The 141,346-nt window shown below is 48.1% G+C and overlaps 4 protein-coding genes across 8 annotated transcripts in view; 2 read left to right on the forward strand and 2 right to left on the reverse strand.

The window, feature by feature from the left end:
- The first annotated feature begins 2,041 nt into the window (after positions 1-2,041).
- Positions 2,042-29,268, forward strand: MBTPS1 (membrane bound transcription factor peptidase, site 1). Of its 3 annotated transcripts, none has more exons than XM_086621286.1 (23): positions 2,042-2,078; positions 4,081-4,573; positions 5,543-5,800; positions 6,225-6,428; positions 6,805-6,915; positions 8,216-8,325; positions 8,716-8,832; positions 9,865-9,932; positions 10,555-10,657; positions 11,407-11,558; positions 13,298-13,459; positions 14,036-14,180; positions 15,296-15,484; positions 16,066-16,238; positions 17,227-17,342; positions 19,318-19,474; positions 20,377-20,501; positions 21,514-21,591; positions 23,357-23,497; positions 25,856-25,987; positions 26,500-26,626; positions 27,317-27,447; positions 28,446-29,268. In XM_086621286.1, exons 2-23 carry the CDS (start codon positions 4,387-4,389, stop codon positions 28,640-28,642), a joined length of 3,183 nt encoding a protein of 1,060 aa, XP_086477412.1. In that variant the 5' UTR covers positions 2,042-2,078; positions 4,081-4,386; the 3' UTR covers positions 28,643-29,268. The 3 variants fall into 3 exon arrangements, with proteins under 3 accessions (XP_086477412.1, XP_086477414.1, XP_086477413.1); XM_086621287.1 differs by lacking the exon at positions 2,042-2,078 and adding an exon at positions 2,609-2,740; XM_086621288.1 differs by lacking the exon at positions 23,357-23,497.
- Positions 29,269-32,174: 2,906 nt separating this feature from the next.
- Positions 32,175-36,620, forward strand: SLC38A8 (solute carrier family 38 member 8). The gene is made up of 10 exons (XM_086621163.1): positions 32,175-32,357; positions 32,895-33,093; positions 33,297-33,450; positions 33,572-33,676; positions 34,000-34,057; positions 34,308-34,422; positions 34,559-34,706; positions 34,793-34,992; positions 35,142-35,193; positions 36,524-36,620. The coding sequence occupies exons 1-10, from the start codon at positions 32,175-32,177 to the stop codon at positions 36,618-36,620; spliced, it is 1,311 nt and encodes a 436-aa protein (XP_086477289.1).
- A 958-nt stretch (positions 36,621-37,578) lies between these two features.
- On the reverse strand, positions 37,579-114,296 carry NECAB2 (N-terminal EF-hand calcium binding protein 2). Of its 2 annotated transcripts, none has more exons than XM_086621084.1 (13): positions 114,099-114,296; positions 105,668-105,692; positions 76,549-76,657; positions 59,368-59,393; positions 55,774-55,871; positions 42,410-42,546; positions 39,971-40,089; positions 39,717-39,796; positions 38,881-38,937; positions 38,643-38,755; positions 38,209-38,286; positions 37,752-37,843; positions 37,579-37,607 (listed from the first exon to the last, which is right to left on the reverse strand). In XM_086621084.1, exons 1-13 carry the CDS (start codon positions 114,294-114,296, stop codon positions 37,579-37,581), a joined length of 1,161 nt encoding a protein of 386 aa, XP_086477210.1. The 2 variants fall into 2 exon arrangements, with proteins under 2 accessions (XP_086477210.1, XP_086477209.1); XM_086621083.1 differs by having other exon boundaries at positions 39,950-40,089.
- A 20,915-nt stretch (positions 114,297-135,211) lies between these two features.
- Positions 135,212-141,346, reverse strand: part of OSGIN1 (oxidative stress induced growth inhibitor 1) — a 10,225-nt gene continuing 4,090 nt past the window's right edge. For both annotated transcript variants that reach the window (XM_009982763.2, XM_086620817.1), the window contains exons 2-6: positions 140,974-141,076; positions 138,315-138,451; positions 137,812-138,003; positions 137,388-137,479; positions 135,212-136,721 (exon numbers count right to left, since the gene is read on the reverse strand). In XM_009982763.2, coding sequence (XP_009981065.2) covers positions 135,728-136,721; positions 137,388-137,479; positions 137,812-138,003; positions 138,315-138,451; positions 140,974-141,040 — 1,482 coding nt within the window. In that variant the 5' untranslated portion in view covers positions 141,041-141,076 and the 3' untranslated portion in view covers positions 135,212-135,727. The remainder of the gene's footprint in view (positions 136,722-137,387; positions 137,480-137,811; positions 138,004-138,314; positions 138,452-140,973; positions 141,077-141,346) is intronic.

A 141,346-nucleotide genomic window follows, 5' to 3' on the forward strand; every position in this document is an offset into this window, starting at 1 on the left:
TCCTGAACTCCACCATTTCATGGTCACTACAACCAAGGCTACCCTCGACCTTCAGTACTTCAACCAGACCCTCCTTATTAGTGAGAATAAGATCCAGCAGCGCTCCTCTCCTAGTAGGCTCATCGACCATTTGCATCAGGAAGTTATCATCAATGCACTGAAGGAACATCCTGGCCTGTGGATGGCTGGCTGAGTAGGCCTTCCAGCCGATATCAGGATAATTGAAGTCCCCCATGACAACCAGGGCCTGTATTTGCGAGACTGCTGTCAGCTGCCTGTAGGCCTCATCAACCTCCTTATCCTGATCCGGTGGTCTGTAATAGACACCAACAACAGTATCACACATGCCAGATTGTCCTTTAATTCGCACCCACAAGCTCTAAACTTACTCCTGATCTGCCCCTGGACAGAACTCAATGCACCCTATTTGCTCCCTCACATAAAGAGCAACTCCACCACCTTGCCTTGCTGGCCTGTCTTTCCTGAAGAGGACATAGCCGTCCGTGACCACATTCCAGTCATGCGAGCTGTGCCACCAAGTCTCAGTAATTGCTACCAGATCATAACCCCCTGATCGAACACAGATTTCTAACTCCTCCTGTTTGTTCCCCATGCTGCGTGCACTGGTGTACAGCCATTTCACAGAGCCAGCTGAGCACACCGATTCCACCCTAGGGGGGTGGGAGGCCTTATTCCCTGGGCCTAGTTTACTGAGCCTAGTTATATCCCCCTCCCCCTTCAAACCCCCTTTTTGTATTTTATATTATCACAGGCTTGTTTGTACTGTTTCTGTAATGTCATACTGAACTATCAAACCCATGAAGTAACTGGGCAGTGCCTTATATACAGCAGCATGACTCAAGGAGCATCCTCCCCTCGTTTGTGCTAGCATATTGCTGCTTGGATGTTACGGCACTGTATTTCGTGATGGTGACGATTGGAGGTCGATATGCTACATGGGTAGTAAATCGCTGCTGGAGGACGAATAATAATGAATGCTGAATAATGCCATCATGATTATGAAGTGGGTATTTGCTGCTCTTCCACAGTAGCTCTGGACTGGTAACATGAGGTCCCTTCCAACCCTAACCATTCTATGATTAGAACCTGGAGTTGTAACAGTGACATCCTCCCACCAAGCTTTTATGAGTAGATTTCGTAGAGGATAACTTGGTATGAATCTGTTTGTAAATAACATAATTCTAAGTTTTATCAGGTGAAATCTTGATTAGAACTCTTTTTAAAATTTTGGGTTTTTTAAAATCCAGATGCTTAGTCCAGTGAAACTACTCCTAGCTGTCATGGTACTGAATAACCTGTTAAGGCATCCAGTATGTTTGCTGGTCCACGTAGGAAGACACTGATGCTTAAATTATTGCCTGGAGTGAAACTCGGGCTGTGATTTTCACACCGAAGGTTCTCCCATCCTTGACGGTTGTTCCTGTTCTGTTGCTGCAGTCCCACAGCCTCAGTGCTTGAGGGGGAAGAAGATGGGGAGCAGCTGGGTGGGGGTACCGGAGCAGGGCCTTGCTGAGCTTTGCCTGCCGGTGCTCTTCCAGCTGCCCCCGGCCTCGGCTGGCCCTGCCAGCTGTTCGCCTCAACTGTACGGTATAAAAATGTGTCTAATGACTTATGCGTGTTTACAATTGGGATTTAAAGGAGGCTGGGTGAACAAATGGATAGTTTTTTAGCAAAGGCTCAACGAAGCTTGAGAAACACGAAGCTGCGTTAACATTTCTGCTCCTGTCTCTCCCTCACGTCAGGCGGTGCTGCTCGTCCCTGTCGGAAACATCGGCACCTGAAGTTTTCCTGGCAGGAGTTAGACCCCGCTCAGCCATATTTATATAACGACGTTCCCAACCAGCCTTCCTCAGAGGGCAGCGGCTCTGCCGCCGCCTCACCGACGCCGCCGCGAAGCGCCTCCCGCGCCCCCGCCCGCCCGCACGCGCATGCGCGGTGCCGCACGGCCCCTCCGCGCAGCGCGCATGCGCCCGCCCCGCAGGCCGCGCTGGGGCTCTCGCGAGAGCGCTGTGGTAAACAGCGCGCAAAATGGCGGCGGCAGGCGCGGCGGCGGCACGGTGAGCGCGGCGGGTGGGGGAACGAGGGAGGAGAGCGGGATGGCGGCGCCGCCGCTGCTTCCGCCGCGCCGCTCCGCTTCTGCGCGCGGGCTGGGGGGAGCGCTGTGTCGTTAAGCTGTGGTGGGCGCGGCGCGGAGCGGGGCGGGCAGTGCCCGGGCCTGCAGCACCCGGGCGCCGTTCCCGGTGCGCGTTCCTCCGCGTCTCAGGGCTGCCTCGTCCGCCGTCGTGCTCCGGGAGGCTGCTGCGCGGGGCCCTCCTCGCTCTCGGCCGCCCTGTCGCTCCCTCTCAGCTTCTCTCGGCCGGGGGGCGGGGTGGGAGCGGCGGCGCTGCGGTGCGCGGCTGCTCCTCCCGGGGCGGCGCTGCCGGCCCGCGGTAACGGGCACGGGATGGAGGAGTCACTTGTTCTCTGGCCGTGGCGCAGCGGGCCGGCGGCCCCTGCCGTGGCACGGGCAGAGCTCCCTGAGCGGGAAGGCTCCTCAGCAGCCCAGCGGCCCGCAGCCCCCGCGCCGGTGCTCGGGGGCTCTCTGAGCCGGTGGTCTCTGCGGGGTTCCCGTCGCTCGGTCTGGGGTATCCTCACTTCAGGAAAACGGGGGAGTAACTCCAAGCAGAGCTGCTGTAGGGGATGGACCAGCTGGGGAGTTGTCCAGCTCCACGCGGTGAAGGTATTGAGCAGAATAAAGTTCTGAGTGTGCTGTTCCTTTGCTTAGTTTCTGTCGTATTTCAGCATGGTGCTTACATGCACTCTATTATCAGCCATAAGAATGTTTATTTCTCTTGTTCGTGTAGTTGATATTTTTGTTATGTTGCCATAGGGGTTATAAGCCAACAAAGCTGTAATGTCGGCAGAGCTCAGCCACCATCAGCCGTCAGTGTGCTGCAACTGTGTCTAGTTTAGGGACGAAGAGGAAACTTTGTAATCGCAAGCAGTTCACAGTCTCTAATGATGTTGTCAGTCGGATAGAAATAGAGGGGAGTGCTATCTGTTACAGGGAAATACTTTAGAACGCTAAATAAAGTTAAATAAAACCCAAGTAACAGCTGTCATATGCAGGCTCAGTTCATCCTGTTGTTGTGCTGTGAGGTCAGCCCATCATTCTCTTAAATAGTGTGAGTCCCCTGATAAGGCTCCTGCTTTCCAATCCTGCTTGCTGCAGCAACGTGTAGTTCTGTTCTGCTTCTCCAGGTGGTATGACAAACCAGACATAAACGATTCTCTTCGCTTGTCTCTTAATGGCCTTTTATCTATCAGTGGCTGGTTAAATGTTTGGAATTTTAAAAAATACTAGCATTGCAATTTTTCTTGAATGCTTTCTGCACCTTCGCAAATAAAGGGAAGAGGCATCCCCTCCGTGTGGAAAACACTTTCAGCATTTCCTTTAACTTCACATTATTACATCTGTAATCCCAGCCCTTGTTTTCTCAGGTGTCCGTATTGTAGTAACACACATTCCACCTCAAGAAAATTTGAAAGACATTTTTCCTGCCAATTTTCCCTTTCACATGCAGGAACTGCAAGCTTGCTTTCTATAGTATCTCTTGTCCTTACCAGGCCTTGAATCTGATTCTCTTTGTGTAAAATGACGTGCTGTAGCAGAATTTCTGTTTGCCACGCTTCCAATTGGAAAAAAGCACTGTGCTTTTTTAAGTGACTGTGAATGCTTTTTATCATGTCAGTATTTTATTTTGCACTTTACTTTTTCCTTGCCACAGGGATGGCATGTTGTTTTGTTCTCTTAGCTCCCCTTATAGAAAGGGTGGTAGAATTTGGTTGTCATCGTTGCCTGTTCTGTTGTCAGGTTAATACCCGAGTGTTCCACATGTGCTCTGGTGCGAGGAAGGAAGAGACTCAAGTGTTCATTGAAACACAATTGAAACATATGAACAACTTTTTCTTTATTATTTCTAACGCTGACTGCTAAAAGTGTCTGGCCTTTGTGGTTTTCAGGCTCTACAGTAGCACAAACATGAATCTAATTATTTTCTATATTGCCTTGCCTTACAGGTTGGCTTGCAGACAGCTTTGCTAATTCTTCTAGGGAGTTAATTTTGCCATCAGAAATGGAATACAGGACTCAGCTACCACATCCTGAGTGACCGAATCCTCTACTACAAAATGGAGAAGAAGCGTAGAAAGAAATGAGCCTGCTTATTAGGCTTTACCTCAAAAGACCATGAAATCTCTACTTATTTTGGACACAGCTTTAAGAATATCCAGTTGATCAGCACAGCAAAAGCAATGGTTACTGAAACAAAAATGAACTAGTTTATAAAGAAGAAAATTGTGATTCGAATATATGGAATTTTTGGAATGAAACCATTTTCTTCTATGACCATGAAGTTTGCAAACATCTGGTTTGTTCTGGTTGTTATTTTACTCTGTGGCAAAAAACACTTCGGTACCAGACTAGGGAATTCCTCTCATGAGGCTCACGTATGTCCTGGATGTTCTCGCCTTACTTTGAAAGTGGAATTCACTTCGACAGTCATGGAGCATGGTAATAAAGAGTTAAGCAGTTAAAAAAAAAAATACCCATGTGAAATTCGAGTGTATGTTACTGATTTGTGGTGTTTGTGCAATTGCAACATTCAGAGTTTCTGTAGAAGTGTATTATTGTCTGCTAAATTCTCTATATTCCAAAAGAGAAACAGATTTTTTCAAAGGTTCATGATTTAACTGGAGACAAGATTCAAAGAACAAGAGAAGGAGGAGAGGGGGAAATAAAGAGCATGTTAAAAGTGAAAATGGAGTATTGAGGGCTCATCTGGTCACTTTGATGTGTTTAGTAGGTGTTTTGACCCGGCTGGTGGTATGGTTGAGGCTCTTTTATGAAATGTAACCATAAGTGGGCCTTGAAAGGGTGAGAAAAGCAAGAAGTCTCTGTGAGCTTGTTCAACAAAGTGTTTGGGAGCTATAATAAACATGTGGAAAAGTTGCAAAGATAGTTGTGAAGGGTGCAGATGAAAGGCAAATTGCTAATCCAGATCAAGGACTGGACTGTTGGGACCGGCTTTGTTCTCCGTGCACATTATACTTTGTCAGTAATTTGCACTAAAGCTCAATGCTGTGTAGAGGCCAGGTGGCTTTAAGTCATACATGTCAAAAAGCTTATTGAATCGGCACATCCAGCAGTTGTTCGTATTGCTGGATGTAACAGTAAGTCTGTTACCTCTCTCCTGCTTCCCCTCATCATTTCACTTTTCCATGATATTTATCGTTCTACCTTCCTTTCAAAGGTTTTTCTCGTATTTTGTGGGTTTCCTGATGCACAAAACAAAAACGAAAAAGCATTATGTAGTGCAGAAATAAACTGCAGGTTTCTAAAAGCAACAAAAAAGTGCCTCAAACCGTGATTATTTGTTCTGAATAAAGAAAAAAAAAAAAAGAAATATGTGGACTTTTGCAATGTGAATGCATGAGTAAGCTGCTTAAACATCAGTTCTGATAAGTTGTGCTCTTGTTCCAGAGTATATTGTGGCTTTTAATGGATACTTCACAGCTAAAGCTAGAAGTAAATTTATTTCAAGTGCACTAAAAAGTAGTGAGATTGAGAACTGGAGGATTGTACCTCGCAACAACCCAGCCAGTGACTATCCTAGTGATTTTGAAGTTATTCAGATCAATGAGAAACAGAAAGATGGAGTACTGACACTGGAAGATCATCCAAACATCAAGCGTGTAACACCTCAGCGGAAGGTCTTCCGATCGCTCAAATATTCGGAGTGTAAGTAATTTTCTGTGTGGTTGCATGAGATCTGCTTTGGAAAAGTCTCCTCAGCCTTATTTTGCACCGTCAGCTTAGCATTACACAAATGAGAAGTCTCCTACAGTTTTTATTTAATTTACAGAAATCTATTATTTTGCCTGTAAAATTATCAGAGTCTTGTCATACGTTTGCTAAAGTGTGGCAACGATTCCAACTACAATGTAGAAACGTTTCTTTTGCAGCAGTCAGTTACTAGAGACTCTGGACCACTATATCACTAATAGATAAAATGGAAGCTTTTTCTGATTTTGATCAGAGAACATGGATATTCATTTGTCTTAAAATTTTTGTTGTAACTATATGATGTGTATATTTGCATAAAAAGCTAACTTTTGTGTTTTTCCTCATACTGTTTTCTTTTCTACATCCTTGTTCTGTGTAGCTGATCCAATGTTGCATTGCAATGAAACCAGATGGACTCAAAAATGGCAGTCGTCTCGTCCCTTGAGAAGAGCAAGTCTTTCTTTAGGTTCTGGCTTCTGGCATGCAACAGGCCGGCACTCAAGCAGGCGTTTGCTGAGAGCTATCCCACGCCAAGTTGCTCAGACCTTGCAGGCAGACGTCCTCTGGCAGATGGGTTACACAGGTATTTGTCTGTTGGCTCAGAACAATTACCTGCTTTGAAAAAACAAGTGAAGTGTAAGGAAAGGCTAATTGGCTCCTATGTGTTAATCTCTCATTGGGTGCCAGTTCCAGAAAGATAGAGAAATACTTTGTTTTGAGATGCATCGTGTACCTAGGGAGTGCTCTTCTGTGTGTGTGTGTACTGTACTTAAGAGAAATCGGTCATGTTTATGATACGTGGTTGAATTTCTGAATTGGAATATGTTTTCTTTAAGATCTATAAGTCACTGAGCTTGTAATTGCATGTTAATTTATTTAAACGTGAATCTTTTCCATCAAGTCAAAGAAAACTTTTGCTATGAAGCTGAATCGGAAAAAGCGATGCTTTTGTGTTACAGGTGCTGGTGTCAGAGTAGCGGTGTTTGACACTGGTCTGAGTGAGAAACATCCACATTTCAAAAATGTAAAGGAGAGAACAAACTGGACTAATGAGAGAACCTTGGATGACGGTGAGTTACTGTGCACAATTGTCCCACTATTCCTGACATTGGCATGTTCTGTTTTCCCTTGTAAAACTGCCGTTGCTGCTGTGGTACTAACTGTTGAAACTGTGTATCCTGAGATTTTAGGCTTCATTTTGCAGTGTCCTGAGCACTTTGTGCTCCTACCAAATTCAACAGAGAGCATTACGGTTCCAGGAGGGTATTGCTTAAGTCTCCTTTGGATCGTATGTGACATTTCATCGTAGCATTTGAAAAACGTCAGGGCAAGAAGACATCATGCAGACATAAATACGTTGTTAAAGTAGGTGGTGGTGAGAGCAGACCCCACAAAGCTGTTTCTTTCCTATTTCTTGTTATGTATTCTGCTGTTTCACAGTGCACATGTATTTCCACAATTAGGAGGGAGAGCATTTTCCTTCTTTGCAGTGTAGTCCTAAACTAATCAGAGTTTTGGCACCTTCCTGTAAAGTTTTTCTAATCTATATAATTTTCATCAACAAACACTGTGCTGGCTCATGCCCATCAAAGTTCCAAAGAACTTTTTATTTTCTGCAGTATGTTTGTGTTCCTTTTTGATATGTTGTCCCTCGCTTGCCCTGACCGTATGCTTTCACAGATTATTAACTTCCTACAGTCTGGGTCAGTGAGTCAGTTGGCAATTCAATCCCTTTAGAGTTCTGGTACATGCGTATCTTGTGCAGTCCTGCGTGCACCCTGTAGTTGTTATCCTGCGTAGTATTTCTTTGCATTGTAGCACCTGCTTTTTGTAGCGTTTTCTATTAGTTCTGTGCCCAGGTGGTTGCTGAACAGGCAGGTTCGGAGCACAGAAACGTAATGCATGCAGTCCAATAGAGCAAAAGCTAAATTATTTTTTGAGGGGAGGAAAAACTGTGCTTTCTTGTCTTGTTTTTCATCCTTAACAAAATATGGTTGTTGCAGAGTCAGGACAAAAAACTTTTAAGAAGTTCGCGTAAAAATACATTAGCCTTGTGACTTACATTTTCCAAAATAACCTTTTTCTCTCATGATTTGTGTGGCTCTTGGTTTCATTGGTAGCAAGCAGGAGTGGATAGGCTGGAGAGCGTATCACTCAGCTGGTTGTCCAGCTAGACAGTGCTGGAAATTTCTGGCCCCACTAAACCCAGTAGCAAAATGTGATTCAAGATGACTAGGACTGAACCCGGTTGTTGTAAAGTCTGTTAGATTGATGTGATTTTTGGTATAGGCAGCCTTTAACAGTACAAATCCTTGACAAGGAAGTGGTTTGTTTTCTAATACCTTATTTTTTTCCTTCTCCCTGTGATAGGTTTAGGCCATGGGACTTTTGTAGCAGGTGTGATAGCCAGCATGAGAGAATGCCAGGGGTTTGCTCCAAATGCAGAACTGCACATTTTTAGAGTGTTTACCAATAACCAGGTAGCTATTTTACATGTATTTCAATTTCTACCTTTCCAGATTAATGCTGTATTAATCCTGTCCTTTGGAAATATTACAAGTACTTGTAAATGCTGACATATTTTCTTTGATAAGTGAGAAGGATACATCTTTCTATTTAAAAGAGACTTACCAGAAGATGTCTTACAGTTTTCCAATCTGGTATATTTTTCAGAAATAATGTGTGGAAGTCTGATCTGTGTAGTGCTGGAGCAATTACTCAAGTGTACTGAGCCCTAGGAATACTAGGAGACTATTGTAACTTCTGTGCTTTATTTTGGTGTTGTTTCTCCTCTCTGTCTGAAGTCTGTATTGTCATGGAATCACCGGATTTTCCAATTATAGCTTTTTCTCCCCCTCTTTTTTACATAGGTCTCATACACATCTTGGTTTCTGGATGCCTTTAATTATGCAATTTTAAAGAAGATAGATGTATTGAATCTAAGTATTGGTGGACCAGACTTCATGGATCATCCATTTGTTGACAAGGTGAGTACAAGGAAATAAAGTGGTCATGGAGTTTGTATATGTCACACAAATGCTGGATTTGCAGAGCTACTTGTTTGCCACAGCTGCTGACAGGTCCTGGTGCTGCTGACAGTTTCTGTGAAGTTTCATTTGCATAAGAGAAATTCCGTGCAGTGTATGGGCTTTTAGGAATATATTTAAGAATGGATTTGAAAAAAACAGCAGAAAACAAAACCCAACAAACACAACCCAGATATTCACAGAGCTGTGTAAGCATCCCCTTTTACAAACCGCTGTATGTACTGCTGGGAAGTGTGACTCCTAAGCAAACAACTCAGTGGACCCTTAATAGAAGAAACTTAGCTGAAATCCACTCTTGTTTTTTTTTTAAATCTCTGCATGGTTAAATGGTTTCATGGTAAAAATATGCATAGCGTGGATTTTGCAGCAGATTGTTTAAGAACAATAGGTAAAAAGTACAGGTACTTGATTGAGCTATGTGATAAGAGATTTGTTTCAGGATAAGGCGGAATTAGGTTTTTGTCTTTGTGAATGTCTCGATTCCTTTTGTTTTTGGTCTGCCTTTCAAGACCATTAAGTGAATTAATCTATGTTTTTAAAAAGGATAATTTTTTTCTTTGTAAAGGATAATTAAGGGATTTGAGGCATAGAAAGTCTGGTTTTTTATGATAACCTGCATTGACATTTAGTTTGACAGTGACTTCACTACTCTCCCCAGAGTATTACTGGAGAGGATTCAGAATAACTTGACTATGGCATCTGCAGTGCTTTGTTACGGGCAGGAGCTTTTCCTGTGGCATAACCTAAATACGTGTTACCAACAGCATTGCTGTCGCGGCTGGGTTACTGGTTGCACGATCTTAAAGTTTGGAGCTGAATGCTGAATATACCAGTCAGATGTATTTTATGTGTCTCAGTAAGAAAGAGGAGTTGGTCTAATCTTCGCCTGTATCAGGCCCTGTGAACTGAATGTTTGTTAGAAAAGTCTCTTTTTTTGTGGCAGAGCCTTACTGTAAACGTTATTTTTTGTAGGTGTGGGAACTGACGGCTAACAACGTCATCATGGTCTCTGCTATTGGCAATGACGGCCCTTTGTATGGGTGAGTTTCAATGCCCACTTCAAAAAAAACCCCAAATATGTTGTCATTATATGGTTTTGGAAGTAGTTGTGCTTGGTCAAGAAGTTTTCCCTCCTCCTTTTTCCTGTAATCTATTTATAGAAAGTGACGCAAGTTAAAATCCCTCTTTCCACTGTCTTTATCCCTTGCTGTAGTAATACAGCAATTTGTGAAGTACTTTGCTAAATATTTTTCGTTGAAAAAGTGGAAAGTCTGTAAAAGAAGAATGGCAGTACTTCCAGCTGGCGTTTCCCTGTTAGTGTGAGCAGACATCTTTGGGTGCTGATCTTGGGTTTAAGGAATATAGAAGGGATCAAACCGGAATGATTTGTGGCTAAAATAAATTCCTAAGAATAGATTTTGTTTTGTCTTCAAGACTTATGGTTTGGTAGTTACTGAGTTAGTTATTGAGTTACTAACTGCCTCAAAAGTTGCTCTCACTGGTAAGTATAACTGTATTGGGTAGGACTAAAATTTGTTTCTGTGCAGGTTAAAAAGAGTGCCTGACAAAAATCTGATGGCAGCCTGTCCATTATCAAGACAAACTTAGGACTGTGTCTTGTTTTTTATTTTTTTGGTCTTCCTGTCTCCTGACTTGTTCTAGGACTCTCAATAACCCTGCTGACCAGATGGATGTGATTGGAGTAGGTGGCATCGACTTTGAAGATAACATAGCTCGCTTTTCTTCTAGGGGAATGACCACTTGGGTAAGATACTTTGACTGTGGTCAGCCACATCTGTAGCCAGAATAAGGGCCTTGGAAAAGGAATCTTTTTTGGAGGTTTTCCCGTGCAAATGGTATGTGTTGGAGTAACCAGTGATAAAAGATTTCATCAAAGATCAGAATAGTTAGAGATTGTAAGTTTTTAAGCATAATGTTCTTTGCAGGGTTTCTCATCGTTAATCTTGACCACTATTGACGTTCTTGATGTGTTTGTAAAATGTCCAGTACCTTTTGATTTACGGTGAGGACTTGTCTGTGTGGTTAAATCTGCAAAAATGAAAGCCTGCTCTTGTCCTTCCTTTAGTTTAAAAATCTTAGGATTTCCATATGCTACACATAACATTGCCCTTACTTGCCTGATGGGTACTGCACAGGTGATTTCAGCTGAGATTGCATTGTGATATTGATTAAGGGGACTATTATATGGTTCTGTTTGTGCTGCATCTCACTCATTAGCTGGTAGCAGTGTGGTTATTGTTTTGTCAGTGGTTTCATGCTTAGCATAGGCACTAGAGTAATCAGCAGTAATGTTAATGTTGTAACATTAAGAACTTGTCATAAAGAGCTTAAGTCCTTCTTTAGGTGTTACTTGCTGTTCCATGGTGCTGAACCTCAGCTAATTTAGTTGATAATTTTACTTCCAGGTGACCTGCAGTTAGTTTAAATGCCCAAACGAAGCAACCAGTTACTCATTATGTGTTAGGGCAATAATCCATCCATCTTCTGTTGCAGGAGCTGCCTGGGGGTTACGGTAGGGTGAAGCCTGATATTGTAACTTACGGCTCCGGAGTGAGAGGTTCTGGTATGAAAGGTGGATGCCGCTCGCTCTCTGGGACAAGTGTAGCCTCTCCTGTAGTGGCAGGTGCTGTTACTTTGTTAGTGAGGTAAGTCTTAAATAAGAATCTCTGAAAAGATACTGATGCAGGAGGGTCATAAAGGCCCTATAAAGGAACCCACACACCTAACCATTTAGGTGGGCAACTAAATGCCACACAGCTGCTTGCTCACCCTCCCCTACTCCCTGGGGACTGGGGAAGAGAGTTGAAGGGGAAAAGGGAAGGATACTCGTGGGTTGAAATAAGACCAGTTTAGTAAGAGTGACAATATAAAATTAAAAGTAATAACGATAAAATAAATAAAAATATAGGAATATATATAGTATGATAATAATATATACAAAGAAGTGATGCGCAGTGTAATTGCTCACCACCTGGTGACCAGTGCCTGTCCCGTCCTGGCAAGCAATTGTGAAACAGAGGAGATGTGACAGCATAATCCCAGACGAGTGAGAGGCCCAAAAAGAAAGTGAGAGAGAAACAGAACTGTGAGAATCTGAGAAGAGACCAGGAGAGTGCCCCAAAAGAGAGAGTGATTTCCACCTTCCTGGTCAGCCTTCATCTATATACTGGGCATGACGTTGCATGAGATGGAATATTCCATTGGCCAGGTTAGCCCTCAATCCTTAATCTAAGTTCAAGTCATAAGCTAGGAGTTGTGGGCCCTTTGTCCCGGCTGTGGTCCCTCCCAGCCTGTTGTGCTCCTGCACACTGGCAAAACCTGGGAAGCTGGAAAGTCCTTGATGTCTCAGCACCAACTATAAACATCAGTGCACTAGTAATATTCTTCTCATAACAAATCCCAGACTAAATTCAAAGCACACAGCTATTCTAGCTACTAAAAAGAAAAACTGTGTCCCTGCCAAAACCAGGACACCACCAAATAAAACTAAGTTGTGTTTAGAAGTAAGAAAACAAACTTGGAGGATAAAGTCATGGTTCTTCTGCCTGAGACTTTACCTTGTCTGACGAGCTCTAAGTTTCCTGGGAAAAACTTGACAACTGTTTTGAATAATAATTATGTCTTTGAAGATATAACTAGAGAGAACAGTGCTACAAAGTAATTTTGTCACATTTTTTAATCATTTTGAATTGCTGAGCTTCCGTCAGTTGTGTTGTAGAAGAGCAGTTGCTCACAGTAGGCACCTGTAGCAAGTAGTTATCTTAGCACTTGTAAATTTTATAGGATTTAAGGTTTTATGGCTATTATCCATTTGCGTAAGTCATCTGTTGCACACTGAAGAACTTGAAAGGCAATTACAAATCTGTACTTTGTGTTTGTCATTGCTACTACGTAAAGATGAGACAAACCTTTATTTGAGAAACACATGCCAAAAATTGAAAGTCGTCATTGTACTTCCTCCATAAAATGGTGCCTTTTTCTTTGAACAGCAAAGGTACTTTTCCCCCTTCAAAAGAGTTATGTTGTGAAAGTTAACAGCAAGTTTCCAGTTACAGAGGCTTTGATTTTCAGAATATTTTACTTAGCATATAAAGATACTATCCTGATGGTAATGACTGCTGGTCATGGAGCACATTTTAAGGAGAAAAACTCAGGTAATATTAGTTTTTAAGAGAAATATGTCAGAAACCTGTCACTCTTCTCCACCTGTTCCGGTGAGAAATTATGTAATAATAGACAAATAGGAACAGAAGATGTTACAGCAAACTGATTCTTGATTGCGTTTTCTTTTAAATCAAATCACTGTTAAGGCAGAATGGTAAACAAGACTAGCTAGAAACTAGAATAAAGTCCACCAAATGCGATCTGTTGTTTGCTGTTTCAGCACAGTTCAGAAGCGTGAAATGGTGAATCCAGCAAGTATGAAGCAGGCACTTATTGCGTCAGCACGTAGGCTTCCTGGAGTCAACATGTTTGAACAAGGACACGGCAAGTTGGATCTTCTGAGAGCTTATCAGATCCTCAACAGCTATAAACCACAGGCCAGGTTAATTTCAATCTTTAATTAATCACTGATACACTATAATCTGCCGTGTTTCTTTAGAGAGAACAGGTGATGCGTGTGTAACTCAGTTGAGCAATCTGCTTATGCAACGACCAGAAATTGAACAGATCTTAGGTAATCCTGAAGCATGAATTTTGACAAGAGAATGAATGAGAAGTCAAAGTATTTTCTGCCGAAGTTATAGCAGTGTAGGGGATGAAGTGTCTACGAGAGCTAAATGGACTTTTCTACTCAGATGTTATGAATAATGTAACCTAGAACACAATGGAAAAGTACTTAGATTTTAACTTTCCAGAATAAGAACGTTTTCACTGTGCTGAAATGTTTCTTTTTTGTGTGTGTGTGAAATTCTTTTCACACAAATTAAAAAAAAAAAAAATTGAAGGGAGAAGATCTTGGGGCAAATCTGGAAGGCGAGGTGGGAGCTTGATAAAGTAACTATGACTGGCATGTTTTATCTCTAATTTTTTCGTAGTTAATATCATGGCATGTTGTTCTTCTGTTCATTGATTATTTTTTTTTTTTTTTTTTAATTTTACCTCCTCCATCCTGCTGTAGTCTGAGTCCAAGCTATATTGACTTGACAGAATGTCCCTACATGTGGCCCTATTGTTCTCAGCCCATATATTATGGAGGGATGCCAACCATAGTTAATGTTACTATCCTTAATGGTATGGGAGTGACTGGGAGAATTGTGGACAAGGTAAGACTTAACACTGTTCCAAGTCCTGGCTATTAATGTTGCTAAAAGCTTCTCAGAAAAGACTGTTTTAGCTGTGAATTTCGTAGAACAAATCTGATTTCTTACTGCTGAGAGCAAGATGTGCAAAATGTTTGATATTAAAGGATACACCCAGATGAGTAAGATTTGTGAACTTGAGCTGTCTACGCTCAATGCAATGCATTGATTTCAGGGGCGTGTAGCGTTTTATAATCGTAAAACCAGTTTGGATTGACAGGTGCTTAGAGATCTCTTTGTATTCTCTGATAGCGTTTAAGATCTTCTTGATAGACTTTCCTCATCTTTTTTTTTTTTTTTATCTGAAGCATAAGCAATCTCAGTAAAGAACCCTGACATTGTAAATCATGCCTCTCCCATGGGTCAAACGACCTGAATGCATTGACTTACCAAGATCTGCTGCAAAACCTGTTCTTTTACACCAGTGATGTTGAGCATGTTGGTTGACTGGGGGGGGGGCGTGAGGTGTGTAATTTTATTTTGTTTAATTAAGCTTTTAGTAAGTTTAAATGTAGAACAGATTTGGGAATTGATACAAGTTAAATAAAGCATCTATCTCAAAACTCTAGCCAATGTAAATGAGCTTAATTTCAACATTTTAGTGTGAATCCTGAGGTCTGTTTTAGATTTAAGCTTACATTAAAGGGCATTGAAGCTCTTATCCAACGTCATTAGCTTATGGTAATACTCACGCACAGCTGATGTAATTTTCCTGCATCTGTTGTAGCAATAGTTCTCTTTGTTACCAAAAGGAAATTTTGTGTTCTTACCAAAACATTTTTGCACAGGACCCCAAAATGTTAAAACAGGTGTGCTCATGCAGCTTGCTATTCAGGTAGCTTCTTAGACAGTCCTGCCTCTGAAAAGCCTACAGACCAGATCATTAAGGTTGTCACAATTAGGTTGATTCACTGACACACTATCAACCTTTTGGGCTTTGTGGACGTTTTTAGATTCGACATAGTCTTCAGAAAAGCTAAGTTTTGTTATTTCTTTGTGCAGAGGAAGAGGGCTATGTGTGCAAAAATTAGTGACTGCAAATACTGGTTTACCAATGTTCTGTATTCTTCATTTCACAGCCAGACTGGCAACCCTATCTCCCCCAAAATGGGGATAATATCGAGGTGGCTTTCTCCTATTCCCCTGTGTTGTGGCCTTGGTCCGGATACTTAGCGATTTCCATCTCTGTGGCAAAGAAAGCAGCATCTTGGGAAGGCATTGCTCAAGGACATGTAATGATCACAGTATCATCCCCTGCAGAAAATGAAGTAAGTTCTGTGCATTTTGGTTTTTCTGTGTTAATAATTATTAAAACTGCTTCCCAATATACAAATACCAGATTTTTATGGGGTTGCTCTGGCCTTGTCATTTGAAGCATAAGTTAGATTGGGGTCAGGGAACTGAAGAGTACAAATTATGATCTTTATAGTTGAAACCACGATTAACCTATAAATTGGATATGCTTTAGAATCAGAAAACCTCCCTTTGAGACCAACTTCATAATTTCATGTGTTTATTGTGAATTCTAAGTAATGTGTTTTGAAAAAGAGACTGCTTAAGTATATTCCTTCTAGAACCATGCTTAAGGTTTTGAACGATTTAACCAAATCATGGTTGTAACATATTTTAAGTATTTTACATTCTGAGCATAAATCTAAACTGCTGAGTGCAGGAAAAAATACTATGATGTTTTAAGGCAAAAGTCATCGCTTTGTCTCCAGAGCTGACACTGGTGACTAAAAGTAGATTTTTATACCTCCATTTTTTTTGGTCTTTTAAAATCTGCAGTTAACTGGTGAGTGTTCCTGCGGGGAGAAAGGATTTCACTGTAGTTTGTTCTGTCCTTCAGTCTAAGAATGGTGCAGAGCAGACTTCAACAGTGAAGCTTCCAATAAAAGTGAAGATTATTCCTACTCCACCTCGTAGTAAGCGAGTCCTTTGGGATCAATATCATAATCTTCGTTATCCACCAGGATACTTCCCCAGGGATAATTTGAGGATGAAGAATGATCCATTAGACTGGTATTTATCTCAGGTTCTATTAAATCAGTATTTCTTGATTGTGTGTTAATGGTATGGGATATATTTACTGAATACTAGAGCGCTCTGGTCTTTTTCAGTGTGGCATGGGATTGTCTTTTCTAAGAAATCCATGAAAAGCACGTGGACTCTGCATACTTTTGGTGCAGGATTTTTTTGGTGCTCTATGGTTTTACTCATATGAAATGAAAAACTTTTAAAATGCACATTTAAGACACTGAGATTTTTGTTTGGCTTCCAAAGTGTAGCATTTTTCTTTTCCTCCCTGATTTCTCCCTGGAAGTTAAGGGAGGCACTTTATTAGCCGCTTCAGCATTTGCTTGTCAAATAAATGAGAAATTTGAAAGACCGAATCCTAAAGAAGAAAACCCTTGTCTGTTGAGGAAGACTGTCTTCGAAGCAGGGCGAGGCTCAGCTGACTTGTCTTTCATAGATGGAGAGGGAAACTATCCATAGGAAGAATTGTACAACAGCATATGAGTGAGGATTAATTGGGTCAGTGACCCAAGACAAAGGCTTTTGGGAAGCTACTTGGAGCATGCAGGACAAATGCAGGCAAATGGACAGGAGCTCTCTGCTGAGTTTCAGCAATTATTTACAGGTGGTCCTGTGTGCTTCTCCCAGTTAGGAGCTGAAACTGCCCTTACTGGCTTGTGTGAAGAGCATCTGTTATTCATGCAGCAGTGTTTCTCTGTGGTGTGATGCAAACATGTAGAATGGTGCCTTGTAAGGAACATGCCCAATCTCTGACTCTGACTGTATGACTAATTTTTCTCTGTAGCACTCAGAACCAGTGTAGTTTGTGAAGAATTTTGCAAAGAGGAGGTGGTGCTTGGAAAACTATAGGTTACCGTTTGAAAAAATGGACCTTTTAGAAAGGAAACGAGGAAGTAATCTATAATTGAAGGATTAAAATCGGATTTCTGCATGCCAGATTTAAGTGTCTTCAACACTCTTTTCTTTTCCTAAGGAATGGTGACCATATCCACACAAACTTCAGGGACATGTACCAGCACCTAAGGAGCATGGGGTACTTTGTCGAGGTTCTTGGTTCCCCGTTTACATGTTTTGATGCAAGTCAGTATGGTAAGCATGAGTTAATTGCCTTGTTCTCCATACTGTTAACTTCTTCCTAAAATGGCCTGGTTTTTAGAAGACCAAAGCTGGTGTCGGGGCGCAAAGAAAAATTCTCGTGGTAGTAGAAAAATATTGTAACAGTGGGCGTATTTGTTATTTGTATGCTGATATTTAGTTGTGTAAAGTGTCACTGCAGAAGCTTGCTTGGGAGTCTAGCAGAATTAGTGCCGTTTTCTATCCTTATCCTGAAAAAATGAGAGGGAAGGCTCACCTCTCTGTGAGTGGAAGGTCATTTGTGTTCAGTACTGCAAAGGCAGACCTGTGTTTGTCAAAATATTTTGGCACAGTCAAAATGAAGCATCATGTGAATAGCGGACCAAAATCAAAACTGTCCATTCTGACTTGTTTTTTTAGCTCAGAAGTGGCATTTTAAAACATTTGTCTTTGTGGACAGATAAGAGTGAGGAAAGCATTCCATTCAACCATATGCAATAGTAAAAAAGTATATGGCTTGTTTCTTCTGTTCATCAGGAAGGGGATTTGATGGATTTACCAGGCAGGGGACAAACCAAGCAGTCCATGCTCTTTCCTACTCCAGTATGCCCCTCTGCTTAACCATGACATGCTCCAACAAGACCCTCTGCACTTCTGGGCTGCAGTGTTCTTCAGTGGACTGTAAAATGAGGGTGCTTTCTCCTGACAATTTTCTAGTTCTGGAAATGTCAGTAGTAATCATTTGTTTATCTTGGTTCTTCAATAAATATCTCACCATTGCTTTTTGAGTTCAGTGAACGTGCAACTGGATACAGAATTGGTAGCCCTTAAAAAAGTGATGAAATAGTTTCTCTTCCAAGACTGCTAGTTTTACAGTTGATAGGGAAAAGCGTTAGGCGACTTCTCTCTCCTCTGACTCACCATTATATTGCACCTCGTTTGGTTAGTAGTTTGTTGGGCTCCCAGAATTTCCTCAGTGGGAAGAAGTGAGGGGTGAAAAATGCAGGGGTCTGTGGCCCATCTACCACTTCTTCCGTGTATTGTCTGCAAATTTGGTGAGGGTGCACTCTCCCATCATTCCTGTCATGAACATGGTTTCTACAGGATCTTTCTTCAGAAAGCTTTTCAAAGACAGACTGCCTGGACTTGTAGAATTGGCCTGGTTGCAATGGACTGAGACAGGGGGCGAGCATCAGTGCTTATCAGATCGCTCAGGGTATCATCCTGTTGAGATTTGTGTCGTCTCTGAGGATGGAAATTCCACCACCTGTCGGGGCAGTCAGAAAGTGAAGAAGGAAAATGACTTGATATTTAGAAGCAATCTGAAAGCATAAACATATTTTCAGTGAATAAAATGTATTTTTCTGGTCGTGTTTTTCAGTGATGCAGAGAAGGTTGTGCTTGCTCGTTCACAGGAGTGGGAGAGGGTTATATGAAGGCGGCAATGGCACTTGGGGCAGCTTGAGTTTTCAAAGTCTGAATGAAACAAAGTTTCAGAGTAATTGCTGTCTACCTGACTGCAAATCTGCTGTAGTGAGCAGAGCACCTCTTAGAATTGGAGCAGTGAAAAACCTTCTGACTAGGCTGCCTCTATATTAGCGCTTTAGTTGGCATCTGCAGTGAATCTCCTGATTGTCCTCTTCTGCCACAGCTTGGCTCAGTTTATGGAGCATTTGGGTGAGACCAAACTGCAAAATATACACTTGACATATGCGGGCATTCAGTTCATGAGGCAAGCATGAGTCGTAAGTAACACCCTTAGAAAGTATACTGTGCAGCCACACTAATTTTTGGATGCATTTGTAAACTGAATTGTCTTATATTTCCCGTTCTTAAATGTGACTTGTTTAGATGAACTGCCAGAGCAGGGCACGCGGACCAGGTATTGCGCAAAATATGCACTTGTGTTGACTTTTGCATGGGTTGTGTGAGTAGCGGTAGCGTTATGGTGAACAGCCTGGTGAACTCTTGTTTTCGCTTCTGCACACAGGGACTTTACTGATGGTGGACAGTGAGGAAGAGTATTTTCCTGAAGAGATCACCAAACTGAGGAGGGACGTCGATAATGGACTTTCACTTATAGTGTTTAGTGACTGGTACAACACATCTGTGATGAGAAAAGTCAAGTTTTATGATGAAAACACAAGGTACTGATTTGTGTCAGTTCTTTGGGCAATAAAATGCCATAGAATTGACATTTTATACATGTGTTACCCTAAAAATGCCAAATGTGATATGTAGTACTTTAGTGTTTGCATACTACCTGTAAGAAGGGACTACCCAAAGAGCAAAACTAATGTTAAGCTGCAGCTTATGGAGAATAGCTGCCTATTTTATCGTGATTGCAAAGGCCCCCTTGGTAATGTAATCTTCTTTTAAAGCCCAGAAAATCATGTACAATGAAAAGAAGACAGAAATTGGAGACTGTCAAACAAAGAAAAATGGATAAGTTTTTACTTTTGGGGAGCAGAATAGAAAGAAAATGTAGGTTGCCAACAGAATCGCCAGATTGCACACCCATTATTGAAATCATTCCAGTGTATCATATAAAGAGGTATATAAAGAGAAAATACACTAATATCTCCGGTGGTGGTAAAGAGCCAAGTAATTACTGTAGTTGTCAGCGTGTTTGGTGTTACTGTTAAGCTTGAAAGATCTGTTCTGCAGTTTGTGAGCAAGCAACACTTTGCTTTGTTAGAAAAATGAGAAGCAAATGACATGACTGTCATTTTTGCTTTATCTTAGCCAAACAAAGAGCATGAGACTGAATTTCTTTATAGCAAATTGAAGTTTTCCATGGAACTGAAACACACTGAGAACTTTACATTAGTATTACTTAGCTTCTTCTCAAAGGCATTGGTGCCAAAGAGAGACAGCTGCTCACATGCCCCTGGAGTTAAATAAGGCTTTGAGATGTAGTTCATTATTTAAGTGACTTTGAAAAAGTCTACATGTGAGAAGACACCTGACTTTCCATTATACAGACTCTAGGAGTATATTCTGTATAGTAGTTATAGTAGTAAACTGTCTTACGCTGTAATTTTTACAGACAGTGGTGGATGCCTGATACTGGAGGTGCTAATATACCAGCTCTCAATGATCTGCTTTCTGTCTGGAATATGGCCTTTAGTGATGGGCTGTATGAAGGAGATTTTACCATGGCAAATCATGAAAGTGAGTACTGGATTCCATTGCCTACGCAGGTTGCAGTGTGTTGTTTGGAAAATAGTTTTCTCTGAGAGTGAGTGACATTCAAGGGAACCACTCCAATGAAAAGCGTCTCGTAAGCGTGCTTAAATGATAAACTTCCTTCGTAGACTGTATGCGAAAAATTTTCAGACCAGATAGTGAATGTCCTCAGTTCAGGCTTGCATTCCAGGTGCTGGTCCTTTGAAGAGTACTGTGGAGGTGTGTTTGTATTTGTCTGGACTATAAATATTCACTGTTAAAATGAAGCCGTTGGTTTTAATTTTGCTATTATGTGGAAATTTGAAAATTTGGAGGAAGAAAATCAGTAGGGACTTTTTCCTTGGAATACATCAGTTTAGATGTTCATCACAACATCCTGAGGTGTTTTGTAAATTCCTGTTCTTGTCATCTTTTGAATTGTTCCCCCTGAAATGAATATGTTTGATTGATTTCAAGTTCAAACTTTGTGGTTAAGCCAGAGGTCTGTGACCTTATTGTTTTCAGACTTTCTAGGTCTAGCCAGTCTTTCTTTTTATCTGACCAAGTCACTTGATGTTTTCATGATTTGTTTCCAAATCTGTCTTCTGAATCGTTCATTCCAAAAGTGTATGTGAAAAGAAAAAGGCACCAATGCTGAAGTGTCTCTCTGCTCACCAGCATTGATTGAAGGACGCAGGTTCTGTGTAGTATAAATAACAACTGTTTGTATGAAATACTATGTTTCTCATGGTGTTTGATTAAGCTTTTCAGTTTAAAAAGATAAAGTCAGTCTCCTAAATGGAAGGATTTGAAAGCAGTATGTAAAGATGAACTGCAAAAGCTATGCTTAGAAATGCCTTCTCTGTGAATGCACATATTGGTCATAATTTGCAAATTCAGAGCAGTGTTCCTGGGAATATTTTCTTCTGTGCTTGTTTTAACAGCTCACTGAAACGTGGTGGGAAGGGAGGGAGTGTCATTTTTAGTCTTCAAACTGCAATTTTGCGATGTCTTTCAGTGAATTACGCCTCAGGCTGCAGTATTGCAAAGTTTCCAGAAGATGGCATTGTCATTGCACAGACTTTTAAGGATCAAGGTATGCGCTCCCTTGTCTTTTTTCTGTTTTAAGTAGAACTTTGGAGTCGGTGCACAAGCAAAGTTACAAAGTCTAAAGGTGTAAAAACAGTGGAGTGAAAAACGCCTCGACAGGGTAGGTATTTTTTGATTTTGCCTAGAACATGTAGTTGGATGCCTAACAGGCAGCTGCAATATGGCTCTGCAATGGCGTGCAGTTTTTCTGAAGTACAGCAGTATCCAAGTGTATATATGCAGTCTTTTACTATGTTTGCTGTATGTAAACACATCTGCAGGGAGGGGAGAGAGAAAAAGTGTCAGTTTGACAAGTAGCCTGCTAGACCTGCTTTCTCTGTTGAATCCTTTTCGTTGCAATCATGAAGCAAAAGAGCTCGGTGTTTTGCTTCTATTGTACAAAGGCAGCATCTAAAGTAAAGGAGACTAAATACTGCATTTGAAATTTGTCTTTCTTTGTTTTTTGAAATGAGTGTTAGAGGCAGGAGGCTTCTAACCCAAAAACTGGCTTTCTGCAGACTTCATTTTACTTCCTTCATGAAATGGGGTGTTTTCCCTGCTGCTGGTTAATAGAGCTTTCGGTTCACAGGAGATAAAATGATGGGATAGATTTGTAAGATACAAATGACATTTTTATAGCCAAGTATCCTCTGGGTTTTGCTGCACATACCCATTCATGCTGGGAAGGCTCAGGTGCTTTTTTTTGTCTTTTCTGTTTGTTGATTATCTCAGTTATAATTGTCAATATCTAGCAAACATGCCTTTTAGGCTGCTGGTTTATCACTCGGATACTTGCAGCGCTTTTGGAGGCAGGCTTTTAAATGATATTCTTTCAAAAACTGCTCTTTACAGTATTGGTACAAGTGTTTCAGAAAAGGCTGAGAGCAGATCGCTGAACTGTGGCAGGGCTGGATGTAATGAAAACCAGCTCTACCTGCCAGTTCAAAAGGCAGCTGGAGTGAGGAGGAAGTAAAATTTGCCAGAGGCTAAAGTGGAGAGGGAAGGTGGGAAAACACATGTGAGTGTGTGTTTGGTTGGATTTTTTTGGCTTCCGTATCCTTACTAAACAATACTTTTCTTTGTTCCTGAGTTGAAAGCTGAACACACATAGCACAAGGGTAAGTAGTAGCTTCAGAGTTGCAGAGATACAAGCCCAGCAGTCTTCAAAACAGGCTTCCCCTGAACAGCTGCTTTAAACCAGTTAAATTAAAGCCTTTGTCTTGGCAGCTGCTGCTTACAGAGAGGAAGATGTTGTATTTCATGGAAGGTCTTTATTCTCTTCTGTTAGTTCCATAGTCAACTTTCTTGTGGGAATAGGTAGGCATGGCAGCAAGGTAAGTTGGTGAAGAGCAGCGTGCGTTGTGATGGCCGATTTTTAAGTTACTGTGTCCTGTAGAATTCTGCAGAAGGACTAAAATGACATAAAGCAATTTGTAAGGCAGATAATTTTTATTTTCAACCTGTTGCTGAAAATATTAGGATATTTCCTTAAAGAATGTTGAAAGGTAATCCAGGTTATGAGGTCTTTTTCTGCTTCTCCACCAAAAAAAGGAAAAACATTGATATCAGCAGGAAACCTCACAATCAGAGTGTTTGAACAGTTTCATTTTTGTCATAACATCATGGAGTTTTTGAAAATATTTGGCATAAACGTGTGACGTGAAGAGTGGCATAGCTGCATGTGTAAGTTTGCAGTGTAGGCTGTGTTGATTTAAAGGTAAATTGATGCTGATGCTTTGCAGGCTATGAAATTTATTTGTGCTTTGCTTTAGGTCTTGAAGTTTTAAAACAGGAGACTGCTGTAATTGAAAATGTCCCTATTTTGGGACTTTACCAAGTTCCTTCCGAAGGCGGTGGCAGAATCGTTCTGTACGGTGACTCTAATTGCTTGGATGACAGCCATCGGCAGAAAGGTGTGTAAGCTTCGGCATGCAGGAGGAGTTACTGCCTGAAGCTGACAACTGTCCTATGGGGTTTTTACAGCTCCCATCAGAAGCAGCTGTTTTCTAGAAAATCTCTAACTATTCCTAACTGGGGATTAATCTCAATTCTGCATAGCTCTGCTGAAAATGCCGTAAAGTGCACATACAACAGCAGAGTGCCCTACATTAAATAGCCTTCTGATAGATGGGAGCATTTCCCTCACCCCCCTGTAGGCCCTTTGCCTGTTTTTCTGTTCCACGAGCTTTGAGGGCTGGTTTTGGGGTGGGTTTTTTATAGAGGACGTTTTGTAGATGACATTTTTTCTTCTTGGGGGTGTTTTTGTTTCCAGAAAACAGTAACAATGACACATGCTTGATTTGAAGTTGTGAAGAGGCCATTAGGAGATCCCCTCACTTTTTCCTCAGTTGCATTTTCAGAGTGTTTATGTAGTGCAATGGATTTTATCTTTGAGTTTGCTCATCAGTGTGCCTTGTTCTCAATATTTCAGTTGTGCATTACTATTTTCACATTATTCTAGTTTGACACAAACCAGCTGGTGTAAATATGTCAGAAAGTAGGAATTTCTGTTTGCGTTTTCACAGTGTTTGTTCACAGCTCTAGGTAGCAAGTGTGTGAGGGGGGTGTGTGTGCAGTTTATGTGACTCCCAGAGAAGATGTTCTCTCTGCCTACACACTGTGGTTGGTCCTTATAAAACCTCTTTCTAGCACTCTGTCTATCTGACTTTTAAAGTTTTTAAGGGATTGATTTGGTTTCTCCTGACATGTAATGTGCAGGCTGATAGATCTGTGGCTCAAGAGGCCAAAGATAATTCAGTGTGTCCGGTCTTTTTCTGCGTTCCCACGGAATGCAATGTCCAACCTGAATTTTCCTTTCGTGATGAAAAGTACATTTATAATTTTTTAAGCTTTAGTCACTGACATTTTAAAATATTTGGTTATTTAATCCACCCCTTGCCTAATTTATTTAAGTTTGAAAGAACTTACTGCCTAAGGTAGCTCTTCATTTTTAGCTCATTTCTCTCTTTCTCAAACGTTTTATTTTTCTTTGAAAGTTCTCCAGTTTCTCCTTAGCTGTCTTTGGTTGGCTTCCAGTGTTGTTGTTCCAGTTGCCGCAGCACCAACATATTGGTGCCTGGTGTGCTTGCTGTAGGTTTTTGGAAGCACGTAGCATAAGAGAAGATATGTAGCTTTAAATAAAGCTTTAAATAGTTTTGTAAAGCTTTATAAAGCTTTAAATAAAGTAATAGAAAATGATGCTTTGTGACCTCCCTGATGCTGTTAGATTCAGCTTTAAAATTAGCTTTTAAGTTGTGAACCAGGAGCTACGTCTCCTGCAGAGACATCGGTGGCTTTAACTGAGGTAAATTCCTAACATTTATAAATATAAATCCTTAAAATCTGATTGACCTCTTTAAAAAATCAAAGGTGAGGCTTTAAGGGACACCAGGATTATAAAGATTAATTCCCATTCCCAGCCAACTGTTCCTGGGGGTAGAAGTTCTGAGAGAAGTCACTTGCTGTGTGGTGGAAATAGCCAATAAGACATTGTCCTACTCCTGCAAATGGAAGTTTTAGAGAATTGTGATGTTAACTAGCTGGAGTGCTTGTTCGTTAGGGATAGCTCTGGATTAAGGCAGTAGTAAGTCAGGAGAGGGTCGAAACAAGGGTTCATATGCTGCTGAAGTGCAAAGGAAAACCATGATCAAGTGTACCAGGTTCCCAGCCTGGTCTGTGCCACAGCTGCTGTAGGTACTGCTTTTCCTTTAGCTGGGATGTAGCCAGAACTTTTCCCCTTCTTTTGTTTGTTTAATTTTTTAAGCTTGGGAAAGCAAATGAGTCATAATTTTCCATTGAAAACACCACCTTGTTTTTACTTTTCAACGTATTTGTTTTGTCCTTTCAAAAAAGGATGAAGTTGATTCGTTTCCCACTTAGAAATTATATCAGAAGCTCTGAGCTTCCTGTGTTTCCACACTGAAAAACCTCGTAGTTTTTGCAGGGGCTTGGATGGCCTTGCCTAATCTGGAATTCCCATATTTGAGACCTGTTTTTTTATGTCCTGCTCACCAAAAGAGCCTGATTTGGCACATCAGAGAAGATATTTAAAACTGAACGGATGATTTTCGTGTTTGTGAATTGAGGAGGAGGGATTGAAAGTTGCATCTTTCTGAAATTTGGCCTAGAATTTCAAACGACGAATAAAAAGAACCAGAAAGACTGATTGTACTTCTGAATGTCGTTATATCCTCCTTGACAGAAAGATGAGCCATTTGAAATGTGGCATAATGCGTGTTTTGTTTTGGGGCGTGGGGCTGTGAAATCCACAGATTGCTTCTGGCTCCTGGATTCCCTCCTGCAGTACACGTCTTACGGGGTGACGCCGCCAAGTCTCAGCCATTCCGAAAACAGGCAGCGACCGCCGTCGGGAGCTGGCTACTCTCTCCCTGAGCGGATGGAAGGTGAGAGCCTTAACTACCAAGCAGACCTCACAAGCGTGGGAGTGTCAGGGTGGAATTTAGGAAGACCCAGACAGACCCCTTGAGTTACATGCCGATAAGGTTAGTTTGATTGTGAGCTCTGCAATGTTCTGTTGTTTTACTAGAAGAGAGCTCTTACTGTAGGGATTTGTCATGATATAGTTGTGGTTCAACTAAAGAAAATGCTCTGTTCATAGAGTAGGAACTTTCAGACACCTGGTTCTGCTGGGGAGTGTTCTAGTTAATAGCTACGGAGCATGTATGAAGCTTTCAGTCTTGTCTCACATGCTACCAACAAAACTCGGATTACCTACCATTGTAGGTGCACAGTTTTACTGTTTTGTAAGGTAATTCTAACAGGTTTAGCTGCAAGTCATTGTAACTGTGAAGAGCTCCTGGTTTTACAGCAGCTCTATTTAGCCAGAGGCAAATGTCAGGAACTCTTACCCTACCAGTCTCTTGATTACCCAGTCTGTCTCTGCTGTGAGTTGCAGGTAACCATTTACATCGATACTCAAAGGTGCTTGAGGCTCACTTGGGAGACCCTAAACCTCGATCCCTTCCTGCGTGTCCTCACCTGTCCTGGGCCAAACCACAGCCTTTGAATGAAACTGCCCCCAGGTTAGTGTGCGTCTTTCCTATAGTTGCACAAGAAGTCTCGCTTTTGAGTTCAGCTGAAAAATTCCTTCTTCTATCTGCTTTTGAGAGGGACAGCTGGAATGCCTTTCCTAGAGAAACACCAGATTGCGAAGAGGAAATAATGATTAATGCCTCTTCAGTGAATAATTCTGACTCACCTTATAGCTACACTATGAAACAGGAGGATTTTAAAAATAGCTTCACAAGGCAATTCGCTGTTGTGATTGAGTGATCCCAACTTAGAGTGAACGGTCTTCCTTAGGTCTGTCACCTCTGCATGCCTTTGGAATAGTTTTCTGAAGTAGCTTCTTGGGCAGCTCACCTAACTCTGCCTTCTGTTGCATCGTTTGTCGGTCGCTTGAAAGCAAATGGTGTGAGCATGTAGCCCGTGCTTGTCTGCTGAGATCCTAATGGTAAATTTTGGTAGTCTGCGTGCAGGAGAGAGAGTTGTTAGTAAACAGTTGCCAGTCTAAGTGTGTCCCTGTGGGGTCTGAACTCAACTTTATAGGCCTGCAAACTGCAGAACCTAAAGAGTGGATCGAATTACCATTTGGGTCTGAACTAGTGAGTTATTTGTCAGTTCCAGCTGTCACTTTCTCTATATGTTTCTACGAAATTCCTTGCATTACTCAAGTAAGTGGGCAGACACCTCTGTCTTTAAATTTCTTCTAGCAACCTTTGGAAACATCAAAAATTACTGTCAATTGACCTTGATAAAGTGGCTCTGCCCAGTTTTCGACAGAACCGACCCCAAGTGAGACCGTTGTCCCCTGGAGAAAGTGGAGCGTGGGACATTCCTGGAGGTAAATATTGAAAAGTTTGAAAGTTGCTGTTTTGCTTTCCTTTTTGTATAAACTTTGGAAAAAATCAAACACAGTGCAGCCGGAAGAGAGGCCACGTGTTTATTTTCAGTTGTGAAAAACATGAAAATTATAGTGTGACTGTGTTGTAAAAGGCTGACTGATGAAACCTAAGAGAATTTTTTTTGCATATGAATAGTTATTCAGAAGAAAGCATGCGTGACGTACCAGGAGAAAGATTTTGGCAGGTGTTTTTTGGTTAGCTGAGGCTTGTTTTGGTGCTGTTGGAACCGAGAGGCATCAGCACCAGTCCCTGTCCTTGGAAGCTGTGACTGGATACCTCCTGCTAATTAAAATTCCTTGTGTGAGAGTCTAAAAGAGTTTGTCTGAATGGTGCTTTGGGCAAGGTGTTACACTAACAAACGATGTAGAACACCTGAAACAGCTTTCAGCCTTATTTTAGGCTGCTCTCCTGTACAAGCTTGGCACTGCAGGCCCCCTGGAAGTAGTTTGAAAGCCTTGCACATGCGCTTTCCCAGTCTGAGCTGCTGGAGCAAGAGATGCCTGTAAACAGGAAGGATTCGGTTCTGTAGCTCATCCTCAGCATGTGTGTGCACGGTCTCTGGAGCAAGCACAAAACCACTTCCTCGTGGCATCAGGATTCGGTGTGATTTACAGAAATTACTTAGTGGTAGAAATTATGGTGAATGAAGCGTTTGCATCTCTCTTCTAGTGCAGAACAAAAGATCGTGGTTGCGGGGGAGGACTGGGTTATCAAGGTGGAAATGCTGGTGCTTTTCTGTAACGTTAGCATCCTGCCTTATTTTCACTAATCGGTCTGCAGTCGTTAATCTTCCTGTCTGAAACGTAATCTGATTAACGGCCGTTTCGTCTTTGAACAAGAATTACCATTGGGTCGTTTTGGTGGGTAGCGTTAACGCTGCAAAGACATCGCAGCTCACGTGGTCACTCGTCACTTCCAAACCTCTTTGCCTTCCTAGGTATAATGCCCGGCCGGTACAACCAGGACGTAGGGCAGACTATTCCGGTCTTTGCTTTCCTCGGTGCCATGGTGGTTCTGGCGTTCTTTGTGGTGCAGATCAACAAGGCGAAGAGCAGGCCAAAGAGACGGAAGCCACGAGTGAAACGGCCGCAGCTTATGCAACAGGTTCACCCACCAAAGACGCCTTCTGTTTGAAAGCTCTCGCTTGCCAAAGATGACCTCCTTTTACCCGTCGCTTTCCTGCGCCCTCGGTCGCTCCCAGCGAAGGCGCAGCGAGTGCGGCGCTGATCGTACTGGTGATTCTGCACCTGTGACATCATCTCATAGTCTTTGGTTTCTGGAGAGAAAAAAAAAAAGGGACCTCAGTTGATCATCTGTACATAAAACTGCAGCTTTAAGCGGCCAAAGCCACCAAAGACTTGAACACTGTTTAAATGGCTGCTTAGTCACTACATATCCCGAGTGGGGGAAGATGGACCTTTTTTTTAAGCTGACCAAACTAAAATTTATTTGTTTAGAGGCTATTTTCTATATTTATTGTTGGGGAGGGCGGGGGGAAAAGTCACTTTAAGGACCTCTGCTAAGGAAAACAAGTGCATTTTTTTGGATGGAATGCAATTTTCTACAACAGTATGATGCTGAAGAGTATAACGTACACCATGAAAGGAGGGAGGGAGCGAGAGAGACCAGTACGAGTCAGTGAGACGTACTCCTGCAGTTTATTTTTATAAAGCCAACTACCATCATGTTTTGTAATTTTTGGTCATGATTTCACCATTGTTGGTGAAGCAGATTTTCAATAAATATGTTATCTATATGAAGCTAAGACAGCGCGCTAGATGGCTCTTCTTTCCACTGCCAGTCGTAGAGAGCAGGTTGTTCAGTAGAGGAAGTTTTCATGTCTCCCCTCTTCCCCCCATATCTCTGTCCTTAACGGCAGCACAAGCTGCGGCCTTCCCTTTGGAGCACGGACCCGGCAGCCGTACAAACGGAGTTCTGAACGCCTTCAAAACTGCAGAAGCAGCTAACGAGGAGAGAGCTCCCGAAGGACAGCTCAGGGACGAGCTGAATGCAAAACTACCGCGTGGATGGCACCCAACAGCACCTTGTGGTGTGTGAACAAAGCCGAAAACACTGTCCCCTTTGGTTTGTCCAGCTTGAAAGCCTGCAGTGTGTTACGGGCTGAAATAAGGATGCGGGTGCAAGTTGCTCCTGACCCCGTGCGGTGTCATTTCATCACTGAAATAGCTGCCCTCTTTTGTAGCGAAGCTGCGAGGTTTTCCCTGGCAGCTGCTTTGATCGCCTCTCCAAATAAAAGTACCTTTTCCCAGGAGGAGCGGGGAGGTGGGAGCTGCTCCTTGTTGGTGAACAGAAGCAGAGCCTGGGCAGGGAAGCCGTCTGTAGCAGTGAGCAGTCCCAGGGGAGCTCCTGGGCTGCACACTGGCTCCCGCACAGCCCTGGGCGCAGCTGGAAAGGGAGAAAGTGCCAGGGACAGCCCTGCTGGGGTGGTCTGACTGCACCCACCCTGTGCGGGGCTTGCGATCAGGGATGGTGGTGGTGGGCCTTGGGAAGGGCACTGCAGGAGGGAACGTTTCTCCTTGTAGCTTGGGTCAAACCTTCCAAGAAGTGGCTGTGGATAGGGTTTCACAGCACACGAGCATCCTGAAAAAAAAATTGGGAAAACCTGTTTTCCCTAACCTGGAAAGCGGTTGGCTTTCCACAGTCGTCTGCCTCTTCCCTTCCGAAGACAAGGATGAACTGGAGGAGACTGCATCCTATTGTGCTAGGATGGGGGGAGAGGAGACCAAGCTTTTATTTCAGAGCTGTTAACAGAAGCTCATTGGGGCTGAGGAGATGGTCCTGAGGTTGAGCTGTGTGTGCCATCCCGATGGGGCTGGGGGCCAGGGTTGCCCTTTGCTCCCTCCCTCTCCTGACATGCACCCGTGCCCACAGGGAGGGGATTTTGTCCATCTCACCCGTGGCATTGGGGTCTCTCGTAGAACCAACCAGCAACAGCTCTGCAAGTCGTACTGGTTGTGAAAGAGCTGTCCCTAAAGGTGTAAAATCTCAGTGGCCGGACCTCAGACGGGATTGCAGGTGGCAAATGTAATTGTCATCGGTGTTTTCATGTGTCTGAAACAAGGACTGTCCGTTTGCGCCTTTGTACCTTTCACTGTCTTTAAAGGAAGGCAGCAGTGTGGAAAATTTATCAGCAGTGCTTTTTCCGTCAAAAACAGGAGAGAAGGACCAGGCAACACAGCAGCCGGTGAAGCTGCCAACCCATGGGGACCCTCAGGTTACGGCTCACAGCCCAGGGGCTGAAGCATCCCAATAAATGGGAGAAAGGGGGAAGAAATACGAGCGAGGAAGCCCAGAGCTCCCTCAGCGAAACCGCCGGGGCTGCCATGCCAGCATGGGAGGCGGGCTGCGTCCCTTTGATTTGAGGTGCCCCCATCAGAGGGAGCCTGGAGAGCTTTGGTGTCACCACTCGGGTCGTGCTAATGAGGAGCTCGATCCTCTCCTCGCAGCGCTAATGAGAGATTACAGCTGGAAACCAGAGTCGAGCTCTATCAAAGCGCCAGTCCGAATTAAGAGCCTTTCCCAGTGGCTGGTATTTTACAGCCCAGTGGCCAATTTCTAAATCATAGAGGCCAATTATTTCCGAAGCCTTTGGTGTGCAGCTAATGAAGGCCTGGAAGGGCTCTTTTAAATGGTTGTAAGCCCCGTAGGCGGCGGAGATGTAATGGAGGTGGCAGGCACAATTAGCCATCCATAATTCCTCCTAGCAGCTGATTAAAGTCTCTTTATCCGTCTTACTGAGATCAGAAGGGCACATATTTGGGAAATCAAAAATGCATTAGTGGCTGTCACCCGGCATCAGGGGCTTGTGTGCTGAGGCCCAGGGCGGGGGCGTGGGCCGGGAGCAGCACGGAGCTGCCATGTGTGTCCCCCTGTGTAGGGGATGGTTCTCTCGTCCCTGTGGGGTGCAGCCTCTTCCTTCCAGCATCAGTCACCCCATCCTGTTACCCTGGCACCTCCTTTTCCTGTGTGGAGCAAGGGATGGAATGAGGTGGCTCCTGGCTAAGGTCCCCTGAGTGCAGGAGCACCTTGGTGAGCTTTTATCTGCTGTGGAGACACCGAGGGGTGCTGGACTCATCCTGCACCCACCGAGCAGTGAAGCATCCACCAGCCAAATGGGCTGAAGGGCACTTGCTGCAGCCGCCTTCCCTCACCCTTCCTGCCCTGGGATGCTCCGAAATGCCCCGTGGTAGAGATTTCACGGATGGGGTGAACCCAGCTGGAATGGGGAGCCCCCAGCCTCAGTTCTGTGCTGGGAGCTGCTGATGCTGCTGGTTTTCCTACAGTCTGTGCTTGCTCCTTGAGCCGTGGGGATGCCCCCAGGCAGCGGGACGTGGACCGCTGGTCCTGAGCCACGTCCATCGCTCAGGGGCGATGCCCGCTGCCCCGCACCCCAGTCTGGGTGCGATCAGGATGGGGCTTTCCTCGGGTCAGCTCAGGGGGTGTGTGTGGGGTCCCACTGCTGCCTCCTGCCCCGTCCCCCGCTGCCCCCCTTCCCACTCCCCACGGGGGCGGAGGGTCTGCGGAGCCCCCGCGCTCATCCGCGCCCGCCCCCGCGGAGGCCCGTCGATGGGTGGGTGGGTGGGTGGATGGGGGGTGCGCTCCCCCTGCCCGCCCCGGCCCAGAGCCCAGCCGAGGAGGCGCCGGGATGGAGCGGGCGGCGGGCGAGGGCCGGCCCCTGCTGCCGACGGCGGCTGCGGGCAGCGCCGGGCTCTCCTCCGCCGGCGCCGTCTTCATCATGCTCAAGTCGGCGCTGGGCGCGGGGCTGCTCAGCTTCCCCTGGGCCTTCGGCAGGGCCGGCGGGGCCGTCCCCGCCCTCCTGGTGGAGCTGGTAAGGGGGAACCGGGGGGGGGCCCGATCCGGGGTGATGGGGGACGGGGGTAAGGAGCTGCAGGGGGACTCGGCCCTTTGGGGACGCCGAGGCACCTGCTGGCCCCGGGAAAAGGGGCGAAGGGGGGGGGGGGGTTCACCTGTGCCGGTGTCTGGGGGGCTGGTGGGGACCCTCCGCTTCGCACAGGGTGCAGTGCCCGCAGCCGGACCCAGGCTGAGAGGGAGGACGGCCAGGGCAGGGGTGTGAACGCCACCTTAGAGATGCTCTTTGCACCTAAAGGTGCGTTTTTAGCCACCTTTTAGCTCAACTGAAAATAAAATCGGTGGCCAGTCGCCTACATGCTCAAAAAACCCAAATCTAACCCCAAAGTATCACATAGGGCTGTTTCTCCATCCATTTGCTGACCCGTGTTACCCAGGGTCACAAGGCGACCTGGCTGGCGACCTGGTCCCTGGCCATGGCCCTGCTGGGTCCCCCTGGGTCTGGGGGGTGCCGGAGGGTCGACGTGGTGCTTCTCACCAGGTGCTGTCCCTGCAGGGCTCGCTGGTCTTCCTGGTGAGCGGGCTGGCAGTGCTGGGCTACGCGGCAGCCCTCAGCGGCCAGCCCACCTACCAGGGGGTCGTCCGGGCGGTGTGCGGGGCGGCTGCGGGGAAGCTCTGCGAGGTCTGCTTCCTCCTCAACCTCTTCATGATCTCCGTGGCCCTCCTCAGGGTGGTGGGTGACCAGCTGGAGAAATGTGAGTTGTTCCCCACCCTACGCTCAGCACTTGCTTGGGGCTGGCAGCTTGTGGGAGTGAGGGGGAGGTGGTCCCAGGTGGGCTGGGGGCAGCCCTGGGGTTTTCTTGGGACATGAGGCTCCCTGGCCCTGCCATGGTGTGATGCTCCCGACCTTCTTGGGCTACCTTTTGGGGTGCACCTCTCCCCTGCTTCCTCCCCGCAGTGTGTGACTCCCTGTACCCCAACGGGACGCTGAGCGGGACCCCCCCACCGCCCCCCTGGTATGCGGACCAGCGCTTCACTCTCTCCACTCTCTGCATCCTCGTCATCTTCCCACTCTCCGTCCCCAGGGAGATTGGCTTCCAGAAGTACTCCAGGTACCACCCCTGGGCACCCTGTGCCCCAGGCCACCTCCTCCCAGATCCCTGTGGGGCCACTGGACCCCCCATGCTCCCGCTGCCAGGGCTCTGGGTGCTGACACTCTCCACTGCCTGGCAGCATCCTGGGCACACTGGCCGCTTGCTACCTCACCCTGGTCATTGTCCTGAAATACCACCTGCAGGCAGAGAGCCTGGGCTTGTCTGAGCCCCGCCAGCCCTCCAGGTAGGGGGTCAGCCCCATGTCCCTCTCACCTCATCTTCCATGACATCGGCAGTGGCATGGGGCAGGGCTGGAGACAGCGCAGGGGGTGGCCCTGGGTGGGGGGGATGAGGTGGGGACAGTGCTGGCAGGGCGGCGGGTGGGTGGGTGGGTGAGCGGCAGACCCCAGCCCCAGCTTTCGCTGCAACATCCCTCCTTCTCCCAAAATCACCGGGTGGGAGGTTCTTGTGGTGGCATCCAAGCTTCACAGCTTATGCCACCCAGGTCCTCTCTGCGTCTGGGACCTCACGCCCTTCACCCTGTGCTTCCTTCCCCCCATGCCACAGTGCCTCCTCCTGGGCCTCTGTCTTCAGTGTCATCCCCACCATCTGCTTCGGCTTCCAGGTAGGTCATCCTGGCTTCGCTGTCCCCAGCTGCCAGGGTAGTGCTGGTGGCCTCCCATGGCATCCCAGACATGGGGACACCATCCCTTTGGGGGTGGGTTGCAGGGAAGGGGACCTGTGGCTGTCACCAGAGGTAGCTGTGGGATAGGACACAAGCCAGTGGGACAGGGCACCCACGGGTGGGAGGGAACATGCCCGCAGTGAGGTTTGTCCCTGCATGGGGCCCCAGCACCGTCCCCCCAACCTTGCAGTGCCACGAGGCCTGTGTGGCCATCTACAGCAGCATGCGCAACCAGAGCTTCTCCCACTGGGTCGTCGTCTCCGTGCTCTCCATGCTCATCTGCCTGCTCATCTACTCTCTCACTGGTAACCCCAGCACTGGAGCCCTTCACCCCCTCCTCGCCCTGGGCTTTCTCTGTCCCAGGGGCTCATCCATTCTCCTCTGGGCTCCACTGTCCTTCTCACTGGCCCGGCTGCCCGCTCCACCTCCCCCCCATCACAGGGGTCTACGGCTACCTGACCTTCGGCGAGGCCGTGGCATCCGACGTCCTGATGTCCTACTCAGGGAACGACCCACTCGTCATCGTTGCCCGCCTGCTCTTCGGTGTCTCCATCATCACCATCTACCCCATTGTGGTGCTGCTGGGCAGGTGAGGCAGTGGCGAGCCGGGTGTCCCCCCTAACAACCGGCGCAACTCCTCTGGGTGCCATCAGCCCCCCCAACCCACCCTTCCAGGTCGGTGGTGCGAGACGTGTGGGCGACCCCCAAGCATGGGGCCACGGCGGTGCCCGAGGCGCACGAGCGGCGGAGCCGAGTGGCAGTGACGGTCGCCTGGATGGCCGCCACACTCGCCATCGCCCTGTTCGTCCCCGACATCGGCAAAGTCATCGAGCTCATCGGGGGCATCAGCGCCTTCTTCATCTTCATCTTCCCAGGCAAGAGTGAGCAGTGGGAGGGAGGGGAGTGCTCGCAGGTCCCAGGAGCATTGCTGCGGGCAGGGGGGCTGTGGCGGCGGGTGGCCCGTGGGTGCCTGGGTGAGGGGTGCCGTGGTGGTGGTGGGGCTGAGCCTCTGCGTTGGCAGCAGGACTGTGCCTGGTGTGCATGACCGGGACCTGCACCCTCGGGCCACACAAAAAGTGAGTGTCTGCAGGCTCGGCGGTGGTGGGCAGGGGCAGGGTGTGGCATCCCATGGCATGGACAGGGTCCCTGGGATCACCCTGGCAAAGGTGGGTGCCCCATGAGGAGGGGGATTTGGGGCACCTGTAGGCACTGAAAGCAGCTGCACTTGCTGTGGGACATGGGGTCTGCGGTGGGTATAGAGGGATGTGTTCCAACACTAGGGCTGTGCCTGGGCATCTGGGACGAGCCCGGGCACTGGGGAGGTGCCCAGATTTTGAGGATGTGCCTGGGTACCCGGGGAGTGCCCGGGCATCAGGGAGGTGCCCAGGTACCAGCCCCCGTGCAAGGCAGAGCGGCTGTAGGGGAAGCAGAGCTGTGGGGTTTGGAGGCGCCGGGGCACCCAGTAGGGGCTGGGGTGGGGGTCAGAGGGGTACAGCTGGCAGGTGCTCAGCGTCTGTTGTGCCAGGGAGGTGCGTCCCCATCACTCTCCTGGATGGAGAGGCTGGGGTGCAGCAGCAGCCCATGTTGGGGTGACTGGCATGGTGCTGGAAAGTTTTGGGGTGTGTGCCAAAGTGTGTCTGTGGTGCCCATGGGGCAGCAGCAGAGTCCTAGTGAGGATGGAGCACCCCAGGACCTTGGGGTCTCGGCCAAGAGGGTGCCCTGGGTGGGGGGGCACGCTGTCTGGGCAGGGCCAAGGGTGCTGGGGGGGCCAAGGCAGGAGGCGAGCAGGGGCACCCAGGTGGGCGACAAGGCCTTGGAGAGCCCAGATATGCCGTCACGAGGAGAGGTGACACCACGAGCCGGGCGATGTGAACAGCGAGGGGACAGTCCCAGCCTGCCTGGGGCAGTTTGGGAAGGTGCCCGGGTGCCGACGATCCCATGATGGAGCAGCAGCAGGGTTTGGGGGTGAGTGTCGCATCCCGGGGCTCGGTGTCCGGCCGAGGCAGGGGGGTGCATGCCTGGGGAGAGGGGGACAGGGAGGTGCAGACCCCCAGGATGCAGGACTGGGGATGGGGCTGGGAGGGGACATGTGGCAGTAGGGTGGGGGCTGTGGCTGTGTGCCCAAGCTCGGGGGACTGTGCCCGGGGGCACTGGGCCCAGGTGACCCCGGGGATGGTTTTGGGGTGGGGACTGCCAGGCTTTTGACCAGGTTTTGTATGTCGTTGCAGCGGGTGCAGGAGATGAGCCGGAGGGGCTGCCGGGGTCTCTGGGCACCAGCTGGGAGCGAGGCGGAGGAGCACGGCGAAGGAGGCTGAGACCCCACAGAGGGTCCTGCACCCAGGGGCGGGGGGCAGGGGGTGGCATGTTACTGGGAGGTTGCTGTCCCCACCGCTCATGTCCCCGCAGGGCTGCTCTCGTCGCCTGGGGTGTCCTCTCCGTGCTCGGGGGTGTCTTCGTCTGCGGGCAGAGCGCTGCCCTGGCCGTGCTGGGGCTGCTGCACTGAGGGGCTGCAGACCACCCCCCTCCCCATCGTGCCCCTCACCATGCTCCCACCCCCTCCAGCCCCATTGCCCTGGGCAGCTGCCCCAGACACGGCTCCACCGCTGGATCCCATCGCGGTTTTATTTGGCATCACCATCCCCGTTGTACAGCGGCAAATAAACACGGGACACGGGACCGGCGGGGGCCCCGTGCCGCGCGCCCTCTGCAACCCCTGGGCACAGCGGGGCGGGCAGCGAGCGGGGCACACGGGCAGACACACGGACAGGCACACACACAGACGCACGGACCCGGGGGTGAGGGGTGGGCAGCCACCCCCCACGCCCGCAGGGCACCCGCTGTCACCGGGCACATGCGTAGGGAGCCCCTTGGGCCCACCCGCACCTCGCAGGGCTAAGGGGCACCCCAAGAGCAGGGATACCCCCTTCGCCACCACCTTGACACCCCCTCCCCACCCAAGGACACGGGTCCCTGGCCCTGCAGGCACACACTGCTCCGGGCACAGCCTCACCCCCCGCCCAGCCCCCTCCCTGGGTGGCCCTGGGGACAGGCAGGGACCCCAACTTACTCCCTACCAAGGGGGACTCCAGCCTCCCACTCCCACCCCTGCTCCTCATCACCGGCTCCCTACCCCTGCCTTGCCCCCTCCCCATCGCCTGGCTGTCTGCCCCCTGCCTCCTCACTCCCTGCCCTGCCCCCCTCAGACCCTGCCAGCTTCCCCCTCGCAGACCCCAGGGGGGCACCCCCCACTCCCCGAGACCATGCTCACTGCAGGGAGAGGTGACCCAGATGACAGGGTAGCTGGGAGTGGGGGGACCCTATGGGGTGCTGGGAACACACACGGGGGTCTCCTTCACTGCGGCCAGATCATGGCGACACCTCCCACCTCCCAGCCACGCAGCGGGTCGCAGCCACCCCGCAGCAGGGCCAGGCGCTGCCAACCCCGTCCTCAGCACCGGCGGTCACTCTCGGCTCAGGGTGCACCAGGCAGCTGCGGGGGAAACGGCACCAGAGGGTCACCCCCTGCCTGCCCGCATCACCCCCCCACCTCCCGGCCCACCCCGCTCCCTGACAGTGGCGGTGGTGGCTGCCCGGGGGTCCCTGTGCCCACCCCACAGGGCAGCCGCCCTCCTACCTGGCACGGCCACGCTGGAGATGGCCTCGGGTTGGCTGAGCGTGTCCACCTTGACATGCTGGAAGCCCTTGCAGGTGGCACTCTGCAGGTGCCTGCGCAGGCGGGAGAGTGGGTGACAGCTGTCCCCAAATCACCATCCCAGCCCCTCCCTCCCCCCAACCCCTCTGGCTCTGGCAGGGGCTGGGTGCCAGCCATCCCGCTCACGCCCTCTTGGGCAGAGCACCCTGCTATGGTTCAGGCCAGGAGACCTCCAGTCCCCCATATCCAAAGGCAGCCCCAGCTGGGAGATGCTCAGAGACCACCCAAGTGCCCCCAGCCCCTTTACAGTGACAGCCCAACAGGTCCTGGCCCCTGCCACTGGACAGGGGACAGAGCTTGAGGCTCAGCAACTCCAACACACCCTGTGCCCAAGCACCCCACCCAAAAGTGACCTTTTTTTATACCCCCCCCCCCTTACCTCTTCCAGTCCTCCTCAGTCTCCCAGAACTCGTAGACAATGAAGGTGACCCCATCCGGCAGCTTCACCGCGGTGACACTGGTGGGAACCGGGAGAGGGGTAAGCCCCGAACCATGGGGTGTCCCTCCCTCTCGGCCTCTGCAGCCACAGGCACACTGTAGGGTGGGCCACCGAGGGGTGACCCCAGCCCCAGCAGCCAGGCAGGGGGACCCACACCCGCCCACGTGCCCCCCCCCCCCCCCCCCCCGCGGCACTCCCCAGCCCATGCAAAAGGCTTTTGGTGGCCGAGCATCACCGCATCCCCAAATCCTGGCTGTTTTGCCTCAGCCCTTCACTTGGTGGCATGCCCCTTGCTGCGAGGGCAGCTGGATACCCCCTGCTCCCTACCGAGCCCCCTGGCCCCCCCCCCCCCCCCCCCCACCGGTGGTACCCACTGGAAGCAGTCCCGTTCCCCGGCCACGCTCTTCAGATACTGCTTCAGGGAGCTGCAAAACTCGCCCAGGTGCTTGTGCGACACCGTCATCTCGTCCCGCACCAGGAGGAGGTACTGCCGGGCCCCCCCAAAAAACGAAACACGTGAGACCTCAAAAACATGGTGCCCCCCCCCCCAAGTCTGATGCTGCACTGCAGGGACATCCCAGCACCCTGTGGGTGGTGGCCGGGTGCTCTCACCGTGCAAGCCGTGCTCTCGCTGTCCGACAGCCTCTGGTGCAGGTCAAACCAGAGAGTCTGGGAAAATGGGGGAAAAGCAGCAGGGGTGGTGGGTGGGCTGAGGCTGCGTGTCCCTCCCAGGCTGGGGGGGGGCAGGATTCTGTCCCCAGCGCTTGGCACGACGGGCTGTGCCCCGTTCTCTGCAGGGGACAGCTCTGGGACCTGTTTGCACCTTCACGCCCTCCCATCAGGACCTTATCCCAACACTGTGTCCTCGCATCAGCCCCAAAACAGCTGTCAGCTTTTCACAGTCCCCAGACTGTCCCCGAAGTGGCAGCAGGAGGGATACCCATCCCTCAGAGCCCACTCCCACCTTCCCAGCCCTGGGCACGTTCTTATTTCCTCTGGAACCATGATCGCCGTTTCTCTGCCCTCAACCTTGGTGTCACCTCTCTGTCCCCACGTACAGCATCACCTTTCCCCGTCCCCTTCTGCCCTGACAGTGCAAACTGGGAGGATTTCAGAAGCATCTCCTGCACTGCAACATTTTCTCCCTCGGTCCCTGGATGGAGTAAGGCTACCTCCATGAGAGACGTTGCCTTCTGCCTTGTATTTTTTCTTGTTTAAATGAACTCACAGTTAACCGTTCCACATTCGATGGCTGCCATCAGCTCATCATCAGACGTAATATCCTCCAATACGACCACCAGCAGCCCAGCTCCCCTCCCACCCGCAGTCCGTGCGCGCCGTGGCACAGGGATGGGCATGGTCACCTCCATCCCAACCAGGGCAGGGAGGTGGTGGGGCTGCGGGGACACCCAAAGGACAGCCCCCCCTGCCGAAGCGCTGGCCCTTACCTTGTCCTCCAGCCTGCCGATCAGCTCGGCCAGCCTGTTGATCTGCCCCTCCAGCCCCTCTGCCTTGGCATCGGTGGAACCTGCGTGGAGGCAGCGATGGAGCGAGAGGTGCCCGCGGGCACCCTCCAGAGCCCTGCTGCCCTTGGGAAAGCGAGGCATCGCCTCCATGCTGCCGTCAGCACCGCGGCTCCCTTCCCCAGGCACCCCGGGCCACCCCAGTCTGCTGGCACTGCTGGGAAGCAGCCACTGCTTACCTGTTTGGAAGCTCTTCCCTTGCTCCCTGGGGACCATCCGGTTGGTGGGAGAGTAGCTGGGCACGGGGCTGTCGTACCAGGTGTCCACCAGACCGTGGCCAGCTTTGCTGGGGTAGCTCCTGCAAACAGAGCATGTGGGCCGTCAGGAAGGGCAGAGGCGGGCACGTACAGCACAGCGTGAGTTGTCCTCACGGGAGCCAGCATCGGAGCATCCTTTTTGGCAGCTCTGCCGCTGACACCAGACCCCTTGGAGAGCAGTAGTGCCTGCACTGTGCCCGGGCAGCGCAGGCTTCCCTCCCGTCCCGTCCTTCAGCATCACCCAGTGTGGGGAGAGGGTCAGAACTCGAGCAACGTCACTTTTCTGTCTTGCTTACGGAATGCCGCAGCAGCCCTCCCAGCATCTCCTACAGCCCTCAGGGATTATTTTCTCCCCTAGACGGACACCCACAACTTTGGGCACTGGGGTGCCAGGAGCTGTGCCCAGCAGGCCAGCTGCGCCTCAGCGGGGCTGGTTGTGCAGTCAGATGGCTTTGGCAGCTAATGTGGGAAAAGTTGCTGCCAGCTGGGCTGCCCGTGCCTGAGTTGTTGCCCGTGAGCAGGGAGAGCCTGCCCACCTGGCAGCCTGGCCATGCATCCCACCACTGGGCTACAGCCACGGAGCTCCTGGAGAACGGAGGCACGTCCGCTGTAGCATCTCTTCCACCTTGCTTCTTCCTCTGGGGCTACTCTCTCTACCCTCCGCAGCTACCCAGGCAATTTTGGCTGGCTCCTTTGATGCCGAGGGAGCAATGTCCAGGCTGCTGTTCTGTCCCAGAATCAGCCAGCATGGACTTGACCATGCACACAGGAACGTACGTGACGAGTGGATCTGGTCCCGAAGAACATTCCCCAAGATAAGGAAGCCAGCGACAAAGGCAGCAGGAACATCCCAGTCACTATGAGCTGTGTGATAATCCCGCTGAACAATCCTCCATCAATAGGCAGGAAATTAGGCGAGAACACACAGAGATTTCTTTTTAATCACAATTTAATGAGGTGCCTCAGGCTGGGACGCTCTGCTCTCGCGCTTCGTTTTACAGCCCTTTATTTTGGTGGGTTTTAGGCCACCTCTTTGTCTTCATGCGGATGCACGACATCATTTTTTGGTTTTTTTTTGGTGGTTTTTTTTAGCTATTATCTCCATGAGAAAACAACTACAATAGTCCTCATTATGAACTGTGCCCACACATAGGCAAATAAAAGCCAGCAAAGTCTTTGATGGGCTCTAATTGCTCCGTCTGATGTTGGGCTTGTTTCTTCCTTGTTGTTGCCCAGGAGTTCTTACTTTTCCCACGTGTTTTGTACAAGATTTGCCACAGGCCAGCAATTTCCTTCCAAAAAAGGGAGAAGAAAGTGATGTGGATTGATGAAACCCAGAGCATTGCTCCTAGGAAAGCTGGTGAGGTGTCACCAGAGCTGCCCAGGGGTCTCGCCGTGTCTCAGGCAGCAACAGCTCCTGTGAGACCAGCCCACTGCCACCCATCCGGGATGCGACTGCTGCCGATGTTAAAGCCCCAAATGCCAAGATGTGGCCGCGGTGAAGCATTTGGACACGTCAGCCCTGTCAGTGTCCCAGTGGGGAGCCAGGATTGTCACTCACTGTGGTCCATGTGCCTTGGCCCCCTCTGCCCACCCGTGGCTCCTGGTTGCAGGTATGGCAGGAGATGGATTCACTTCATGAGCACCTACTGAATGGTTTCCGTGGCAACCTGTGCTGGTTACAGCCGGTGATGGCGGTACTCCGGGGAGGGAAGTGACACTGCGACACCAAGGAGGGCCATGCTGAGGTTTGGGCTCTGCTACTGGATGCCCCTTGTATTTTAGCCCTGGTAGCACTCGAAAAATCTTGAAACCATCTTCTCTGTCTTCTCCAAGCTCGGTAGCACATGCCGGGCTGCCGGGCTGGGGACGGTGCCTCATATGGGACCTGAGGACGGCGGTACCTGTCCCCAGTGCACGAGCACCTTTCGCCTCTGTGGATGATTCCACTGGTCAGGTGCCCCGGCAGAGAGGCAGCACGCCCAGCACGGGAAGCTCCCCGCTGTGGGCTGCCCCCTGCGCACCCCAGGCCCAGCCACACTCCTGCTGGGGACCGATTTTTGCCCTGGATGGGACCGGTGGCTTTGCTCGGAAAAGCAGCCCCGTGTACCCTGCACTGCTCACGGGCAATGGGGTCAAGAGGGATCCTCAGAGTAAGGGACAGGGCAGGAGAGAAACAGAAGACAGCCCTGAGAGCTCTGAGCAAGCCAAGAAGGGGGGTGAAGAGCAAGGCAGCCCCTCACCCAGCTTGCCTTTGCTTCCAAACACTGTCTGCTTTTTCCCTTGCCTTGCAAAAGCATCCTCCCCCTCTGCACCAAAATGACACGGGAACTGGGGAGGAGGGCGGGAGGTGCCGCAGACCTGGCGGGGTTGGTTTGCTCATCGATGGCGTCCACGGCACTCTCCACGGAGCTCAGCAGCGACTGGGTCTGGTTCGCCGTCTCCTTCAGCAGGAAGCGGGTCACGAACTGGTCGACGTTGCTGCCGCTCTCGTACACCTGCCGAGGCAGACAGTGAGCGCGGTGAGACCCGGCGTCCCTCCGACAGCCCACCCATGAGTTGGCCTCGCTGTGTCCTTGGCTGTGAGGGCCACAGGAGGAATGAGCCCACACCATCTCACCCCTTGGGAAGCGTACAGCCCTCCAGCACCCCCCAGATCACCCAGCCCCCTGACACCCATCACCCCTGGGAAAGGCTAATCCAGGCTGTGATGGGAGGGAGTGTGGGCAGCGAAGCTTTATTTATAGATAAATAAAGCAACATAAAGAGGTGATTAGCCAAAGCCCATAGTTGCTCTCTTGAGTGCCATGGCCTCGCAGGGCGAGTGCCAGTGGGTGTAGGTACAGAAAGCAGCCCCTCCCGAGCTTTGAGATCCCTGCTGAGAGCTTCAGCATGTTATTTAGTGCCTTAGTCCACAACAGCAGAGACAACCCAGTGCTACAGTAAAAGGGATTTGGGATGGTTAACGGGACTCTCACCAGGGAGCTGCAAGCTGAAGATGCCTTCAAGCCAGTGGCAGAAAGCTCCGGCAGTCCCAGCCAGCCTCCCGCCCTACCGTGCTGCGAGACAAGAACCTCTGCGTATTTCGGTGTTAGGGTTTTTTTATCTGAAGAGGGAGAAGAGGAAAGCTCTGGCTGTTCAGGGCCAGAGGCAGGATGGAGACAGCCCATGGAGCAGGACCGAGGGATTTTCGATGGAGGAGGATGAGCTGTTTGAGCAAAAGAAGCTCCCAGGGTAATCCAAACCCTCCTAAGACAGCAAATACTTAATAAAATGTTTTAACAGCACAACTGATCTGCTCGAAACACCCAGGGCCCCTTCCCCTGCACAGCCTTGCTGCGCCCTGCCCATAGCACAGTCCTGCTCTTCCACCTCCTGCCAGCCAGCGACAGAGGTGGGACACTGGCACAACTGGACTGATACTGGCCCAACCAGTTCAATATTGGCCCAACATCACCCCAACAGATCTCACCCCAGTCCAACCAGCTCAAGACCAGCCCAGCCAGGCCACCAGCCACACCAGATCTGGCTGAAGCTGACCGCTCAGCATCAGAGCTAAAAACACTCGTGGTGAAAAAAAGGCTCCTCTAAACCCAAACTCACTGGCAGCATTTTTTCCCCAGACTCTTTCCAACCCATCAGTGCCTGCTGGGACAGCATGTGGCCCAGACAAACCTCTGCCGAGCAGTCCGTCTCTGTGTGCCGGCACCTCCTGGTGCGGGCCTCCTCCAGGACTCCTGACCTTCTGGTGCCATGAGACCGGGACAGATGCTCCCGGCTCCCTGCATGCCACCGGCAGTGATGAAACTCAGGGGTGAGACCGGAGAGGTCCCAGCACCACCAGTTATCTGAGCACATCGCAGCACAACATGAGTGCCCCAAGCTCCCCAAAGCAAATTATTCTTGGTTTATGGTGAAGCGATTAACGAGGGTTATTTCCATGGCAACCCCAGCGATTCCGCAAGAACCCACAGGGCCTTTATCTCCTATTTTAAATCATAAAAGAAGAATGAGCTGAAGAAAAACACTTCTGGGGAAACTGATCAGTGGAGCAGATTTCTCACCCCTGATTTGGTAGGGAAGCACCAGTTTCTTGATGGCTTCTTGAGCACCCAGCTGGCCCGGCCATTAACGGCTTCTCTCTACCGAGAGACTGGCTGCCCTCCCCACCACAGCCACGGCGTTTCTGGAGGATACACACAACATGGACATCATTGCCAGCTGGTGATGCTGAAGCAAACTGTCATATCCACCACCATCTCCAGCAGCTGCTAGCTGTAGCATCAGTGCGGGATACAGGGAGATGCGTCAGAAGACTGGGCGGGATAGTGGGGGGATGTCTCCAGCCAGGGATCATCAAAGCCTCAGAAACACAACCTTAACATCGTGAGATCGCCTCCGAGTTATGTCCTTCCTCCACAGCTGGGTGATGTTTGGAAACAAGATCACTTGGCTTAGAAAAACCTGCTCGTCTGCTGGGTGTTAACAGTGAGACTCATAACGCCCTGAAACCAAGTGCAGCCGGCACGGCGCCGCTCATCTGTACCAACGCGCGTGGGACGATGAGGGTGATGGAGCAGTGTCCCCATCTGGGCTGTCTTGAGACCACCTCTGCCTTGCTGGGGTGAACTGATGATTGATGTCTCCCTCGCTCTGCCGTTGGGATTTTGCCTTATTTTAGCAGGGAGCGGAGCAGCGGGTGCCGCCTCACGAGACCCCGCAGGCTCCCGGGGCTGGCTCAGCCTCCTTGCCTGCTCTAGAGGGGGTTGCTGCTGGACTTCTTGGACCGAGATGCTGGTGCCACCATGCCAAGCTCAGACACCTCCTGACGAGTCCTGCCCAGTTTTCCCTTGCCCCGTGCAGGCAGCGATAGCCGTGAACAGGCAGCCTGGGACCATGGATGTGGAGCACCACACCAGACCCCCTCTGTGGGCAGCACAGGCACCACCACGAGACAAATAAGCAGCAATAGAGGCAAGGCAGTGATGCAAAAACATTTGTTGAGCATTTGGATTGGGAAAAAAAAAATCAAATGCAGTCTTAAATATTGCTGGATAGCTGGACGATCTCTGTTCTCCCTAGAAAAATACAACTCACTCAGAACATGCAACATACACTACACATTTGTGTGTGTGTCTGTGCTCTTTCCAAGCATCATATTATACATACACACACAGACATACATATCACAGCTGAACAAGTCGGTACAGGCAGTGTATTAAATTCACTGCCAAGGTACCTCACCCTTCATCTTCCTCTGCCAGCACACTTGGGAAAGAGCGAGCCCCGCACTGGGCCAAATCCACCTCTTCGCCAGGCAATTATTTTATCGTTTAATACATCTTCCACTATCCGCGCTCTGGCTAAGGAGGGTGTATTAAATCGATAAATCTCCTTGGCAAAGACATATCATTGCATTTGGGATCTGAAACAATTTCTTTCGTGGTTCCCCCCCCTCCACGGCTGCTGTCCCCACGTACGCCCCTGCCTGCCGCCAGCAGCCTGCCTGAAATGGAGCTGTAAATGTATCAAACAGGCTCTGCTCTAATTACAGACGGGTTTTGGTTATCCCTTGCACCCAGCCCTGCTCTGATTGCCAGTGCTGGGGATCTGCCTGCGGCCTCGGCAGCGGGCGGCTCTTCCCGTGGGCCAGGGGCTATGTCCCTCCTCGTCGATTTAGTACAGAGCTGCCGATGCTAAACACGGAGCTGTGTGCTTCTTCAAGGGGCTGATTGGATTATTCTTTTAATTGAGAGCACTGGTTTTCTGGGACATGGTTTGCCTTGCTGAGTTCTGGGAGCTTCACCCTAGTCCCCGTGCCCCGAGACCCCCACTGCTGCTCTGGGCACTATTGCACCGCAAAGACACAGTAATTCCCCATGAATGGCCCTTTCCAGTGAGATCTGTACCACCACTGCCTTGTCCTCTTCTCCTCTGCTAGTTGTCCAAGCCACGTACCACATCCCCACGGATGCTCCAAGCCCATCGACTGATTTCACACCCGCTCCGTGCTGTTCATCCCACACTCAGTTTCCCTTCCAGAGGTGCGCAGAGCTCCCCGCAGCTTTTCCATTTCAATCCATATGTCAAATAAATGAGGTAACATGCTGCTGTCTCCCTCTGCTTTGCTGCTGCTCTCCAAGGCTCTAGAGCCCTTGTCCTGCAAATGCCACCAAACGATTTCCCGATGACCCCTTCCCATGCCTGGTGGGAACACATTGCTGTCCCTAGCACGGGAGCCTGCTCCTTCTGGAAGTTCGTATCAATGATGGCACAGGATATGCCGAGTACCGTCTGACCACACGGACTGGCTCTGGGTGCTAGAATATAAAGCTGCCAGAATATATGAAGTTTAATGTTAAGATTTTAATCTTATAGTTTTGGTTTGGCTTTAGGAAAAATCATACAGGTGATTCCCGTGTTCATTTAAATGAGCTGAACTCCCTACATTGAGATTCATTGGATGGACGGATGTTGGGTACAAAGCTACACCAGCCGATGCAGAATATTGGGGTGTCTCTGAAGATCTGATGGTTTTTGGCAGGCCAGTAAGTTCAATGGCTCTGAAACGAAAACAAAGGTGTTTTTTTTTTCCCCCACTTAACTCTCTCTGGCCGTTTCCCAACCCAGCTGTGACATTTGCTCTCAGGAGCCGGGTCTGAAACACGTGTGCTCAGAGGCTTTTCAGCAATCCCTCGGGCTCTCCTCTAGCAAATGTCTTATTTGGCATTGCAAAAACAAGTCATTAAGAAGATCAACTCCGAAGGAATCCTGCCCATCTTCTTATTAAAACATTTGTCAGTCTGTCCTGGGGAGATTTAATGAGGTTTGGTCTTATTAATTCCACCCTGAAGAGTTATTTCCTCCTTGCTTTGCTTGAGAAGTTAAAATATTTATGGAGATAATATAATAATTGCAGCTCAATGAAGCCACTTTGTACCAGAAGCTCTTGGAGGGCGCAGCTCCAAGCCAGCTCTTTTCCATCCGGCGACTCCATTAGTTCAAGGCTAGAAAGACTTTGGCATCACAGATACTACCCTGTGGCAGAGTGTTTTGCTGGCAAGCCCTGGTTGAGGAAGGAGCATGGTGGCCACCAAAGAGGTAGAGGAGGGTAAAAAAAGGCCTCTCTCCCTCTGCTACATCCCCAGCTGCCTTCCCTTGACGTCTGCTGCTGCGAATGGGCGCCTGCGGGCATCTGCAGTGAGAAGCAAACGTAAAAGCCTCGTTGAAAGGATGGCCTTGAGATTTCTGCAGGGGACGGCTCTCAGGAGAGCCTCGGAAAGCGTCACTGTTTGACAAACCGGGGCACGAGCCAGAGACATGGGAAAATGAGAGAAGGAAGGAGTGGGAAAAGGATAACTTGCTTCAGCCACAGGTAATTGGGAAAATTTTTCCCAGTGCTGGGTCCTTTGGTCAGTTGGCTGAGGTCCAGGCTGCTCAAAGCCCCGCCACGGTTCTTTCAGCTTTCCATTTCCTTATCCACCTGCCCCAAATCTGCCCAAATTCTGGTACAGATTAGTGAAAACACTGTGGGAATGTGTTGCCTGTGCAAATCACAGCTGAGATTTTAGTGCTCGGACGTGCCAATGGCAGATTTGGGCATCCCTCATCGGGTGCAAACCACTGCCTAGAACTGGGCTCTCATGGTTGTGTTCCTTGTGGGGATAAAACAACTGAAAAATGAGATTTTTGATGTCATCGAGCACCTCAAAGTTTCTTTGCTGGCATTTTTAAAGGTCACTATTTAGCTTGTTAAGACAACAGGATGTAAAATATAAATGATTCTGCACCACCCACGGACTCCGAGACCCCCTGAGACAAGCCCCCACCTTCCCTTTGCCTTGCAGCACCGCAGCCTGACCAAGGAGGCTTTCCAGTGCTGTTTTTCAGCGAGATTGGCCAAATTGGCTGACATTTACCAAGCCTGGGGACGTTGATGGCTTCTCCAAGTTTTATTAACTCCAACCACTGCCGAAGCATGCCCGCGGAGTGATGGCACCGAACTGGGGAGGCTTTTCAAACGGAAACCAAAGCCAATTATGTTTCACCCACAATTTTCCTGCAGTTAAAAAAATACCCAACCCAACAACAAACCCATTGCCATGCCATGAAACACCTCTGTCAAACCTCATCCCAGGATGAGGGAGAGGTTATCTTCTACCCACTCACCTCCTTAAAAACCAGGCGTGTGTTATGCTGTAACCTCCGAGTGGCTGATTTAAATTCGTTGCTCCTAATTGCTTGTTTTCTTCCGAGAGATATTTTCTTATCATTAGAATAACACTCAGACCTGCCTCTGGCTCCTTCCCCTCCCCCTGACTCTTAAATCCCTTCAGAAGCGGAGACTCAAGACTGATTGCCTGGCACATAATCAGGAGAAGAAACCTGAAGAGAATAGACACTTAAATAGTTGATAAACGAAATCATTAACATATGAAAGACCCTCAGCCTTCCTGAAAGGGCTCTAAAAAAACAAATGAGACACCTGTTCAGATAAAATACAGTGACGGCAGCACCACATGGGCTTTAAAAATCTTTTGCTATAAAATCCTCCTTCTATAAATCTTGGCATCGTCCCCTCCTCAGCTCACGTTTGCCTTTTCTGGTCCTGAAGGTCTCCTGTCACGGACCCTTCACAAGCAATTTCTCGCAGGACTTCCTTCTCCTCGTTATTAGAAAATCTCCTTGCTGCACTATAGCCCCGTTATTTCTCGTTGAAGGCCTGTGGGTGTGAAGGGCAGGTAACTGTTGGCCCATACATGTGCTATATAGTGCACGCCCCCATGTCTCCTATGCATCAAGAGACATACGGCGTTTTTGCACCCTGTCCACTTACTAAGCAGGCAAAGAAGAGACTTGGCAACGAAGCGTGGCCCTCTGCTTCTGAACACTCTGGCTATAATTAGCCTCTCCCTTCACACAAGTTCCTAATTAGCTGTGTTTACTATCCACAAGACAGTAAATTAACACATATTTTATTTCAATTTTCCAAGGAAAGTACAGATTTTGTTTTCCAAACAGGACCTACTCAGAAGATCCTGCAGACATAACAACGTGGAATGGTCAAGCTGCTGAAGGCTCAGCCTGGTTGTGCCAGCTGGTCATGTGTTGACTTAGTCCCTGCCTTTCCTTTTGGAGGCTCCTTCGAAGCTGCTCTTGGGCTATTAGGCAAGACCAGAGCACCGATGGCTGGTGGATTTATTCCCTTCACCATACAATTTATTTGGTCCCAGAAGCAATAGCCTTAAAACAGGAGAGGACAGGAGGAAGACCATGTCCTACAGGAGGTCCATGATATGGGGACCTGGGGCAGCATGAGCAGGACCTCCAGAGAAGATGCTCTTCCTTCTCAGAGCAAGAGGAGGGACATGAATTTTGCAGCAACAGACAAGCAGAAGAGCAGTGAATAAACATCTTAGTCTAAAAATAAGCTTCAAGGGAGACCTTCTTAAGATTGCTCTCCCTGCCAGCCCCGCTGCACGTCCAGCAGCCTGGCAGCCCGGCAGCCCGGTTGGATCTCACACACAGCCCTGCGGGGCTGGCAAGGAAGTCGAAGTCACTCTGGATGGCATCGCACAGAGCATCAGCTTTCTGGTCTGGAGTCTGAACAGAAAAGTTGGGGAAAATTCAGTTCTTGCAGAACTGGAGTAGCACTTCTTGCTTTAATTCACAGTGCAATATTTTCTTACATTAATTTCAGAGAAGAGTTGCAGAAATACTTTCTGAGAAGCTAAACAAATATGCCTTGTTTCCTCTTAGACTATTCTTGAACTATAAAGTTCCATAACTTTTCCAGAAATTGACGTCATTTTTTGACGTCATGAAGTTGTTCAGAAATGTGTCATTCAAAATGTATGGAAAGATGCCTCAGACTTTACCAATTCACCGCCCCATTGCCACTCCTGTCTTTTTTTCAGCCAAAACCCGTGAGCACATCTTCAACTGTGCTGTAGGAGTGCTTCAAATCCAGTGTTTCAAAGCCAATGTTTCATCATAAAATCAGCCATCCAAGAAAGGGGCAAAAAAGCAGCTAATGATCCCTAAAACAACTCCCTCCTCATCAGGGCAGACCTCCACGCTGCAAAGGTGAAGGCAGATGATGCTCTGAGCCCCCCAGAAAAGGCAAAACTGATTCCCAGCAAAGGGCTGTTGGAGCAAACATCCTGATCCCTGGAGAAGAGCCGAATGCTTCCAAGGAGGAAGACCATGACAAGTTGGGCAGGATCTCCCAGGGTCCAGCCACGTACAAAGCACCAGGAGATGTGCAGTTCTTGTGTTTGCCAGCAAAGAAGCCTGAGAAGCGCTTGGCCGAAGGAGAACCTGATGGGTGATGGGGTATGACTTCGCCCAGGAGGAAAGACAAAGCAACAGCCGTGATGTGCTGCAGCAGTACCCCGTGGCCTTCAAGCCTGGACCTGGAGATTTCAGCTGATGCTCACATAACCACCATGGCTTGGTGTGAGCTGAGTTGGGGCCACATGACAACGTCCATGAGAAGCCCCGAGCAGCTCATGCCATTTGGGCTGGGCACTACCCAGAGCTGCTCCTACACCCTGACGCAGGCCAGCCTCCTCCTGCAGCAACTCCCTGCCCCAGTGGCCCCAGACAACCTCGGGATGAACACCCGGTTTGTTCAGAAGAGCAGGAGAAAACCTGCTCAAATAAAATGAAAGGATGAGATAAAGGATTAGCTGGAGGGTGGGAGGAAAATATTATTTTTAAGCATTATTTCTACTGACTATTTTATCTCGAGATGTCATCACTCAAAAAAGAGCAGTATCGTATTTGGCAAGTTTAATTTTGGCAGGTAAGAATGCAAATGAGAGCGCTCTATATTGCTGCTCTGGACTGTGCCATCCATCATTTTTAGTATCCAAGACTGGTGGCAGATGGTGCTCGTGCTGAGGCTGTAACGGAGCCACTCAAACACGCGCTCCCTTTGCACTGTGCTGCTCGGGGAGACCCATGGCAGCGGGGAGAGGAGGTCCCCTGCGGCGACTCCCACTGAGCCCCTGGAGCCCGGCATCTCCTATTCACTGTGACAACACGTCGTAAGGCAGAGACAAGAAGGGTGAATCGCAGCAGGAACACTTTAACTCACAAATAACATACAAACCTATTGGCCCGTAGGTATATACCTCTGAGCTCCCTAGTGCTGCTGGAGCATCAGCAGCTGGTACCAAAGGTCAGCACACTCAGTTTTCCCTTTATGATTTACATATTCGCTCACCTAAATAATGATTCTTGGGGGAAAATGTGTTTGTAGTCAGTTTGGATAGAGTCCCTGTCCATCAGACACACGTGGGGTATTTGGCACACGTGTGGTATTTGGCACCCTGAAGGAGAAGGCTCTCGGGAGGGGTGTGATACATCACCATTTGGTAATATTTCCTCTCCCAGTCCATTAAATGAGACAAAAAGGATTTTGGCAGATGATAGAGAGACTATGGAGCTGGCAGCAAGCAGGCAAGGAGTAAAACGCTGCCTTTCACCCCTCCCTCTGGGGCCAAAGGTGATGCTGACCATCAAGCAGAGGGTGGTCCAGGGCAACCCACAGGTCCCTGGGCCTGCTCCTGAGCCCCTCTTGCTGTCCCTCTCTCCTCCCTGGAGCCAGTCTCTGCTCACCCTGCCCTGGCCCTGGCCGCAGCAGAGTGGCATAGCCTTTCCCTGCACCGTCTTCAGGAGCACCAGACCGTTTTGTTTCGGCACATACTTTGGTCGTTGTGATTTCAGCTCCAATTTTGGGCAATTTTGCTCTCCAAGCGCTCCCTCCCCATCCAGCTGGGACAGGGCACACGCCAAGGACGGTCACCAGCGCTCCTTGGACCCGGCTGGTGCCGGGCAGGAGCCTCTTCAGGAAGGAGCGATTTGACCTTAAACCTGAACTGCTCCGTCCTTGAAGGCATTCCTCACTCAGCATTTTGGGGACTTCTTTGCAGCTTGCTTTAAAACTTTGCCTCCCCGTTAAAGGTCAGCCTGCTACTGTTTTTCCATGCTCAGCGCTGCAAAACGCTTGGTTGGTAAAAGCGGGGAGCAGGAGCAACCCCAGTGCAGCAGGTGCTGGACGCTCCACCCGGCAGGAACGGGGCTAATTGAGCCTCTTGGGTTCAAAACCACAATATCTTTTTTTTACCAAGCTAAAGCACATTTCCCAGAGTGTCTGGGTGAGAGTGTTGTTCAGTGGTGACCACCACCTCAGCGCTGTCCCTCCAGCTCCCTGGGCACTGTCCCCCTCCTCCCTCATCCCAGGCACCCCTCGAGCCTGGCAGCGATGGTGGAGGCAGCGGGTGGGCACCATCCCACGGTGAGGGTGTCAGGAACCGAACACAAATGACAGCATCTGCCTGGTTCCGGTGTCCCAGCTCCCTCTGTATCCACACACGCCCTGACACCAGCCACACTAAGGGTGACCTTCCCGGTCACATTGGTTTTGGTATTTGCTGACTGCACTATGAAACAGTAAATAAGAATTATAAAAGAACATCTCCTGCCGTCGGCTTTTTTTAGACCCTGAAAGTTCATTTCCTTTCTCTCCAGTTTACTTTCGCATTTCCCATTGTCATCGGCAGTCATTTCGACACGGCACGGACATCACCAGATTGGAAAATAATTACAATGACAGATTTTGTTTTGCTGGATGAGAACTTCCACTATCGAATCTAATTACTGCTGATACTTTATGAGCTCCTCCAGCACGAGATAATTGCTGCTTTCTCTTTTTATGAGCAAGAAATAATCAGTTGTCTTTTAAGGTGAGAAATCTAAACAGCAATTACGGACCACGGCTCTCCAGCCCCTCAGCAGCAGGCACCTCTTGGCAGAAACCAATGCAGAGGAAGGTGAGGCTTCGTTTATCAGCTGCACCCAATGTTTTTGTTTTAATGGGGGGAGAGGGAGGGAATAAGGAACATTCTCAAATGATCAATAGCTTTCTCCGGCTGATGAAATACTTCTTTTAACAGAGAGAAGCAGGAACATCTCACAGTGGCTCACAAGTCAGGGTGCTCAGCAGGATCTGGCCCTGGAGAAAAGCTGCAGAGATGGTTGCAGGCTCAAGCATTGGGGGACAGAAAACTACACACAGCTCCTACCAAAACCTGCTGCTTTGGTAGTCTTTTCCCTGATCCAGTGTTTCTAAAAATATAGTTATATGTACCTATCTCCTAAACATCCTGACACCAGCATGGGGCCCTTGGTTACTGCAGTACGTGTGGAGATGGAGCAGGAGGAGATCTGTATGGGGGGCCACCGGCTCCCATCGGCTTCGGCAATCCTGGGATGGAGAGGCTTCTCCCTGGGGCTGCAGCCTCACACCGTAGGTGAGAGCCCAGCCCGGAGGAAATAAAACACCCCCCAGGCTGGGCTATGGCAACACGCAGGGGATGGAACCTCTTGAGAAGACCTCAGCCAGGTTGTTTTATCAGTCCAGATCCTAAGAAGCTGCCTTCTGATACTGTTTTGGCAATCCTGACACTAAAACCACAAAGACCAGTAAACAAATACTTTTTTTTGTTGTGGTTTTTTTTTTTTTTTTTAGGGAAAACATAGTGAAAAAATCTCACATCTCAAAAAAAAAAGCCCTTAATGATTTGCACTCAGGAAAAGCTTCTGCTGCTGCCTGAAAGTCTGTCCTATCTGAACACTGGAGTTGAGTTTCTCTACCACCTACAACAGATTATTTTCTAGTTGTTCTTTTGTTTGTTTGTTTGATTGTTTGGTTTGGTTTGGTTTGGTTTGGTTTGGTTTTTCCCCCTTCAGGTCTTCCCTGGAACAAAGCGCCTGTGTTTGAATAGTTCGTTGATGAGGTTTGTCCCACTTTGTTCACAGAAGCACAGCAGGGAGTCCATGTTCTCCATGAACTACTTCTTCGCCAGCTCCTCTCTCTGAAGGAGCCTTGCTCTGGCTCCTCACTTGCCCAAAGTCTGCCAGGCGGTGTCGAGCAGCACACCCACGGGCTGATAAAGTGCGAATGAGGAGGGGATGCTGAGAGCAGCCCCCTTGCCTGGCTTTAGCCATCTGGAAAGGAGAAGTCTGCATTTGAGATGAAGAATGCTGTGAGCCTTCAGCCTCACAGGGCCTTCAGTGCTATGAATCTCCCCGGATCCCACCACAAGAACATGATGGGAATGATGAGCTCAGGTTCGGATGAATCCTGCCACAAGTTGCTGAGTCAGTGAGAAAGATGCTCTTCTTAAGAAGGCAATGGATTGGGATTATGTATAATCCTCCTGCTCTGCTGATTTCTTAGGCAAGGTAATACCCACACGAGCAGATGCCTAATTCATAAACAGGGAATAAGCCACCCTCCTCTTGCAAAATACTGGGAGGAATTAAGTCATATATATTAACCTCACATTCGAAAAGCAATGGGGGAAGCCATCACGAACAGCAAGTTGGAGTGAATTACTGAGATATCTATTAGCATGTTAATATGTATTTAAAACACATAGTTGGCAAATCTGGCTGCCAGAAAATTTGCTAATAATGCATATAAATGAGGCACGAACAGACTTAGCAACTTAATTAGAAAAAACGAACTATTACTGTTGTCCCGATTTTTTTCACCCCCTCATAATATGTTGATAAAAAATTCATAAACACTTCAGACAGACCCGTGCTCAGCCAGAAACTTTTGCCTTCGGTTTGTTATGGCAAGACATCAACACGTGAAATGTGTGGCTACACTTTCTGTGCTGCCCTCCTTGATTTGGATAAAGCCAAGAAATCAGGATCTTTACTCAGCAACCAGAAGGGAGAGAAATTTGCTGTTTCCCATTCTAACTCCTGAAACTTTTTATCATTACGACATCTTTAATGTGCAGTAATTTGAGTTTCTCCTTTAGCATCAAAGATAAATGGAAGGGAGATTGCCATCTGGATTACTCGGAGGACTGGAGTGGAATCGGAAAGCCCTTACAGGTGCTTGGGAAAATCAAAACCTCCCTCCTTGGCCCAGTCCTCAGCGCACCGTGGTGATGCCCACCAGTGAAGGCGAAGGCTACTTTTATATGTCACGGCACAAAAGAATGATGCAGATCCGGTTGAAGGTAGAAATGGGAGGAGGATTGACTATCCTGAGGTAATAAATATCACCAATAGAGCCCACTTAGTTTATTAAGTGGTATGGAGAGGACAGGAAAATGGTTTCAAAGGAATCAGGGCTCCATAAACTTTTCTCTACTCCTGGTAAGACACCAAAGGAGCCGTGCACCTCTCAGCCACGCAAGCTGTATTTAACAGCAGCTTTGTAACATGATGTTTCCAAAGGCGCTCCCAACGGCACTAACAAGAACCCACGCATTCAAAATCCCACCCAAGGGACCCATGGGCTGTGTTGTCTGAAGACAACTGGAGCACCTTCAAGCTTCAGGCAAGGCAGAGCACAAGCCATGGCACAGACAAGACCACCTGTCAGACCTAGGAAGGGTGCTGAGAAGGTACGGTGCTCTGCCACAGAGCCTCTACGCCACCATCTACTGCACATGACATTGGCACCTTGGTTCACAATCTGACCAAGATTTTCAAGATTCATCTGCTGTTAACACAATAAAAATCCACTGTCATCATGTTGCTGCGATGATCCACTTAACGCACAAATGCAACGGCATGAGAGGACACACTGCTGAACAGGATGAAGACTTTGGGATTTAGATGCTCTGTTAATGTAACATTTGCACCGTTTGCTCTGAGCCCGTGGAGCAGAAGGTGCAGTGAGGAGGACTCACCCGTTTGGTGTAGTCCATCGCCTTCAGGATGGAGAGGTTCAGCATCTCCAGCGAGGCCAAAACATCTTCATAGTCTCCCATATGGTCAGCAAAATAGTCTGGAAAAAACAAAGGGAACATGACGGGAACAGTTGAGGTAACTTAACGCTTCAAGGCTACGTGACACAGTAATGTCTATTTATTGATGGAAAGAAAAATCTGAAACGGTGGTTTCAGGTATATTTCTTGTATTCTATATCCTGAGTCAAAGTCATACCTTATCCTGGAGGGATGGGAAGTGGTGCAATTCGCATGAAGTTTGGGATCGTGGTAAAAAAGAGTTGTAAGGTGCAGTAGCTCCCACGGAAAACAACTTAGCAGGTGCTTTATTTCCATGGCCATTTCCGCATTCGACCATATCTTAGCTTTTGCCCTCCTATGGCCAACATGGAGGGAGAAGTCTCAAAAGAAACCCCCTATCCATTCCTGTGACAATCTTTGCCACTCAAAGCATCCAAATACCTGTCAGGTTCACCCCAATTTATATGAGCTGAGTCTGACCTTACATCTTTCCCTATGTTCCCATGCCATTTACACCTCGGCCCACAACTACAGGTCACACAGGCTTCTGAAAGCAAAATATGCCTTGAAAGGAAGACAACAAGCTGGGACCAAAAGCATTTGTTCTCCATGGAGAAGGAGTCCATACTTTCTCCATTCCACCCTCATCCATCCTGTGGGAAGGGTGGTCCGCGCCAACCTGCGCCGCAGCTCCAACAGTGGGCAGAGGCCATCTCAGTCACTCTTCATTGATGCAAAATACAGCCACAATTGGTGTGGCCCCAGGTGGCCGATGGCTCCATGACACATTGGAGTCCATTTGAGCTTCGTGCATGAGCTCCATAGTCCTGAAATTCGCCATTCACAAGGGAAACAGAGAGAAGCGAAGCGTGACGGCGAGGCACGCTGTGAGCTGGCAACGTAGATGTGGAGTTAACTGGTTTCTGGGTGATTGGCACAAACTACAGCTAAAATCTGTTCCCTAAAAGCCACCAGCACCGTTCCTTAGCGCTAAGACACAAAGCTTCACATCGAGGTGACGTCTCTGCGGAATGCAATAAGACATAAACTCCAGGAAACAATCCCACTAATTAGGTTCTCTTGGCTGAATTAGAAGTGCCTATAGCTATTCACAGCCTGAGAACATATCCAAGGGGAAGAAGATTTTGGCAGAAACTGGAATGTCACAGCGTGATTGACAGCAGCTGTTTGCTGTTCCATGATAAGCCAAACAGCTTATTCTCACTGCGGCATGTTTATTTGTGTTATTCTTCTTAATATTACTTTATTTGGGAAAGAAAAACTGAGTAAATCTTAAAGGTAAAGGAAAAACGTTTTTGGAAGTCTTGAAATGAAAAGCTGGACCCACACATTTCAGGAGAAATGAGCTGCCATGGGCAGAGCACAGCCCTTGAGATCGGCCAAGGAGCCCCTGGGAGGAGAACAGCATTGACTTCTGAACCCAAGTATTCAGTTCTACTGTTTTAGCCTTATTGTTATCTGAGATCAGCTCTTCCTGTCCTACATGGTTCTTGCTTGTGGCTCCTACACATCTGTGGAGAGCAATGGGACCGATGCTCAGGAGATGAGCACCACTGCAAGCTGGGGCTGGTGCAGAGGAGGTGGGTGCCCCCCACCTATCTATCCCCAGCAAAGCTGTCACCCACCACCTCAGCAGTTTGCAATGGATCAGTGTGCATCTCCTGTTTGCAGAGTACATCTCAGTTCACTGGACAGCTTGTACCACTGCATGCAGTGTCTGTGTTTCATTTAAACCAAAGGGTGGTGGGTACAATTTGGTAGCTGTACGTGTATCTTCTGGGCTTATTAAGTGCTCCCAGCTATGACTGCGAGCTCCTCTGGGGGTAAGGAGCCACATGATCATGCTTAAGTCAGTCTAAGTGCTGGTAATTGTTACATTAATTGGCAGGAAAAAAACCCAGAACTTTATAAGATGCTACCTTATATGGATTAAGCCATATCAAATTTCTTGTATAAGCTGCAAGGATCAAGAAATCCCTTTTAAGATGCTCTCAATGTCCTACAACATACAATCCATTTCAAGAGAGAGACCACAGCTTCCATTTTGCCAAGATGAAGTTTTATATTTCAACTAATACTCAGAAGAGCAGCAAGCAAATCAGAAATTGCAGGTTCTCATCAGATAACGGATCTAGGCAGGATCAATCCTTCATCCAGCTTCTGGCAGGAGGCGATGGGTTTATCTCCCACCTCTCCTGGCAGCTTCATCCCTGGGAGAGGCAGTGAGGTGGGATCACACTGGGTGACATTGTGTAATTTTCCGATTTTATCGGACCGATGGAGGAAGCAGGGTGGGGTCAAGCAATGTCATTACTATCCCTTATATCCTGGCAAAGTCGATGGTACAAGCCATGGGGTTTTCGTTTCTGGGATTAGCTGGCAAGGAGACCTAATGCAAGGAGTGACAGGAACGAGCCCATCATATCATCAGCAAACTGAGAGGATTTTACGGAAGGCTTTGTTTCTTGTGTACCGACAGGACAACGAGTGTGGACAACCAGCTGTAAGACCACTGCCTTTGTGGCGGGCTCGAACACTCCAAACCCTGCGGGGTGCTGCGGGGGGACAGGCAGGGTGTCGGCAAGGGCCAAGCGCACCAGGAGGACAGAGAGCTGCGGGGACGTCCTGGCGCAGGCAGACCTGCAGGCTGCAGTGGACTTCAAAATGTTGGGGATAACAAATATCCACCCAATGCTGGCACACGTGTCTCAGCAAGAGCCCTTCTGGCTGCAAACCTGTTCTCACCCAGACCTGTAATTAGTGGCAAAGTGATGCAGGTAAATGGTGAGGACCGGTCGAGGTGGCTTCATATGTTCTTCTGCATCCTGGCACAGGAGAGGAGGAGAAGAGATGGATGAGCCCTCTGCATGGTCACACACCTCTGTCTCCCATTTCCTCTCAAAAAGCTGGGGCACAGGAAATTTTTCCCAATACCAAGTGTCCATGGAAAAATACACCCATGTGAGCAGCAGGAGCCCTCTGCACGAGCCACCTCCCGTGGAGGCGAAGCCCTTCAGAAATCCCAGCAGGAAATATTCCCCGTCTGGTCGAGATGTGGGACAAACCATTATCAGAGATCTTCTTTTCAGCCTTTAATTCGCAGGAGCGGTGGGAGGTGCAGCAGAAGTGGTGTGCTCCTTGGGCAGCCCGCAGGGAAACACGGAGGTTTGCCGAAGGAGAAACACGTTATGGCTATTGCAGAGCAATACTGCTTTATTGAACTTCAGAGTGGAGCTGGAAGCCGTGACATTGCCAGAAATTAAACTCCGTCTTGTTATTGAACAAGAGCCGGGTGCTCCGCTCAGCTCTGACCCTGTTGGTGTCGCAAGAAAATGAAGAAAAGTTTCGCCAATTTTCCTGCGGAATAAGGGGCAAAGCAGCAGAAGTGCTGAGACCCCCCCCAGCTCCGCAGCTGCCACGGCACCGCCAGCTCTGTCACGGGCTTCACGCGTCCTTCGGAAGCACCCGCGCACGTAACGATCGCTTTTGTCCCAAGAGAGGGACCGCACTCACCGCACAGCTCCTTGGTGTCCACGTTGCTGGAGGAGGGAGAGGATGAGACAGGGGAGGAAGCAAGGGGGGAAAAAGAGAGAGAAAACATTTTAATGTAAAGGATAGGTGAAGGAGACAGTCAGGATTTCTTTAGGCTTAAGCCCAGATGCCCACCTGCAATGTCCCCCACCCCTCAGCATCCCCCAGGCATTGGTGGGGACAGCCGAAGGAGAAGGCAACAGGTGGTGCTGCTCAGGGCATCCACACACCTTTGTGTTTTCAGCATCCGCGTCGGTGGGACGGATTCACACATTTTATTTGGATATTATGAGGGGGAAGAGGGAACTCGGGCATCCCCCCCTGCCAAGGGTGGACCTGTGCCCACGGGGGACTCTGTACCCACCCAGCTCAGCAACTCCTCTGCCTTCTGCCCAAATACCCACCCCACTGAGGCACCCAGTGTGGCACAGGAATCTGTTTGTTCCCATTCGCTCAGAATAAAAATTTGCCCAATTTACTTTTCTAGATGGATCAACTCTCCCAGTTCTGCCCCGCTAAGCGTCCACGGGGCTGTGCGCGGTTCCCACCCGGGACTCCCTCCAGACAAAATTGCACAATTCCTTCTCAGCACGCGAACATTTAGTTTGCGGAACGACATCTGGCCCGTCTGCCTGCTCGGGAAATAAAGATGGTCGCTGATCTTTGTGCCTCAGATTCCCACACAATTTCTAGTGCCGTTCGAGCACTGCAATGATCTCTTAATAGAAGCATGTTTTATCAATCCTTTTATGTCCTGGAAAGCTATTTCTTTAACTAAACTCATCCCTGCTCTGTCTGACCTGTCAACAGAAGTGGATTAAGGGAAAGGGATGTTTTCAACACCGCTTTCAGCAGCAGCAGCGTCCCACAGCCCTGCTCCGAATCCCAAAATCCTCCTGACCGCTTGCCCGTGCCCTGGCCGACAGTTCTGCCCCCAGATCGCAGCACCCAGGCTCTGTCCTGTCCCCATGACCTGAAGCCTTCCCTCTCTGCTGGCCCTCCTTTGGAATGAAATGTCCTTCCAAAGGGATGAGGGACAGTGGGAAAGCGTTCATTTGGGATTGCTCTTCCCTACCAAGGCCACACTGAACCCTGCTGTGGAGGATTCATGACATAGAGCTCGGTTCCTTTGCAACGAGCCGAAGCACCCAGGAAAATCTCACCTCTGCTGAAATCTTCTGTGGTTTTGCCTCGTGGGAGCAGAGTGGGGCAGCGGGATGGGGCACGGGCTGCATTTCCCACTCAAACTGCGTTGTAAAGTGTTTTCTGCTATAGCGGAGAGACTGATTTAGGAGATTTTTCTTTCTCTTCTGGCTCTGCCTGAGAAGATGTGAGTTGCTTCAGCTGGGGCACCCTGCCAGCCTCTCACTAGATGCATCTCATCCCCCAGGTGCGTTAGCTGGCTGCGCTACGGCGAACCAGAAACGCACGTGCACGCTGGTGATATCTGGGGAGGATATTCTGCAAATTCACAGTCCCATCCGTGCCCAGGTTGTCCCCAAAAACAGTGCCCCACCTGACAGCACTGGGGACCCCTTCAGTGCCACTCCTGAGCTGTGGGACCTGCTGGGTGCTGGAGGTGAACACGAGCATCTCGATCCCCTGAGGTGCCAGCTGCCGGAGAGGTGCCACCCGACCTGTCCCACGTTACAAAAGCACGTGGTACTGAATCACACACCCTTTGGGGTAACTGATGTCTGTCATGGTATTAAAAAAAGTCACCTCTCAGCTCAGACCACTCCGTGGTGCAGGATATGTGCTGGCGTGAGCTTCAGCCAGAGGTGCTGGAAGCATGTGTGTCTCTCTGCAAAACGAGCTTTAATGCTACTTTGTCTTCATTCCCTCAGAGATTTATCATCTTTCTTAAACCCTGGAATTACTTCATGAAATCCTACAAAACCCCCCAGGGATGCTGCGAGCTCAATTTCCCTGACTTGATGTTCTCGTGCCCAAATCCACTGAATGTTGGCAGAAAAGAGCCAACTCCGGACCTAATAGTCCACAGTGCTTTGGCAGCATGGGATAGCCAACTCGAAGCCGCAGCAATTCACAGCCAGAGAAAATTCAGGTGGGGGAAGAAACCAAGAAGATGCATCTCCAACACCGGCACAGCCCCATGCCCACCCAAGGACCACAACTGGCCTTTCATCAAAGCTCTCAGAGCTGGTTACTAAACCCCAGCACGGAGCCCCAGAAGTCAACCAACACCTCAGGCACATGCACAGGAGTAGTTTTTACATCAGTGTCACCCACAAAGTGCTTAAATAACGTTTTTCAGAATCCAGTGTTTATAAACATCTACTGAAGTGGTTATGGGTTTGCAGTTATGGCACATTACTGAGAAAAAAAAATCTATTATTGTATTCCATGAGGTTTTGCATTGTAATAATTCATCTGCTGCTGCCAAAAACGGTCTTTTATTTCCTCGCATCCTGCTATCATATTATTTAACTTAATTGTGCTTGAACGTTAACTTGGCTGAGAAGCTGCTTTTAATTTTAAGCCATCTTGCTTTGAGAATAAGCCCAATTAAAGAAATTACTGAAGTCATAAACCAGCTCAATAAAAAATATGACAAAGTTCAGATGAACATTTATAAGGAGAAATCAACAGGTGCTTGTGCGTGATCCACGGCATTTCCTGGGATGTTTCCAACCCACAGGAGCGTGTCCGTTGGGAACATCGCTGACACGCAGCCACGTCCCAATCGGTGTTATGGGGGGTGTTTGGTTGCCCACCATGAGCACTGCACAGCTGAACACGCAACCCAAGGGATGTGCAATACCCAGCTACAAAACAATTTACAAGCTGCTCTGGTAGTTTAACGTTTTAGGAACTAACCACCCCGTGGGTTATGCCAGTAGGACTTTTGATGATGCAAATATTCAGGATCTGGGTTTCAAGTCTTGTGAAATGGGAGGTGGTGGCTCCCCACAAATACCTTCACCATCCCTAGCCCTTCATCCCAGCGCTGCCCTTCAGAGGAAGTTTTTGGAGTGGTCATGTATCAAGAAGCCTTTTGAAATGAAAACATTTAGATGAGCATTAGTTACCATTTTTTTTTCAACTGTCAAATATTCAATATTCCTGTAAGCCACAATAAACTGAAAAGAAAAATCGCAACAAATTATTCTCACTTTTTTCAGGGAAAAAAAAAATCTTTCAGCTACCAGAACACTTGGCTGTGAATTAGCTTTTGATTTTAAGCATTCTTACATTAATAGTATGACTAATTAAAGAAATTATTGAAGCCATAACCCAACCAACTAAGCAGATTATAATAATGTTCAAGTGGAACTTTAAATGAAGAAATCATTAAAGACTTTTGTGTTACACATTTTTTACTGCATAGTAGAGGCCGCATCTATCTGATCTCTTTCCAAAACAAAAGTCTTTCCTTCAAAGTAGAAAAAAACCTCAAGCAAATCTAAGTCTTCTTGGTTTCAGGGCTTTTTCTCTGTTTTTCCAACCCAACGAAGCTGTAATGTGGAGCAGCACAGCTTTGCATTCCCAGTCTTGCTGGGGATGCGCATCCTTTGAGATCACTTTCCAAGCCAAAGATATACTTTGGAGATCGTCCGTTTGCCACTTGGGACCTAACTTCTCCAACAGCAACAGGAGCCAAGTACGAGAGCTCAGCTTTCAACCTAGAGCATCTTCTGAAAAATCAGAGTCCAAGCCATAAACTAATTTGGCCACAAAAGAGGACTGTTTATTGCTCAGCACCCACCACCATTTAGATACACGCTGATAATTTGACCAGATAAACATGTTGGCAGGAGAGAAATAGTTTTCCCTGCTGGTTTACATCCAACTATTTCAAAGAAAAAGCAAAGTCCTCAAAGTGTGATAGTCTCCCCCTCCTACGTGGGAGTTTAAAGAGCAACAACCATGCTGCGAGAGCAGCGGGCTTAATTAAGTGAGTTTGCCCAGAGAGTCGTTGCTGCCGCACGAGCAGCAAGAGGAGGCGGTGGCCCAGAGTCGTCGCTGTCCCTCCCATGTACTCCGGAGAGAAATACATCTCTCCCCCCAAAACCTCACCCAACGTTAAAATATGGTTTGATGAGCGCCTGAGCTAATGAGGATCCCTGGGAAGTCATCTCTTTGCCTCGCCGCGTCCCTGATTGCAGATTTTCCAGACGATGGGCTTTTATACGAGTTGTCCCTGTACTGACTTTCTGCTGCTTTTCCATCAGCTCAAAGCAGTTTCAAGTTTTTTTTTCTCCCCTACCTGCCTTTCTTGAAACAAGTTGCCATTTTTGAGAGTTTCTCCCAGGAGAAGGTGGGGTGGCAACAGCAGACAGCGGGCACATAGTAGACAGGTGTCCAACAGCCCAGGGATTACAAGCTCAAATCTGGAAGCCCAGCAGATCTTTGGGTGGGTGCTGGTCTCCCACACAACCTTGGGGTCTCAGGTCAGAAGCTCTGGCTACATTGATTGACTCAACACTTTGTCAGAGCAATGAGCAATTTCCAGCAGGAAAAAAATTTTTTAAAAAAAGGTGTTTCTGGAAATTTCCCACCATGATTATTTGCTTTAGCTCTTAAGAAGGAAGCCCACTGCAGCTTACCCAGAGAGCCTGGGAGGTCTTCAGGACTCAGCATGACAAAGCCAGGGTTGTCCTGGTCCAGTGCTGGTGATGGTCCCACTACTAGGGGCTAGAGCCCTGCAAAGGTCTCTTGCAACCAAAACAGCCATGAGCCTACCATCCAGCATCTTTCCCTCCCTTTTCCAACACCGCCCTGTCTCCCTATAAGGCAAGGCCAATGGCCTCCGACTTGCTGTCCTCAACACCTTTCTCCAGGCTTCGCTTCAATCACAGAGAGGAGCAGGAAAGTTGTCTCAGAACGGAAAAGATAAGGTGGAGGAGCGAAGCACGACACTCCCTTCTTCGGGAAGATGTTCCAGGCTCTCCCAATGGGCAGCATAATCAAAAACATAATAGGAATTCAGAAGTCGCAAAGGCATCAAAGCCTCATCTTCACAGCGTATTTCTCATGCAAATATCTGCCTGGATGTGCTGCTCAAATGCCACTCAACACCTGATCGGATTCAGCTGAAGATAATAACCCTTTTACTTGGGCAGATGAAAGGTTTGTACCGGCAGCCACACGGCTTAGTTGCTTCACCAGCACGGAAAATGGAGTTTTTTTCTGAAATCACGTTCTACTTTTATTTCCGTCTTCAATTCACAGCTTCGAGTTTGCTACAAGGCTTCAAACGAGCATGGAAACAAATTATCCTCTAGCGTTAGCCACCTGCAAAACTCATTTTCATTTAGGAAAGACTAAAAAAACAACATGTGCAGCTGGAAAGTATTATTACATCCGATGATATGCCTCCTAGTCCCAGCAGCAACAGCGCTGTGTTATCTCGACAGCTCAGAAGTGGAAAATGTACATCCAGATGCCTACTAAGAGGTCACAGATGGTCACTCTTGATCATTAGTTTCTGAACTCAAACATTTCTACACAAACCCCAGAGCGAGAGAAATTATTCCAGGCAGAGCAAGAGAAATACCAAATACTGGATACCAGCCAGCAGCCAGATAACTTTAATTCTAAAGAATTAAGCAACTTTCTAAGCCCACCATTGATCTTTTCTGGAGAACCCTGCTAAATCCTTCCCGAGACCTACCCAAGTACCTCTTTCACCTGCCCATTCGCTTTAAAAAGCCCCATTCTTACAGTATGAAGTAAAAAAAGGACTTCCAAAATCAAGGTGCCACATGCAAAGAAACAGCATAAACCATATGCCAAGGCTGTCCACAGCCAGAAGTGCATCCAAACAGCTGCTGCTTCAAATGACACAGGCAGACAAATATTCATAACATATGGCAGTTTTGGCTTTAATTTCAGCCATGGCAAGCTGGCAGGCAGGGCTCTGCTGCCCACCTGGCTTTTACTTTAAATGATGCTCTTTATCTCCTGCCAAATGTCCCTGCTTCCTGCATGAAATAAATTCGAAACGTATTTCATGGTGTGCTACAGCAGGAATAATTTCAAAATGCGCACACCGGCGCAGGCACGTGTGTCCTGCACATGATTCACTACCACCCAAAACCAGAGCGAGCAGCGAGGCTGGAATAACCCAGCAGGTATTTTTCATTCAGCTCTGCTTTTTCCAGGCGGGCAGGGAGTACCACCTCTTTAAATTCCCGGGATGGATGGAGAAGAGTCCATACAGAGTTCACCATTCAGACAGAGGTTTCCCCCAAAATCCATGTTATGGAAAACAGGTGCAGTTTTGCAGAGTCCATTTGGATCACCGCATAACTGGGACATCTCCAGCACTGGAGCACTACGATTTACATTAAAACACCTACGGGCAACAGCTCCCATGGGTGCTCCCGAAAGGGAGAGAAAAGCTGCCTTCTCCAAAGCAAAACCAATAACTTTATTCTTCCCTTGACACGTGCTCCATCACCGAGCGCTCGGGGAGCACAGTAAGGAGGGGCTGAACTGCCCTGACACGGAAAGGAGCAAAAGGAGGATTTTGCATGAGGTTTTCACGTATAGATTTTGTCTTACAAAGAGCCTCATCACCTGTGGTGCATGATTGGGGCTTATAACAGATTCACTGAATATTAATATTTTAATATTATTATTTTCACACAGCTTTCTCTGTGGCTCCTCGCCTTGGCAAGCCATCTGTATTCCCATTAACAGAGCCACTGCCTGGATCCAGCTTTCAAACCCTAAGCCTGCGTTCATCGGAAGCGCCAGCATCCGCAGTGGTGTGCTCCGCACCATGTGCTTTGCTCCGGAGCACTGCGGCAGCAGAATCCTCCTTACATGCCAGTAATCTGGAAAACGCTGATTTTCAAGGTCAACTGAGCTGACCTTCGATACAAACGAGCGTGGTAAATCCAGCAGGCTTGGGATAAAACACACCTCTTTACTCCTCCTGCTTCAAGGATGTTCCCTCGCTACCCAAGAAGTCCCTGTGAACGTGCCGCAGTGTCACACAGGGAGGCCAAGGAGGGACCTGCGCTGCCTGCAGAAACGCAGCCAGAAACCACCGGGTCCTGGTTCCCTGCTGAGCACCGTTTTGGGCTCTCACTGCCCAAACCAGACAGAAAGTATCTCAGAGATCCACATCCACGGTTTCAGCATCACCAAAGAGTCTCTTTTCAGTGACCTTCTAGCATGGTGGGGAAGATCAAGAGAAGACCTTCATGTCCTTCCCCTCCTCCACCCTGACGTGGAAGCCCCTGGGCAGACCCATGAGCGTGGCTGGTGGCTCTCCAGGGACAGTGACACCCTCAGTAAAGTGCCACATGGCCTTACGGCCACCAGGCAGCCCTAAGTGTGGGGTTTACAAGCAGACCTGCTCACTGGCAACCTTCCCACCACGCCAGAAGATGCTGAGTTCAGCTTGGAGCAGCTTTCATACCTCCGCAGTAAGGTCCCTGCGTTAGGAGGGCTATTCCAGCTCTGATTGCAAAGGAAAAGGAAAAAAAAAAGGATGATTAGAGCTAAATACTGACTTCAAATCAATTTGTTGTGATGCTGAACCTCCCTGGGTGGGCGGCACAGTTTGGGGAGCAACAGGTCAAAAGAAGCCTGGATCTGCTCTGAAAAGGCTGTAATACCCCAGTGCAGATGTCCTGCCTGGTGGTGTGGGGCAGAAAGGCGGTTGCCAGAGCACTCGGTGTGAGCGGCAATTAGGGATGTGACGGGAAGATGTCTTCTCTAGCCAATGACCCACAATGTCATTTTTATTGTAGCAGTAATAAACCTCATAAAAACGATGTGAAGAGGCTAGTAAGCTTGCTAAACAGAATCTCTGAAGTCCAAAACCATCAAAGCCGAGGTACGGATGCAGCAGCTGAAGAGATCTCTGTCCCCCCGAGACCCCATCTCGGCTCCTAGTCTTCTCCTACGGGTCCATCCGCACCTCTCCTGGCAGAGCCCCTTACCTCAGCCGCGGTTTCACACTCATCCTTGCGGAAAGGCTTTTGGCATGGATTCTGCAATGATGGCTCGCACTTTCTCGGAGGGTCCCACGAGTGACCCTGCCATCCCCCACAGGCCCCGTTCCCCTCCCCGCAGCGGTGGGCGAGGGCAGTGCACGGGGCACGAGGGCCCATCCGTGCATGCTGGGGCTCGGTTCGGCGACGGCGCCTGCTAACGGCAGCGCTCCTGCTTGTGCCGGTGCCGCTGATCAAACCCACGCGGGCGCTTTACCGGGAGGGGAGGGCCAGACACCCCTCACTGGTAACGCGCTCATTCAGCAGCACAGCTCTCAGGGCTTCTGGTCCCTTTCTGGGAATCGATACCCACCATAAAGATAAAACCCCCGACAACAGAACATGTTATTTGCTAAGTTTCTCATTTTTAAAGACTCCCGTCTGCTGCCGCATTTCCAGGCCGGTTCAGCTCCTCGCTCCCTTGGCACGCCGATTTATTTTGTGCTCACAGATGTTTCTGAAGCACTGGGCCCTATGCAATGGCCATCCTGCCCTGTGTAAGCCACTGTGCCACCTGGTTTCCTGCCTCCAGTTGCAGGTACGGGTCAGAAACAGCCTGGTGAAGACCCCAGTTGCCTGTCCCACATCCTCAGATAGTCCCAAGCTGCAGAGCACTCCTGGTGCAGAGCAGATGCTTTATTTCATCAGCGGTTTCAAGACAACCAAAATAACATTTTCTATGCAGTGAAGTATTTGACAGAACAAACTGCCCGGCTCTAATCATCAAGGGCACTAAGAAAAGAGACTGAATGCGATAAAAATGAAACAAATGTTCGGGATGCTGTCGGAAAACATGCTCCAAGCTCTCGCTAGTGAAAAGAGAAATAAATGTCACTTTAAAAAAAGGCAGGGGAAGTAAACTGGCACCTGCGAAGCACCAGGCGTGTGTTTGTTCATTCATCACCAACTGCAGTTTGGCATTTCAGGCTGTCGGCGGGTGCTAGACTGTCTTGCTTTGTTGCACAGCTACGGAGTCGGAGTCCGGGTACCGCCACTGAGCCGGGCTCAGCATCAGTGAGGCTCTGCCCCTCCTGCCCTAGTGCTTCTATAAATTAACATTGAAAATGCAGCAAAAAGGTGATATAAGGAAGAAATTTTTTACGTTGAGGGTGGTGAGGCACTGGAACAGGTTGCCCAGAGAAGCTGTGGATGCCCCATCCCTGGAAGTGTTCAAGGCCAGGTTGGATGAGGCTTTGGGCAACCTGGTGTAGTGGAGGGTGTCCCTGCCTATGGCAGGGGGGTTGGAACTAGATGATCTTTAAGGTCCCTTCCAACCCAAACCATTCTATGATTCTAAGATTTCCCACAAAGTGCTGATCATGAATCCAATCCCCCAAACTCTGTGGAGTGCAGGAGAAGCCCAAGGCACTACTGTGTCCCCACGGCCACCCCACAGAGCCATTTTCTTTTTCCCCCTCCGTGTCCGATTGGGCCACCCAGGATCTGCACGTTAAGAGGAAAAATTAGTGAGGTTGTTTCTGCCCACAGGAGAAAATTTTGGGTGATTAAGGCACGCTCCTCTCGCATCGCTCTTGTAAAACCATGTCACACACCAAAAAATAACCAACGTCTTTTCTCTTTGCCTTGTCAGAGGTGGGCAGCACCTCTAACAACGCACTTGCAAAAGAAAATCTCTTGAAAAGCTCATAAAATCTCTGAACAAGACAACAACGCAACAAACTGCCTGTTTACAGTGCAATTGATATCCTGAAAATGATATCAGTGCAGCACACTGATTTACTAAGCTTAATCCAACAGTTGGTTCCTAAGCACAGTCATCACCTTAAATAAAGCAGACATTTAGTACAGTACTAAACATTTTCAAGTGTCTGTGTGTGCCAAATCCTTAATAAATTGCGTCTAAACTCTAAAGATTTTTTTCTGGGGAGGCTGGATGCCTGGATCTTGAAAATATCACTCTGCCCACATGTACATCAAAGAAAAGAGAAGGCAGGTTTAACTTCAGCCTACAAGTATCTCAGCTGCTGGGAGGGTCTTGAAGGTCCCTTCCAACCCAAACCATTCCATGATTCTATGAATTCTCAGAGCACACCATTACATCAAAGAAATATTCCTTCCTTTTTTTGGGAGGAGAAGGTCTTTCAGTCTTTTTTGCATAAACTTCCAACAGTATGAGGCAGTCAGAAATGGCCTTTTTTGATGAATGAACATTTAACTTTTTGACTATTTCTATTGTCCAGGATGTCTGGACTAACCTGAATCCTATTTGTAACCTCTGTAACATTGAACTGCAAAAGAGACAGGGAAAATCTCATTGTTCTGAGCTCAGCTGAATGATGTGCTAATTGCCAGAAGCAAATAGTAAGATATTGAGAGCACAAGCTAAAACTGAATCAGCTTCCTCCTCCTTTTAGATTTTGCAGGTATCTTTATCATCACAAAAGTTGTATGTAGGAGAGGAAGAAATCAGAGCAACAAACGTGCAGGTTGGGATACAAGATAGTTGGGATACGTGATGATACACAAGAGGCAATCCCTGAGTGCTGTTGACTGTGTTTTCCCAATACCTTTGTTTCTTACATATTCTCTTCTCCTGCCACTGAAAAATGGCCCGGAAAACCTCTCCCCAAATTGAGTTCCGAGGCTGCTCTGCCTGCCAAGCAGCAGCTGGACATGTTGGTTGCTTGATCATCGTGCCCTGTGCACACTTATTCTGAAAAAACCACACAGTTAAATGTGTAAGACCGGAGCTTAAACCCGATCACTATGATCTCTTTGAATGCCTGCATGACTCAAACACAAGCAGCTGATTAGAATTTGGTATCTTAGTCACTTTGATGGTTTTAATGCAAGATTTTAGTATCTTTCCATTCCCTAGAAAAGAAAATCTTTGATGCAGAACAGCCTGGTCCCAAAAATAAGCCACTGAGCCCCAGTCCCAACTAGAAAACCCTCCAGTGTGATACTTCTCTGCTTCATTTGCACAGATAAACCCTCCCCATTCCTCGCCCTTCGCAGTGAACACAAGCCCGCTGCTCCCAGCTCCAATCTGCCTTGCTGCCAGCACTACACAGGCTCCCTCCAGGGACCCTGCTGAGAGACTGCCTGGGAAAGCACCTGGAAAATAGGATTAGAAATAGAAAAATGTTCTCAAATGTTTGTTCAAAGGAGTTCCTGTGCAGTTTTTCCAGCTTCATGTTTCTCCTGATGACCTTCCCAGCGAGTGATTTTTTTTTTTTAAGGCCCCTTTTTTTTGGGTGAGCCTGAGATGTTTTGTAGCTCCATCAGCATGCAGCTGCTGAGCCCCAGCTTTGGCACCAAAAATGTCTGCACTTAAATGAAAAGTAGAGCACAGTATAGCATAAGCGACATGTCGGCACAGCAAAGAATAAGCTAAGACTCAAAAAACATCTTCCACAGAAACAGAAAGAACAAAATCCACCAAATGTCCACACTCTTGAGAGCCAGAAATCAGAGCCAGACATATAATTTTTGTGCAATCATTTTGTCCCTTTCAGAAGAGAAGAGAAGAGAACTGTCTCTTGAATCAGTTAATCAAAATCTCAGTTGATTATACCATCCGTAGTTTGTTTCCCAGAGAGCTAATTGAGAACATTCAGTATTCAAAAATTAAGTTGGTTTCAATGTGCACATCCATCTCCATAGCGTGGGCTTCAGCTCCCAGACGAATCCGGCACTCCACTGAATTTGGTTTGCAATGCAAATAGCCCAGATTGGGGAGGGGGAGAAAACACAGGAGAAAAAAAGTACTCAATCATAATCATCATTGTTCCTTGCCCAGGAAATGGAAGTACTTTCTGTTCAACTTTGAGAGGACTGGGCTGCGGGAGCCTGGAGAAAAGCGTGGGCAGCAGAGCACTGCTGCTGAAGTGCCTGTGCCCACAGTGGGCTCTATCGGATGGAGCCTCCTCAGGGCGAAGGACATCAGTCAGACCCAATGCCGGTTGTGGGAAGGCAGAGCATCTCAGAGGGTGTGCCTGGTGGTATCCACAGGTGGGTAACAAAGCGGTAACAACAGACCTTTGCCAGCAGAGGAAAAGAATTACTGGAGCAGAAGGACGGCAGGCTGCTGCGTGATCGAAGGTATCAAAGGTGTCCACGTCTGCCACAGGGTTATGTCCTGGAAGGAGGGTGTTGAGAACCTCATGTTCACTTGTGATGATGTAAAGCTCCATTTCTGCCCAGGTTATCAGCTGGAGCACAAGGTGTAGCTTTGCCTTGCACACATCAAGCTTCCTTGTGAGCTATTTGCTGCTTGCTGTTCGCTTGGGGGCAGATTTTGAGCTCCCTTGCCTTTGTCTCTGACCCCTCCAGAATGCCACAGTGCTCTTATACTACACCAAACCAGGAGTCCTCAGAGCTCAGGGTACCAGAGAGTTGCAGAGCTGCTACCGAGACGCCTTCTTTCGACTCCTCTCACGGGGAACAGTGTCGGTCCAGACCCCCAACTACACCCACAGCACCTCATCAGCATCTCCTCCCACTTTTGGGATGCTGCTCACCATCGTGGAGCATTAAGCTTCAGAGCCACAGGCACTGAGTCTTATATGTTTGCAACAGAGCAGGGCAGCCCAGAGCTCCCACCCTGTCCACACTGGCACCGCAGGGCTCTGGAGATGCTTGAGCTGAACTCAGTGCTGAAAGCAGGTGAGAAGTTCATCAGCATCATTACCTGCTTCTGGGGTGGCTGGCGCTAGCTCTGGGGTTGGACATGCTACTCAGGCCAGTAGCTGCCCTCGCTGTACCCCACTTCATCCCACCCCTTTGCACTCCCTGTGCCCCAAAGCCACCCCAAATTACTCTGATTTACAATGCAGTTCCCCGGGGTATGTGAGCAGCCGACGGGTTGGGGGAGGAAGGTGGCTCCACGTTTCCAGGAAGGGTACTGTTCAGTATCCGAAAGGATGTGATCACATTTTCCCATCCACCCCCCATTGCTGCCCCGCAGGGTACGGCCCTACACAACCAGCACAAAGGGCTGGAGGTGGCACAGTGCCCAACACCGCACACACTGGAAAACCCCATCGTCTTCAGTTCTGCATTTGTCACAAGCCTCCAGCAGAAGTGACAGTCTGGGAAAGCTGTGAAGGGCTTCCGAGCAGAGATACCGCGTCTGCTAATCATCCTACATGCACACTCCGACTTTTTCTAGTGTTTGCCACTGGAGAGAAGAGCTCATTTAGAGAGAGGGGGGAGAAAAACAAAGCAATTAAAAGAAGAGCTGTAAGCCTAGCAAAGAGATAATAAACGACAGAGCAGCAGAATGTTAATGCCATGTTCTTGGCTTCTTGTGAATGGACCTGTACAGCTTGTCAGAGAAGTCCTGCTCCAGCAAGCAGATCTCTCCCTGAAGGATTGTCTTCTGCAGCTATGAAAAATGTACGAGACAGAAAAGGAATTTTTAAAATCCCCTGCCAGGACCACATTAGTTTAGTCAACAGCCACGGCTGACCTCCCCCTGCTTTCACAAGGACGGGGAGGTGCTCCTTCCTTCCGAGGGGATGCAGAGCGGGCGTAAGTGCTGCCCCAGGGAGCTGGAAGAAGAAGGGATCTGCGGGTCAGACAAAGTGAGTTTCATCCCGTATTGCAGTAACGTTTTTAAAGGGTTTCATCTGGTCCTTTGCAACCCTAAAACTTGTTTGACTTCCCGTTTGCAATGACTTTTTCCTTTTAAAATCGATACATATCATTAGAAAAAACTAAGAAAAGCTATAGATAACTCCACAAATATAACAGGATTTCCCAGGTGAACATCAATCTAATGTTTTCTAAAGCCCTGTTCTGCCACTAAACCAAATATATATATATATACACACTTAAATTTGTGTGCCTCCATATCATACACATAATTTGTACAGTTCCCGTAGCGTTGATATTAATAGTAACATATCATTACCTCCCCATTAATCTACAGGCAGCTCCCCATAAAGCACTGCTGAAACCTCCTGAAATAGCAGCTAAAACCAACAGTGAGAAAGCACCTAGCAACACCTTGCTTTTGCCTCCTGCTTCAGCTGGGAGGAGGGAAGGGGGGCAGCCAGAAAGAGAAATGCCACTTGATCACCGTTTTTAAGCAACAGTGGGTTTACGAAAATAACATTGCCAAAAACGACTGAAAAACGTGACATGTTTCGCACGTTCCTACTGCCAGATGAAATAACCAGCGACGGTGGGACTCCCAGCGCGGACCTCGCTCCCTGCCATGGATGGCAGATTCTCTTACGGAGATATCCGGTAATGAAACGCTGGGGTTTGGAGCCCGTGTCCCCCATGCCACATCATTGACCTCCTAGAGACACTTCCCAGGCAGTCAAAAAGAAAGGAGCCTCGTTAACCCTCCTGGGCTATTATGGAGTATCTCATTTCAATTAAGTGCCCTCCTGACCACACCTGGCTGCCAACATTTTGCTGGGGAACGGAGATGGATGCCCAAGACAGAAGCACACGCTTCTCCGGCTGTAGCACGTTGTGATGGACTCCTGGCAGCAGCACAGCTGCTCCTGCACCATTAACCAGCCTCATCTTCCCACTCATCTGCCCAACTTTTCTCCTTTCCACCATCTACCCAACTAAAGCAAGTCAAGAAACTGGTATGGACATTCATTTTGTCCTCTCCAGTAAAGGCAGTTCCCTGCTCTTAAAATTACTGCAGGAAATCGAATCAACATTTTGTAATTTGGCTGGTAACAGCAATTACTAATAATCAGCAGGAACATAATTTTCCTCATTTTCTACTGCAGCTGTAACGTAATTTCAATATCAAACCTCGTTTTGCACACTAAATAAACACAATGGGCAATATGAGAAAAGCACAGAGATAAAACGGAGCATCAAAAAACATCTTTAAAAGGAAATTAACTTCTATCAAGTAGCAAATAAACGTCATACAAACAGACTTTTGGAAAGATAAAGTTCATATTCTTCCTATATTCCCCTGTAAAACAAAAAAACGACAGCTCCACTCCTCTTGCTCGGTGGCAGCAGCACTGGAAATTGCAACCCGAGTGCTCTAGCAGGCAGGGGCTGCAGGCAGCACCCGTCCTCCCCGACCTCCCACAGCCCGCCGACTCGCTGTGCGGGGAGTGAAAGACAGGGCAAGGTGAAGAGCGCACACCCAACAGCAAGGACCGCACCAGACGCAAGGCTGCAGTCAAGCAAACTACTCGTTTCATGTGAAAAGCACTTTTGCAGAAGGAAGCCCTGCTCTGAAATAGGTTTTCTGGAGACTGAGAGAACTCTTGCTGATAAAAAACAAGGAATGTTTTCTTCCCCCAGCTTGGTAAGTTTGCTGTAGGTGCCTACGCTTTCCAAACCAATAATCAAGTGCCAATTCCATGCAAGGATTTAACCTGGAAGGGTGACCAACCCGTTGCTTTTCCTTCCAGCCAAGAACAGCAGATGCTACACTGCTCTGTGCGAGTCTCGGTCCCTAACAGGTATCGATGACTACATCATGCCATCTCGGCGAAAAAAAAATACTACAGAATTGTGGGAACTCTCACCGCACTCAGGAGCTGCCCAGCGAGACCCCACTTGCCAGCAGCACTGTTGCATGGCATTTAGAAAGGGCACATTTTCTCTCTGTTCAGTTTGGAAGGCTCAGAGCAAGCTGCACTCTTTCTACAATCCCCCCCAAAATAGACTGTGAGCCAATTCCCCATTTCAAGAAAGCCAGAAGAAACCTCCACATGCTGAACCCCGTCCATCCCCGGTTACGTATCTGCTGTCTGCATCCTTTCAAAGGCCAGATGAAAGTTGATAAGCTCAGGCAATGTTATAAATTATGCCAGCGGAGAGGCAGGTGAGCACCCAAATCCCAGCATCTATGGAGAGCCCATCTGGGAGCACCACCGGGAGCTCCATAACTAGACCCACCAAGCACAAGGCAGCATCTAGTGTCTGCTGAAGATGAACCATTAGAAGGGACGGATTGTTCCCAGCTCATTTTAGTAACAAGATCACTGAAGTTCCTTTGATTAATTATTCAGTGAATAGTATATACCAAGCTGGTCTTTGGCATTTCTGATCTTAGAATAAACTTTGGGAAGCACATGTGTTGGAAAGATGGGATTTTGAGAAACCTCATGTTTACTTTGCCTTCAGAGATGCCTTCAGCAGCAGCCCTCATACTGGGCTGGTGAGTTTTACATCTGCTGCTCTGGTGCCAGCGCACTCTAGAGCAATCACTGCTTTCCAGGGGACCTTTCGGATGGGTGGCAAAACCTGCACCACTCACACGGGCGAGACCCATCCACCTGCTGCCAGAAAGCTCCATAATTAACCGGACTATTATTTTTTTTAAGCACTTGCTGCAAGACTTCTCATTTGAAATGGGTTTCTCTTTTCATCTGCTTTTTGGACAGAATTTTTTTCTCTCCAGAGGAATAAGAGTCACGCTGGAATATGACTCAAAGCTGGCTTTGGTTTGTATTTTCCAACAGCCTAAACTGCTCAGGCTTTTGAAGATGGATTCCTCCCAGAAAGAGAAAACCCATCCATGGGCTGCGTCCCTCATGCCAGTGCCCAGCCAGTCCCCTCGCTGCCTCGCCCCGGCTTTGTGTGGACAGAAGGACAGCCACGGCGGGCTCTTGGGTGACAGCAGAGGCAAAGTGTCCGTGACAGCAGCTGCAGGGCTTGGGCTGGCACCTGCGCAGCTGAGCTTCACCGCAAAGAGAAGGGGTCTCGTTTCTTTGACGTGTTAGAGTGACCGCCACTTTCCATGGGATATTTTGGATGGAAGGGAAAAGTAGGCATGGTCCAAGTGCAGTGGATACAGAGATGTCACGAAGAGACAAGACCACAACTCATTCCAGTTTGCTGTGTGTAAAATAGCCAGAGAGGACTATGCTTGCAGAGGTTCACACAGTTACCTTTAATAGCACGGCAAAGCTTTTAGATAGAGTGGAAAAGCTGAAGAGCCATTTAAAAGCCTTCATGGGTAAAACTAATCATCATTTCAGATGCTGTAAAGATCAGGTTGCACTAGAGAAAATGGCCTGAAAAAAACACCAAGACAAAAGAAGTCTCAGTGGCCATCACAAAGGACGCAATTCGAGCAGAAATGGAGATTTTGCAAAGTTTTGCAAAGCGAGTTGCAGCCCTGCAGCCTCTGCAGAGCTTAGCTCTCCGGAGCAGCCTCGCTGCTGCACACTAACACCACGATCCAAAGGCTCTGTGAAATGGGAGGGTGTCAGCACCGACAACTTACTTGGTGTTGTCCGAGTCAATGGTATGAAAGAGCTTCTCAAGTTCTTCTTCATTAAGTGTCCCATCAGAAAAAAAGGCCTGGAACTCCTCCAGGGACAGCTTCCCGTCATCTGCAAACAGCAACACAGCTATCATTAGGGAATGGGCAAAGCGAGGGGCAAGACTGAAAAATTAAGAGTTATGTTCAGATTTAAAGATTCAGACCAAAATTATCTCTGAGTGCTTCTACAGAACTGGCCCTCAACCGATGCAGAGCTCCCGGCCGTGGGATGGGACCTGGCAGCTCTAGCAGCACCCAAGCCAGCTGAAGATGCGTTGCTCCTGGGTATGGATGCACTGGCCCTTAGCAACTAATCGGGCCATTAACCCAAAGCGTGACTCAAGCCTACAGAGGAAAATCCTGCAAGCTTCATCCTAAAACTGGACCACATTTAAGAAATTGTAAAGTGTTTTTCTACCCTGTGTTCAAAGGATACAGGATGCTCGGTAAGGGACATGCGATAGATAGGAAAAGAGCCAGGGCTGGAATTAACACCAGACCTAGCAGTATCTTCTGCCACCTCCATCCAGCTGCATCTCCTCCAACACAGTGCCTTTCCCAGCTCTGGACAGAAACACAAAATAGTGGCTACCAAGCACAACAAGGCACGTCCTCCTTCAGTTGTCAAGAGTCTAAATAGACAAGAGCTGTGTCACCTTAGTGTCATGCCTTTACTTCTGAAGGGACCTGATGACAACCAGAATCCACCTGCCTGGCCATATGGGCTACAGCTTGCTGGGCGCCTTTCGGCAACCTACCAGCACACGAAGGAGCCATAAGACAGAGATTTAATAATGATCTCCTGGGCATCTAGAGAGGAATTTGCTCTAATTTCAGCAGCAAGCTCCAAGCTCATCCTTTAAGCATTCATTTTGCTGGAGGCTCTGGCCTTTTGGGCACAGCCTCCTCTCCAGCTGTACGAAGAGGCCCTGCAGACGGCCAGCGCGTGGGGGAAAGTGTCTCTGATCTCAACTCAGAGGCTGAAAAATAACGTCCAGATTTGAAAATCTGGCCATACACTTTGCATATTATTTTATATATTTGCCCCAGTTTTAATTTAATACTGGGGTTACTATAGTCTAGTTGAATGACCAAGAAAGACAAAAATCATCAAATCCATATGGAAGGGGACACGAGGAGGACTCCTTTGCAACTTTTGCTGATAAGGTGACAAAGGCTTACACTTCACTGTTAAATCTGGAGCCTTTCTCTGCGTGCTGTGGACAGGTACAGCACGTCTTTAAAACCACAGCTGGAAGCGAGGAAGTCTGGAGAAAGCTCCTCTGAGGTCCAGCAATAAAGCAATGGGAGAGAGACAAAAGAAACTTTAAAGAAACTTTAATTTACCTCTAATATCTCGCTCAAGCCGCTGACGCTGTGCTCTGGCGTGCAGCAGTGCCTAAGGGGAATAACTACGCCAGGTCACGCGTTATTTAGAGCTTTTCCATTCATATCCACAGAAGATTCATAGACTGGAAATGGTGCCTACTTTGTAGTAGGAGAATGTATCATTTATTATTTAATCAAATCAATTATAAACCCTATTGCTTCTCTTTCAGGAAATGATGCGAGAGGACAAAATTAGCCAGCCTACTGCAGAGACACAATATTTCTTCCCCAAATGAAATAGGTCTGCTGCTCCTAAAAACATACCTGCATTGCCAAATGCTAACCCAGTTTCCCTTGCCCGACACAGACAAATTTAGACCAGTGATAAATTGAGTCCAAGATATTTATTTAATTGGCAATTACGAAAGGAACACAGCGGGAGAACAACATCTACAGCAACACTGGGTGACAAGGGTATCATTTTCAGAGCACCACAACGGCTATAGAGAGCGCCCAGCTGCCTGTGTTGTTTTTCTGCATTCCTCCCCCAAAACGTGACCTCTTTGCAGCAGGCAGGGTGCAGAATACCAATGCACAGCTCAGGGGACGGGTCCCAGATTTGCTGTCTGATTCTGATTACACAAAACCAAAGCATCTGGCTGGGGGAAAATACTTCAACAAGTACTCACTGCTTGAAGCATCGCACCAGCGCCATAGAATCATGCAACGGTTAGGGCTGGAAGGGACCTTAAAGATCACCTAGTTCCAACCCCCCTGCCATGGGCAGGGACATCTTCCACTACACCAGGTTGCTCAAAGCCTCATCCATCCTGGCCTTGAACACTTTCAGGGATGGGGCAGTCACAACTTCTCTGGGCAACCTGTTCCAGTGCCTCACCACCCTCATTGCAAAAAATTTCTTCCTTAGATCTCATGGAAATCTCCCCTCTTTCAGTTTAAATCCATTGCGCTGTGTCCTGTCACTACACGCCCTTGTCCAAAGCCCCTCTCCAGCTTTCTTGTAGCCCCTTTAGGCACTGGAACACTGCTAGGAGGTCCCCTCGGAGCCTTCTCTTCTCCAGGCTGAACAGCCTGTCTTCATAGCAGAGGTGCTCCAGCCCTTGGATCATCTTTGTGGCCTTCTCTGGACCCGCTCCAAAAGCTCCATGTCCTTCTGATGTTGGAGACCCCAGAGCTGACCACAGCACTGCAGGTGGGGTCTCAGGAGAGCAGAGCAGAGGGGCAGAATCCCCTCCCTCGACCTGCTGCCCACGCTGCTTTCGATGCAGCCTAGGACACGGTTGGCTTTCTGGGCTGCCAGCGCACGGTGTCGGCTCATGTTGAGCTTCTCATCAACCAACACCCCCAAGTCCTCGTCCTCAGGGCTGCTCTCAATCCATTCTCCACCCAGCCTGTACTTGTGTTTGGGATTGCCCTGACCCATGTGCAGGACCTTGCATTTGTCACCTTGAGGCCAACCCAGTGGTAACAGTCTTTAGCCCAAGCAGATAAAAGCCTGTGCCCAGAGCAAGAGCCCCATCCACACCATCCACCTCTGTATATTGCACAACTGGATGAGAAGGTTCCCCCACAGTGCTCCTATTTATGCCGTATCCTAGCCAAGGTCAAGGTTTGGTCTCTTCTGATCCTGACTGGCAAAGAATATATGTCTTCAAGCATCAAGATCAAAAGAATAATGGCATTTCTATCCCATGAGGGCTAAACAGTTCTTTATACACGGCATACTTTTCCTGTAAACCTTAAATCAGTGCTTGTTCATCTCAAAATTGTCCTTCCACACAAAGGGAGAATTAAATTCCCAGGAAAGTCACATAAACCAACTTACTGTGAAAGAGAAACTGTAAAAGGAAGAGATTTTTTTTTTCAGGAGAATATTTTAATCCGACTTTACAGTTAGCTCACCTCTGAAAGGCACAAAAGAGTTTCTAAGTTTAAGGAAAAGAAATCCTTTTTTTTTTACCTAGTTTATATCTTATAACTTATCTCTTTCATTTTACTCTTGCTTGATTTGGTCTGGTGTTTTGGGGTTTTTTTTGAGTAATGCTGTGAGTAATGAGTGCCAGGCTGCGTTTTGGCTGCAGCTTCTGAATGTTGGAATTTAAAATCTGTGCCAAAAAGCTGGTGATTCCTATTCTGCAGCCTCAGGAGTCGCAGGATAAGAACAGAGAGGCAGGTACCGACACATGCCAAACTTGTATTGGCACTGAACAGCCCAAAGTAATATAGGACGGGCGAAGGATCTGGAGAAAAGAGAAGGTGACAGTAAATTTTCTTTCATTTTTATTGTTTGGAGACCCCTCAGAACTGGTTGGCCCCAGCAGGAATTCAAATAAAAGCACAAATTTTACCTGGAAACAGCTCTCAAGACTTTCATCCCCCAACAAATAACACCACAAAGTGCCGGTCAGCTTAAAGCTGAGCATTGTTTAATACGAGCTGGAATACTTGTCTGCAAACACACAAAGCAAAACCCTTCCAGAGTAACAAGATAATCCTCGAGCTGCGTATCTATAATTGTGAAGCAGCCCGAAATCCGCCGGTTGCCGCAGCCCAGCGGGAGAGGGAGCCTTCAGGGAGCTCCGTCGATAAGAGGAAGCAGAGCGGGCTGGGATTTGACAGTTAAAATTAAAAGAGTAGAAAATCCTAGGTAAGGAGGATTGACCACAACGTTACCAACAGCAGGTCCACGGGTGCTGTGATAAGAGCTGCTGGAGATGCCGTGCTCCAGGAGCAGCCTTATCAGGAAAGTCACAGAAAAGCAAGGCTTTTCTGAAAGCAGAAGCGTCTGTGCTCGTCAAAGAATGGATAAGACTTCCAGAAACCTGCTTTCTGCTGAAAGCTCCTGGGTGTGAGAAATACAGATTCTCCAAATGAAGTGTCAAGCATCATACCTGAGTGGCAGGTATGACCTAACCCGTGCCCTGCCTGGTAGGAACTCATCTGGGGACACTTCAGTCCTAGGCAGCTACTTTTGATAGGAAAGATAATAGAAAAACTGAGATTCCACACCAAATCTCACTAAACAAAATAAAGCTTCCACCACTTTCAAGATCCAGAGGAATCTTGTTGATTTCTTTCATCTGCTCATGTCCCTCCCCTTTAAACCCCATACTTGAAGTCAACACCTACGCTGGCAGCGAGGACAAGGCCGGGTTGGATGAGGCTTTGAGCAACCTGGTCTAGTCGAAGGTGTCCCTGCCCATGGCAGGGGGGTTGGAACTAGATGATCTTTGAGGTCCCTTCCAATCCAAACTGTTCTGTGATTCTATGACAAATGCCACTGACTCGAAATCGCCTACATTGGTGCTGATTGGATGAGAACAGAGATAATCAAGCCACAGCTATTCCGCTATCATTTTTTCCTGAGAGAGTAATCTTCATTTCCAAAATAATTCAATCACAGGCAAAGACCAAAGCAAATGACCAGCCAAGTAGAGTTATCAAAGCTAAAACTAACTGAAGAGAGAAGGATATAACAGAGAACATCAGAAAGCCCCAGCTGTGATTTTATTATTACTCCATTTACCATCTTGAAAAATCTGAGGAGTCTAGAGGCGTCTTTTACACTTTCTAACTCGCACAATCAGGCTGTTCTCACCTGGTAACGCAGCTAGGGGAAAAATCAAACTAAGATCATAAATCGTCCAAAACATAGGAAATCTGATGGCTGAGTTTTCCGAAATTCACTCGGCTATACAAATAGCTTAAAGCATCTACCAAAAAAAGGCCACTGTTCTGAGCCTGAGTTTGCTAAATTCATTTTCAATTACATCAGGTTGAGACTGCTCATATATTTTCTAGCTATATTATGAATATATTTCATTACTTATTTTTATTACTCCGTGAGTTCTAAAATGCTTTAAGAGTCACTTAATGTGTAAGTGCCAACAGAGCTATGGGTAAGCAAATTGGATTTTACATGGTCTGTGAATAAAAATGACAACTGTATTTTTTCTTTCTTTCTTGGGGGGGGTGCATGCAGGTACATGAGCCAGCGAGGCCATGGGCTGGCTTCTACCTCGAACCCTTCATCCAGCCGCCTTGGAAGTCAGTGGGAGCAGCTTTGTTCATTTAAATGAGGCTGGATATAGGCTTGAGTTTTCAGTCCTGGGCTGCTAGGAAAAATTACCTCCAGGTTCACAGAGTTGATCCATGATGAACCTTTCCACTAGCCAAGGAAGGGGTGCGTTCCCTGCAGCACCCGATCCGCTCCCAAAGTCATCTACGGCTCCTCCACGACTCGCTCAGGCACGTAGCAGCTGGAAATTACCCACCCACTCTGACTCCAATATCACAGCAGTATTTTGGGGGCAACTGAGTGGAGTTGGAAGGAGGGCTGGTGATTCACCTCCAGCTTTGGCTGAAGCTGTGAAGCCACACGAGCTCTGGGTGAGAGCCCATGTTTCCGTGGCCCCTTACAAGGACGGCGCCATTGCCACTGGAACGGAGCCCTCGGAAACGTCTTTGCTAATGAGGTGTAATACACGTCCTTAAAAGGAAATTACTACAATTATAGTCATTTTCTAGTGAAAACAATTTACTGAAATACTTCAAAATCACCTTTTTTTTTTTCAAAGTTATCTAATGCCCAGCCCAGGTGTTTTCGCAGGAGTTGGTACCACACCAAGCAATCCGCACGGATAACCTGAGAGACAGACTGGCGTTTCCATCACGGCTGATAGTGTCCGTTTGAAACACTTCTGCGTGTTTCCTAATGCCAGCTGGGATGGCTGATGGAACCAACTGGTTGGTGCTGGCACAGGAATGCAAAGGCTGCCACAGAAGAAGCCACAGTTTCCCATACAGACAGAGCCAGGGACTGAACTCCAGGAGCTGGGGTTTTGCTTACTCAACTCATTGGAAAACACCTGATAAATGCTTTTCCGTGTACTGGGCATGATCTCCTCCTCCATCTTCTTGCCTTTAACACAGTTTCAAGGCTGTGCCTCCTGTCTTCTGCCAGAGAGCCCACCAAGCTCCCGCGAGCACACCCCCCCGTGCTCCTGGCTCCGGGACAGGCTGTGCACGTGCACCACAGCCCAGCGGGAAATGCCACGTGCAGCTCTGCTTTCGGCACCACCATTTTCTTTTTGCTGTGTGTTAATACAAACCTCTGGGATTTTTTTATCTTCCTGGGACATCTTTCCTTCCTAGGCTCAGACGAGGACTTCTAGAGACATAAGTTACACGTGGCAAATGAAAGAACATCTCTTAAGAAGTCAGTCCGTACCCCTCCCTAGTCTCTTACCCCAGGAATAAAGATCAGCTCTCCTTCCATAATTTGAAGGTACTTTTCTCTATATCAAAGCACAGAGTTCATCAAACAAAATATTAAGTCAATTTTAGTCTTTTTCTTTCTGCTCTGCAGCAGATGATGCAGTTTTGTGGCACAACTGGAACTGGTGCATATCCAAAATCCTTCACGGGCACTGAGGTAGAAGGACTGAGGCTCCTTTTTCTGCCAGGGTAACCTTCTCATGTCCATTAAAAAGGGGGGAAAAATTACTTTCATTTCAAAACGACCACATCAGTCAGCATAAGAAGTCAAGGAACGACCTGAAGCCTGGGTCTTGTCTAGGATGATGAGTCTGCATGTGGCACGCAGACGATGACTGACAATCTTCCCTCTAGGACTTGGCCTGGGAAAAAGTGGGGACTTCCATTGTAGGCAGAAACCTGCACCTCGTTCTCCCCAGAAACAGCCTGGCCATCCAGCAACGTCCATTAATGCCAGAATTTTCCCCAAGCTGCTCAGCTTTTATCATCAAATCAAGCCTTTTCTCATCTTAGAATTAGAAGTAATTTTGAAATTATTTTTAATAGCAGCTATAGATAGATATCAAATGTAGGCTGGTAGGCAGGGAGAAATGCAGGAGTGATAGAGCACATTTTCTCCCACTGTCTTTTGTGAAGACTCTACTTTTGTTCAGTTTCCCAGATAATCCTAACCCTGCTGTAATGAGATTATTTAAATGTTGGGGTTTTTTTTGCATTCACCCAATATATTGACTTTGGGTGTTTTATCACAGCTATTTAGGAATGTCTTCCAAAAAAAATTCCCAGTTCTTTTCAGATTAAATGCTGGGATCAGACTTCCCCAGGATGCAAATAGCCTGGCCAGGTTCAATGCAAATGCTGCTTAATAGAGGCTATAGCAAAAACTACCCAAACATTTAGAAGAGGATTCAGACAGAGATGCCAGCAGTCTACAAAGCTTTCTTGATGGTTTTAAACTGAAAAAGGGGAGATTTTGATTAGATCTAAGCAAGATTTTTTTTCTAAATTAGGGTGGTGAGGCACTGGAACAGGTTGCCCAGAGAAGCTGTGGCTGCCCCATTCCCGGAAGTGTCCAAGGCCAGGTTGGATGAGGCTTTGGGCAACGTGGTCTAGTTGAAGGTGTCCCTGCCCATGGCAGGGGGGTTGGAACTAGATGATCTTTGAGGTCCCTTCCAACCCGAACCATTCTATAATCCACCATTTTCCTAGAGAAAACAGGAGGTAATCTGTTTCAGTCTTCCTCTCACTAATTAGGTACCTTTTCTTGCAATTTGAAAAGAAAATGAATGCCAACTGCTGATTTCAAGACTTTTGCTTCGCAACTGTGGTGGGACAAGAAAATACTGAGTCAGCCCCTCCACATGCTGCTGCTCCGTAACAATTTCTGAGAACCACAGGTGATCTGGTCCCTGAGACGCTTTGCACATGAACGTTTTGGTCTAGCTCAGGGCAGATAGTGGGAAATCATTGGGGAAAACAAACTGTAGCTTGCAGAAAGTGACCGCCTGCTAAATAGTTCCCATTAAGAGACAATACCTGATCTCCAGCTGACCTGCCTTTGGGCTCCAGCCTGGGCAGCTGAGAGGGGCCAGAGGGGAGGCTGCCCAGATGGATGCACTGGTCAGTGCAGTAGAATACAGGAGACCTCAGGGCTCCTCTGGGCTAAATACCATAAATATATTATATATAATAAATAAATAAATATAAAGAGATCGGGGACGTACCTTCTTCCCACTTTCTTCACTCTCCCCATCGGCCACAGAGGAAATCTTTGTTTCCAAGCTGTTGCAGCCATCAGCAGCCCCAGACATGCAACTGCCACTGCCTCTCTGTTATTTTTCATCTTGGTTGGCCTCAGTCTGTCTCCTTTATATTGGGTGCTGTTAAATGGTTGGCTGACTTTGAACAAGCACAGTGTTTAGCACCTTTGATTTATTTGCCCATTCAAACGGTTTCCCCTGCGAGTTACACAAGCACAAGGCACCATGGTGAAGCAGCAGATTCCCGTGCAGAGCTTGCAGCCTCCCAACCCAAAGAGCCCAGTTTTTCTCCCAAAGGCATTGATCTTCCACATGTTCAAACATCTGCCTTGCTCTCTCCAGCATTACTCAGCCCCATCTTTCTCTATCATTCCGAATGTTGTCTTCCTTCTCCTTTAATATCTTCAGCATCTTCCCTCCCCACCTTCTTTTCCTTTTGGAACCTGAGTCATGGATGCAGTAGAACAAAACAAGGATTTCTGTTTTAGAGAAGATTGTATGGAGAAAAGTGGCTGAAACATCACCAACCTTTGATCCTGACCACTTGATCCCCAAAATCTCTGTTTGTTGCCCAGGCAGCCTTGTTGCAGACCCCTTCTTCAAGTCACCCTCCAGAAACACTACATTTCAAAAACACCAGCCAACTCTCCCCTACCAAATCCCTGGTCAAAGCACACAAGCTGCTGACAGCCTTTCTAAACATTTGATCTAAACAGGAAATAAAGCACAAAGAGAGCTCAGCTTGTCTTTAATACAAGACCACCCCGTGCTCCAGCCACCCTAAAGCTGTAAATCCTGACCTCAAAACCTCCTCCTCCCATTCAAGGGAAAACTCTCCCAAGGAGACCTTGCTAAAAAAGGACAGAACCTGCGTCCTGTAGTGCCCTAAAAATGACTGTTCTGTATGGGAAGTACTACAAACCATGAAAAATACACTAAAATAAGGAGTGGGAGAAAAATTTATATTTTGATATGTATATTAAATAGTATAGCTACTATTTTCCTATGCAACAAATAGTTCATTTTTATGCATCAGCAAACCAGTGTTACATGAAATTCCCTGCAAGGTTAAGTATTCCTTTGTATGCATAACAGAGGTGGCCTGGGAATCACAGAGATATTTAAATCTGCTACTGAGCTCTGCCACCATCAAAGCAGAGGAGTGGGTTGACTTGAGAGACTTTTTTTGCAATTCCCCACACACACATCAAAAGCTACTTGTGGTTTCAGGCTGTTGCGAGGCTCTCGCTCCCGCCGTGCCGTCACACTGGATATACTGAAAGGCTCAGGGTGATCAGCAGAGACAAAAAAACACGGTGGCACTCAGCATGCTCTCCTTCAGGTCTCCTACAACTCCAGCTTGCACTTCAACAAAGTTCTTCTCATGCACCTCTCTCAAAATGACCCAAGCCCATGCTGAGCCAATGCTCCAAGCCATAATATAAAGACGTGCCTGTAAAGACTTCTTCCACCCCTCATCTCCCATATGCAGTCGTCAAAGGAAGCTCTTCTGGCTAACCATCTCTTCCAGAATCGAATCACTGGCTTGCATGCAAGCTGCATCATAGATGTTGAATGGAAGAATGAAATTAAATTTTTAAAATTGATTGAATATCAGTAAGTAGCTGTAAGTAGAGGAGATGCACGATCCGAGTGGCTGGAAGGTGTGCACTTTGCTGCTGACCGACAGCAATTTATGGAAACTCATGGTGTTGCCTCCCGAAAGCGTAGTGCTGGCCTGGCTGGGGCAGGGAGGGGCAAGGAGAAGACCTCCCTGGGGTTTAGGCTGTTCTTGGTGGGGCTTGCAGCACCGCGCTCAATCCAGACGTGGCATGGTTTGGACCAAAGGACAGCCCGGGCAGGAGCCACGGGCAGCGTTTCAGCTGCAGAAGTGCTAAGGCAGTTTAAAAAATTTGCTAGGAATGCAACTACAACATTTTATTTGATTTCCTGAGCTATGCTAGCAGAAGTTGCATTTCAACCTAGCTGAAGGATTTAGCATAAAAGCCAGAACCAGCCTCGGGGTGCAACGGCTGCGCCAGGTTCCCATGGGATGAGGGGGGTGTCCCTGTGTCGGGAATGAGCCACCCGGCCATGGGCAAGTCTGAAACCTCACCTGATTTCTGTCACTGGCACCAGTTACACCATGACTTTGTTTGCCCCTTGTAAAACAAACGTTATTCTGTGCTGAGTAAAACCATCGCAGCGGAGGAAAAGCACTGCTCTAAACGACCTTTGACTACCACCCATCGGGGGAAGGCAGTGGCACTGCGGCTCTTTTGGTGCTGTAGCCACCGGGAGTTGTTGACTGTTGGCAAATTAGCAGCAAATTACCACAGATTAGAGAGCTACAAACTCATGGCTTCCTGCAGTCCCATGAAACAATACCCAGATTGCGTTGGCATCACCAACAGTTCTCCATCGGGCTAACAAGCTGCACAGAGATGAAGACAGCGAATTAAACTGACTCGAAAAGCAAACACCTCATTTGCATTCTCAGAAGGCAGAAAAATTACCCTCCTGCATTATCAGTGTATAGGACATTCAGGTCCCTGTGCCAGGACTGACTAGAAGTTATTTGAATGGCAAATTGGAAGCTGCATAATTAATAACTTGCTCCGTGTCTTAGCCCCTGGCCTGTGAAGCCCAGGCATAAGCCTCCAACGCTGATCTCTTGCAACACGAACATTTCGTTTCTTGAAACTCCAACGGTCTCAAAATTCCCGTTGAAGAAGTTTCAAGCTCTAAACCAAACTACTGCTCGTGTTTGACGGTCCCTCTCTGAGAAACTCCTTTGCCAACTGCCAAATGTCCTCCACAAACTTCTTTTTTTTTGGTAATCTTTGCTTCAGGACTAGGCATAAACAAGAGCCGGAGCAGTCACCTCCCAGGGAACGCTCCTGCGGGTCTCCAGTGCCATCCGTCCCGGCTCCCCACGGGCTGCATGGGGACAGCAGCCGACAAAGCCCCACTGAATCCAGCACAGTTGCTCTTAATTTCACATTCCCGTTTAATAAGCGTCTGCATTTCTCATTTACTTTCACAGAAAAAAAATGTAAGCCCTGTGCTCAGCACCTCCAGCTGTTTGTCCAGGGCAGGATGGGTGCCTCAGCCCTGTGGGAGATGTTCAACATCTCTAAATCAAACAATGCGGATCTTTTCCACCCTCTTTCATCCGTTTGCTCCAGCAAAACCAGCTGAGCAGCACAGCAACAGAGCAGCCCTGCAGCGAAGGCGCATCTGCTGCCAAAAGACTGCAAAGAAAAAAAAAACACCAACCCAAATACGTTTTTCTCCTTCAGTGAATTAAACGAGCACATCTTTAGTCACATACTTCTGCAACTGGCTTTTAACAAAGCTGCAGCAACTTTTGGAGTTATTCGTTTCAAAAGCAGGTTAAAAAAAAGAACCAGGACTCTTATCAGGCTTTTTGGTTTTAAGGGAGGGGAAAGATATTTTGCTGGGTTTTTCCACCACGCCCCACGCTGCAGAGAATTGAGAATTACGTACAAAGGACAAAACATAAATTTAAATAAGTTAAATAATTTTTAAATTAAAACAAGAACAAGAGCCACCGCAGCATCGAGCTGCACAGGAACACCCCCCCAGACCACGCAGGCGCTGGTTTGACAAGTAGGTCACGGCGCAGCACGGCAGGAGGCTGAGCATCCCTGAACCCCCCCTTTCAACGTGCTTCACTCGAGATTTCATTGCCAAAGCCCGTTAGTATCAGCACAAACGGCACAGGGGAAGCTGTGCACCAACTCAAGACTCTTGTCCTGAAGCATCCCCTGACACCCCCACCCCATCTCAGCATCTCCCAGTCGGTGCCTTTCAGCCCCTGTCCCCCAGTCCCAGGTATGACAACACTGGGGATTGGCTGTTCAGCCCGACCCACTTTCGTTTGGCTAAATCTAAGATGAGGAAAAAAAAGTATTTGAAGGACAAAATCATCGGAAAAATGCCAGCAAGTTTTCTTTCCAGGGGAAAACAGGATCACCTGCCTTCTCTTCTTAAAGAAAGCTCCCAAAGGAACATCTGAAAATCCCAGACTCAAAGTGTTTCAAGCTCTGTTTCAGTTTAATCCTAACGTTTTCTCCTGAACACTGACAAAAGTCTCTCAATTTTTGTTTTACTTTTCCACAGCAAACCCGACCAAGTTTTTGCTGAGTTCCTAAGCATGAAAAGAAGAGAAAGACCTCCTGGTGCAGTTTTTCATCATAAATTCAGAACCATAAAGGCATCAACCTATGGGGGTGACCAGTGTGCAGGGGCTGTTTCCCTAACGTGGCGCTGGGGAAGGGTCCCCCCGCTCTCCCACCCAGCCCTGCTGCAGCTCATTAAACCACTTCTCCGGGAGACCAAGTTTCAGAGAAGCCTTTGTGAATTTTTAATGCCGTGTGCTACTTGGCTTTTGCTGAATCCACATTTCCTCCACGCCCTCTTGGCAGCATCTGCTGCAGCTCTGCAACCTGCAGCAGCAGCACGCAGCCTTTCCCAGCACGACCAATAACCCGGAATCAGCTGGATCCCAACGGATCGGCACATGGGCAGGGCAGAGAGATGCTGCCAGACCCTGCTGCAGACCTCTGCGATGCCAAACTCCCCAAGCCACCATCCAGATTCGAGCAATGGACCCACAGGAACACCCGGCAATGCTGCTCGTGTCAGCACGTCCAAAGCCACCGGCAAAGCACTGTTCACAGCCACTGCATAGGGAACCACTGCTCTCTTCCCTTCTTTTCTCTTTGAGGTCTCATGCCAAGAGAATCACGATGGCTGGAGGGCAGAGGGGGAAGCGATGGAGCTGGCATGGGTAACCAGCTGGGAAGCCAATGCACTGTGCTGAAGGAAGAGGAAAAGGGGAGCGTGGGCCATGGAAGTCAAGAGGCACAACTTGTTAGACATAAGGGTGAGGTGTGAACCACCTCCTGCTTCTGGCAGAACTAAACTAACACAAGAGCGTGGCAGCACCGAGGGTCTCCAACACTTACTGTGATGCTTAAGAATTTACACGATAAGACACACTTGGTCAAGACATCTTTCCTCTTCCAAGCTCTGGTAACAAAATCATTGGAATCCTTTTGTATTTAAAAAAAAAAAAAAAAAAAAAGAACCAAAACAACAACAACAACAACACAAAAAAACAAACCCCCAAAACCTAACAGCCTCTAGGTTTCACAAAAGTGCCATCCCAGGAAACATTATACAGGCTACTTGTGAGAAATCCAATTTGCTGACCATTTTTTCCCCAAAGCTGGGGAGCCCTGAGATGGGGAGCACAGCCCTGCTCAGTTCTGCTCGGGATTTGCAACAGGAGTAACAAGGAAGAAAAATGAGGCATCACTCTGCACATGGAGATTTCACTGCGGGTTGCCTGGCTTGGCGATAGAAACGCTTGAGGGAACACTGTACTACTTTGAAATACTCAACATTACGAGCTGTAGCTACTGGAATAGAAAATGTTAGGTTTAGCCCTCGATGCTATCTCCTGTGATGTTCAATCAAGCCCTCGTGGCATGGAGGAGGTGATTTATTAGCAGAGATTGGACCCATTTGAAGCAGTACACGTCCTGGCACAGAAGGCTCATTCGTCTAAGAGCTTCATCAAAGGAGCAGTTTACAGAGATGTTTTCTGTCTCCCAGCACCCACAGCTCACACGTCACTGTCAAACCTGCCATGGCTAAGCTGTTCAGAAAGCCAACAAACGTTGTTGCAGCCTCAGAGAACAGCTCTCTCCGGGCCCTCCATTCCCTGCAGGAGAGCCACTAAATCTACTCGCATTTCCAAGCTCTTGGAACAAGCTGGATTTCCAGACCAGTTCAATGCACAAAGCTATGGGTGAAGCTATCAGGATTTCCGAGCCACCCCCTGTCCTTAGAGAGCTGTTTGCCACATATGACTGAGATGACATTTGCCGTGGGAGACAACAACCATTTGCTGTTGCCTTCTATTCCCAGACAAATTAAAGAGAAGCTAATTCCGGACCTCGTCCATCCATCTCACGGAGCACACTGATGTGCTGCTGCAGAGGGAAAGGCACTTGCAGATGGTGGGCTGGTGGTTTCCTACCTGCCAAAGTCCCGCGGGATGTTCGTGCTCCAGAACAACTGGGCTCCTACAGCATGGCGAGCCCGTACGTACCTGCGCCGAGCGCTGCCATGGCAGTGCTCTGAGAAACAGTTAATCCCTGTTCTAGTTTTATAAAAGGACCCAAGTGCTCAGCATGTTGATAATTCAAAAGCTGAGCAGTCCCAACAGCCAAGTATTCGAGCAAAGAAACACAGACTGTGGGCTTACAACTTCAATACCAAAATTGTAGAAGACGGGAGGTAAACGGGAAAAAAAATCTACTCATGCTATACTGCAATGGCCCAGCCCTGCTCTTGTTGCATGAGGTTTTAATACTCTTTACTATGTACAGTCCCACTTTCATAACTTCTTTTCAGCTAACTCTTCTTCCAGTTAAATGCTACAAAACCATTTTCCCCTCTAGTTTCCACTAGGAATTTCTAGAAATCTCTTTTGTAAGATCTAAGCTCTGCTGCTTTCCAGCAACTAGATTATAGGATGCAGGGGAGAGGAAACAAGTCTGGTGCCTTTCTTTGGGAAATATAAACACTTCATCTTGTTTATATGGTCTTGTGCAAGCAAGTGCTTCCAATTATAGTACACACTTTTTTTCCCCACTGTTTAACACATACCAGGCTTATTAATTAATACCACTATCACTCCAGCTACAAAAGTATAACAAGATTATTTTAAGTTTGCGGATAACCAAGACCTGAACTCCATAAAGTCCAGGGACAGAAGTTCATCCCCCATTCCCAGTCTCCGGTTTGAAACCCAGCCAGGGAAGCTGTGCCTTCCCATCGCTCAATTTGCCCAGGCAGGAGAATTTAAAATTCATGCCTGGTCCCTTCTTGCTCCTCCATCCTTCCACTCCTCTTACCTCAGCCCACGGAGTAGTTGCAGGAGTTGGTGAGTGTTGCACATTTGGTACCTGCAGCTGGTTATCTCCCACAGAGGCAAAAGTAAGGCCATTAAGTGGCATCAGATATTAATTCCTAACGGGTGTGTCTATTACAGATTAAGAAAGCAAAAAGCATATCATATTGTGAGGAGTAATCCAATCTTCTTTAGAAACTGGGATGTAAGAGAACAAAGAAAGCGACTGATGGTATACAACGGCGAGGAAGGAGAAGTAGCCATGCTTCACAGAGTGCGGCATGCTTGAAAGCCAGCAAACCAGCCAACTGGAAAAGCGACATCTCCATGATGAACACAAAACCCTTTGGAAAGGAAAACAAGTCCCAGGGTACTTATTTTTATTAGTGGACCGAGTGCAAACCTGTGTTTCTGTGCCGGCCCAGCAGAGTAATACATAACCAAACCACCATATGCCAAAAGAACACACAGGCTCTTTTGGGGGGCTCCTATTTTGGCTTAAGGAAAATAAATCCTGTATTTACCTGCCCAGCACCAGAGCCACCTGAAAGCCACTGGCTCTGATCATTACCCATAGCAGCACCCCAAAACCTGTCCCCTTTCACAGCCTGAGGTTAGGAAGTGATGAAGAACAAGAGGGCTGACACTGCTTGCGCCTGGGTGCCTCAATACCGCTATCGAATTAAGGCAGAAACTTGGTAGCAGGATCCAACCTCAGATCCAAACCCAAAGCCCGGGCTGAGTCGTTTCTTGAACCTGAGCCCACCATGTACCGGCCCTTCAATGTTCTGGGGGAGCGTGGCCAGAGCATCTTCCCTCGCAGCTGAGCTCCGGCCGGGACTTGGCCCAAGCACAGACAGGTTTCCCCCTCTGTGCTGAGGCTGCAGCAGGGTCACAGAAGAGAAATTTCCACTCTAAAAATAATTTTAAGTTATTTCTACCTGTAACACTTTCTGACATCACTGCAGGGTTTTTCCAGAGCGACACATGACCTTCCCAGAGTGCAGACAATCAGGAGTAAAACCAAAGACACTTGGGCTCCCGCATCTCACATCCATGAACATCTGTTTTCACGCGTTCTCCCAGGAAAAAAAAAAAAATCAGTTATTCCTGTCCCCAGACTGTCCTTGCAGGGAGTCTTGCACCACAGATCGGGGTGTATGATCGGTTTAGCTTCAGACGCTTCTTTCCCCACTGCAAGTCAGTATGATAATTATTCCCCTCTCTCCAATGTGCTGTGCTGTTATGTGGGCAGCAGGTTGAGGGAGAGGATTCTGTCCCTCTGCTCTGCCCTCCTGAGACCCCCCTGCAGTGCTGCATTCAGCTCTGGGGTCTCCAACATCAGAAGGACATGGAGCTGCAGGAGAAGGTCCAGAGGAGGCCACAAAGATGATCTGAGGACTGGAGCACCTCTGCTATGAAGACAGGCTGAGAGAGTTGGGATTGTTCAGCCTGGAGAAGAGAAGGATCCAAGACCACCTCCTAGCAATCTTTCAGTGCCTAAAGGGGCTACAAGAAAGCTGGAGAGGGGCTTTGGACAAGGGCGTGTAGTGACAGGACACAGGGCAATGGCTTTAAACTGAAAGAGGGGAGATTTCGATGAGATAGAAGAAAGAAATTCTTCCATCTGAGGGTGGTGAGGCACTGGAACAGGTTGCCCAGAGAAGCTGTGGTTGCCCCATCCCTGGAAGTGTTCAAGGCCAGGTTGGATGAGGCTTTGAGCAACCTGGTGTAGCGGAAGGTGCCCCTGCCCATGGCAGGGGGGTTGAAACTAGATGAAGGTCCCTTCCAACCCAAACCATTCTATGATATTATCTGGTAACACACAGATTTTAAAAGAGCAAGAAAGATAATAGGAAGAAACAGATACACAGGATTTATTGCTGTTCCTGGCCAACTGCCTGAACACAGGCTGCCAGAACATATTTTCTCACAACTGTCTGGCAAAAATTGCTAGCGAATTATAAGGATTACTTGCAGCATTGTATTTGTTCTGGATTCAATTTTTGCCCTATTTAATTTTAACAGCTATAATAAATCATCTTCGATAAATACAGCTGATCTGCAGAAGACACCTAATCAAAGTGATGCCAGAGCCCGGTGCTGCCCCTCGCTCCCACGCTGCCAAGCGCAGAGGACAGCACGTGGGCACCAGGGCAGGAGGCAAAAGCAGTGGTCTTCCTTCACACAGGATCTGCTTCGCTGCCCTTGAGGGAACTTTCCAGGGATGGAAGTGAATGGCAAACATAGGAAAGTCCTTCTGCCGAGAGAGGAGCAGTGGTGGAAACTGTATGTGAGATTCAGGTGGAGTGGCAAGAGAAAACAAACCACACACACTGGATCACTGATCCAGTTTAAAACAAGTTAAAACGTCCAGGCTGGAACATTTCTCCACCAAAGGCAGCATCGTACATAAGTGCTTCCAAGGGAAATTTGTTGAACACTAAGGAGAAGCTTTGCATAAAGCCATCTCACAGCCACCCCGTCCCTTTGAACACAGGTGGAGAAACACTGGCAGCGGTGACACCCTCCCACCAAGGGAGCAGGACAAAACTGAGCCTTTTTTAACCTCAGTTATGGCAAAGGGGCTCAGATTTTGCAAGGAAAATTTCCTGGCAGGAAAATGCAGAGCGCACCATTGGCTTTGATGTCTGGCGAGGTCCTCGTTGCCCTGTATGATGTCCCCCCTGTTAAGGGACACATACAGGCAGCAAGGATGGTAACACAGAGCAGAGAGGAGCCACCAAGATCCTTCAGACTAATACCTACCAGTGAAACTAGATACCATAAGGATTTAAGAGCCTTAAACCAGAGCTACACTGAGCTTTGACGCACAAGAGAGAGATGAGAGCGTTGCCTGTCAAAGGAGGAGAGAGCTACACCAGGCAGTCGGAGCCCCACACTTTGTAAGGTTCCACTCCCAAGACTCGAAACGCACATGTTGAAATGCACTGGGAGCTTCTCCCTGCACCCAAGCCGTGTCCCGTCGTCGCTGCTACACATCAGCTGAGTCCCCAAAGCCTGCAGTCAGCTGCGCCCCTCTAATCTGCCAGACTACTACAGCCAGCCAAGCTCCGAAAGTCCTTTCCAAGCACTTCAAAATTTCATCTCTGCCAAAAAAAACCAACATGAAGAATTTAGCAGGAGGAATATTGATCTGCTGGATCTGCTTTGGAAAGCTTCCTGGATAACAGCAATATGGGATATTAATGAGACACATCAAAAAGCACCCTAGGTGTGATACCCTCAGTGTCCATCAGTTCCCTGGCTTGCTGTCATAGCCAGAGCCTTCCCTTTAGCTCATGCTGTCATTTTCATGCAGAAAAGACCTTCCTGTAGATACCCTCCTCTCCTGAAACCAGAGCACGACATTACAGTAAGGTTGGGCCAACGCACACAGCAACATCCTCATGAGCTCCTGGCTTGGCTGCAGTGGGGAAAGCTCCCCCTGCCCCACCAAACCTGCGCTATTGGTGTCCCTGCCCGGAGCCATCGGGTGCGCCTGGTGCAGCCAAATCTCAGCAGACCCATGAAGTGCTCACGGTTGTCAGCTCTCTTGGACACACCACTATTTTGGCTTTCCCTGCCCTTCAGTGGTTGCTACCTGCTAACGCAAGGGCTGCAGGTGAGCCAGGCCATGGGGACGTTCCCAGCACCTGATCGGGATAAGGGGCCTGGAGTAGGTTTGGGGGTTGTGTCGTGAACTCAGCGGGGAGAGACAGCAGGGCAGTTTTGCACAAAGACTGATCCATCGGCAAGGAAAACGTAGGAATATAATGTTTCAACTGAAATGGCCTTCGGGACGGCTACGGCTGCAGCTCTGTGGGCCAGCTGGCAGCATCCAGGGATCTCCGTGCTCCACAACAGCCAGCACAAGAACCACCACTTTTAAGGCACTACCAATAAAGCTTACGTTTTTTTGGCTAGGGATCACGAGTGGGTAACAGCTCCATTAATGTTTCCTGGTTCCCTTTGCTGGCTGTCATCATGCCATGTAGACACACTTGTGGCACAGCCCCCAATTAAATCTCTCAACTTTGGCTCTGGAAAGAAACATCTTTAAAAATCCTCTTGGCTAATTGAGCAGCTTTTCAAAGCCTCCTCGGGAAACCACGATCCCTTATTGCCAACCTCCACAACTTGTGACACGGCTATTAAATCTGTCACCATAACATATCCCATTCGCTCCTGTTCGACCTGAAGTCTCTAATGAGGGTTGCGGAAGAAAACCCACATCTTCCAGCCTACAGAGAGAAGAAGAAAATAAACCCCATCTTCCTTGGGTTATGTCGTCTGTCAAACCTTAATTGGGGCACATCAAAGCAGAGTGGGAGCGTTAGGAAACGCTGCCCTTTGGATCAAACGTTCAGCCTCAAATTGCTGGGCTAAAGCAGTAACCTCTGCTCCGTGTTCCCTCCCCGTGTCTCTCGGGAACGCCCGAGCGCTGCTGTTTGTCTCCAGCTCACTGTGTTAAAGGAATTGAAAGTGAGATAATGGATACAGCAGGAAAGGAGCGTTGCCTATAGAAACTCCCAGGCTCCATCGCACACACACACCCCATCTTAGAGGCTGAACACAGCCCTCCTGCCCAACACAACACCATCCCATTAATTAGTCGGAACGTAAACGAGGACACCTCTTTGCTCTGCCAGATCAGTGTTTGCTAAGCACAGGGAGAAACGTCTCCTGAGGGTAAGGGGTTTGATGAGCCACGGGAGGATGCTCGTGGGTGGGCAGGTCTCAGGCCACCCTGAACCTCTAGCAGTGATAAATGCAGGCAGCAAGAAGGCTCGGTTGATGGGTCAGGTTGGAAACTCAGGCATGGGGCAGACTGGTAGGTGGTTAGCAGGGCAAAAGCTTTGATCTAGACCAATAGTGCCTCCGTTGCCCACCGTCCATGAAGGCTTTCATAGTACCTTCTATTTTGGCAGCTCTCTCAGCAGGGAAAAGCTTTAGGAAAGACAGAAATAACAATTTCAGAGAGTGATGGGCCATAAATTGATGCTGTGCAGAAATAGGGGGGACATGGACATTTCTGTTGTGGAAATTAAAGCTCGTGTGCTGGCCACATCATTGACTTGAGGTCATGGGGGAGCTTCTGGGCTGGATACAAACCTTGCCCAGCTCAAACCCTGTCTTAAGCCTTGCAGTAGGCAAACCACATGTGGGCCCAGATTAAAGCCGGACTGCTGCATAACTGTCAGCCTGTAGCACGTGAGGATGCAGCTGATCATGAAGTCCTAAACCAATTCAAGGTCTACTCCACAGAATTCAGGAGGTCCTGCCAAAAAAGTATGAAAACACCCCTTGATTCTGACATGCATTTGCTAACGAGAAGTGACACAAGAAGAAAAACAGGTCCAAAAAACTCTCAGCTCTTCGCTTCTGCTGCACATAGTGTGCACCAGATACCTTTATACCTTTGTTGAAAGAAAAAAGCAGCCCTGAAAGGGCACAAGCAGCTGAGAAGTGCCCTTTTCAAGCCAGTCAATGATGAAAATCAAATCCTTCACCCTTTTCATAGGGTTAAAGGGCAGACAGAAGCACTGGACACGTCTAGTGACAGCCTGCAGAGCACGGCCAGCAACCACCTTTCACAACTTCTACATTATCTCAAAATTCATCATCTGGTTGATAGGGTTGTTTATTATTTTTGGAACAGCATGTCCCCATTTAAACAGATGTCATCTCTTCAAAACCATGTGCTGTGAACTTTGCAAGGACTTGGAAGGATAACTGAATATATAACAGTGTGATCTAGGCAACGATACAGGAGTCCAAACAACTGAACGCAGATTTAAACTTTCTCTTTGTAAATAAAGGTCATTATGCAGCTTTACAAGGTGCTTTTTGATTGTCAAATGAAATCTAGAGTATCTAAACGCAAATATTTATATTTTTTAAAAAAAAGATAAATGCATTCAGACTGGTTGTCCGGTCACAGAAGAACCTACCAGATTTATCCATGCTCGCAAAAACCTGATTCATCACTGCATTTTTCCACTTAAATGTGGGTGGCTGCTAATACTCTTTCTGTTATGCAAGAATTATAAATATTCTCACTTAGAATTAATGATTTAATTTGGACACACCGGTGGGATATGAATAGCTCGAGGTTTTCCCTGTGCGTGAGGAGCAGTAGCCACGCAGAAGGTAACTACCAAGGTCTGGAAGATAAGTGGCTTTTGATGACTGGTAGCCCTTTAGGGCAGGGACTGGAAGGCTCCCGGGAGCTCACAGCAAAAGCATCATTTCCAAATAGGTGCAGAGTCGTGGCTGAGGAAAGAAGAGCTTCACATGCAACGGGGGGCTTGTTAGCTGTTTGGGGGGTTTTAGTCTGATACAGAACATAGAGCTATCACGGCTCTACCTGGCACCTTTTTAAGATCCAACAAAAGTACTCAAAGCTACGATGTCTTCGCTTTTCTTCCGTGATGCCCTGGGTGCCATATTATTGCAGTTCCAGCTGCTTAACACCATTCAAGTCCTGTGCAAGTGTATTTTTCAAAAGGGCCTCAAATCGATGGGGAAAGGTGAGGAGATAAGTACTCTGAGGCTTAAAACCACCTTGTAGACTATTTACCATGCTAAATTCCAATCAGGTAGTTTTCTAAAAACGTTTCTATAAATTAACAAGGTAATTAATAACAGATGCCGGCTATTTTTAAACTCAGAACAACTCCAGAACAAAATATTTTTACCCAGGAGTCAGATGCCATAAAAAGAGACGGGCCAGGCAGGGTGAGCAAGCTGAACGGTGACAGCTTCTTGGGCTTCCAGAATAAGGAGAGGACGAAGGTACCACCAGCACAGCAGGACACCAAGCAAGCACTACCCGTCATTTGGCACACGTTGCCATAGCAGTGCTATGTTCGGACCGTAATCCCATTTTTCCTGGCCATGAAGTGCCTCTTCGAACCTGCAGCCCCACAGACGAGGAGCCCACGAGGACATAAAGCACTGAAAGCAAACACTGAAAATGGGGTCTTTAGGCCAAATGCTCACCAGTGCCAGTTTTCTCCTCTCTCCTGCATTTCCCTATGCTCCCAGATTGCCAGATCTAGAGAGCCATTTTCACCCCTTTTTGCCCCAGTTTCCATGAGAATGACTCAGGCTCAGTGAGGGGCACTCTCAGAGTGAGAAAGGGAAACAGAAACGTTTACAGAGTGATCTGGCTCCAGTTGTTGTGAATTTGGGTCCTAAACACATCTGTAGACAAACACCCTTTTCCTCTGGTTCCAGGCTCACTAGAAGTGATCAAAATAATTTCTCCGAGTGAGTGCTGGAGAGCGTGGGTGAGATTTTGAGAGCTATCATCATTAAAAATCCTGAAAACTTCCCAGATCCCCAAAGTCCTCAGAGGAACAGTCTCTGCCTACAAACAAGACAGGGAGGACAGGCACACAGCACTTGGAAAGAGCTTAAAATTGCCGGGAGCTTCATCCACACTCTCTTTTGGATACCCACCACACCAGGACTTGTCCAGCCCTCTCCCTCTGCTGAGGGCAAAGGGCTCTCCTTCCGTCACCATCCCTTCATCAAGAAACCCATCCCATGAAAGAACATCAAGCCACAATCTCTTTGGTTGCATACTGGTGATTAGCAAGACCAATTTCTACTTAGGCGACACTTCCGGCATGCCTCAAGCTGGGGCTGAGATGTGTTGCCTGAAGCTTTTTGCTTACTTGGTTTTGTTTTTCTGCTCTTTTCCACCTTTTGAAGCTTGTGAGCTCCACAAGCCAAGGGGACAGTGGTGGCACGGCACGTTACCAGCACAGGGCAGTGATGCTGGTATCCAAGGGTATTTATGTTCCCCGCTTGTCAGCAGCTCTCTATGTGCCCCCATCATTTCTAGCACATTTGCTATGAGGCTTGCAACACTGGGATCTGCAGACCTCTACTCACAAAGCATAACAGCATAAATCTCCTTTTAAGTGACCAACAGATATCTGTGGGCAGCTATTTAAAGGACAAGCCCTACTGGGGCAGGAATGGGCACAATTCCATTGTCCTTGATGGCTCTTAACCAAGAAGCCCTTTCCAGCCATCTATCCCTGCTGCATTCACGCTTCCTTTTTCCCTTCATTAGCTCTGCTATGTCCTCTACAGCCTTCAGCTGATCATCCAGATCTACTAAAAACCAAAAACTCCTCTTGGTGTTTGCACTTCAGATCTCTATCTTAAGTTTATAAATTAAATTAGCTTAATCCATGTTCACACTTCATTGTATGTCATGTCTGGTAACAGCAGAAGGTATCCAAGACAGCATGTGTCGCATGGCTTCATTCTCATCCACACCTTGCCTAGATCTAATAAATTCAAGGACGAAGGGTGGCTTTTCGGGTCAGTCTTTGCTGCAGAAGTCACAAGGACAGCAGTGATAGGAAGGTGATGGGTTGACTTAATCGTGACATTCGCTCATCCCTGGTCACTGTCAAGTGAAATACTGCATCAGTGCCAGCTCCTCCTGCCATTTTCTGTAGGTGCTTTATAACAATATTCAGAATTTTTGGTGCATTTAGTTTGGCATCCTTGTCTTCCATGGCAGAGATCCGAAGGAATCACCTAACCCCTAGTGCCTAGCAAGCCAGCCCCATGGATGGGGCTCACCGATGGCCGTTTCCTCAAACAAGATCTAGTAATCATGGCAAAAACGCCAAACTAAAGCACAGGATTAAAGCTGGATGCACTTCACGTTTAGTTACACTCAAGACATGGGAGTTGGGTAGTTGCAGTGACTGGAGATTTCAAGATAATAAAACTCCAGTTTTTGGGAAGCAACATTTCTATAATGAATCGTTGGTAATTAGGCTGTTCTGTCAAAATAAAACCGTCTTAATCTTTCAAAGAGAATCCTGGTCTATTTAACTTGTAATTGATTAACAGCTTTCTAACAAGAGGATTAAAGTACACATTAGATAACTCAGATGATTGACAGCTCTGCTTCGCTAGCCTAAACCAAGATGCCTCTGTTTTCCTACCACATGCCAATTAAGCAATGAAGTATTGTTTACTGGGACCGGGAGGATTACCAGGCAGTAGGTGGATTTATTAGTAGAGAAAGGAAAAACATTCCTACACAGAAGAAAAAGATTATTTTGAATGACTAAGAGCCATGCCCCTGCGAGGCATGACTAGAGCTAGCTGAATTCTTCACTGTCAGAAGGTCGCACCCCAGCCCTTCTCCCTTTTTTTTCGGACCATTTCTCAGTTTATCCCGGCATCTCCAATGTGTTCAACACTTCAAGTAGTGCTATTCAGACCGTTTGCTGAGTTTATCATGTATATAGCTGTGAGTCCAGCTGCTTGGTGTTATCGATGGGGACTTTACTCACATTAGAGACAGAATCTCACTTCTCTGGGGCAGGAGACCGAGACGTCTTTTAATGAGCAAGAGCTGCTTCATTAGAGCTCTCTTGGCACATGTAGGCACTGAATCAAATCACCTTGATACAAGCTCCTGAACATGGCAGGAACAATAATGTATTTTAGCATTTTGCACAGAGAACATCCAATTTTAAGCGAATTAACAATTTATGCCGAGGAGCTTTGGAAGGAAGGGGAGGAGGGAGTAGCTCTGGAGTTCACACCGTCAGGCTCCATAGTTACCGTGTCTGAACCAACCCTGTTGCATTAACACAATAAGTGCCATTTTTACCAGGCTGGGGGGGAATAAAAAAATCAAGATGCTGAAAAGATTTCCAAATTTATGACCTCCGGACCGTAGGAAGCTGCATGTTAGATGAAACAATTCCTTAAGCTTACAATCTTCCCTGTGTCTTACAGGTGATCTTTTAATCATCAGATCTCTGGATGGCAAAAGTTACATGAGATGTTCTAGCTAAACTAGATGGCAAGAGCTGAAGTTTTCTTCAGATTTTTTCCCCCATTTCTGTAGGGCTCCTACACAGGTCTATGAGAGCAGCTTTAGCATGAGGGAGGAAAGAAAGGGTCACCAGTTCTGGGTAAAGCTGTCAGCTGCACTGCTTCCCCAGCATGGCACCACCACACGGCACCCAATAACGATTTGTCTCAGCTGGTTAATTAAAAAGAGCAAAGTCCCTGCCAGGCAAGAACCTCTGTGGGTGTGGAGACAGCAGAAGCCTGTTAACAGAGTGAAATATTTTGGGAACCTGTGAGCTTGTGTTTTCAGCAGCCTGTCCAGGGCTCAGGGCCCCTTCCCGGGATTCTGACAAACATCTAAAAGTGTCAGATTTTCATTTTTCAGAGGAGGGCTGTGTACGGCACACAGGCCACCTGCCGTGAGACACGCAAGCAGCGGGCTGGTTCTTCCACTGTTCCTTGGAGCTGTATCAGGTAAAGCCACGAAGAGAATGAATTTCAACAAATCAATAAATTAAAGGCCAGGATGGCAAAGAGAATATTATGAAAAAGAGATCCCTAGGGATATTAAATATACATCTGGCTCTGGAAACCTCTGAGACACAGACTGTACCAAGGGAAATATCCTCACATGTGAGCTATAGGGTGCTGGAGGGGCGGCTGTGGGAAGCCGTGACCCCAAAAAGCTGTGGAGGAACATACTGAGCTAATTAGGAAGAGTGGCAAACTCTGTTAGCAAGAGTTAAGCAAACATGACTGGCTGGTGAAGGTGGCTGTCACAACTGGCAGATGTCATCTCATGGAAAAAAAAAAGCAGCATCTGCAAAAATGCAGGGAAAGGCATTGCAGGACGTAGGGTCCTTCAATGAGACAGCCCCAAGATCACAGGAACAACCGTGCTCCTGGGATGGGGCAAGCAGCCGTGCTGAGACCGGCACATGCTCGGCCACCTCACCTTGCAGGAACCAACACAGGGATAGAACTGCCACCGAAATCCAGGCTGCTTTGTGACAGCCCGTCACCCGGGGCATGAAAAGGAAAAGGCAGCGTCCCGTTCCCCTGGCAGCATTAGTCTCATGCAGAGCATCTCCTTTTGCTGTCCAAACAGCATAACTGCAGGTCACCTGCCTTGCAAGCAATGAGAGTGGAAGCAGAGGTGGAGATGACTCTCTTCAGAGGACCTTTGGCCTTTATTAACAGAGCCACCCAGGGTTAAGAAGAAGCAAGACAAATTTCAGAAGATCAGTCACAGCCAGCAGCCTCGCCAGGGCTGGGGGCACCTTTTCTGTCTGCGCTCAGAGCCGTTGGTCTCCTGACTCCCATGGGAGGGTCACACTGGGGCATGCCGGCAGCCACGGCTCTCACCCGCAGCAGCTCAAATCCCTGCCCAACGCTGTCTTTGGCAATGAACCACCAATTTAATCACCGGACACCGGCGTAGGGCTTGTCCTGCTGGTGCCTGTTGGTACCACCACCACATCAGCCCACCACCTTTACATCCACAAAATATTAAGCATTAACAGTTACCAGGTGGCAGACATGTCACTGGCCATCCACACATTTTAAAATTTTGTGACCTAGACAAGAAGAGGTCCAGTTCTTCCAATCCATGCAAGAATCCCTCTGAGTTTTAATTGGGTTAACATGGACAAAGGTGTTCAGAAACACAGCATCTGGGGTGTTTCTGAACCTACAAAGGGCTGAACACCTTGTCATGTCTGCACAGCACGGCCAACCAAAGAGACTGCTCATCCGTGAGCCTGCTCCCCACGGGCATTACGTTATGGGGTACCTGGCCCCCGGGAGGATACATCTGCTATGTCAGACAGCAGCTCCCACGGAGAGGTATTTGGGTGCCCAGGGTGACTGATGGGCACACGGAGGTCAGCTCTGGGGTTATTTAACTCTGCATCTTTGCTCAAATCCAAACTCCCTCTGGTCGGATGAGCAGGATAAGAAAATGCACCTACCAAATACACCAAGAGAGCTATCCCCGTGGTGAGAGCGGTGCTAAAATTTAACACCCACAACTCTGTGACATGGTAAGACAACCAAAATGAAGTTTTGCTCTCTTGGCTGGGTCGGAAAGCCGTGTCCGACCACCCCTGGCAGGCGGCAGCTCCTTCCGTCATGTTGCGGTGAGCAACTTCGGAGCTGCTCTACTCGCCCACCCTCAAAAAGCTTTCATATTGGCACAACAGCCAAGACAAGATTTTATACTTTGAGTTCTGATTCCTCAGCCCCATCGCAGCCGTTATAAATTTAATTAAGACCAAAACAAATACGCAGCATCATTTGGCAGAGCTTGAAAAGCAGTCACCGGAAATAACTACATCAAGACCAGAACGTTGAAGTACACCCTTTCAAGGTTTGTTCAGCAGAGTAACGTTTGTTATTGGAAAAAAAAAAAAAAAACAAATCACTGCTGTGGGTTTCAGCTGTCCTACGTGGGGGCTGTGATGGGCACCTGGGAGTTGGATGCAGCAGGAGGGAGGCGAAACACGGGCTTAGCAAGGAACAGCTTCGCAGGCTGACCTTTGGAGCAGCATTTTCAACTTCAGACTGAGATGGGAATAACTAAGCACGGATTTTAGCCCGGTATCTGCACATCGCCAGATTCTCCTGATGGGGAGCAAGTGACAGGTAAGACTTCATTATGAGCTGGCAACCCCGGCACCGGGCTCTGCGGGGACAGGCATGCCAGCCAGCAGAAAGCAAGAAAGCAGCATCTCTCAGAGGCAGCATCGAATATTTCATTAGACAAAACATCTGGGTCTCCAATTATGCAACAATTAAGTGCTCAGGAGGCTGTGAAGTACAACAGTCTGGGTGTCAAGAGCACGAACTCATTTTTCCTGTACGCAGCGCTTGGAGCACTCTCCCCCCATGCCAGCACCCCCCAGCACTCCTCTTCCACCGCACAACTGCTCCACTTACCCGAGTAACGAATTTCAATGTCTTATTACAGTGTCAGTTGTCATAACCAAATGCCAGTGTTGACAGGGCATTTACTGCTTATATGCCAGCCAGCCCCAGCATCCTTCACTGCCTTCCCTAGGGGCAGTGATCACACCTACGAGCTCTTGCAGAAATCAGGTATCTGCCTTTTAAATCTGGAAGGGAAAAAAAAAACCAACCAACCAAACTCTCTCCCCTGTGCTCCTCTGCACAACCCTCCCACATGCCCCTCTGCAAACACGCTCTGGTTTGATGCATGTTTAATATTCTTGATATGCAACAGGGAAAGAACAGAGACTAGCTCTTGGGATTTTAGCTAGGAGTTAAAATTAAATCGCTTTCCAGGGTGGAGAGAGATTCTGGGCTTGGACCCCATTGCTACTTTTTCCCATAACTACATTATCTCACAGCAGAACAGCTCTCTCCTTTCAGGATCCCAAGTCATTTAACGACGACACCTCCATGTTATTCCCCATCTAAGGACAAGACTAGGCTTCAGAGTTGTTCAGCTTTCTACAGGCACAGACTGGAAACACACATCAATACATGTTGCTCCTCAATATGTGTGTCCAGTCCTTCAGGAACCAGACTAATACTCCCAAATGAAGTCTGTTTTGCACATCTATTCCAAAGTTACCAAGAGGTGGATCCTCACTTATCACTCAGTTGTGATTTTTTGGTGTTTTTTTAATGTTCTTTTCTGTGGAATTGCCCCAAATCAGGTGGATCTCACCATGCTGACTTGCACACTGGTATCACAACTGCTCTAAGACCAGTATCTCAGCCAAAGAAACAACAAAACCTTTCCTGAGGCTTAAACTGTGTCAGCATCAGACCCAGTGCACTGGAGGAAATTTAAACAGTTAGAGGTTACTATCAGGAAAAATGGTAATACTGACAAAAATTCAATCAAGGAATGTGAAATATGAATGTACAGACTTACCGTTTTTGTCAGCTCTTCTGAAAATCTAGAATTGAAAAAGAGAGAGAAACATTTTTACTATGATGTTTGACTTGAAAGGGTGAAGCTCTTCTCATCAGGACCGTGTTCTACCCCATGCGATGGACCACCACCTCCGGGGGAGGGTATCAACAAGTCTGGCTTTGGACTAAGCAGTGGAAAAGGAGCTAACTAGCAAAATAAAGGTAACAGAAAATGCTTCTAGCAGTTCCAGCATCTCCCATCTCCCTCACAGAAGAAAGCTAAAAACATGAATTCAATACAAGAAGAAAGAAAAAAACCAAAACAAAACCCCCTACAACAGCCATGCAACGAGCCCAGCCAATTTCTCAAGCAGCAATAATATCTCTAAAACCAAGTTTCACAGTTCTGCACTTCTGAAACAAATTATTTACTTTTTTTTTTTTTTTTTAAAGCAGGTTTCCTGCGTGGGAAGGAGATTATATTTAGACTTAAATCTCCAGTGTGGAGGCACAGCCCACAGAGAGGAATCAGATAGCCCTTTTAGAAGAAAGAAATTGCAACAATGTGTAGTACAGCAGAATTTGCCAGGGAGAAAGACAGCAGAAAAAAGGAATAGTCTCCTGACACAATGCAATTAATAGTAAAAGGATTGTGCAAAGACTGAAATCTTACAGGTTCCTGTGAAAAATGGCTGCTAGTACAGGTTTGGCCATAAATTACCAAAGAATTAACATGCTCATGAACTGGGCAGAAAAGGGAAAACATTCTCATCTCTCTTCAGACCTGACCCTATTAATTTGAGCAAGAGCAGAGATTTTGGCTGTACAAAGAAATTTCCCTGCGGAGGGAATAAAAGCATCAGCAGGACAGATCAGAGTCAGCCATAAAATGGAATCTATTTTTTTTTCTGGGTCATAAAATCATTACAAAAAGAAAAAAATATATCAGAAGAGAAACTGCTGTACAAAACAAGGATCCCAAGAGACGAATCGAATTGCAGGATGTACTATTTAAGGGAATATGGCTTAATTAAGGAAAATTAATCATTCTTTTGCCCAAAGTTCTTCCTAGGCTGCATAAAGCAAAGTCAAGGCTGGACTTCCTGGCATACTCCAGCAGAGGCAAATACCCTCTGCTTAAGCCAAACCCAGATGGTGGGAGTTGCTGCATCCCAGCTTCAAGAGACAGTCATAGAAACCCTGCGAGGATTACAGCTTGGGACCACTCCAGAATTGCTCACTTCTGGGGCTGACCTTTTTTTTAGAAGTTTTGGGGGAAAATCCTACCTGCCTCCATACTTATGGACTTCTTTGAGGATAAATACAGGTTTTTGAAGGACTAGCCAGTCATGGCTTGTCTATGGGAAGAAAGTCAGCCAGGACAAGCAGGACCCCAGCCAGTCCCGTGGCTTCAGCACATATCACCCAGCCACGCACAACACGTCCTGCCCAGAGCATGAAATATCCCTCTTTTCAGACTCCTCGTTCACCACGAGCACCTTCAGGCAGGGCACTTTTCTTTCTAGACGCTGATTATTCCTGCAGGTTTGTTTTTGTTTCATTGCCACATCCTTCTGTTACTGTTCTTACTGCTTTCAAACAAAGACATTCACTACATGAAGTCTAACACCAAAGCAGCGATGTCTATTTTAAGGTCCCGTGGGGGATCGCCACCCCACTACAGCACAACTGTCAGGGGGGAGAACAGGAAGGCAAAAACTATAGGTAAAACGCAGCTTAAAGTGGGAGAAAGGCTCAATCATTGGTGCTCTGCTCTGTGGAGCCACCAACCTTGCAATGACCTCGCAGAGCAAGAGGAAAAATAAATAAATAAATTTAGAAATGAAAGAAATGTTAAGCAATGGAAGTATTTATGTCCAGCTTCACTAAGTGAACTTTTTAGGGCTTGAACTCCCCCAGATACTCTTGGAAAGTGTGACTTTCTTTTCATTTTCTCTTTCTTTTTTTTTTTTTTTCATTTTCTCTTCTGTTCATTTGTAAATAACAAGTTGATGGAAGATCACGTCAGCTGTGTCGTCTACCAAGCTTTATCCTACAGGACCAAGCTGTTTAGTTTGTAGTGCTAATAAGCAAGATTTAGTCTCCCAACTTAATTGGATCACCTAAAATTTGCGCACACACACACAAATTTAAAACCAGAAGACACCCAGAAGGAAAGCAATTTAAGATAAAGTCATCTGTCAACAGAGACAGGTGGTCCATCAGGGTATGAGCACCGAAATGAGCACGAGGAGGCTGATAAAGACATCACACACCCCGCGAGAGCTCAGTAACGCTGTCAAAAATGCTGCTTCTGCAAAGACCCAGGATTTACGCTGTAGCTCAGCAAAGAGCAGTGCCCTCCCACGCACAACCTGCAGACACCCTCTGTTCACGTTCACGGCTTGAGTGAGCTGTTCCACTGCGAGAATGATGTCAGGAAGGATGCAGTGTGGTTTTGGTAATGGAAAGGTGTAAGATCTAGTGACGGAAGGGACATCCCAGCCCCTCACACCTGCAGCGGGTCAAAGCCCCATGGGCAGCACAGCGCCAGGCTGCCAGGGAGCTTGGGGAAAAGGAAAGTTCCAACTAGCTCCAGGAAGAAGGGAATATAAGCAAGGATGCTGTGTTATCTCCAACACAGAGGCTGTGAAACGAGTCTGCCCCACAGCTGCTCTCCGCAGGCTCGTGGCGACTCCATCCGTGTTATTTTTGCTCGGCAGCGAAGTCACTTAGACTTAAGGCAGCGGCCGCGGAGGTCAGTGAGAGTGGAGGCGATGAAATATTGACGGAGAAACACCCTGTCCTGCCAGGACCTCGATGGTGATTGGTTTCCCGAGCCTCCATCCCGGCCAGGGACCGTTCCCAGCGGCTGAGGGCTTTACCAAACAGGAGACGGCAGCGCTGCACAGGGATGCTTTTTCCACTCCATCACCCCCAGTTCTCTGATCGTGGTGCTTTAAGATGGTAAACAAGAAATTATCCAGTCCAAAAAGTACTACAGTGACCATCTCCTCCTCACTTTAAACCTATTAAGTGAGTCTCCTGAAGCACAGGGTGTGCCCACAGGGCACCCACGATACAGGGCAGATTGACCCATTTTATAGGATTTACACAGGCACTGCTCTCTGCAGCATACTTACTACATTTACCAGGTGTTAGATGAACATAAAATCTATTTTTTTTAGAGCAAGGAGCCTCTGTCAAGATTTCCAATAGCTTTTCTAAAAACCTACATTTTTGCTCTACTCTCAAATGGCTACTACAGATATTTGGCTGGCAGAAGTAAGCAATTCAAAATGCTAGTGGTAATAATAAACTTGAACAAAAATTGACGGTTTCAAATTTAAACATTCAGTTCTGGCTTCTCAAAGCTCCTGGATGAGAATGTGTGACACTGGAGGCCGCTCTATGGAGGTTTTCTCAGCAATTTTATTAAATTCGCACAAGCACTCCCCTAACAAGCCCAGGAATTATTACAGGGTTTGTAGTTTATTATGCCTTCAGCTGGTTAATATGATGCTGATTTAAAATAGAGTGCAACTGAGCTAGAATTTTGTTTTCCATCGTAATCTCAGCGCAGAATTGAGGACAAACAAAATCTAAGTCTCCTGGCTGGAAAAGCCTGTGAATGAGAAAGGATCCAGATACTCAGATACACCTGAAAACCCAATTAATCTGTTCATTATGTTCCTATATTCCTGGTTTTGCTTTCTGTTCCTCTCCCTACAAGTCCTGACACCTCATTTGGAGCCGAGACAAGGTTTTCTATCAGGTACAGCCTTTAGGTCTCTAGCCCAAGGTACCAGTAGGAATTTCCTCTGCTGCAGCCTCTCTACATTGCTCTTTCTGGTAATAATGTGGGAAAACAATGACCTGAAGCTTTGCCAATTTGAACTGCATAGTTAAACACCATCTGGCTAACAACCTTTCCCCACGCAGGAGAAAGGTTTGATTTTGGTGTTTCAGTAAGAAATATGCTGTCGGTGTGGAAATCTTGTGCCATCCGGAGGGGCTCCCCTCCAAAGCAAGGCTGCTGCACGGCTCCTGCTCTCCTGGTGTCTTTTCCACTCCAAAGCACATCTCTTTTTTTTTTTTTTGCCTTCCTCCCCAAGAGCAGAGCAGTTAACACCGTGTCCTAGCCTCTCCTTAGACTTTACCTGGCTGTCCTAAATAAAAGTTGCATGAGACAGGTAAGAGTTGCATTTGACGTTATCACCTTCACAGCACCAGAAGTTGCTTTTCCATAGATGCCGGCCCTGGGTGCAGCTGCGTTTCAAGTGCCGTCTACAAAGTCCTTAAGAGCAGAGGAGAAAGGATGAACCCTTCTTTGCGATTAGGTACCTTGCAATGAGCAATCCCTGAACACAGAGCCCAGCCGCACCCTGCAGCGTGGCTCGAGGGGACGATTTCAAACCACGGATTTCACATGGGGTGGATGAAAGAGAAGGAAAACAACCTTCCCGTTCACTCAGAGAAGTGAGGAAGTAAACAAGGACATAAGAAGAGAAGTGAATCAACCTTAAAAAAAAAAAAATCAAACCCACAGAAGGAAAAAGATCAAAGCAGAAGGGGATTGAGAAGGGATTCCTGCAGCTGCGATAGCTTTGCTAGTAAGGGCTGCCCTGGAAGTTGCACCATTGACAAAACAGCTGGAAAATCGTGTCAGTTCTTGGATCTGCATTTGGAAACGCACCCTTGGCACAAACTAAATTCTCTGTATTTTCTATCCAAACACCTCACTCGATCCCGTGGGGCTGAAGAAGCACAACTCAGATTTGGCTACGTAAAACAGGATGCGAGAGGAGCCATAAGCAGGAGGGCTAGATTTGAAATTATCTTTCTGACCCTGTCAAACAAGGTAAGAGGCAGATAAGAGTCAAAATTAGTTTTCAGCAAAAGACAGAGCAGATCAAATGAAAAGCTTCATCTGACCTGAAACGAATGGCACTGCTTTCTTCAGGGGCGTTTAAAATAAAGGCAAAAATCCATGCATTTAGTCCCCATAGGCAAAGCCAGAAGGGAGGCAGGGCTACCAGTGCCCGCTGGAGCACACAGCCCTGCCACGGGGATGCTCACCCGAGGCTGACCCTTATTTTAGATGCCAAGCAGGAGATGAGCTCTTCAACGGGCTCTCCCTAGTGTAAAGCAGACGGGGCACCTCTGCCTGCAGCTGCTGGGGCTCACCAGGTCTTGCACTCACTGGAGTTCATGCTCCTGCTGTCGATGCAAGTTTTTGACAGTGACAGGACAGCAGGAAGAGATAAGCAGGGACAGTGCTGCCTGTTTTAGGAAATGCTTAACACTTAAGTACCTTCCTCATTAGTTTGTTACCAGGGTTTAGTTAATCTGCGATTTTAGCTGCTTTTAACACTTGCAAACCTGTGATTTTGAGCTGAACTAGTAAACATTATTCAACCTTTTTTAATCCTTTACCTAAAAGGACACAAAGAAAATAAAGAAAAAATACCAAAAACGGCCCTAAGTTAAGATTCCGCCTCCAAGCGGCAGCAGCCAGGCTGACGGCAGGAGATATCTAACCCCCTTGGTGCATTTTGCTCTCCCTCAGCCCTGTTTTGCCCCGTAACACCACAGTTTTGTTTCTCTGCTGGAAAGGGCATGGGCAACTTCCCACTGACCCATCGGCCACCCTCACGGTCTGGAGGAGTCAGAACAAGCATGTGGGGATGGTCGAGTCCAAAGCAGACAGAACAGAAGAGGGAAAAGAAGTGACTAAGGTACCGTTAGCATCAGAGCCACCTTACCTAATTCATAGCCAAAACCAAGCTTAACCCTCCTTCCCCAGCCCTGATGAGCTGCCTACAGAGCACAGCAGCTCACACGAACGTGTTAGTTAAACGTAAAACCTTACAGGTCTTTTACTTCATCCCCACCTGCCGCGTCCCCAGCACGGCCACGTAATGCAAGGGTGTGAATGAGTTAATTGGGAAACATGTTCCCATCCCTGAGGATTCAGTGGGATCCTTGTTGCTTTCCTGCTAATGTGTGAAATTTAACCTGAATGCATGGTCCCATGTTTAAACTCTCTGTACGAAGGGGGGGGGTGTCTCACAGCACACCTGAAGAGCCGGTTACAGCAAAGCCACAGCTTCACTTGACGTTGTTATTGTGACCGGAGAAAAAGGAGAGAAGCGAGTTCTAAGGGAGGAGGGAAAAAAAAAAAAACACTTGAACCCCCAAGCCTTATATTTCCAGCATCTATTTCTGCTTTCAGCAGGCGAGAAAGGGCTCCCAGACCCATTGTGAAAGGGAAAAAAAGGATCAGGAGCTGCACACCTAGCTCTATTGTATTTCCCACCAGCTAAGCCATTCTGAAAGTTCATGGCTCATTTTCTCAGCTCAAATCTCAAAGTGGGGAAAAAAAAAAAATCCATTTAAAGATGGTAAAGTTGAATAGATAAGATACTATTTTGGTGGAAAACCAGTCCTAACTCAGGAGCCTCCTGTATAAACTTAACATTGCTTCCCAATTGCATTTATGCTCTGAAGCCCAGATCCCAGATTGTTGTAAAATTTTGGTAATTTCAGGGCAGGTAAAAAAAAAAACAAACCAAAAAACCAAAACAGCATAAACAAACAAGTTAACTTTAAAGACATATGGGTATTAGTTGCATTTTTCCTTTTAGTTTCCCCACAGACCAGCATTTTCTCTGGCCCGCAGCTGCCCACCTGCCAGCCTGTTTCTCTGAGCATGGCCATCCATCCAGTGCTCTGCTCTCCAAGCTGCTCTGGGCACCTCAATAGACACAGTTGAACTGGTTGGTTCAGGGAAACAAAATGCCTGTTGGCCCAGGGTGCTCAGAGATGTCATGAGTTTCGGACTCACCAGCCCATGCCAACACCTACCAGGGACGTGGTAGAAGATTCAGCAAATTGTTTAGAAAATGCAAGGGCTTGCCTGGAAGAGCTACTACTGCCTGACTCCGAGGACACTGGAGAGCGTGAGTTATCCTTTACTACAGTCAATGCCTCAGTGGCTTTTTTTTGCGTCCACTACGGTTTTTTAAAGCTAGGAGATGGCAAAGCTGAGGATCTATGTGTTTAATTACTAGATGCTGCAGAAAGACTGTGTAATTACACCGTTTGCACTCCGGCTGATTCCCAATTCATTTAAGTGCAAATAGCCTCGTTAGCTCCCTAATCAGGGAGTCTATAAAAACCGCAGCAGAGGCACCAGGCGCACCCCTGCCTGCCATCCCCCCCCCTCCAAGGTGGGTAAGGGAGCCCCGGGGTCCCACGCACTCGCAGGCATCCAGGACCACCCTGCACAGACCCCCCACAGGGTCCAGGACCTGGGGCGGATGCAGGACCCGGGTGCACCCCTATGCCCAGATAGCCTGGGGCAACCCACGCTGCAAGACTGCGGGGGTTGCAGGACCTGGAGTCCTGCATCTCCATCCGGTCAAGCTAATAGTAGGATCAAGACCCTAGAGTGCATCCCTGTCCCAGCTGCTTCAGGGGATGCAGGACCTGGGAAAGGGGTTGCAGGACCTGGGGTGCAGCCAGCAAGCCCGGGGGTGCAGAACCCTGGCACGGGGATACAGGACGCAGGCTGCATCCCCATGCCCAGCCACTCAAGACAAAAAAAAAAAAAAAAAATGCAGGACCCGGGCTGCATCTCATGCCCAGCCATTTTGGGGGTGCAGGACACATGATAGGGGGTACAGGATGCAGACTGCACCGCCCATGCCTAGCTAGTCCCGGAGGTGCAAGACCAAGACGCACCTTCTTCCCAACTGTCCCGGAGTGTTCAGGGCAAAGGGATGCAGGACCTGGGCTGCAACTCCATGTTCAGCCAGCCCAAGGGTGCAGGATCAGGAAAAGGGGGTGCAGGATCTGGGCTTCACCCCTACACCCAGCCAAATCTGGGCTGCATCTCATCCCCACCCGGCTGGGGGAGCAGGACCCGAGGAATAACCCTGATGCCAAGCCAGTCGGGGGGTGCAGGATCGAGCAACGAGGGTGCAGGAACCGCGGTGCGCTCCCGTGCCCATGCAGCTTGGAGTTGCAGGACCCGGGCAAGCGAATACCGGAGCCGGGGTGCAGCCTCTTGCCCAGCCGCTCCGGGAGATGCTGGACCCGCGCAGCCCCGCTGGTGCAGAACTCGGGAAACAATGCCGATCCCGAGCTGGCTGGATGGGTGCGGGACCTGGGCACAGGGATGCGGGTCCCCGGCTGCACCCACACGGGGCTGCAGGACCCGCGCAAGGGGGTATAGGCTCCATGCTGCACCCTTATGCCCACCCAGTCGGGGGTTGCAGGACCCGAGGCACAACCCGTCCCCAAACCGGTCCAGGGGGTGCAGGACCCGCGGAATCAGCCCGACCCCGAGCCGGTGCAGGACCCGGGCAGGGAAGGAGGCAGGAGCCAGGTGCCGCCCGCGCCCGCCAGCCCCTCGGGGCGCATCCCCCGGCGCGGGGAGCACTCACATCGAGGATGACGGAGGTGCCCTTCCTCTGCGCGGCGGCGGCGCCCGGGCAGAGCAGCTCCCGCTCGGCGAGGCCCTTCTCGCTCATCCTGCCGCCCACCCAGCGCAGGAGCCCGTCCAGCCCGCGCAGCGCCGGCGGCGGCTTCCGCAGCAGCCTCTGCACGCCGGCCCGGCAGTAGCGCGCTGCCTGCTCGCACATCGCTCAGCCCGGCCTCATGCCGGAGCCGGGGACTTCCCCCCTCCTCCTCCTCCTCCTCCTCCTCCGCCTCCTCCCACCGCCACACGGCGGGCAGCGGGCAGGGGCGGGTCCGCGGCGGGACCCGGGCGGCCGGGGGGCTCGTGTCCGAGGAGTAAGGAGGGGGGGGGTTTTGGGGTGGGGGGTAGGTCACCCCAGAGCAGCACCGGTGGGCGCTGCCTGTGTGCTCTCACCTCTATACAGCTCCCGCCGCTCCAACACAAAGCATCCTTTTAGGTATTTTCTATCTAAAATGAGTATTCCTATGGCACATCCTCTCCCCTCTGCAGCTTCCCTACCCCCACATCAGACTTTAGCAGCTCTTTGTAAGGATAGCAGAGAACAAATTTCCTTCTAGGAAATAAAACTTGTCCCTGACCCCCTACCCCAAAAAGCCCCTACACAGGGGCTATTCAGCCAGTAATTCCAGCTGAGGTATTGCAGCATTCGTGGCTACAGAGCTAATTGCAGTGCTCAGCTGGACAAATATTTCTAATCCTGTGATTCTGTACTACAAGGATATTCCTTTGCAATGCTCCTGTGCTCACCTGCACAGGTCAAGATCTGTACTTGCAGTAGGGGCAACAAATCTTCCAGCCAAAACCACACTAAATCATTTCATCTCTTCCTCCACGCTTGAGGAGATGCTCTCAGTTTGAGTCCAGACCCAGAAAGACACCAAAGCTAGAGAGCTCCGACCCAGACCCTCTCAGAGGGTCCCCCAGAGTGCTGGAGCAGCCACAGGCTCCGCATGGCCTTTACCCCCTGCCCACCCACAGCAGCCAGACCCTCTCGCAGGCTGCTCTAGGGGACTTCATGCCCCACGAGGCCCATGTCCCCAGATTTGAACACCTCTGATGCAGGAGCCAGCAATCCCAGCACCCCCATGCAAACATTACGCACTTCCCAGGCTGACCCCTATGCCTGATCTCCAAATGAGGAACAGCACCATCACTTCAAATGGCCTGGCCAGCTACCGCTTTAAGAGAAAAAAACCACCAGCAACAAACAATTTCTTTAAGCAGAGTTTATATACTGCAGTGCACCAGAGCCCAGACCCCCAGCAAAGCCTACCTGGAGGTATTATTTAACCTCCCATCTTTATTCAGGTAAATTAGGGTGAAACTTCTGCGTATAAGGTGAAAGGTGGGGGAAAGCACATTTTCTTCTCAGCTGCTGCTCAAAGAAAAACGAGTGGGAGCCCGGTTCTCTCTGCTGGAGTACGTGGATAATGTCTTGAACGGCTTTTAAATAGCTGGGGCGCGGAGGGGTGCGGCAGTAGGCCAGGGTGCCCGTGGGCTGAGCCCCTCTCGCGCCGAGCTCTCTCCTTTCAGGGTTTCCTTTCCTTCCAACAACACAAAATTAATGGGGGAAAATGGAGGAACTTCAGGGGCTTTAGCTGGCTTGTGGGAGCTGCGTGGAGCGCTTTAATTGCTCTGTGCTCATTTACAGGGATGCTCAGAGCAGGCTGCCCAGTGCAGCGCAGGAGCCTGTCCAGCCCAATTGCTCAGTCCCCACTTATATCTCACAGCAAAGATAATCTAAGGCAAGACGCATCTCACCATCCCTGCCACGCTGGATCCCTACGCACTGGCCTCTGGTGCTTTTTGTACTTTTACAATTCTCAGATTATTCATCAGCTTCTCTCTCCTTTAGGCAGCCCTCCGCCAAATGGCTGGTTCAGACTGTATTAATCACAACCGCTTTAGGATTACTACATGCTTGTCATTTAAAACTATTTACTGGATAAGTTTACAAATAAGATTTTTTGAATTTTCCTTTCCGTGTGCTATGAAGATTCATTACTCAGCTTGAAATTTTAGGGTTATTTCTGTGCTTTTGTCAAAATCAGTTCTTGTTAATTCCAAAACCAGCTCTATGACATTTAAATACTCATTCTTCCTCCTAAATGGATCTAGATAGAAAAAGTTTCAGCCACTCAGGCATAAGAAAGCAGCCAGTCATTCACAGGGGATGTATTGCTAGGGGCTCCATTATTTCCAAGTTTCTATGAGGCTGGAGTCTGTGTGCCAAAAACCATCCTCTGCCTCTTGTCGAGGGCGATGGGACACCGTCTCTCCTGTCCAAATAAACACGACTGCAGCCAAGGCATCAGGGATTTGCCAACCTCTCCCACTACCCTGTGCTACCGGTTGCAGCACTGCCCAGGTCCCAGGCAAGAAGCCATCAACCGAGGCCAGAGAAGAAACCAAACAAGTGATGGACAAATGGAGACAATGGGGTTTTGACACCTGTTTAGGCAGCCGGTGGGGCAGCTCTTTAGCTGCTGCTCCCTGGCACCCAGCACACTTTTTACTCTTTCATTGAAGGTGGAGAGAGCAGGACCACCAGCAGCCGCTGGCTGCCTTGGAAGCTTTATGCATATGCATAATGCAGATGCTGAGTGGCATAGGAATAAACAGGAGAGAATAAAGACGAGACAAGTGCCTCCCAGTGAAAGCAGCAAGCATCAATTACAGGGCTCAGCAGACCCAGGAAGATGCAGAGAGCTCATTTCTAAGCCCCACCATCCACACCCTTACAGGTCCACGGCTCTGACTGGGGTTTGATCACTTTCTCCCCTCCCTGCAGCGATGAGCACGCTCCTGGAAGGAGCAGTGTCCGGGTATCCGACCACGCAGCTCCCAACAGCAGCGGAACCCCACACACACCACAGCCTCCACTGCTGGCCCAGTGGCATTTTGTTTTCCAGGCTGCTTTGCAGGCAGAGAGCTCCCACCCTGCCCAACAAGGGCGAGCTGGGGAGGGAAAGGCAGCAGTTTCAGCTCCACCTTCTCCTCCTTTTGAACGCCGAGCGTGCCCACTGCTGCACTACCCAAGTACATGTGTGGTCCCAGACCACTACAGCCTTACAAATGAGGGATACAGTGAGGATGGGAAGGTTGTTGAAGACTGGGAGAGACCGAATCTATTCTCCCTCACCCCCAGCTCCAAGTTCAGAAACTCAGAGGCCTCAAGCAAAGGCTATCGCCATTTCGCTTTCAGGTCTGATCTTGGCCCAACAGTTTTTTCCTTCCTGGTGCACGAGGTGCTCAGCACAGAGTGTTGCTTTACCCCTGCATCACTGGCAACATTTGCTCTACAAGCTTTCGTACGGGGCTTGTTCCAGGGCTAAGCCCAACGTTTTCCAGCAGCTTCTGGAAAGGCTGTTGGAGCAGCAGCTCAATCCCAGTGCTGTAGTTTCAGATGAGAGGCCACCTGAAGAACCCAAGGACTTCTCTAAAAGAAAGGTCCGAGACAGAGCAGAAGTCCTGCCTGCAACCTCGGCGCAGCAAGCAGACACAGCAGCTTTTATCTCTCCTTTGAATTCTGCCTTCTCCTCCCTGCCCCTCCGCACACAGCAGGGAACTTTATTTAATTAAAAACTTCCAACAGGCAGGGCTTGCAGCATGGCTTGGTGCAAAATGTCACGTATGACTTACTGATATTTACTAATGACTGAGGAATTGAGGTTAATCCAACGGTTCGATGGCAGGAAGAGGAAACAGTGACCCCATTTCAGCCATGAGAATTGGGAGAGCAATCTTGCCTGCCCAGTCCGGAGGCTGAAACTCTGCTTTAGTCCCTGCTCTAATTTATGTTTATTGCAACACAACGTGTAATCACCAGGTGATTCTGTAACAAATTTATACCCCAGCTTGAAAACGCCACACTGCCAACGGCACCGAGGTCAACACAGTGGCCTGAACCCGAGGAGAAGACACAGGGACACCATATACACGTGTGATGTATGTGCACCCCTAAAAATACAACAAACTACTCTCTCTGCTGCAAGCCGGGGGTGCAGAGCTCACAGCCTGGGGGACACAGCTCGCCCACACCGCTAACAAAGCGTCGAGTCCAGCCCAGGCACCGGGGGCTCCTGATCCAAGCCCTGCAGTTGGGGCAGGAGCTGAAGCAAGTGTGAAGGTTCAAATGCACCATTTTATACCGCATTGACGTTAGAGTGCTACACTGGTTCTTGCTTTAAGACAAAATGTCAACTTTGACTTAAAAATACCTCCAGAGCCTCTTCCAGCCACAGTTACACTGATGAGCTAAACCCCCTCTCTCTTTTAAAGGGCTCCTGCTTGCACCCAAACCCCCCCGCCTTGGGGTTTGTTGGCTTTTTTTTAGGAATTACTCAGCCCATCCAATACACCCAGTTGTTGCAAACAGAGACCAGTTCAGGTTATTTCTGGTTCTAATCCTAAAGGCAACCCATAGGTATCCAGGAAAACTCATAAAGGGGAATTACCTGAACTAACCTGACCATCAAATAAAACTGCTGCAGCATTAGGAGATCACAATCCTGAGATCTTCCCCAGAGCTCTGAGATGGTTCTCCAGAGAAGTGTGAGGAATTACCACCATAAAAATAAAGTCAAATAAATAAATAAGTAAGTAAACAAACAGACAAAATGAAAGCTCCACATCATAACAGACTCACCTTTTGAGACATACACAGGCTCATCCCAGGGAGGGCTTGGGAGAAAAGCCCTCAGCAGCAGCACAGCTCCTGGCTGGAGCTGCCCAGGGTCTCTGGTCATCCCAGGAGATTCAGGACACTTGGGCTGGGGGCTCCATGCCAGCTCCAGGCATGGCCTTTCCTCCTCTGGAAAGCTGCCACCCTTTAGTGGAAACTTTAAAAGCCAAAGAATATTGCATTTTCATTATTCTGCGGTGCAAACAGCAAATAAACCCCTTCTGCTGATGGCTGTTAAATAAATTCAGAGGGCGGTGGCTGGTTTTGTTTTGGTGTTTTTAGCCACTTGTTTGGGTATTAAGGGGGTATTACCCAGCTGGGTTTTTTTTGGCAATTGAGAAATCGAGCATCTGACACCAAAACCCACCCTGGCTTAAAGTTACAGACCACTGACCTGATAAAGCTTGTGATTGCAGTTGTAGGCAAGAGACATTGCAACATTTTTCTTGCACCTTTATTACTTATAATAACATTCACATAAAGCAGACCAAAATATTTTTCCCTTCAATGTGCAATTTAGGTCAGAACTATTAAGAACCCTTGGAATAAGCTAATCCATTTCTGATGACCTTTCAAAATTGCCCTTTGTTTCTTGTGCCTGGTACACTTCATATTGGCTCATATATAACAGTATAAAAAGCACAGACATGGGGAATTGCAGACTTTCAGATTTATAAGCTTCTCTGTGGGCATGACCACCAGTTAAAAACACATTTGAGTTATTGCACCTAAATAAATTATTGCCTCTTTATAATTGACCTCCCCAGTCGCAACATAAAACTGTCAATTTACACTATTTTAATGGACAAAATGTGTCTGCAAATGTATTGAAATTAAAGCTATCAAGCTTCTTCATAGCAAAAGCAGGGAGGGAGGGACTGGCATTATTCCCATTGCTCATGCTCTTTGTAATTAATTTCTAAAGTAATTGCCTCCTTTGCCCAGCAGATACCACCCTTGGCTGCGTTTGTGGGAGGAAAAGAAGATTTCACCAATATATTACTGACAATAAATACTGTTAGTTACTGCTCGGAGGGTAAAATCTGACAGCTTTTAATGTAAAAGGGACGCCCTTTGGGGTACCCTATATAGGCACAATGGCAAAGCCCCCTCACTGAGAACCTGGGCAGGGTCTCAGGGTGCAGCCAGGGCACGGGCAGGACCATGGCCAAGAGCTGCCCAAGGGGATGCTCAGTTTAAGGAAATAAAATAGAAACTTCTCTTATTCTTAACAAAGTTGTGAACACATGGAGGTTATTCAGAAGGACATAAAACTTGCCTGGGTATCCCTTTGCCTGTGGCACCGCTCTCCGTCCTCCAAGCGCTGCTGGAACTACAGGACAGGAGCGATTTTGGCACAAAACCTGTGCTGAGAGAGGCTGACCCTACGAGCTGGGCTTGCTTCACACAACCCCAGCGTGATGCTGGAGCCCGAGAGCGGGAGCATCCCCTGACCCGCTCTGCGGGGACTGAATGGCCGGAGGAAGAGTTGGACGTGAAAAGACGAGTGGAATTTGGCCACGCTGTGCTAACAGGGGAGTGCTGGAGCTGCTGCCGGGTGGCTTGAATTCACCCTCAGCCGCTCTGGGGACACCCAGGCCCAAAAGTTTCATGTAATTCCAGGGGTTGCTGGTGTATTTCCCCATGCAGGTGGCCACGCTCCTAGCTGGGATCCCCGGGGGCGAGGGATCGCTGCCACAAGCACCCACCGTAAGTGAGGTTGAGGGTAAGCACGTGGCATGGCAGCACGCACCATCGGAGAGCAGGAGAGGTCTGTTGGGGCTCCCCAAAGGATCCTCATTGCAACTCCCAGGGTGAACTGGTCTTTCATGCACAGACCATCAATTTAGGAGCATAATCAAGGCTGCTCCTGGCTGCTCAAAATGGCACATTCATTTTTCCCGCAGCATTTTATTTGTCCTTATTTGCCATCCTCCAAGTGACAGAAGTGGGGAAATTATTTATATCTTGCACCACTCCAGTAATTATTCACTAAGAGTTTGGGTGAGTAACATCTTCCATTTCTCCAGCCCTGCTCACCACTGGACACCAAAACAAATTCAACTTATGAGCACGTTATTTGGATTCCTGGCTGTGAAGCTATTTTAAAATCTGCTGTGTTTGCCACTTTGGGATCAAACTCGTGTAATTTAATGGGTTTCACCAAGACATCAACAGGCCCGCGAGGCAGCTATCGATTTCCCACAACAAAGGGCTGCTCTTGAAATAATTTAACAAGATCACCGCTAAGTGACTTCGGGCTGCAGGTGCTGGGATGCACACGGATGAGAGCTCACTGGGATGTCATGGAAAATGTCCCCCCGAGCCAGGTAGCTCCTGACCTGGCATTCCCAGGGGAGTGTGAAGATAAGCGGAACAGCAAGTGCCTCTCCCCCATGAAGTCCCCTATATCCTGCAAGGCCAGAGCTGGAGAAGGGCCACCTGCATCCCACGGTTGCCAATGTCATGCCTGTAGCCTATACAGCCCCGGAGGGCTGCGTGCCTGCGGCACGGCATGCAAGGACATCTCGTGCTTGCCACTGAGGCTGTGAGGAGCCACTGGGTTATGGCAAAGGGTCGTATTTCTGGTGGTTTATTCCCCTGCAGCAATTAAAAGTCCCCATGGGCTCAGCACCAGCGGTGCTCCGGAGAGCGGGGTCCTGGCAAGAGGGTCGCTGCGAGGCTCTGACATGTGTTTTGTCTCTTTGCGACGTCTAGGGCTTTGCTCGGCAGCTGGAGCTCCCTGATGGCCCATGCATCCTTGCTTGAAACACAGCTCCTCCAACTAGTCCAGTTTGGGCAGTTTGGGGCCATTTCCCCAGCTGGGCTTCGACACATCCTGCCCGGCTTATGGGGTAACGCGGGTAACGCAGCACAGCTGATGGGAACGTGACATTTGTGTGTCCACCTACTTGCAGCACTCACCTTTCTTTCCCTAGATCTGTTTTCGTGGCCTTCTCAAAGTCTGGCACAGATAGAGCGTCCCAACTGACTGCTGCGCCTGGGGACGGAGCTGACTATGCGGACCGCAGCGTAAGAAACCAACCTTGTTTTCAGAGGCCACATTCCCATCCAAGCTATCCGTAGCCGAGCTGGTGCATTAAAGCTGCTTGGGCAATAGAAGCAGGACTTGTCAAGCCCTCGTTCAAGCAGAAGGATCCTATTTCTGAGGACAGTCTAAGGGAGGGCAGTGACGCGTCCAAGCGCCGTGGCACGCTGCAGCCCACGTCAGAAACTCGGTGCACGGAGGCGCTGCCAGCAGGCACCCCTGCCCACCGCCCCCTCCTCGGCAGCGGCCCTTGCTCTCTCAAATAGAGATTTTCTTCTTTAAACGAGACTCGGAGAAGATGGTTGGGGATAGGGAAGGTCCCACCAGGCCACGCAGTTCAACAAAGAACCTGAAATAATTACGGATTTGAGATGTCTTAATTTTGCTCATCCCCGCAGGTGGAGACATGTCCTTTAGAGTTTTAAATGAGCTTTGCTCTGCAAACAAATGAGCCTGTCTCATAGCGAGCTGAAGAGCACTCCTCCATCTCGGTGGTGGTGAGCTTTGCAGGCAGGAGAGGGAGCTGTGCTGCTGCGGGACAGACACACGGACACCTCGGGCAGGGGGGCGGGTTTGGAAGCCTGTTTGCCACGAGAACTTGCAGCGAAAGATGCTCGTGTTTCCTACGTAAAATATTGATTTAAAGAGGTTTTAATTCAATGCATGAACGTTTTTAAAGCTGTCTTCCCCGCTGCCACCTGCACCCCGAGTCACACGCATGTGGGCTTTAGCCTCTTAATCGGGGTTTGAATCACACCTTCAGAAGCCCGAAACTATTTCCCGGCAAAACCTGTCCCGACAGCTTTACCGCCCCGTGCAAGTCCAGATTGGTGCTTTGGGATTGGCAAGACAGCTAATCACCTCCTTGAAGACATGTCTGTACAGTCAGTACCCATGTAATTACATAATACGATGTCCAAAATATCGTGATGGAGAAGATCTCCACGTCATTCCAGTGCAAGCGCCTGGAGCATCACCGGCAAAGCATCGACATGCGGAGCCCCCAGCCCAGCAGAGAACGGCGTCTTTTGGGGGCTCACAGGCACAGATTTCTACAGAAGCCCTTCTTCCAGCACAAGCGATAGATATCTGGAGGGGTTTACCCTTCCTCTGTCTGCTCCTCAGTGATTTCAGAGAGCAAGAGTGACAATTAAACTCCAGGTAACCCCAACTTTGTAAGTTCTGGAGGATGATGGAAAAAAGATCCAAAGACAAATCACAAATCTAAGTCGTAAAAGGCCTATTGTAATATCTTTCCAATGATACCTTCGTTCCCAACTTCTAGGTGCACCTGATGGGTCATATATTTCAGTAGGAGACAATATATTTCAGTAGGAGACATATAGACATATATTTCAGTAGGAAACAATGCAGTGTGAGATGCATTGGCAGAGACATGAAGCTAATGATTTACCACATGACTTTTCCCATGAAAATGGCAGAAATAGAGCTATTAAATGAAACCACGCTACACTTGTAGCTGCAAAGGACCCCTACGCCACCCAGATTATTTTAGCTCATTGCAGCCAGCTCTGTCTCAAAAGGAAAGGTTTCTTTCTCAGGTTCCTTGGCACTGACTCTCCCATGGTGGAAGCCCATTTCTCGTGACGGGCACCCAGGAGGTGTGAGGATTGGGTGGGGTGTTGGGTCACGGGGCTCTCAGCTCACTGATCTACCAATGGTTTTCTTCAGATGTCACTTCAGGTCTGTGAAGAGTGGCTATATTTAGTAGCAGAATAAAGCTCGTGTCCCTGCCCGCAGAAATACAGAAATCTTAAATTGCAACTAGATAAACTACCTGCATCTCTGGTTTTCTTCCTGGCAGAGAAAATAGTGCTTATGGGTTGCATCCATGGGTTGTTTTGGACCCTTGTTTGGCTTCCCTTTGTTTCTGGGCTATTTTAGGGGAGTTCCCCCAATGCACCTCACCTGCTGTCTCTGGCATAAACCTGGTGCCTCGCAGTAATGTTTCTGAGGGTTTCTCTACCAGGTGCACACTCTGAGTCACAGCAGATTTACTGCTTCACCTTTGCCTCCAGGATTATGGCAAGTGACTCCAGAACCCCATTACGGACTTGAAAACCATTCTACCTCCAGCAGACAGATTTTCAGTGCAATGCTCCTGTCCTGCTGTATAATCTTTATGGCTGCAAAGTGTGTCTAGCTATCAGTCTCAAACTTGTAAAAAAAAAAAAAGTAATCCAGAGTTGTTTATTTTATAGCATTACAGGGCACACCTTAATGGCCCATTGCAAACATAAATTACATAAAGACTTTGATTGCAGCAGGGAGATGTGAGTCGCCCAACAATCACTCCTGAGAGGAGCAGGCAGGGTTCGGCCTCGAAAATCCAGCAGGCTGGAGGGCACTGGGGCTGTCGGCTTTGGGAGAGGTGGATTGAGACAGGGAGAGAGCCTGAAGCTTGGTGGAAAGCACCTGGCTGCCTGCAGAGCCCTCGAGCGGGGCCGGTCGGGCTGGCGTGGCAGCACTGACCGCGTATTGCTGGGACTAATCTCGTTGCTAGGAAATTCAGGGATTGGGGAGATAAATTATCGGCAAGTGCCCGAGGCATTTGGTTGGAATTACAACTTGCCGCACGTCAGAGTCCTGAACTAACTGGGGAAAAAGTCCCTCCAGGCAGTTGTCGGGGATTTGGGGTGGGTGATGCTGGCCTACTGACCTATCCCCTTCCCCAGTCCTAGTTTATGGCTTTTACTCCCATTCTGTCAGGCTGGCAAGATCCACGCTGGCAATCACGACATTCCCAACAGCAAAGCTGCCTCCAACACCCCCTGCCACAGACACCAATGCTCACCTGCCCTGGCAGGCTGCAGAAAAGAGTTGGGTAAAGGCAAGCTAAAGACTAAGGCTTTGGCTAACAGAATAGTCCCATCTGCTTCTGAGTTCACCTGCCAATAGGAGGTTTTCTCAATGACTTTTGTGGATGGAGTTGGGGCAGCGTAATCTCGTCATAGACTAACAGAATCACAGAACGTTTTGGGCTGGAAGGAACCTTAAAGATCACCTCGTTTCAACTCCCCCGCTATGGGCAGGGACACCTTCTGCTATACCAGGTTGCCCAAAGCCCCATCCAACCTGGTCTTGAACACTGCCAGGGATGGGGCAGTCACAACTTCTCTGGGCAACCTGTGCCAGTGTTTCACCACCCTCAGATGGAAGAATTTCTTTCTTCTATCTCATCGAAATCTCCCCTCTTTCAGTTTAAAGCCACTGCCCCTTGTCCTGTCACTACACGCCCTTGTCTAAAGCCCCTCTCCAGCTTTCCTGTAGCCCCTTTAGGCACTGGAAGGCTGCTGGAAGATCTCCCTGGAGCCTTCTCTTCTCCAGGCTGAACAGCCCCAACTCTCTCAGCCTGTCTCCATGGCAGAGGTGCTCCAGCCCTCAGATCATCTCTGTGGCCTATCCTCCCCTGGGTGACTTGCTGCCCGCACTCGATCTCTCGTGGTGGTTCACGTGCCAACACTATAAACAAAGCTGATGATAAAACACACTTGGGTAACAGCCTGGCCCAGTATCAACCGCAAAACGTCTGGAAGTATGGGCAGTGCCCTCCAGCTCTGACAGCCAGATTAGATACTGCCAGGAGGCCGTTCCTTCAACAAATAAACAATGATTTCTTTTAATATTTACTGAAATACAAGCACCAGCTCGCACTGGGAAGTTTTCACGTTTGCAGTCAGGCTAGAGGTTAGCTGGCTGGGGAGTGAGGCTCAGCGGTCCCACCCAGGGCGAGCAGCCTGCAATAAATACAACACTGGATTCCTCAATCAGCACAAGGATGCTCGCCTTGCGCTGAAGGGGCTTGTGGCAGTCAAAAATTGAGACAACTGGGGAAAAAAAGGCATTGAATGTAGTTGTGGCTCCCATGAAGTCCAGTTTGAACACAGCGCCTTTACATGATAGTGAAGCACAGCAAAGTATCTGCCCTTTCCAGACTAAAAGTACAGCAGGGACCAGCTTCATCCGAGGGCTGCGTGGCGCTGGTGAAGGGCAGTTAAGCATCCCTGGAAAAGGTCTGGTTCTAATAACAACCAACATCGTTTCCCACCTCCCTGTACCAACCTCCCTCCTCCTCCTCCACGAACATGCTACATTTCCCCTCTGAAGGAGGGCAGGAACAACACAGCCCATGCCCAGCTGATGTCTGCCTGGGCACCAGCGCAGCTCTGCGGGGAAGCAGCCTCCGAAGAGCCATCAGTGGCCGCAGGGCTGGGCACACCAGCACTCTGCACGCAGCCGCAGCCATCACCCTCAGATCCTCCAGCCCGAATCCAAGGAAGTTTGCTCAAATAGTTCAGTTTCTCCTGGCTTGTCTCTTTTGGCCTTTTACGCCTTTGCTGCCCTGTTAAAGGCTTCTGTTCAGCTCTCCGTTCTGGGCAGCCCTGTTCGCTGAACCGGGCACCGTCCATCGCTAGGACACATTAAATCCTTCTCGTAAACAGGGCCACTGGAAGGATTTTGAAGCCAAGCTTGGCCAGCAGTCAGATCTCCCGAGGTGGACTGTTCATTGAGAATGTAATTTTCATTTGTAAGAGCTGTCAGGAAAGAAAAGAGAAAAAAAAAAACAACAAAAAAACCACATTCGGGTGGTGGTTTCAAGGCGTGATCAAACGCTTCGGGAGAACAGAGGTATCGGGGGGGATGGTGAGAGGAATTACTCGATATGGACTCAAAACTGTCACAAACCACAGCTGAGAACAAGAGCCCAGATTCCTTGTGGGAGCTGGGGAGAAATCAGAGGATGCAAGCCGAGAAATTGCACGGAGAAAGCATGGCTGTCGGGTCCCCCGTTATCTGTTTAAGCAGCCTGTTCTGAGTTTATTAAATGAAAGGCTGTCAGCATGAGCTAACCGCACCAAGCAAACCACGTCTCCACGCTGCGCTCTGATCTCCAACCTCAACTGTGTTGAATTTCCGTCAGCAAAGACTCTGGTGCTGCATTATGGAACGGAAGAGCCGCGTCACTGGGCATCATCTGCTGCCTTGCACCAGCCCTGGGCTGCGGGGACCAAGACCACTATGTCTTTGGAAACAGCAGTGTGTTGGGGAAAGAGCAAGGACTGCCAGAGCTACAGGTGATACTTTACTGGGTGGGAAAAAAAGAAAAAAAAAATACATCCTCTACTGACAGTAGCAAAACAATTTCCCTCTGAACAGCAATATTCCCATTCACCTCTTCCCTGTGTTCACTTGAATACACATCATTAGTCACCGTGCTGCTCACTGAGCCTTTTCTGTGTCATACAAACTTCAAAGTAGTAAATAATTCATGAAATATCATCCTGACAAATCTGAGTATTAGGGAATCAGAGGAATATGGAAATCATATTTCCATATGGAAAATGCTTAGTGTTAGTTCTTTCATCAAGCAGAGGCTGTTGGGACTTTATAGCTTCAGAAAGAGTGAGAATTTGGGGCTCAGTCGTTCAGCCCTTAACAGAAGAAGCGCTTTTATCCCGTACATTTCTGCTTCCCTTATCAGTGCAATATTCGAAGACTATGGGGACTGCTCCCATGAGGAAAGGGGGAAAGATGGTTCATCTATAATGATATTTGACCAGAGTAAGACCTTATTTTTTCAGCTGCGGGGCTGCTTTCGAAGCCCTGTAATTTTCTTCACCTAATGCTGGGAACGCGGCACATGCTCCACTTGCAAACCGGGATCTGCTCCAGTGGAGCCGCAGCGCTTCCTCTGCAGTGAGCTGTTTCCCAGCACACGGACGGAGGGGTATCCATTACATCGTTTGAAGGAAGGGGGAAGAAAATAACCTTTTGTTGGGAATGGGTGTAACAGAGCGGGAGGAAGGTCACAGGGGACAGGCAGCCTGGGAACAGGCGATTCCACCTCCCTTTGATTTGCTTGCCTTTGTTTCGAGGTGAGAACATTTCACTTGGCCAGCTCTTGTCCAGCTCCCCCATTACATCATATCCAGATTACTCAGCGGATGAGGTATTTGGAGTATTACATCAGACAGATAACATTTGTTTATATATCTTCGTCTTTTTCTTAGATACTTGCTTCTCCATCTTCCTGAAAAATATTTCCATAAGTATTTATATTCTCAGGAGCGTGAAGTTATTTATACCAACCTCAGGATGACAGTCACCTGAACTATAAAATGGTACAAGTGGTTGCTGCAGATCTCTGCAGTGTTGCCCAGGACCTCTTTTTGCTTCTTACAAACACTAGTTCAGCAAAACCAGAATTGTGCAGAGGAAGAAACAGAGTTCTGGGGAAACACAAATCTGGAAATGCCTCTCAGCCTTGAGATGGAAGCGCTAGCCAAAAAAGGAACCAGAAATTCACCCTAAAATCCCAGAGGTTACGGTGTTCCCCACAGTGTCAGAGCGCTGCGCCTGAGGCTCTGCTATAAATCTCCGATCAAACACTGGTCTCTGCCTCTGTTTCTAACGAAAAATCTCCAAAGGTCCTACTTTCACCTCCATGTAAACCAGAAGGAGGATTTTAGAGCTTTTCTTTCCAGGGGAGAAAACCTTCCTACTGTTATACATTTGATCAGGTCAATATATCGCAGAGGCTGCATGTCGCCTGCTTCAATACGCTGCCTTAAGCCGTCTTAGTTACACTCCAGCCAGCAAAAATACTGCCAGTTATTCACACGTCTAAGAAATCCCTTTTGCTTAAACTTCATGGAAGTGCAACATGGGGAACAAGGTATGTTTTTGCAAATAGGTTATTTCAGGCGGTGTGAATCACGTGTAATTCATTCATATGAAACGTCGCCTTTCCCTCTCACGGCTCGTGTGTCTTATTGCTCATTAATCACCTTAATTTCCTGGGCAGCTGCCAGAGATGCCATGACAAGAACAGTGTTTACAGGAAAGCTGCTCCAGTAACCCCCGTGAAAGGGAATTTGGCAAACAGGTGCTGGAAAGGGCTTGGGGAAAACTTTGATTGCCACATCTGAGCTCGGAACCAGCGCTCCCGCTGCAGCGCACAGGATGGGCTCTCGCCTTTTGCACCATTCCGACACCATCCTTGCCTACCAGCTGCAGGAAAACTGCTGGGGAGTGGATACCTTGTATCTCCAGTTTCCCTTTCCTTGCGTTTTCCACCTGCAGGATCAGACCCTGCCGAACCTCTCGCATCCGCACGGCCCCAGACCCACGCAGACATCCACACGTGCCCCGGGGAGGAACCCACACGTGCCACGGGCTGCCACCCATCACCCTCGTGGGAGAGAGCCCATGGCACATCCTGCCTGCGAAGCTCTTCAGAAGCATCGGCTGTGAAATCCCTCCAGCCTCGAGCCACGACACGTCAGCATCTGCTGCCGCTGCTTCTTTTCCCAGGCTGAGGTTGGATAAAACAGTAAATCCAGCATGGGCATCCCAGCAACCAGATTGAAAAAGAAAGAGGAAGAAAAAGAAAACTCAGCTGCACAGCACAAGGGATTCACATGGCATAAACTTTCCGCCAGTTCGAATTTTTTTAGAAACGACACCGGTAAGTTCACTTTGTGCAACTTGACTCGTTCATCTTTTTGGCAGCCGCCTTAAGGCAGCAAATGGTTGCAGCTTGGGAAGACAAACCTCTCCTCCCTCTCCATGCCACGATCCCCATTACACATGCGCATACCCCTTTCCCTCTGGCTGGACAAGGCCATACAGACCCTGTGTCCCCTTTGGTCCTGTAGCAGGATGCTCCATGAGGGACGGGCTGAATCCGGTGCAGCCTGCGGCGTTCCCAGCACTGTGGCCACTGGGACATCTGCATCCAGCATCCCGCCACTTCATCATTTGTTTGTTTTTACTAGACCTTAATGTTTAAATTGAAAAGTCCATTTATTACCCCAGAAAAACACCAAGGAATTTTTTTCTGACATACAAACTCCCTGGCTTTTTCAGCTGAAAGATCTATTGGTTGGTTTATTGGCTTTGAAAGCTATCTGTGCCTCTGAGACCTCTGCTGACTCGGAGTTACGGTAATCCTGGATAACTCGGGTATTAATGCCAAATTGCAAATGAGGTTTGCTCCGCTGGGCCGGCTCTCAAAAGAAATGAATGTTTTAGGTCTGAAACTGTGTCTGTGGTCTCATAAAAAAGCACAGCTCTCCCGATTTTCTCTTTCTTTGCCATTAAAGGAATGATTTCGTCCTACCCTTTGCTTGTCCTCTGGTTAAAGATTGCCTCCCCGCAAAAGGTTGAGTGGGCTATAAAAGTGTAACTCAAATTTGGAGAGTTACCCAATACAGTATCCCAAAATCCGCACTTTGTCATCAACAGTAACTTTACACGCTCCCAATCCCTGTTGAACCCTCTCTTCATTCCTGGCTTGCAGTTAGCCGCTATTCAACTGAGCAAACCCCCTCTGCCCTGCCTCCGCTCTGACGCCGCGGCCAAACCAGCTCTGTTTACCCCCGGAGATAGCTGGGCTGAAACCAAACACCCAGCTCAGCCGGCCGCCGCGGGGACCGCAGCACTTTGCAGCTGTGTCCCAGTTCACAAAGGTGGTTCCTGTGGTTATTTCGCCAGCCCTATTGCTTCCAGTGAGACTGAGATGTGGAAATTCACCTGTGGGGTAAATATCCTAAATAAATAGTGCTTTCACCTTCCAAATCAGGCCTCCTTTCCCTCATTTCTAGCTTACCATGGTGTAAAATCAGGCAGAAGCATTAACAGCACTTCCAAGAAATGAATGCAACCAGCAAAAATTGGGCTGGAAAACAAAATCCATCCTGCTTCCTCCGCAGAAAGTTCACGGGAGCTGCCTGCTCTGTCCCTCCTCAGAGAGGCTCCTGTAAACTGATATATTCGCAGGTCCTGCTTCTCTGAGCCGCGCTTTGCATGTGGGTGCCCATACAGAGCAGAAGGGCACATTCATACGGCCAAAGGCAGGAATGCCCTAAGATGTTTTCCTTCCCACGCCGGAGCAGAATCTCTCTGTTTCTGAGCTGCACAGCAGAGGATACAGGTTTTGTCCTGGTCCTCAGGGCTCAGTCCCCAGGGACAGCAAAGGAAACTTCCTGGATAGCGGATCCGGGCAGTTTTCCAGGCTCTGGCAGAAGGCAGGATCCAGCCAACAACAGCAAAAGAATTTGTGCTCCCTTTTCTTACTCGCCACTCAGCCAGGCACTTGCTTCGACCTCTGCATCTTGCTTCAGAGCCCTGCAAGTCAGATGTTTTGCCCTGGAGCTTCCAGGCTTGGTGCCAGCTTGAAACCCCTTCTGCTAGAAGACCCCCCCCACCATCCACCCTCCAAGTGCCCCCAGTTCCAAGCAGCTCAGCTCAACCTCAGGAGCTGTCAGGTAGCGGTGATGTGCTGGCCGCTGGCCTGCCCATAAATATCTATATTTCACAACTAAAGCAGGTTCATTTAAGCCACCACGCTCTGCAATAGCCTGACAGCTCCCTAAGGGTCCTTATAAAGCTAAGATTTACACAATCATCGGACTTGCAATACATTATAACGCTCTCTGTAGACCTTTTAAATAGAGTGGTCTGGCCAACATGTGGCTGGATTTAGTCCTGTGCTCAAAGACAGACGGAAGTGTGGCCAAAAAAAGTGAATGCTGAATAACCAAAGCGGTTCCCAAGGCTACTTTTCTGAAATAATTTCAATCCGGGCGGCTCTTTTTACAAAGATGGTACCCTTCTCTTCATTTAAGAAGCAAAAGCTCACAACAAACATGCTCCGACATCTCATAAGTCCTTTGCCAAAGCAAAAAGTAAAAGCAACAAGTTCGTACTGTTAATTGCATAATAAAAGATACCTGGGTTTAGGCTTGCACAGTCAGTTCTGCCCCACCCATAAGTGTGTGTGTTTGAAACACATCAGCCTTGACTACAAGGACTCACCAGCACAATAAAAGCAAAAACCCACAAGTCTCTTTTCTTGTCTTGTTGGTAAACTTCGAATCCTTGTTTCTGCTCCAGGTACCTAAGTTTCCACCGCTCCTGGTGAGTGCCAGCAGGTCTCACAGCTCATTCTGCAAAGGCAAAAACTGGGGATTGATCAATTCAGGGAGGAAACCAGAGGAGGCTGAGAAGCCCCAAAGGAGTGAAAAACGGGTGCCTGACGTGGAGCCCCGCAGCCAGAGGTCCAAATAAAAATAAGCCTGCTCTATCCGAATTCAGCAGAACAAGGAGTTGCTTGAGGCTTCCCAGACCGACCTGCTCTGGTCACCGTGGCTGCTGACGGTCTTCACTGGGCAGCACAGAGAGGACACCAAAGGGCTGGCATGGGACAGAGAAAGGAAGCAGTAGTCTCCAACTTTGAACAGCCAGCTAACTCACCAGGGTAACCTCCTGGCTGGGCCCCACGTGAAGCAATGGAAACAGTGCTGAAAGTGTTTATTATCCCGCCTGACAAAGCTGCATCGCTACCACCGGTGGAATGTGATGTGCAGAAGGCCCAGGAGGAGGTTATTTTTAATTCTGTTCCCATCACATGCTGTAGGTCAAGGTTATAAAGCACAGGTAAATCCCACACATAAAGCTGGTGTCTGTTGACTCTCATGGCTGATGTTTTGCAACAATAATTCATATTTGTCTCCCTGGCTACAGAGAACTGAATGACAACTTGGATCAGCACCGTGCAGCCTTGCCCTTGTTGATGAATAGACCACCACTCCTGCTGCTGAGGTCCTCTGCTTTGACAGCCCTCTAGGGCAGAACACAGCATGTTTTCTAAGCATCGGTTGTGAAAAACCCCTTCCCTTTCCAGTCCTACGCAGAGCAGGCAACCAGCTCATCCCTCTTAGGCAAGACAGAGGGCTATTTAAAACACAGTCACCCAAGCTCCCACGACACAGGCAGAGGCTGCTGCCCTAGTCAGGGGCTCCCCAGTGCAGGGCAAGTCAGGTCACAGTAATGCAATATGGGATACGGGAATGATCAGCATGAATGCTGTGACTTTGACATGAGTGACGGGAAAAGCAGCATTTCACTTGACACCAATCCTGTGCCCTTATTCCCAGCACACTCTGATGGCCCTAGTGTGTGTTTTTTTTTAAGATACCCTTTGGGTTTTTTTTCTCTGCTTCATTTGCTTTCGATGCAGGAATTTGAGAGGTGGTTGAAAATAGTAACTTTAGGAAGGTGAACATTGATCACTGATTTTTTTTTTTTTCTAGCAAAGTTCAGCTGCAGGAGAGGAACAGCACACTCCTGCACTGCTTGGGACCTGGTCTAGAGGAGCATAAGGCATAATGAAAGGAGAACCAGCTCATATCTCCTGGGGAGTACCAAAACATGTAAGATGGCACAGGACCACATACTTAGGAATCCTCATATTGCCAGGATAACAGATTCAGGGGAACTATCATCTCATTTAAAGCAATGCTACCAAAGAGAGTGCTGGGGGTATTGCCAACTCCCTGGCCAGGGAGAAATTCCAAAGACCAGGAAACTCATCCACACCACACCTCTGTGCCCTCAAAATCCTGAGGGCCCTCCAGTCAGCCTTCAGAGAAGAGTGAGGATTAGTATGTTAAAACATTGAGCCAGACTTTTGAGCTGTGCAGTGAGGCAGGGGGGAAACTAACAACCAAAACCAAAGACAACCCACCAAGATGCAGTTGATAAGCTGCAATAGGGACACTTCAACTAGTAAAGAAAACACCCTACAATTCTCAAATGTGGTCAAATGTTGAATTAGACAATCAAATGTTGGTAGTGCAACCCCCATCCTGGAAGACACTCAAAGCTTTCCCTGATGAGACCCTAAGCAACCAGGTCTAACTTCAAAGCTTTCCCTCTTTTACTGGGGTTGAACCAGAGACCTTCAACTGTCATAGATTTCATAGATTTCTAGGTTGGAAAAGACCTTAGAGATCAAGTTCAACCGTCCCTAATCCCCATTAAACCATATCGCTAAGTAGATCATCCACCCTATTCTTAAACACATCCAGGGATGGGGACTCAACCACCTCCCTGGGCAGCCTATTCCAGTGGCTGACAACCCTTTCAGAGAAGAAACATGTCCTAACATCCAACCTGAATCTCCCCTGACTAAGCTTATACCCATTTCCTCTTGTTCTATCACCCAACACTAATGTAAAGAGCCCTTCCCCTACCTCCCCACCATCTTTTCTCAAGTCCCTTCTGATTTAAACTGTCTTATTGACTTACTAGACTACTAGGCTCTGACTGGGGATTTTTCTAGACAGGAGAAGACAGCAGGTAACAGGAAAGAGATCCAAGATCCCCTAGGCAAGAACATGGTTAGCAAATAGCTTGGTTTGCTATTGTGTTCCAGCTTCACAAGAGATAGCCACTGCCAAAGCACTCTACCAAAGGCTCTCCATCTTACTGGAGAAAGGAAGACACACAGAAAGCAAATCCAGTGTTGTGCTCCTAGGGAGGGGAAAGATGCAGGATTTAGCAGGCACAAACCACATCCTGGTGCTTGCCAGGAAGCTGATGAACAGTTCATTAGATTTTCTCTGGGTCAGAGATTCAAAGTCAAAGTTAAAAAACAAACACAAACCAAGTCTGAAATCACTTTATTGAAATAATTCATATAAGAACAGTTAGTGGCAAAGAATATTCAAGTGTGATACAACAACACCACAGACAAGCTCCTTCTACATCTCTGAGTTTACAAACAGCCACCGTCTCCACATACTCAGCTTTCCAGAGACATATGCAGCATCCTGTCATGTCAGTGAGTTTCAGTGCAGCACAGGGAGCAGAGACTGCTTTACATCAAATAAGATTAGCTATGACTGATTGTTTTTCCCATCAGAGGTATGAAAAGCCCTGCAGATCTGTTGAGAATGCTGTTTGCAACTTAAGGCATCATTACAACCCTTCCCAGCTCATTCAAAACACTGACTGAAAGCCTATAACAAAATATTTTGCCAATAAAGTCTTCTAGAAGACTAGTATAAAAAAGTTACTATATATAGCATAAAACTATCAAAAAGTGACTGTGCTGTTTCCCTTTTACACAAATAGTATTCCTTAAAAAAAAAATAAAGTCACATTACATTAGAAATTCACACAACATATAACATTGCATCTTTCTGAAATACTCTGTGCAGAAGCCTCGTACAGTACCCGGGCAGGTACAAGACAGACCAGTAGCTCCCCGTTAGTTCTGCTGTCCCTACAGCAGCTGCCAAGAATTTGGCCATCGCTGTTTTAGAAATTAGAAAGTAGAAAGTTGCAAGATGGCAAATCAAGTGTTTGTAAATCAGTACCATCCCTTCTCTAGAAGAAGAAAAAAAAACACCACAGGAATCTCCTGATTAAAAAATAATTCACATTACTTGCTGCTGGTGTCGGTGAGACAATACAGTTTTGACTGGTTTTATGTCAGTTTTTATTTGCAGAGTACCGCTTTATGTGCCAGGGAGATACCTGCAGCACCTTTCAGTGATTTCTTGTCCAATAAGAACACACAGCTGAGCTGCAGGAACAAGTAAAACCCCATTGGCTTACTCCTTTTTCCATGAAAATACTGTAAGAAACTGACCAGACACAGGCCTGTCGGTCTGCTGTCCGGAAATAATTAACATTGATTGTCCCCCCATTCAGTTTTCAGCGATCTGGAAGGTATTGCACAGAAGAGCAATCACTATCTTGACCCTAATTTTCCAGGCACGAGAGTCAAAGCCCCTGCAGCCTTCCCGCACAGCCATGCGGGGAAGGAGCTGGTTCCCCAGGGCCTGAAGGTAATGCTGTGGGTGAAACCCACTCTGCATTTAGTGACTTAATCTTCCCAAGTTACTCAGCAAGAACTTAGTAAATCTCTGCGTGAGGAGAATACCAGGAGCAGGCTTTACATTTGAGGATGCACAAATCCTATGACTTGCTTCTCTAAGAAAACAGCAGTAATCCATTCAGGCACAGTTAACGCAGAATTTTTTTTTTGTTAGGGGGGATTTTTGTTTGCTTTCTTTAACAGAGAGCTGGCAACAGCCAGCGCCCCTCCCTGTACAAAGCGCACAAAGTTATCTCCAGCTAGAGGTCCTAGAGCGTAAAGCCCTTTCTCCTGAGTGCATTCATAGGTGAATGGGTCAACATCTATCGGATTCCTCTTTGGATTGACTGGTTGGTCACTGTCCATTGCCAAGTCAATGCCATTATTTGGCAGAAAGGAGAGGTTGGGGTTTGAGCCCGTTAAAACAAGAGCCATAGAAACTTTACAAACTTTCTGGTAGCCATCCTTGTCTTGAAAGATGCACTTCTTGTCCTTGCCAAAGGACAGCACATGATGTTCAGGAAGGCTAACGTAGCACTCATAGGGCCCAGCACAAGCAGCTGACTGTTCTTTCATCATCTGATGGACTTTGTGGTATTCAGGGTACATCATTTTGGGGAGCTGGTTAAAAATAAGACCTGGATCACTGACTCGTCTCCGAAAAACATGGATTACTGGAATATTACAATGGTGAGCAAAGAGAATCGCATCAGCAGCTGTCAGACCAGCACCTACAATCAAGACCGGATCTGACATGATGCTAATGCTGTTGTTCTTCACTGCTTCCTCTAGGGCAGACAGCTGGTGATGGACATAGGAAAGGTTCTCTCCCTTAACCCCAAGCCAAGAAGGACTATCATATGTTCCTGTAGCTAAGACCACGTTCTCTGCATAGATGGAGAAGGGCTCTTTATCACCTTTCACACTTTTGAAAAATCCATCCACCTGAAAGACCTCTGTACTTTTCTCATTGGAGTTCCAGAGTGAGTCACGATTCTCCTGCAGATCTTTCTGTGAGTGGCTGGAGATGCTCTCTGCACTCACTTTCCTCACAGAGGTCACAACAGTACCACATCTGAAGTTCTTCTGCAACCCTTTCTTCATCACATAGTGTTGGTAGTATTGAGCAATGTCCTGTGCTGTGGCTCTGTTGTTTCTGAGGCCTCTGTAAAATAGTACAGACAAATGTCAAGCAGCAGTTAAATAAGACACTGGAATTTCTCCCCTCTTCCACCGAATGCATCCTAGAGCCATCTATCCTGGCACTACCAGAGAAGACTTACCTAGTTTCCCTGACTTCAGCAAAGTTATTCCTAGTACCTAGAGCTAGCACTCAGGCCAGAAGCTGCTGGACAGAGAGTCAGCCTTCTCTAGCATGAATCCCATCCCTAAGAACATGGTTGCTCATTTATGCCTTTCACATCTTGCTTCTATTCCATTTTTAACTCCTGGACTTTAAGATAAACTGTTACACATCTCAAGAGCAAAAGCACCTCAGAGACTGCACAGTAGCTGAGCTAGTTATACTTGTCATTAGGGACAGCAGCAGTAGACACAGAAGCCAGATGACCATGCCTTTTCCAAGCCTTATTCAGAATTCATGGTCACTGTGATCCATCTCCCCAGTGGCTGTTGAGAAGGACACATTCCAAGCAGCACTGCAACTTTACCTCAATCACTGAATGCAGAATAGACTTTACTGGGGGGGCGAGAGAGTGTCCTCTTTCTCAATAGAATCATCTGTAACAGATGGGTAGCTACATTCAAGTCCACTCCATGTTCCCAAATAACCTCTGGACATTTGCAAATAATCACATCATAGATATCTTACCTTCTCTTTTGCTTTAGCCAGTCCTTTAATGGGAGATCTGGGAGTCCCATCCACTCCCCTCTGCTCAGGGTAACCATAGAGCCCTCAATAGACTGGAACAAGAAACACAGTAAAACGACTTTTAGTTACTTAATATAAGTGAAATGCAATTTTGTCGTATTTCAGTATGGCACAGATCGTGAAATCTGTGATTTCCTCTGATCTGCCGTCACGGAAGAAACCATTCATGTTGTCCAAAGATAACAATACACTAGAAATATAGATGTGCCTCGTGCTTTTTTCCTTTTAAACTTTTGCTTGTTTATGTACCTAAAAATCAAACGTGACTGACTGGCGTATTATAGGGGCTTTTACCTCTGCAGTCAGCACATTTGTCTATCTTACAAACACACAGACCTAAGCAGTTAGACTTCAGTTCACATACATGCCAGGCACCTCCAGGAGCGTTTCTGCCAAGGACCAGGTGGGGGATGGCTCTGTCAGCCTCATGCCACCAAGCGAGGACAGATTCTGCTGTTCCACCAAAGTCTGTGTCTGGACGCTGAAGGGTATCAAACAGAAGAGCCACAGGGCTGTGGGATCGTCCCTCCAAGCCTTCAGATAGATACTCCAAATCCTAAAGAGAAGATCAGATGCTCAAAATGCATGTCCTGCCAGGCAGCAGACTGCTTGTTACTCCAGTATTTCCAATCAGTAGTTTGGTGTTCTGTCAAGCTCATTTACTGGCACACAGAGCCTGTTACTGCCCAAGGACTAATCCAAGGACCTTAGCATCAATGCTGGCATTTCATACAAGGAAGACCTGAACGACGAGTATTTTGCTTAAGGCTCATTCTGTCTGTGTACTTTAAAAATTCAAATGAGGTTATCACTTACAGCCCTAGGAAGCATTTATTATGATGTTATACTATTTCTCTTCACACAAACCTGATCCAAAACGGAGACATTTGGTGCCTCTTCCAGTTTCCTCTGAAGAATGGGATGAGGATGAAGAGAGTCCTTTTTGAAGTAAGGGATGTAGCCTGACAGCAAATATGACAGACAGATTCCTGAAGGTCCATTCCCTAAAAAGACACAACGGAGAAAAATTTATACTCCTGCAGATAGAAGCACTTCTCAAAGGGTGGATCTAATATCTAGATTATTCTAATATCTAGATTAATTCAAAGGATAAGACACTGCTATGGACACAGGGGACTTTCTCTTCCAGGTTGACCACTGACCTAGTGGATGGAGTTGGGTGAAGTCATTTTACCCTCACACATCCCGTTCTCCTCAGTAGCATCTATTTGCATTGGAAGGTCTTCAGAACTTGCTGAAAAGACTTGGAGTTAAACAAGCCAGAGGTTAACCTCATCTGAAGCCTGAAGTGTCTAGCACGATAATGAATTGAGTTATTGCTTATTAACTTCTTTAAAGGTTTGGAAACTGGTCACATACTGACTGAGAGCCTCAGCTCTCCTGAATGCACATTTCACACCAGTGCAGAGTACACCATTGTGCACAGGATACAGAGTAAGTCCAGAAAAGAGAGTAGCTATTGAAGTGAAGAGGAAACAGCTCTGCTCAGTAATAAATCCCATCTAATAAGGGCTATCTGGCAATAGCAGTTTTGACTAACGGGTCTTGAGGACACTTTCAAATGGGAACCAGCCCTACCATGGTACTGCATGCAGTGTGTTAAGGAAAAAAAAGTCCCCCTGCCATGCCAAGATAAGCCCCAGAGTACAGCACTTTGAACAGATGCTGGATGACTGAACTCCTTCTGCTGGCCACCCTACAGCCACTGGAAAAACTTAATACATGTGACTCCAAATCCCAGTGAGAGTAGCCCGTGGAAAGTTTTCACGCGGCTGTTCTCCAGCACGTTTAATATTTTACAGTGTCTGCATAAGCTGGTGTCAGCCTCTCTGGCTGCTCACTAGTATGTGACTAACCAGCATTACCTAACGCAGTGACGATGGAGGGGAGGAGAGCTGAAGCAACACAGCAGCCGGTGTTGACACAGTGCCCATGCTGCGTGTGTGAGCAATTGGAGCAAAGGTCGCTTCCCGGGGATCTGAGATAGAGGGAGGCTCAGGCTGTAAAGCCATCAGCGAGCTGAGCTACACGAAGGTCAGTATGTGCCACAGGTGGGGCCAAGGTCCGCTGTGCCGAGCACGGACCAGCAGCCGCAGGTCAGCGTTTGGAATATTCCACTTGCAGGAAAGTTATCCAAAACTAACACCAACAGAAATTAAAAGCAAACTAAACCACAGCTATAGTAAAATACAACCTTTTTCAGCTTACTTTGCTTTAGGAAGTACCAGGTGATAAAGTTTGACTTAGGTACCTCCTGAGTGCATAACTCTCAGCAACACCGAGGATTTACTGAACCACATCTGAGTTTGATATGGATGGTCACAAGGATAGCTGCCTCTGGGGCTCAAACTGTTCTAGAAAGTGACTGCTCTCATGAGGCTGCTGCACAGCAGAAGGAGCCCACAGCCTTCCTGGGCCTGGGGAAGCAGCTGGAACCTGTGTGCAATGTCCAGCTGCAGTGAAACAGCTGAGCTGCTTCAGTCCAACAGCCTCCTCAGAGTGCACATCTTCACACTGGTGCTTCTGAGGCTTTAGTGACATCTCCACACTGGATCCCTGTATAGGGGCGCTAGGGATGTACCAAAATACCCTCCCTCCCACTTAAAGACTTGTACAACTGGGCAGTACAAAGTCACTCTCAGACTGGAACCTGCTGGAAATAGCGTCCTTGTCAAACTCGCTGTTAGCAAGGATTACGTGTGATTTATGCGGCGCATTGACTTTGGACTAGCTCTCTTGGGTGCTATAAATTAAATGAGAGATAAGGAAGGAACCTAGTTCTACAAGGCATTTAAATACATGCCCAGATGAACAAGGTCCAACACCTGTGCTCAAGCACAGCTCGTGATCGGTCACAGAGGGGCACTGACATCACTACCTACCTGTGCTTTGCTCCAAGAATCACCTCAGATTACAAAGTTCCCCTCTTGCAAGGGAGACAAGACAGTTGCTACATAACCTGGTTTTCTAAACAGGTAGAAAACCCACAGCTTTTTACCATTCTATTAAATCTGTAGAAAAATCAGTGTGGCTGACTTGAATTTTTTTCCACAGATTTCTTTTAAAATGCAAGAAGTTTTAACCGCATCTGGAAAACTTTCTAAACACACAATGGGGCAAAGAGATCAACAAACCTACCTCCAATTCAAGCACTGTAGATAATCACTTCACAGTAAGCTGATAAACCATGTAACGAAGATTCCAAATCTTTCTACACATTAGACTGAAATAACAGGCCCAGTTGAACTGCCACCCGAAAGGTCACCAATTTTACCATTAAAAAAAGAGGTGTGTGGTTTAGTTTGTCAAATACCTGGTTCCCCACAATTCTTAGTGGTCTTTCTCTTAGTACTAGAGAAAGTTTGGCTGCCAGGGAAAGGATGCAGAAAAAGTAGCCAGGCATTTGTGGTTTGAGTAAGAACATGTGGATCAAAAACTGAAGACAGCAAGTCCAAAGCAACAACAGCACAGGAGAACACAGTACTGCTGGCAGGAGAAGGCTTACCTATGATCACAACAGGCAGTGGCTTGAACTCACTCTCTATTTGGGGTCTGGTCAATAATGTATACATCTTCCTGTCTGGAAGCAATTAGGTCCTGGAATCTACCTGTTAAAACAAAGAAGTTTTGAATTATTTTCTTTTTTGGACCAAAAAAAACAGCCTGTGACTTTCTACAGCCCACAAATGCAGGTTGATCTAAAGTATTATCCTTGCATTGCAGACCATCATGTTACACTTCCACACTCAGAACAAGTCTACTTATCTTCTTCTCCACCTGTCTCCAAAACTGAAGGATGATTCCCTGATTATACACCACAAAAGAGAGAGAGAACCTTTATCTTTCCCTTCACACATGAATTCCAGTCCCTCCAGTAC

The sequence above is a fragment of the Tauraco erythrolophus genome, chromosome 15 (genome assembly GCF_009769465.1).
Source record: "Tauraco erythrolophus isolate bTauEry1 chromosome 15, bTauEry1.pri, whole genome shotgun sequence".
Lineage (NCBI taxonomy): Eukaryota > Metazoa > Chordata > Aves > Musophagiformes > Musophagidae > Tauraco > Tauraco erythrolophus.

What these genes read in the sequence shown, in the direction of transcription:
- SLC38A8 (XM_086621163.1), top strand. Translation starts at nt 32,175, where the DNA reads ATGGAGCGGGCGGCGGGCGAGGGCCGGCCCCTGCTGCCGACGGCGGCT. An exon ending in CCGCCCTCCTGGTGGAGCTG is followed by an intron (nt 32,358 to 32,894) that starts GTAAGGGGGAAC and finishes CTGTCCCTGCAG; the next exon opens with GGCTCGCTGGTCTTCCTGGT. An exon ending in CCATCTGCTTCGGCTTCCAG is followed by an intron (nt 34,058 to 34,307) that starts GTAGGTCATCCT and finishes CCAACCTTGCAG; the next exon opens with TGCCACGAGGCCTGTGTGGC.
- NECAB2 (XM_086621083.1), bottom strand. Translation starts at nt 114,296, where the DNA reads ATGTGCGAGCAGGCAGCGCGCTACTGCCGGGCCGGCGTGCAGAGGCTG. An exon ending in TAAGCAGTGGCTGCTTCCCA is followed by an intron (nt 39,797 to 39,949) that starts GCAGTGCCAGCA and finishes GCCTCCACGCAG; the next exon opens with GTTCCACCGATGCCAAGGCA. An exon ending in GCGAGAGCACGGCTTGCACG is followed by an intron (nt 38,756 to 38,880) that starts GTGAGAGCACCC and finishes GGGGCCCGGCAG; the next exon opens with TACCTCCTCCTGGTGCGGGA.
- MBTPS1 (XM_086621286.1), top strand. Translation starts at nt 4,387, where the DNA reads ATGAAACCATTTTCTTCTATGACCATGAAGTTTGCAAACATCTGGTTT. An exon ending in TGAGAGAACCTTGGATGACG is followed by an intron (nt 6,916 to 8,215) that starts GTGAGTTACTGT and finishes TCCCTGTGATAG; the next exon opens with GTTTAGGCCATGGGACTTTT. An exon ending in TTTTGATGCAAGTCAGTATG is followed by an intron (nt 17,343 to 19,317) that starts GTAAGCATGAGT and finishes TTCTGCACACAG; the next exon opens with GGACTTTACTGATGGTGGAC.